General features: G+C 44.4%; 1 protein-coding gene across 8 annotated transcripts; it reads right to left on the bottom strand.

Moving 5' to 3' along the window:
• Window positions 1-40587: 40587 nt before the first annotated feature.
• DCUN1D4 (defective in cullin neddylation 1 domain containing 4) lies at window positions 40588-121695 on the bottom strand. 8 transcript variants are annotated; one of them, XM_004764949.2, is made up of 12 exons: window positions 121616-121695; window positions 121355-121415; window positions 91726-91796; window positions 91507-91546; window positions 80790-80904; window positions 77980-78071; window positions 70365-70435; window positions 65812-65903; window positions 58900-59008; window positions 46353-46457; window positions 44164-44266; window positions 40588-43918 (listed from the first exon to the last, which is right to left on the bottom strand). In XM_004764949.2, exons 1-12 carry the CDS (start codon window positions 121619-121621, stop codon window positions 43863-43865), a joined length of 921 nt encoding a protein of 306 aa, XP_004765006.1. In that variant the 5' UTR covers window positions 121622-121695; the 3' UTR covers window positions 40588-43862. The 8 variants fall into 8 exon arrangements, 7 of the variants coding, with proteins under 7 accessions (XP_004765006.1, XP_044935668.1, XP_044935673.1 ...); XM_045079733.1 differs by lacking the exons at window positions 121355-121415; window positions 121616-121695 and adding an exon at window positions 111539-111683; XM_045079738.1 differs by lacking the exons at window positions 121355-121415; window positions 121616-121695 and adding an exon at window positions 111487-111621.
• Between the last annotated feature and the right edge of the window lie 16952 nt (window positions 121696-138647).

Below are 138647 nucleotides of genomic sequence, written 5' to 3'. Positions count from 1 at the left end.
GGAGAGAGCCAGGCAGTTGTTGTCAAACCAGGGTTTGCCCCGAAAGCACCCTTTTTCTTCTCAGAGTGTATATTTAGGGTAGATTACGATGGGAGTGGACTGAGTTTGGGAAAAGGAACTAACCATCCCCCAATCCACGTGGTGGCATCGCCACTAGCCTCCTAGGACCTGGCTTCTCAGTGACTCTTAACTTTGCCATCTCCACTCTCGACCTCCAAATAAGGCACACCCTTATCGAGCTCCTAGATTATTTGAAGTGACATTATTTTGGTGACATTTAGTACTTCTCCTGGCCCGCACTCCCCACCCCAAAAGTCTTACATTCTCTTCATCTCCCCACTAATCAAAAACCTTCGATGCAGGCACCTGGCTGTTTCAGTGAGGAGGACACGCAACTCCCGATCTCTGGGCTGTCAGTTCAAGCCCAGCATTAGGTGTAAAAAGACAAACAAACAAACAAAAACCCAAGAACCTTTGATGCGCACCATTGCCTATATAAAGACCGAATTCCATAATCTAGACTTTTCTCATGACATTGTCACTTCTGCATACATTCTGCATTCTGGTTTATATCATGTAGACCAATCATTTATTCATTTATTCATTTATTTTGCCAACCTCTGAGACCTTCAGTGGTCCCTGATCAGTTTCTCCCCTGTTGCTTGCCATTGCTATTTTGAAATCTTCTTGTCCTTGAACTTTCATTGTGAATATTTAGGCTGTCAGAAAGGAAGCCCCCTCATTCCCCACCCCACTGCAGTACACATTATGACTATCCACGTCTACACTCCTCAGCTCTGAGCTAAGAAGTCAGCATTCTATGGTCAAGGTTAATCCCTCCGGTCAGCTTTTGCTGCAGTCCTGGGCACAGATCCATTCGTGTTTCCCATTCCTTCGCTTCCAAGCTTTCCCTGTCTAGTGGCTCCTTCCCACTGGCTAAAAGCATAGTCAAGCCCCTTCAACATTAAAATAAAAGGAACTGGGTGGTTCCGTTGGTTAGGCATCCGACCCTTTTTTTTTTTTTTTTAAGATTTTATTTATTTATTTGACAGAGAGAGATCACAAGTAGGCAGAGAGGCAGGCAGAGAGAGAGGGAAGCAGGCTCCCTGCTGAGCAGAGAGCCAGATATGGAGCTGGATCCCAGGACCCTGAGATCATGACCTGAGCCAAAGGCAGAGGCTTTAACCCACTGAGCCACCCAGGAGCCCCTCTTTTTTTTTTTTTTTCAATGATTTTATCTATTCATTTATTTGAGAGAGAGAGAGAGTACAAGCGGGGTGAGGGACAGAGGGAGAAGCAGACTCCCCGCTGAGCAGGGAGCGGACGCAGGGCTTGATCCTAGAACTCCAGGATCATGACCTGAGCCGAAGGCAGATACTTAACTGACTGAGCCACCCCAGGTACCCCAAGCATCCGACTCTTGATTTCAACTAGGGTCATGATCTCAGGGTCCTGGGATTGAGCCCTGAATCAGGCTTCACACTCAGCAGGGAGTCTGCTTCTCCCCCTCCTTCATGCCCTACCCCACCCCCCATTCAAGCTTTCTGTCTCTAAAACAAATAAATAAAATATTTTTAAAAAATCAATAGAAGAAAAAACCACCCTACAGCTCCCTCACAAAACTGCCTTCTCTTTAAATAGCTAGGCTCCGCAAACGAAGGTGAAGGACCAGCGACAGGGACCACCTTCCCCACCCTTAGGTCTGCACAGACAAAGAACCTCCGCTCCGCACACACAACGGGAGTGCGGACCTGGGCAGAGGCACAGAGCCACCAACAGTCCAGAAGCCAGCAGGAGGGGCCATCCAGCTTCGCTCTCTTCTAGCCCTTGTCTGTCAGTCTGTCAGTGCATCCCAGCCTCGGACCTCTAGAAACCAGAGAGCAAGAGAGCTCCCAGATGCTGTCCCCAGGGGTCACAAAGCAGGACGGAGGAGGGAAGAACGCAGAGCGGGAGTGGCAGATGGGGAACATCCAGCTGTGCTTTCTTCTGATTCTTCATCCCTCTGGTCATGCTTCTTCCGGCTCCTTTCTACCTCTTCTTTCTATGCTCACCTATGAAATACGCAGGTTGTGGTCTTGGAAACTCTTGTCTTCGCGCTCAGTTCTCAGTCCCGGGGTGAGTCATCAGTTCCACCACCACCCAATGGCTGAAATGTTTCGTTTCGGGGACTCCGGCTTTGAACTCCTCCTTGAACTTTACACGCACATCCCGCTGCCCATGGGACGTTTCTGTAGGCGCTTCCAACCAAGTGTGTCCGAAATGGAGCTCCTCAGCTCCTCCTAACCCTCCAGCACGTCTGATCTCTGTGCCCCATTTCACTGTCCACTCAGTTGCTCCAACCAGAAATCCTGGAGTCACTCTTTTGACTTCCTCCTCCTCCCTTCCTCCCAATCTGATCCATTGGTCATTAAGAGAAGCTGTTTCTGGGCGCCTGGGTGGTTCGGTCGGTTCAGCGTCTGCCTTCAGCTCAGGTCACGATCCCAGAGTCCTGGGAGTGAGTCCTGCCTCAGGCTCTCTGCTTGGTGGGGAGCCCGCTTCTCCCTCTCCCTCTGCTGCTCCCCGTGCTTGTGCTCTCTCACTCTCCGTCTTAAATAAAGTTTAAATTTTTAAAAAAAATTTTAAAAAGAACAGCCATTTCTAGCCCTTTAACTATCAAATCTAGTCCCTCCTCTCTGTCCACACTGTTACCGCTTTTGCTCTCACCCTGACCCGCTCACCGGGTCTAGAAAAACAGCACAGGGCAGTGTGGTCTCTACCTTCAGTCCAGCATGCTGTTGCTATTCCCCAGGTTTCCACCAGGGGGCGGTTTATAGAATGCTAATATGATCACGAGGCTCCACTGATCAGAGTCCATTCCGAGGCTACTCGCTTTCCTGTTCCTCTAGGGCCCTACAGGACTCCCTGTTCCCAGGCCTTTGCCCCTGTCACATCCGCCCTCAATGTTCTTTCCAACCCCACCCAACAACTCCACCCAAGCAAGCCCTCCTCTCAGTAGCTCCTACTCTGTGCTCAGGTTCAGGGTCACTTCCTCCGAGAAGCCTTCTGGGATCCTCAGATTAAGTTAGATGTCTCCCTTACAAACTCTCATGACACAAGCATCGTCCTTCGCAGACCAGAGCTTATCCCAAGTAAAATTACCTAGTTATTGGTGTAATTGTTGGTTTAATGTCCGTCTGCCCTTTCTATACTATAACCTTCCTATGGACAACAACAACAAAATGTGTCTTATCTCCCCAAGGCCTGTCATTTAGTACATTTCAGTATATCAATGTATTAAATAAAGGAATGAAAACAAACTCTTCAGTACAAGGTACGAGGATGTCCATGAATCTGGCCCGGCTTTCCAGGCAGCTCTCCACCCAGTATTTATTTCATTGTGCCCTACCTCCTTCCCGCCCCCCAAAGTCACAAGCACGCTGGACAATGTCACCGCCCTACCCCTTAGCCCGCCCTGCTTCCACTTTCTGGTCTGCACCTCCGACCTTTCCACTATGCCCGGCCTCGCCTACCTGGCAAATACCTTCTCTGCTTTCAAGATACAGAGTAAGAAAAAATTAAAAAATAAAAAATAATAATTTTTAAAAAAGATACAGAGTAAGGATCACCTCGTCTGTGAGTCTCTCTCAGCTCATTCCACCGGAGCAGAGTGGACCACTTCCTTCTCCCCACCCCCCACCGCACCCCTGTGTATCGTGGAAGAAAAACCAGGCTTTGTGCAACGAGAGTTCTAGAAGACCTTCTGTCGGCCAGCTTGCAATGGTTGGGTGAAGTTCAGTTCTGACCTGGAGTCTATGAAGCAGAAAATCATCTCAGGGCGGGCGGTTATTTTATGAAGTGAAAAATTACTTTCTATTCTGGCATCACAGAGCAAAGGGATACATAGTTTTGACTATTTTTGTTTGTTTTTCTTCATGCTTCCAAAAAAAAAAAAAAAAAAGGCTTCTGGAAATGTGGCATAAACACCACAGGCATGGCGGGTAAGTATCTCTATTTCTCAGCAAGCGCTTGTAAAATAAGCGTTTTTTTTTTTAATTAAATATATTCAAGATTTTATTTATTTATTTGTCAGAGAGAGAGAACGTGCACAAGTAGGCAGAGTGGCGGGCAGAAGTGGAGAGAGAGGCAGGCTCCCTGCCAAGCAAAGAGTCCAATGTGGGACTCGATCCCAGGACTCTGGGATCATGGCCTGAGCCAAAGGCAGCAGCTTAACCGACTGAGCCACCCAGGTGTCCCATAAAATAAGTTTTTACAGCCCCTCTCAATGTGCCTGCTGTAAGAGTGGCTGACACTGCCCTGTGACTTCCTTTGAGGCCTGTGACTTCCAGATTTCCAAAGCTGCTCACCTTTAGGCTCTGCCTGCAAACTGCCTCCAACCTGAAACCGATGAAAGTTCCATAGATCTTCCTTACCTCAATTTTCCCCTCTATTTTAGTTTCACTTATTTTGATTAGGTCTCTCATTCTATGATTACATACATGACCTTTAAAACTTATCTTTTCATTAAGATAAATCTTTTTGCATTTTTTTCTAACAAAGTAGCTCAAGTTTTTATTGGCCCAACCATTCTGTAATAGCATATTTTCATCCCAGAAACATTTGAAGAGTCCCTTGTATAATTTACCTTTACATGTTTCTAAAGCTATTAAATAAGTCTTGGACCAATGACTATAAACCCAAAATAGGAAACATTAAGATCTTAGTCTTCTTAAGTCAAGTCATTATGCTACAGACCTTAAATTACACGGTGTTATATGTCAATTAAATCTCAATAAAACTGGGGAAAAATATCTTATTCTTCTTGAAGAGCAACCAATGCCATAAATGAATTGTCTTTTTAACGTTCCCTCCTATTAAACCCTCTGGTTTAATATATATATATTTTTTAATTGAAATAGTTGACACACAGTGTTACATGAATTCCTGGATGTCAGTAAACTCATTTTCAATCACGTTGGTAAAGTTTTTTCTTAACCCTCTAGAATGGTTCAAGACGTGAGAGGTTGGGCCTTTCTCCAGAAGCTTTTGTCTGGTTCCTTGCAGTGGTCATGCAGGGCACAGGGAAACCAAGGGAGTCAGGACAGGTAACTGCTTGAACCATTCAACAGAAAATACATGCAAGCAAGCAGATGTCTCATTTCTGGTCCATTTAAAAGATAAAAATCAAATCCACTCAAGGCTACGACTTCTTTGAAGTGCCTTCAGACCCAAGGGAAATGAACGTTGGAAGAGGAGAAGGGGTTCTCATAGCCTATGAATGAAAGGCTTTGATGCATTTCATTAGTGTTTTACACTAGACTGATAGGTCATTAAACAAACGAGTGGCAGCCACGGCCTTACGAGAGGAGGCCTCACGAGCCTGCCCACCAATAAGCAAGGGAAGAGGGTTCCTTTGATGCATGAGAGCAAGTTTCTTGTCTCGCGGAGCTGAAGGATGTATCACACAGACAACGGCGAGTAAAGCGGTAGAAGTTTATTAACTGAAGATACAGAAAAAGCTGTCAAGAGTGTGTGGGCTGGGGATGCCTGGGTGGCTCAGTGGGTTAAAGCCTCTGCCTTCAGCTCGCTTCATGATCCCAGGGTCCTGGGATCAAGCCCTGCATCGGGCTCTCTGCTCAGCGGGGAGCCTGCTTCCCCACCCCTCCTCTGTTTACTTGTGATCTCTGTCTGTCAAATAAATAAATAAAATCTTTAAAAAAATAAAAATAAATTTAATTTAATTAAAAAAAAAAAAAAAGAGTGCCCGGATAGCCAACAACAGCCTTTAGGGTTGGTCTTTCATAGAAAGCTAACCAGGGACCTTAAATCCTTTTAACGTCTCTACTAACAACACCTTCAGTGGTTTATTTCCTTTTTTGAGTCTGGTTTTTCTTTCTTGGTCAAAGGTGATTATCATCAAAAAGAGACCCACCTCACGTGCCTAGGGCACGGGGGGGGGGGGGCTGTTTGGTTCCCTTATCTCCGGCATCCGCACACCTCTACATTTTGGGGACTGCTGTGAGTGGGATCACAGAGCCTCCTGTCTCTAACTCTACCTCACCCCACCGGTCCCTGACTCACCTGCTTTCTGTTGCCTGAAAAATCACACATGGACGAGAGTTTGAGAACAAGACCTCTGGCTATCTGAATCTTACTTTCTGAACAAACTTCTGCCAATTTCTATTTTTCAGCATCCCACTTGAATGTTCTACAACATTCTGAAGATTCTGGGTAATGTGAACAATGAAAAGTGTTATTGAGTTTTTAAGTTTTACAGAGTCTTTATAATTTAGCATATAATGAATGCCCCTCAGTCACCATAATAGACAAGACAGCCCAAACCTGGGGCTACATTTTTTTCCAGTCTTTTCCTGACATATATTTCATCTCCTTTTGGGTGTCTATGTATCTACAGTCCTGAAGAAATTTGTACAATTAAATATGAGTGACATCTTTGCTCATTTGAACAAATACAATGCAAATATAAAATTTCTTATTTAAAAAGAAAATTCTTTTTCTTTCAATTCTTTTTTAATTTTTAATTTTTTTGACTCTTGCTTTTCATGATTTAACATATTGAATTAACCATTATTTTTTGTTCTTGTTTTGATATTCAATTTGTTGTAACGCAGCCAATAGATCCACCTTTAACCTGGTTTCTGTGTCTTTCTCCAGAATTTCTAAAGCATCATTGCCTTCTGGCAATAAAAGTTCCACACCAGGCTAGACCATTACCTTGAGAATGGAATCAGCTTCTCTCCAAAGATTCCTGCTTTCTCATAGCAGAGAATAAAGAATTCAGGCTTTCCTGCTATAAAACGAAATTTGCATTTCTGAAAAATCTCCCATTCTGTAAAGTCACACATTGAAAGCCACGGGACTAAGGTATTTACCCCAAAGATACAGATGCAGTGAAAGGAAGGTTCATATGTACCACAATGTTTATAGCAGCAAAGGCCACAATATCCAAAATGTGGAAGGAGCCAAGATGTCCTTCAACAGACAAATTGGTAAAGAAAATGTGGTCCATAAATACATGGAATATTACGCAGCCATCAGAAAGGACGAATACCCAACTTCTGTATCAACATGGATGGGACTGGAGGAGATTATGCTGAGTGAAATAAATCAAGCAGAGAAAGTCAATTATCATATGGTTTTGCTTATTTGTGGAGCATAAGGAATAACACGGAGGACATTGGGAAATGGGGAAGAGAAGTGAATTGGGAGAAATTGGAGGGGGAGATGAACCATGACAGACTGTAGACTCCTTCGATAAACAAACTGAGGGATTTAGGGCAGACGGCGGGGGGCACGGTGATGGGTGTTACGGAGGGCACGTATTGCACGGAGCACTGGGTGTTGCATGTAAACAATGAATCTTGGAACACTACATCAAAAACTAATAATGTATTTTATGGTGACTAACAACATAATAAAAAATTTTAAAAATAGTAATCAAAGCTGCAGGACTTGGGGACAAATGAAGGTGGGGAGACCACTCAAACCTTACGCAACCTTGGAACCAGAGCTCTAAAGAAAACAGTCACTGGCACCCGGACAGTCACCTTGGGTGTCACAGGCAGGCAGGCATAGGTGGAGGCGGACAAAGGTACGTGAAAAATTCACGTAGCCCCTTGAGTAGAAATGCCGGCTGGTTTAGCTGGAGGGCGCTGGGGGTGCCGGGACAGCGGTGGCTGAAGAAGTCAGAGCTGGGAGCCTCCAGGGCACAGCAGCCAAGAGCAGCCCCAGACCAGCCTGCCGAGCCTGGTGCAGGTGTTTTTTGTTTTCTAACACACAACTCAAGGAATCCTGCAGCCAGTACAGCAGATTAGTTGTGGGATTTTTTTTTTCTTTCTTTCTAATTCTGCTTTTGCTGTGCTAGATCCCCCTCGAGCTGGGCGCTCAAGGACCCAGCACCAAATCCAGCTCCCCTTTCCATGCAGCCTCTCCTGATTGTTCTAGCATCAAACTTCCTCATTGTTCTTTCTCTCTCTCTTTTTCCCTAAATGCACAGCTTGTAATTTTCTTGAAACTTTATTTCATTCTGCTTTGAACACCCTTATTTTTCGGACATAGCTGCATCTTGGAAGAGGTCCGGGATCATCTCCTTCGGGAGCTTGACTCCTTCCCTGAAACACCATGCTTCCTTGAGTCATCCGACTGTCTTCCCAAAGTAGTGGACAAAAAAGCTGGCTGATGAAACTTGATTGCTAAACAACAGTTTAAATTCAGGCCCCAATATTGTGCTTGTGAAATGTAAGCCTGGGTCTCACTTTCTGCCATTTTTACAGGATTAGTGGGCTGTTGAACCAGCACAGCCCAGGCCTTTCAAGCTGGCCTCACTTGATACGGACCAGGACCACACCGCTGGCCCCAACAACAGGGAGCACCCTCTGACTTTTGCTGCAGGGTAGCCCAGGGCAACGGGGTGTGCACTAGGAGACGTGCTGGGTACAGCGTGGAGGCTCGGGACTGTTACAACAACCACTTCTCCCCTCCCTTCGCTGACCACACTCTATGCTCTACCCAGAAGGGCTGGAGATGGCGCAGGAACCTCCTGGGGTTTTACTCAGATCTCGTGGAAGCTTCATAAGATCCACTCCTAGGGCCACCAGGGTGACTCAGTCAGTTAATCGTCTGCCTTCAGCTTAGGTCACGATCCCAGGATTCCCTCCAGGCTCCCTGCTGAGTGGGGAGGTCTGCTTCTACCTCTGCCCCTACTCCTGCTTATGGCTCACTCTCTTTCTCTTCTCTCTCAAATAAATAAATAAAATCTTAAAAAAAAAAAAAATCCACCCCTTTAGAGAAAAAATAGAATCTGCTTCCAGTTCCATCCCTGGAACCAGAAGGTCAGTCCCAAAGCCACCTGTGTCCGACAGCATCTGGGCCATAGGCTCATTGAGCAGGGACCGTGTTTTATACATAAGTCCCACCCTCTCCCCTACATTCCAGTATCAAATAGTGAACAGAACTTAAAGAAAAATCCAATTTCAAATAATTCCTATTTGGTGAATTAGTTCATCAAAGTGAAGTAAATGTAGAGTTGACTCTTCAGCTTTAATGAAAAGTTAAGTGTAGCTTATAAACAAAGAGGATTAGCACGACTTGAACCAGTTCTGCTGGAAGGTCTGAAGCCAGGGGCTCCTGTAACCTTTACCTAGGACCTGGGGCAGAAAGTGGACATGGTTTCAATCCAAATGTAAAATACCAAAAGGAACAAAAATGAAAAATAACCTCTCAGTGTCTATTTTTGGAAAAGAGAATGTTGTACTAATACTAGAGATTTCCTATCAATTCTTTGTACTCATATCAAGTCAAGTCTTTTTCTAGACTTAATGTCCTTAATATCTAGTGTCAATATTATAGTCATTTCTTATATCTTATTGATTTAAAAGCTCATTTCCATTCAAATGCAATACTTGGTTTGAATAGTGGCTACCCTGGATACAGCTGGGAAAAACTAGAGTTACATACACTTTCGCTATTTTTAGATTCACTAATTATTGACAATTTAGCCATATTTGCTTTCATGCTGTCTTGAATGCATGTGCACTCTGTTTTCATATATAGATAGGTATTTATTTACATTTTTATTTATATATATAACCCAGAAACATGAGCAAATGTACCTATGCTCTACCCAGAAGGGCTCTGTTGTCACTAACTTCTTCAATGTGAAAAATAGTAAAATGGCACTATCTAGGTTTCCAGACTCTATCACTCTCTATATCTATCACTATAGCTACATTTTCATTTTGCCTTAGCAACAGTTTACTAACGCTGGTCCCCTTCTTTAAACGATCTCCCCAACCCGTTCAGCAAGGGCTGAGCCACTGATTCTAATGGAAGACGAGAAACAATGTTGATAATTATGCAGAAAATAACAAATTCAATTTTTTCCCTTTTTATCATTCTGTTCTTTCTTTTTTTTTTTTTAAGATTTTATTTATTTATTTGACAGAGAGAGATCACAAGTAGGCAGAGAGACAGACAGAGAGAGAGATGAGGAGAAGCAGGCTCCCTGCTGAGCAGAGAGCCCCATGCCGGACTCGATCCCAGGCCCCTGGGATCATGACCTGAGCCGAAGGTAGAGGCTTAACCCACTGAGCCACCCAGGCGCCCCCATTCTGTTCTTTCTTACAGATGGCAGAAGTACCTGGCCTGGCTCTGGGGGAGCGTCGTTCCAATCTGAAGCAGTTTCCAGGTAAACAATGAGGTCAGAGCTGGACGAGCTTACCAAGTACTCCGACTTACTCCGCAGAGGAGGAAACCGACGCACACAGTAGTCAATGTACGGGCCCAAGGTCGCTTAGCTAGCTCTTGTTTGCAACCACGATTCACTTAGGACCCCCCCCCCCCCCCCCCCCCCCCCTGAAGACAGTTCCTACCTTTGGTCTACCAGTCCTGCTCCACAGGGAGGCCCTGCCACCCAGGAGATTTAGAAAACATTCTTCAGGATGTCCCCGCAGACACTTCTTCCCAAGAAGACCACCTGCCTGCCCGTGTCCTTGCCTCCCACTCTCTGGGACCGGGCCGACCCGGGCAGCTGGGGTAGCCTTGTGCTTTCCGTCCTCCAGCCTAACCCTGCCCTGCCTGTCGCGGCTCCACACAGCCATCTTCCATTCAGACTCCCCCGTTCCTTCTCGCTCTCCATCACTCCCCCTGCGCCTCTCCCTGTCCTCCATCCCCACAATGCCTTTCCCTCGGGTGGCCAGGCAGCGGGGACCTCTAGGGCCACATGAACAGTAACTGCTCAACTGCTTACAACGAGTTTTTTCTTTTTTCTTTTCCTTTTAATTTAAGCAACTGGAAGCTGTTCTGGACTTGTTCCTGCTACAGAGGTGGTGACCCAGCCGCCAGAGGCCCCTCCGCTCTGAGCCCCACCTTCCTGTCTCCTCCCAGCCCCACATCACGGCTGCACACGGAGGGCCCCACTCCCCTCCCACAGAAAGACCAAGCACAAGCAGAAGAAGACCTGGAAGAGGAGAAATGCTCCCTTCAACATCTCCCTAGTTACTGAAGGGGACTGTGGGCCCGCCCGGCTGGCTGCCACCGTGATTGTCATCAGGGCTGCCAGATCTAGGAAATACGAATACAGAATGCCCAGTTAGGTCTGCTTTTGGGTAAACAACAAATACTTCTTTAATAGTTCAGTATGCCCCGTGCCGTCTGGGGACCTATTTCTACTAAGATATCATTGTTTTCCTGAAATCCCAATTCAGCTGGGCCACCTGGAGTTTACCTATTTTAATATTCAAAGAAAATGATCCAAAAACGCTCCCAGGCCAGATAGGGTCTGCAGTTGCAGCAAGGGCAACGGAGAGCAAACACTGCTCAGATCCGTCCGGATCCGGCAGAGCAGTGAGCCCAGCAGGCACTCAGCCCATGCCACCCAGGCCTACGGAAGTGCCTCCTCCAAAGCCTCGGCAATGATTTACAAAGCAGTAAAAATGGAAATTCACTCACACCCAAATCCAGGGGGGTAGAAAACAGGACATCAAGTCCTGCCAGCAGTTAGTTAACCAAGAGGGGAAAAGAAACAGGCAACCACACACACACACATTCTCTCTCTATAATGGTGACAAAACCAAATATTTGCAAAAGTGTTTCCTCGCACAGAAGCAGAGTTACCTGTAACAGAAAGAGTGGATTCTGGGGCACCTGGGTGGCTCAGTGGGTTAAGCCTCTGCCTTCGGCTCAGGTCATGATCTCAGGGTCCTGGAATCGAGCCCCACATCGAGCCCCACATCGGGCTCTCTGCTCAGCGGGGAGCCTGCTTCCTCCTCTCTCTCTCTCTCTGCCTACTTGTGATCTCTGTCTGTCAAATAAATAAGATCTTTAAAAAAAAAAAGAAAGAAAGAAAGTGGATTCTGTAAAAGCCATTTCAGACAGGAGGGGCTTCTTGGCGTTTTTCCACTTGGGAGGCTCAGCCACCCGCGGGCAAACCACACACACACGCTCAGCCACCTGTGGGCAAACCACACACACACACGCTCAGCCACCTGTGGGCAAAACACACACACACTCCACCTGTGGCAAAACACACACACACACACACACACACTCCACCTTCACACATACACACACACACACACACACACACACACTCCACCTTCTCCCAGCCTCATGGCTTCCCATGCATCAGCTCTTACTTCGGGGGACGCGGCCGTCCGGAGGGGGGACTTCCAGCCGCGCCCGCCGCACACTTAGCGCGAACACCGCGGGCGCCACGATGACCCGGTGAACTGGCCGCGCACCGGTCGCGCACATGCGCAGAACCGCCGTGTCGCTTCCCGTGCAATCCCCGCGACTCCTCCGAACGCGGTGGGGGCGAGCTCGCGCGTGAGGAGGGGGCGCGGGGAGTGAGGGAGGGCGCGGCTGGGACCCGATCCGCACAGTCTTGCCCTCAGAGGGCTTAGAATCCGGAGCGAAGGATCAGAAGGACAAGGACGAGCTTCCTCCGCCCCAAGTACAGACCTGCCTTGTGTTCGCGGAGGGCGGGGAGGCGGCCCGCGGGCGGGAGGGAGAAGCTGGGGAGGCCGGACCTCGGGGCCGCAGCACGAGAAGAAGCCCACCGTAGGGTTTAACGCACACATCTAAATAAATACGGTTCACTGGAATTCAAACGTGCTAAGATGAAATGGGCCGCTGCCTGACTCGGGTCGGGGGAGGAAAAATCGATTCTTCCGATCCAGGAGCAAGATTCGATTTACGTTTAGTTTCGAGGCGGAGCATTTCCGACGGTTCCGATCTCGACGTGGACGCGCGGAAATCTCGTCCCTCAGGACATCATGTTATAAAGGGCCATGCTCGAGCCCAGACCACACATGGGAGGAAATGCGAATGTCATTTCTTCGGGAATAAGATTGCCCCTCAACAAGAACAAGGAAGGTTTCTTTTTTAAAAAAAAAAGTGTGACTCCTGACCCAGAAGTGAATGTGCACCCTGCCCTTTTGTGATTTTCCATGACGGGGACAGGCTCCGTTCCCATGTAGCTGCCGGGTCCGTCACTATCCCCTGATACCCCCCAACCCCCACACCCCTCGTGGGGTCTCTGCTGCACCCCACCTCCCTAAGCGGATGCATGCGCATGTCAGCCTCACAGGCTTCTCTCTGCTCCTGGAAGGAAGTCGCCAAGGTCCCCCACCACGAGGGGACCTCCCATGTGTCGCTTCCAATGCGTGGCCGGCGCTGTGCGTCGTTCTGGCGAGGACCACGGGGCTCCCCACCGCGGGTGCTCCTTGCAGTCAAGGCCTCAGTGCGCATCTCCCCCTCACCGCCGGGCCTGCCCATCTCAGCCTGTCTAAAGTAGCATACCCCACGCGAGGCATTCCTTAGCGCATTTTGGTGTTGTCTTCATACCTCCTAGAATTGTTGGCGGAACAAATACATTTCAACTCCAGATAAACCAGAAATAGTGCTTTTCAACCTACTTACATTAGAGAAGACATACACATTAATGATGAGAGCTAAGTCCCAGACTGTGCACTTCCAGAAACAACTAAAAAAAAAAAAATGCATTCAATCTTCCCTAATAACAAGTATATGTGATTTATTGGGAAGAATTTCCGTGTTTGAGAAGATTTTAAAATTAGAAGGGTGGCTCAGTCAGTTAAGCATCCAACTCTTGATCTCAACTCAGGTCTTAATCTTGAGGTCGTGAGTTCACGCTCCATGTAAAAAACAAATAAATAAAAATAATAAAATAATACAAGATTAGGAGAAGAATGTTTACTATTGCTGACTTCCAGTCTTCTTCACTTGAAACATTTTGATAAAATTTCAATAGATGGGCTACCCACCACTGCCTCTCTGACAATTTTCACCCTGGAAAGATGGTTACCCAACTTTATTATTATTATTTATTTTATTTTATTTTATTTTATTTTATTTTATTTTATTTTTTAGAGTGAGAGAGCACACGCATGCGTGTGCATGAGGAGGTGGGGCAGAGGGAAAAGGACAGAGAGGATCTTAACAAGCAGACTCTGTGCTCACTGCAGAGCCCAACAGGGGCTTCCATCTCCTGACCCTGAGATCATGACCTGAGCTGAAACCAAGAGTCAGAAGCTTAACTGACTGAGCCACCCAGGCACTCCTACCCAACTTTGATATGCTTTAGAGACAGGAAACCCACCTCCGAGCATATTTTAAAAGGGGTTAGGTAAGGATTCCTAGGGTTTCTGGATCCCTGTGGTACTTGCTTCTCGCCTCTTCAGTTTGACGTATCTTCCTCGGCCTCCATCAGCACGTTAGCCAAAGTCCGGCACCGGGCCTGGCTTCTCACCCATGCTAGGACATCACCTTGGTTTCCATATGACCCACGTGCCCAAGTGACACTCATCAATGGAAGCCTTTTATCCTAATCCTCTGTGTTCTTAGCAGAGAGCAGATCCTGAGTTTTAGCACTCTTCAAGGGCAAGGAGTGGGTTTATAGAACTAAGATTAGTACAACGCCTCTGTCTGCGGGACAGGGAGGGTGAGCACAGTAATTAATGTGACTTTTTAAGTCTCTCTTGTTATCTTAAAAAATCTTTTCTTGGGCGTGCCCCCAAACCTGGCATAGATGAATAATCTTGAGAACTATAAAAGTAGGGACTGCTAACGGTTTTGCCTTCCCCCCACTACTCTGTCAGAGCTCCTATCAAATCACAAATCAGATTACTTGGAGCCAGGAAGCCAGTAAGGAGCTGGGTGTTTCTGGACACTGTTAGCGCCTGGTTTTGCACGTGTTTAGGCTCCAGAACAGCTATGGGGTCGAGTTGCCTACAACAGGGAAAGAGGAGACTGCTACAAATAATCAACCCTCCCCACCTCCAAATCCTTCACTGGGCCTTCCTTGGCGCCCACAAGAAAGGCCAGGGACAAGGTGGTGAGAACAGTGTGTGTCATGGCCAAGGAACACAGAGTTTAGGGAGGCAACTCTTAGAGCAGGCCTGCTCTTCGTCTGCGGCAAGAGGTCACCTCAGCCCTCAGGCTGCTTCCTACAAACACAGCCCTGAGAAGCAGCCAGAAAAGGAGGAGAGAGCCTTGCTTGCCTTCTTGGCACACCCAGGAAGAACATGGCGGGTCGCCTCTCCCAATGAGGTCAAGAACCAGTCTCAGAGGACCTGGCCCAGGAAGTTCCTTCACCGAATGGAGTAGATCCTGCTCTGCTCACCAAGCCTAGGCCACAGGCTTGCTGTTGAGGACTGGAGGATCTGAAATCGTGGAAGAGGAAAGCTGGAAGCTGCCCCTGCTGGTCTGAGGCACTGGAGGGGGTAAGGAGAGCGGAAGTAGGAAGGCAGGAAGATGTGCTTCCTCAGTATGGAGGAGGATGAGACCAGGGTCCCTCAAGATGGGTGACATGAGCCCGGGGAAGTACTGAGGGCATCAGTCAGGGCTCTGGGAAGGGAACACCTCAGACCCACTCCCCCACACACAATTTCCCCACAGACCTGGGGCCACCACAGCCAAGAGGCAGACTCAGCCATGCAGCATGGTTTGGAGATGAGGGGCTGGAAGTGAGCTTCCCAGAGCCGCTCCTTGTAGCCCTGCGGTGTGGCTCAGACCCAGCCGGTCCCACCATGCCCCAGAGGCCTTTACTGGACCTGATGCAGGTGCCTCCCCAGCCTCCTTGGGCCATGTGCTGCTGGGCACAGTCAGGGCTGCTGCCAGCACATGGACCCTCCCCATCCTCTCCCTTTCTTTGGAGGCAGCTTGAACCAGCCACCAGGCCACTTGGTCCAGCCTGCAGCCACACTGCCTGAGCCGGGCTGTGCTCTTGACCCTACTCCGGAGCTGTCTGAAATGCACACCCCATGGGACGCATTGTCGCTGACGGCAGAACCCTGCCATTTCCCAGTTCCGAGGCAGCACCACTTGACACGGACTTGACTTCTCGCGAGTGCCGCAGGCAGAGCTGGGAACACAATCCAGGAGCGCAGAAGGGTTCTGACTTGTGAAGACTGAACTGGGAGAGACAGGAACCCAGAAGGAACCAGTAGATGAATTCCTTGCCCTTCCTCCTCTCCCCTTTCCCCCAACCCATCAATGATCCCAAGCCGCAGGAAGCCTCTCCAGCGGTGTTCACATTCCGGAGGCCCCCCGCAGCCTCCGAGGAGGCATCCCCGCACCTGTGTTTCCTCGCACCTGCCATCTCCTGTCCCCTGCCTGAGTTAGCTTTTCCTCTCACTTCGGCTCCCCTGGGACTGCTCTCTGTCCTCATGCCTCCCTGCAGATAATACACTAGCGTTTCTGGATTTCGGTAGACTGTTTTTCTAGGGACCCCTGGCTTAGGCAACATCTATAGAGGGGAGTTGAGGGATTGCCTGGGGACCTTGCCAAGATCATAGAGATGGGGACAGGTGGCTCTCCGTGTGGGGCTTTAGAGACGGCGGTGCAGGGGCGCAGGTGCTCGGGGGTCTGTGAGAGCCTGTATGGGAACCGGCCAGTGAGACACAGACCAAAGACGGGACAAGGGACAGCCAGAGAATGACAACAAGAGGAGCAGCCCCTGGGCAGTCCAGGGTCACCTCCAGAAAATTCTTTTTCCCCAAACCTCAGAGACAGAGTACCCAGATCCCAATTGGCAGATGGGAACAGAGCAAAGGCAAAAACCAGAGGTCACTCCAGTGAGACTGCTTCAACCATTCCCGATAGAGAGTTCAATTACTTTTCAACAGATTAAAATTTTATTTCTTTTCCAACAGATTAACATTTTAAACAGAGAGAAGACCATTAAGACTGGAAGAAATAGCAGTGGTTTTCACAAGCAAGGCGACGTTGTGCCTGCCACCCCGGAAAGAATATCCGTCCAAGTCGACAGGAAGAGATTCCACTGGCTTTGCGAGTCTGGGTGCTTGTGAGAGCTTGTGCGACGGCGTTGCTAGAATTCACTGGAGTCCGCAAAGGTGAGAGCCTTTGCAGGGGGCCAGGATTATAAATTCAGGAGCACTGGAACTGACCCAAGCTGATGTTGGTGAAGGGGAGATCCTTCTTTGTTTATCTGGAAATGTGGCTGTTTGGCTTGATCCAGGACTCTAAACTAGGGTTGCCAAGGGCATATGCCTACAGGCGCCAGGCAGGTGACATCGATGGGGGAAGGGGACTCCCTGGGAACTGTGTCCAACAGGAGTCTGCTTACCCAGCGTATCTGGGCCAGCCACTGACCACTGGGGTTCAGTGCCCCCAGAGTGTAGCTCGCATTATTAAGGCAGATAGCTCACTTCATCTGAAGCCCGCAATAGCCCCAGGAGGACATACTATTCTTACCCCTCTTTTTCAGATGAGAAAAATAACTCCTCACTGAGTTACTTTGAGTCCTGAGGCACAGAGAGGTTAAGTGAGTCCAAGGTTAAATGAGTGGAAAGGGGCAGAGCAGGGCTCCAGTCTCGGGCAGTCTGGCTCCAGAACGTGCCTGCCCATAAGGCCCAATTCTGCTGATTCTTCTGTAGTCAGAAACTGAGACAAAACAAAACAAAACAAAACAAAACAAAAAAAACCTCCCAATTTAAATACTCAGAGTATTAAAAAAAAAAAAAAAAAACTCTGAAAGCCAAAGAAAACCAAAGTGTGGGCCAAGCTACAGCCTATGAGCTGCACTTGTGTGTGGCGTTCCAAGAGGTATCCTTGGAAAGCCATGTTTTTGTTTTTGTTTCCCTCTTCTTCCCCCAATCTTCACAGCAGAGTTTAAACTTGTCCGTTTACCTTCAGAGTAGTCAAGTTGTGCCCTTACGCCCTTCTACCTGTAATGCTTCCACGACGCAAAATATTTCTGAATTCCTCTGTCTGGGAATTGCCTTCAGAAAGGTTTACAAGTCAGCTCTGTTATTTTGTTGCCATATCTTCTCTTTGGAGGAAACTGGCATTTCCCAGTGTGGTTCCAATCATGTTCGCCAGATGTGGCTGTGAATCACATTCAGTTATTTCCAGAAATCACATCCATTCTGAATGCAGGGCGACTGGCCGCCCAGGGAATCGTCCACAGGAATGTGTTCTGAGCACCATTACAAGATGTGTGCAGCCTTCAGGATAATGACATTTAGAAGGACACACCAATCCATCCCCTCACATTCTTCTGGGTTAGAAAACCAGCCACTAACGTACAGCGTCCTCTCATTTATAGGACCTGCGTTGGATATTCTGAGTGATGTTGTGACATTATGTCTTGTAAATTCCGCCATCCGAAATCAATCAGTCGCTCTGCCCCCAGTGCTGAGAATGATGCACAAGGTACAGAACTTGAATGGTCTACAAGAAGACAATTAAAAACAAGACTACCGTCTGACCCAGCCCTTCCACTTCTGGGCATATACCCCAAGGAATTGAAAGCTGTGTCTCGAAGAGATATTTGTACACTCATGTTCGTAACAGCACGATTCACGGTAGTTAAAACGCGGAAGCAATCCCAGTGTCCACTGCCAGATAAATGGTACCTAAAGTAGTCAGAACCATAGACACAGAAAGTGGGATAGTGGTGGCCAGAGGCTGGGGAAGGGGAGAATTGGGGAGTTGTTGTTTAACGGGTAGAGAGTTTCAGTTTTCCATGATAACAGTTCTGGAGATGGGTTACAAAGCAACATGGATATATGTAGCACTATTGAGCTGTACATTTAAAAATGGTTACGATGGAATATTGTGTTATATGTATATCACCAAGATAAAAAATTAAAAAAATAAAATGAACCATCATTCTCCTCTTTAAAACAAAATAAAACACCGTGAAACCCACCCCACATGAGCAGATCTCTTGCACAAATCACATCCCAGCAGGCAGGTAAGACCTTCATCACGGATGGGCCCTGACCCTCAGGGCTGTTTGCGAACCACTGGTCCAGCAAACTCCAGCTTCTAGGAGTTGGGGCTGAGGCAGGTTCTAGGCTAGAAACAGAAAAGGAGAAGTGAAGTGTCCTAGGCCTCAGCTGCAAGGGAGTTTACCCAGGACAGGGTGGCTCTGGGAGGAGCCCGGATGTGTCCCCTGGCTGGTGGAAGCCTGCCCGGCTCTGCCCACTCTTACCTTCAGAGGAGGAATCAGAGCTTGGGAACATGCGATCTTTAGTCCCCTTAGCAGGGGGTAATATTCTATTATTTTTTAAATTTATTTTATTATTTTTTAAGATTTTATTTATTTTTCTTTTGTCAGAGAGAGAGAGAGGGAGCACAAGCAGGGGGAGGGGCAGAGGGAGAAGCACGGAGCCCGATGCGGGGCTCGATCGCCGGACCCTGGGATCATGACCAAAGCTGCAGTCAAATGCTCCTCGGATTGGGCCACGCAGGTGCCCCATCTGTTATTTTAAACATAAGAACTGATCAAGGATCTAGGGCTCTCCTGGCTGCTCCATGGCTCTGCCTTTGGTCGGGGGCTCTCAGGGCACGTGGGGGAGCAGCTGAATACAGCAGGTACATGAGTGTTTCACTCCACCCCTCCCCCGCTCCCCAGCTTTACTGAGGCGTAACTGACAAATAGAAAGTATATTTACGGTGTGCAGTGTGAGGTTCTGGTGTGTGCGTGTGGGTGCAACGAGGCACGATCCACACAATTGACGTAGCCATCACCTCACAGAGTTAGCGTTTGTGTAGGGTGTGTGTGTGTGTGTGTGTGTGTGTGTGTGTAGAGAGAGAGAGAGAGAGAGCACTGAAGACTTACTCTCTTAGCAAATACCAAGTATATAATACAGAGTATTACCCATAGTCACCATGCGGCGATTTGACCTCCAGAGTCTCTTCAATCTACGTAACTGCAGCCATGTAGGGTTTGACCAACATCGCCTCCTTCCCCCGCACCCCTCACTCCCGCTCCCACCCCCGACCCCGGGGCAGCCGCCATTCTGCTCTTCGCCTCTGTTGGACATTCTTAGATCCCACATAGAAGGGAGATCAGTGTTCGTTTTTTCTGCGCCTTCCTTGTTTCCCGGAGCATAATGTCCTTCAGGCTTATCCATGTTGTCCCAAATGACAGGATTCCCTTCCTTTTCAAGGCTGAATAATATTCATGTGTGTGCGTGTACAATTTCTTCATTCCTCTGTTGGTAGACAAGTAAGTTGATGCCACATCCTAGCTAATGTGAATAATGCTGCAGTGAACACGGGAGGGCAGATGGCTCTCCGGGCTCCTGATTTCCCTTCCTTCGGGTATATACCCAGAAGGAATATGGCTTGATCATAATACATAGTTCTATTTTAAATTTTTTTAAATATTTTATGTATTTATTTAATAGAGAGAGAGAGATCACAAGTAGGCAGAGAGAGAGAGGGGAAAGCAGGCTCCCCACTGAGCAGAGAGCCCAATGCAGGGCTCGATTCTCAGGACCCTGAGATCATGACCTGAGCCGAAGGCAGAGGCTTAACCCACCGAGCCACCCAGGTGCCCCTCTATTTTAAATTTCTGAGAAAATTCCATACTGTTGTCCATTATGGTGGCTCCCATTCACATTCCCAACCGCAGCGCACCAGGATTCCCCTCTGTCCGCATCTCAGCACTCATCTCTCATCTTGTTGGTGCTCGCCATTCGAACAGGTGTGAGCTGGTATCTCATGGTGGTTTTATTTTGTATTTCCCCCATGAATAGTGATACGGAACATTTAAACATTTCTCTGCCAAAGAAAATAGAAGGTTTTATGTGTTTTTTTTTAAATTTATTTTTTTTCCTTTGTCTTCTTTTGAGAAATGTCTATTTAGGTACTTTTGAGAAATGTCTATTTAGGTACTATTAGGTACTTTTCCTATTTTCTAATAGCGTTACCTATTTTCTTCCTGTAGTTGTTTGAGTTCCTCGTGTATCTTGGACATTAACTCTTAGATGTATAGTTTGCAAATATTTTCTGCCGTTCTACAGATTGTTGCTTTATTCCGTTGACTTGTTTCCTTTGCTGGACGGAAGCTTTTTGATTTGATGTGGTTCCCATTTGTCTCTTTCTGCTTTCGTGGCTTGTGCTGCTGGATCATATCCAAAAAAATCACTGGCCAGACCAATGTCAAGTGTCAGGTATTATGTTTAAACCTTTAATACATTTTGAGTTGGTTTTTGTATATGGGGTGTCAGAAGGGTCTAATTTCAGGCTATGTACGTAGATATCCCAGTTTTCCAACACCAGTTACTGGAGAGACTCACCTTTCCACCTTGTGTGTTCTTGGCACCCTCGTCAAAACATCAACTGACTGTAAATAAATGCAAACATTTATTTCTAGATTCTCTTTTCTGTTCCATGGGTCTGTTTTCAGGCTGGCACCATACAGTTTTGATTATGATGGCTTTATATTCCATTTTAAAATCAGGAAATGTGATACCCCCGCTTTGTTCTTTCTGTACAAGACTGATTCGGCTACTTGGAGTCTTTTGATGTTGTACTGAATTTTAGAACTGCTTATTTCCATTTCTGTGAAAAAAATGCCCCTGGAATTTTAGAAGGGATTGCATTGAATCTGTAGATCACTTTGGGTAGAATGGACATTTTTAACAATATTAATTCTTCCAGTCCATGAACACAACCTATCTTCCATTATTCTGTGTCTTCTTTTTTCATCATGTTTTATAGTTTTCAGTGTACAGCTATTTAATGTCCGTGGGGAAATTTATTCCTGGGTCTTTATTGGTTTTGATGGTATTGTAAATGGGATTGTTTTCCTTATTTAATTTTTGGATGGTTTGCTCTTACTGTACAGAAATGTCACTGATGTTTGTATGTTGCTTTCATATCCTGCAACTTCACTGCATTTTATCACCACTAACAGCTTTGGGGAGTATTTACGGTTTTCTCGACAGAAGATGGTGTCATACACAATATTTCGGTATCTTTATAATGAGTAGAATCACACTAGCGAACGCCAGCCCAGGACTAGCCTCCCTTTACGTTCTTAATGAAGCTCTTTCTAAAACCTTTCAAATTCTGCAGCACTCAACTTGGGAGAGAGGAAATTTGTCTGTATCTGGAGCACCTTAGCCAGGAAAACAACCAAGGGATCTGGATCGGGTTTACGAGCTTTAGGGGGAGTAGGAGAGGGATGTCCGCAGCTAGCCAGCTGGAAAATCGAGGAAGAGCCAGGTAAGCTATGGTAAGGATGTGGGCAAAAGGAAGTTGGAGAGAGTGAGTGGAAAAACACCTCTTCCTGCCCTCTTTTCCAGGGTGTGTGTAGAGCCCTGGTCTCAGTAATTAAGCTCGTAAACATGAAAGGTAAAGACACTTAATAGTCTCAGCTTCCCCCCCCCACCACTCCACTGGGGCTCAGATCAAATCACAACACAGATTTGCAAACCAACTCGATAACTGGTCAGTTCAGGGAAAAGTTAGCTTTTGTACATACCCAGGCAGGCGCGGGGGCTTTCTGGCATCTGGTGGGCACAGTCTCCGTGGAGCCTCCTTTCCCTTCTTCCATCAAGAGGTGATGATTTTGACAGACAAGAAAGCTGGAAGCCAAACAGGAAATGGAATAAACAGCAAAGAGCCTGGAGAACATTCCAGAAGAACTGAATGGAAGGCAGCACCCTCCACTGGAGAAGTTTCCACCATCATCCAGTTAAGAATCCTCCCCATGCTGGTGTGTGTGTGTGTGTGTGTGTGTGTGTGCACGCCCGCTCACGTGCTCGCACACTCACACAAAAACGAATGTGTTTCCACATGCAAGCTAACGGTCGTACGCACACCTGTGTTCACGCCCATGGACAGGTGCAGCTGCTCATGTTTTATTGAGGCATAACCAGAAGGATGGGGGAATGTCAGTTCCAGGACAGCAAATAATTCGTGGAAGTGCTTTGACACGTACTCCCTGAAGTGGTAAAGCAGCTGTTTCCAGCTACATTTTCTCTCTATTTCCCTTCTTCTCCCTCACATCTTCTGTCCTCCTCACCCCTCATTCGCAGAAACTGTGATTCCGAATACGTCTGCGGACTGGTTGGGTTTGGGAAAAATGATCACAGGCAGTAGGAAAGGAGGAGAAACCCGATGTAGGGCGAATGGAGCCTGGCAGCGCTGAAAATAGTGTCTGTTGAGTGACTAAGGGATGGGCTAGAGTGGAAACAGGGAGGAGGTACTAGCTAATTCGGGGCTGGCTAGTAACAGCAACCACACTGAACACTCTACACCAGATGCTTCCTGGGTATTTTACATACAGCCGTACCTCGTTTGTTGTGCCCTGTTTGTTCTTTGCGGATAGTGCATTTTTGACAAATCAAAGGCTTGTGGCAGTGCTGCATCTAGAACTTTCAGTTAGAGAGAAGAAATCAACGTCTAGCTTCAAGCTTCAAAGGACAGGCTGACCCTCTTGTGAGGGGCTAATGCAGCTGGTGACATTAGGTTGAAACCAGTGCCACTTTACCATCTCAGAAATCCTAGTGCCCTTAAGAATGATGCTGAATCTACTCTGTGTTTTAGCGACAGCACGACACAGCCTGGATGACAGCACATCTGTTTACAGTATGGTTTACTGAGTACCTTAAGCCCACTGTTGAGATCTGCTGCTCAGAAAAAAATTTCCTTTGAAAATATGACTGCTCACTGGCCATCACCTGGTCAGTCACCCAAGAGTTCTGACAGATGGACGAGGTCAATGGTTTTGCATGCCCGCTAACGTGACATCCATTCTTCAGCTCATGGATTAAGGAGTCATTTTGACTTTCCAATCTTATTAATTAAGAAATTTTAAAGAAATTTTATAGGGCTATAGTTGCCATAAACAATGATTTCTCTGAGGGAGCCAGGCAAAGTACACCGAAAACCTTCCGGAAAGGATTCACCACCATTCAAGATGCCATTAAGAACATTCATGATTCATGGAGAAAGATCCAAATAGTCACATTAACAGAAGTTTGGAAGAAGTGGATTCCAAACCTCATGGAGGACTTTAGGGGTTCCAGACTTCAGCGGAGGAAGGAAGCGCAGGTGTGGTAGAAATAGCAAGAGATCTAGACTGAGAAGCGGAGCCTGAAGAGGGGACTGGATGGCTACAAGCTCATGATCTGACCTCAACAGATGAGGGGCTGCTTCTCATGATGAGCAAAGAAAGTGGTTTCTCGAGATGGAAATGCCTCTTGGGGAAGATGCTGTGAAGATTGTTGAGATGACAACAACAGATTTAGAATTTTACCTAAGCTTAGTGGATAAAGCAGCAGCAGGGTTCGAGAAGATTGACTCCAATTTGGAAAAGTGGTCTACTGTGGCTAAGATGCTATCAAACAGCACCATGTGCTACAGAGAGATCGTTTGTGAAAGGAAGACAATAGATGAGGCAAGCTTCATTGTTGTCTTGCTTCGAGAAACTGCCACAGCCACCACAGCCTTCAGCAACCACCACCCCGATCTGACAGCAGCCCTTAATATCTAGACAAGAGCCTCCACCAGCAAAACAGTTATGATTTGCTAAAGGCTAAGATGAGGTTTAACATTTTTTAGCCATATTTTTAAATTAAAGTATGTACATTATTTTTAGACATAATATTATTGAGCACTCACTGGACTCCAGTAGTGGGTCAAGATAACTTTTACATGCACTGGGACCCCAGAAAGTTTGTTGGACTTGCTCTATCATGATATTGACTCTCCTGTGGCAATCTGGAATCCAACCTGCGAGATCTCCAAGGTGTTGCTGTACGTGATCTCATTTAACTCTCACGAGAGCCCCATGGGGTAAACCCTGTTGTCGATCCCAACACGTGGATGAAGAAACTAGGCTCCGAGGCCGAGAAGGGCTGGTCAGTGTTTAACAAGCAGCTTGGGGACGGAGGATGGTGCTAATCTGCAGCATTTGTCCATGTTCATGGCATGAAACATCACCATGGCCAAGGTCAAGCGGCCAACAGAAAGTCACTGAACACAGAGCTGGGAAAAGACATAGCAAGGCGGTTCGCATGTGCCCAATCGAGGCAGCGCTGGTGCGTGGGCTTGGAGGGAGGCTGGGCAGCTTCCCCACAAGTGCTCACCACGGCACACGAGTGGCAAAGCCAGGGCTCGAACCTGGTCTCACTCCAGATTACCCTTCTCACTGAGGTGCTCTCGCATGCCTTCTGAACTACCAAGATGTCAAAGGGTCCTCACTGGGGAGATGACGGTGCCATGGGGGAGGAAAGAATGGATGCGGGTTTGCAGAAAGCACTCTAAGACACATGGTTTTCCACAGTTGCAGCCCAGCAGCCTGAAAGCAAAAAAAGGAGAGTTCAAAGATCAGTGACTTATTAACATCCAGCTGCCCAAAAAATTACTGTGCTTTGATCTCAGCAGAATATTACATAAACTCTCCCTGGGCAAGAGACACCTCAGGGAGAATTAAGAGGTGGGACAGGGAGAGTTCATTTAGGAAGACTCAGAAGTACTTTCCTGTATAATCCCTGGAATTCTGGTGGAAGGGTGGAGCCCAGGGTGGGGTCGGGGGGGGGGGGGGGTGGGGTGGGGGGTGGGGTAGCTCTGTAACAGCGCTTGGTATTATGGGATTAAAGAGTCAGGTTTCAACAGGTATTCCCAAGCTGAAGACAGGGGAAGGGGGTGGTATTAGGGGTAATTTCCAAATTCTGCCCTTAAGCTTCCGTGCTGCCTTATGGACCCAAACTGGACTGTCGTGGCAAAGTCTCTGGCTTCATCAGGGCCCTTGGCACATGGTGACAGAGGAGCACAGTGTGGCATGTTGGAAAGAGCTCTGGACTGGATTCTAGTCCCGGCCCGCCCTTACGGGCTGGCCCCTGTCGGCTCTGCTACTCTGAGCCTGTTTTAGTCATTTACAACACAAAACGTTTGGACTGGATTAATTTTTTAAAAAATCCGTTTCCATTCTAAAAGGCTCCAATTCTGTGCCGCTTAAATATATTCATTTCCTAAGTCCTGTGCTGCACGAAGACACTCTGATGAAGCAAATCTAACGTGAAAATAGAGTCACGTCCGTAAGCTTTTATACGGTGCTCGGGAGCACCAGACACTGTTTTAAGGGCTTTGCCCGTGTTCAATTATTTAATCCATATAGCCATCATTTGAAATAAGTGACTTTATATGAGATGATAGAGGCTAATGGAAGTTACTGTGATGATCTTTTCACACTATATGTGTGTCAAGTCATTGTGGTGAGCACCGCAAACGGATACAGTCTGGATGTCAGTTACAGCTCTATGAAACCGGGAGGGGAGAGAAATAAGTTATATTATTATCTTCCTTTTGCAGATAAGGAAACTGAGGCACAAAGTGGTTCTATAAGCCAATGGGATAGGCTTTTTTTTTTTTTTTAAGATTTTATGTATTTATTTGACAGAGAGAAATCACAATTAGATGGAGAGGCAGGCAGAGAGAAAGAGGGAAGCAGGCTCCCTGCTGAGCAGAGAGCCCGATGCGGAACTCGATCCCAGGACCCTGAGATCATGACCTGAGCCGAAGGCAGCGGCTTAACCCACTGAGCCACCCAGGCGCCCCAGGATAGGTGCTATTCTTATCCCTGTTACAAGGATGAAGAAAATGAGGCTTAGGACCCAGCAGCACATGGCCCAAGGAGGCTGGGGAGGCACCTGCATCAGGTCCAGTAAAGGTCTCTGGGGCATGGTGGGACCGGCTGGGTCTGAGCCACACCGCAGGGCTACAAGGAGCGGCTCTGGGAAGCTCACTTCCAGCCCCTCATCTCCAAACCATGCTGCATGGCTGAGTCTGCCTCTTGGCTGTGGTGGCCCCAGGTCTGTGGGGAGATGTGGCGGGAGGGCCGTCTGAGGTGTTCCCTTCCCAGAGCCCTGACTGATGCCGTCAGCATTTCCCCGGGCTCATGTCACCCATCTTGAGGGACCCTGGTCTCATCCTCCTCCATACTGAGGAAGCACATCTTCCTGCCTTCCTACTTCTGCTCTCCTTACCCCCTCCAGTGTCTCAGACCAGCAGGGGCAGCTTCCAGCTTTCCACTTCCACGATTTCAGATCCTTCAGTCCTCAACAGCAAGCCTGTGGCCTAGGCTTGGTGAGCAGAGCAGGATCTACTCCATTCAGTGTAGGAACTTCCTGGGCCAGGTCCTCTGAGACTGGTTCTTGACCTCGTTGGGAGAGGCGACCCGCCATGTTCTTCCTGGGTGTGCCAAGAAGGCAAGCAAGGCTCTCCCCTCCTTTTCTGGCTGCTTCTCAGGGCTGAGTTTGTAGGAAGCAGCCTGAGGGCTGAGGTGACCTCTTGCCGCAGACGAAGAGCAGGCCTGCTCTAAGAGAGTTGCCTCCCTAAACTCTGTGTTCCCTGGCCATGACACACACCATTCTCACCACCTTGTCCCCAGCTTTTCTTGTGAGCATGTGGGGAGACCAGTGAAGAATGTGCAAATGGGTACAAATGTGGTAGCTCCAAGGGATTCTGTATTCCTGTGCTGGTCACACTCAGCCTTCAGCAATCCATTACAAATCTTCGTTAAATTCTTGTTACTGGCTTGTACGCACCCAGCAGCCTCCGCCTGGTGCTGAGCAAGGTCTCATGGCCCCTTCATCCTGGGAGGTGCCTGGCTTCCCTTAGATTTCAAGTCTGTGGGTTGACCTGTGACTTCAGTTCTCTGAGAGGTTCGAGAAAAGTGGGGAGTTTTCAGATTTCTCGGCAGACCCTCACTTGCTTGATTCAGACCCAAAAACACTGAAGAGAAAGGCCAGGCTAAACCAACCAGATAAAATGATTCAGCAGTGAACAGAGACATCAGGGAACAAATCACCCAGCAGTAAGAGGAAGTTCTTGGAAATTAAAAAAACGTGATAAGGAGTGGACTGAGCTGAGAATGAGTCCACAGGTGACTTGGTTGTCGCTAGACTCCCATCCGAATGTCACCATCCATGACCATGTCCATGTTTTACTTCAATGGGAAAGCTTTAAAGTTACAGGAGGACAGAAAAGTCTGATTACTAACAAAGAATAACAGGGAAAGTGTCTGATGGCACGTGGTCAGTAGCTGCCGTAGCGTGGGAATGTACGAGCAAAACAACAGAACCCGAGTCTGGCCCACTGAGAACATCTGAATCAGCTCCTCTCCAAGAAACAGAAACCAGAAGTCCGGGCAGGGTTGGCTCCTTAGAAACTTGGCATGTCTATGCTTCTTGTTCACCTATTCAGTGACTGTAAAAAATTGAGTTGCAGCAACACCAACTCAGCATCTAAGTATCCCTTAAAATGTATCTTCCTACAATTAAGCTGCATGAGATGAGCTGTGGGTAGCAGGCCTTACACCCCTAGGTCGCTGCCCAGACAAGCAGACACATCGCAGCAGTTACAACAATTCATGTTGGCTTCAGCCAAGCTTCCTTGCAGCCAAGAAAGGCTTTGCCATCTGCGGACCCCCAGCAGATCAGAGTTCCCGGAAAGATCTCACCCCTAAACATTCAGCCATGTCGGGGTTCTACTGGTCTGAAATCACTTTCCTCAGCCAAGCATTTCCAGAAACACATTTCCAGAAGGAAATGAGTCATAATGACACGATACGTAATATTTTAGCCGTTAGAGAATTACTTGAACCTTTTCCATTTAGTTGCTTCAAACTTAATTTGAAGAAATAACTAGCTTTCCCTTACTATAAGATGAAGTCAGATCAAGCAGAAATTTGGAACTTTGGAAATGCAGAACAATCTTACCAGCTTACGGGAAAGAAATGGTTATCAATATTCGGATTGCTGGTTTCCACCTTGGCCCTGTGGCTCATCAGAAAAACAAAACAAAGCAAAAACCAAATTCATTGAATTTCATCTATCTTCCTGGGCACAGATAAATCAAAACCAAGAAGCTCTAACAAAAAATACACTGGAGTCCCATTGAGAAATGTCTAATGTTATAAAATGATATGCAGTCCATATTCTCTCTTTTTCCTGAGAAGTGAGGATTTGGAACAAACAGGGTCTTGAGCAGAACAGAGTTCTGCAAAGAGAGGATTCCTACTGCTTTCAGAAATGGATAGAATTGCTCATTGTCATAGCCAGGCTCGCCTAGGGTCAGAAGCTTCTAGTTGCTAAGCAGCCTCCCCTAATTCCAAGCTTCCTGCTTTACTGAGCAGGAGGGAGAGTTTTCTATTACAAATCTGCCAAAGCAAGGGCTTTCCATACTGATGAGTTTCTAACCACAGCCAGCAGAGGGGGAAAAAATTTCCTTGGGTGGGAAGAATAGTCCTCCAGTGCATAAAAAGCTGTATTCCTTCTGTATGGTTATGGAGCATATATGCAAATTCAGTTTGGAAAGTTGCTAATTAGCCTGGAGGAGCTGTGTGGTTAGAAGTTAAGAGTCTGGGGCTCTGTGGCCAGATTGTCTGGTTCGAAGTTTGTCTCTTCTCTTCTTTGTGACCTTGGAGAAATTGTTACACCAGTGTGTGCCTTTGATAATTTCATCTGTTTAATGAGGGTAATACATTTGTAGTGAGGGCTTCAATGAGTTATTGTCTACAAAATGCTTAGGACAGAGCCTGGGGCATACAAAGCACTTAGCAGAGGGTACCCATGATTATTTTGGAGGCAAACTTCTCATGTCTCAATTGCTTGCGATCCCTGAGCCATCCTCTACTGACCAACAGAGGAGGAACAGGACAGTTCCCACAGGGTGTTCGTTAAGGGAGCCTCTTTCAAACCTCCGCCCGAGAAAGGATTTTCCTAAATCATCTTCTGGTCTTTGAGGTCATTGACAGCTTTGTGGTTCCGTCATGCCAGCTGAGGAATTTATCTTTTTGCGTACTATATCACATCTGTATCACATCTGCATCACATCTATATCACATCTGTATCCCAACTGTACACATCTATATCACATCTGTATCACAACTGTACACATCTGTATCACATCTGCATCATATCTATATAACATCTGCATCACCTCTATATCACATCTGCATCACATCTATATAACATCTGTATCACATCTATAGCTCTGCATTGGGCCCACTGGCCTGATTCTTGGGCTTTGTGAGGGTTTACACACTCCTAGGCTAAATTATTGTTGTCTTCCAGAACAAGAATCAGGAAATTCAAAGATTTTGGAACTTCCAGAAAATGGGTGATATCCTATTCTATCATGTTAGTATAAGTTCTTTGATTGACCTAAAATACATATACCAAAAAAGGGTACAAACAGTAAGTGAGCCACTTCGTGAGTTGTCACAAAGTGAGGAAACATGTATTACAATCATCCTAAGATAAAGTCACGGCCAGAACCTTGAACTTTGAACTTCGCCCCTTACCCATTCTCTTTCCAAATGATCACTCCTTCTCTCTTACTCAGAGCTAACCACCGTCCTGATTTCTAACACGATAAATTAGTTTTCTTGGTTTTGAAACTTAAATACATGGAATAACAGAGAATGAATTTGCAACTTGTTTCTTTCATTTTATATTAGAACCAAAACAATCACATAAGCTGTTGTATGTAGTTTGTTCTGAACATAGATTTCGTGCTCACTTTGGCAACACATTTACTAAAATTGAACATAGATTTTAATGTCTTTTTAAATTTTTTTAGATTTTATTTATTTATTTGAGGAAGAAAGAGTGAGCATGAGCAGAGGAAGCAGAGGGACAGGGAGGATCTTGCTTCCAGCTGAGCAGGGAGCCCCACGTGGGGCTCGATCCCAGGTCCCTGGGGTCATGATCTAAGCCGAAGGCAGATGTCTAACTGACTGAGCCACCCAGGTGCCCCTATGTAAGCATTTCTTTTTTTTTTTTAATTTTTATTATTTTTTTATAAACATATAATGTATTATTAGCCCCAGGAGTACAGGTCTGTGAATCGCCAGGTTTACACACTTCACAGCACTCACCATAGCACATACCCTCTATGTAAGCATTTCTGATGAGTATATAACTAGTGGGGAAATGATCAATCACTGGGTATCTGTATGATAAAACCAAACAATTTTCCACAGTATTTGTACCAAATTGCACTTGTGCTAGACACGCATGAGTTCCAGTTGCTCCGTATTCTCATCAAAACTCGGTATTGTCAGTCATTTTATTCTAGGGTGAGAATAGGAGTGTCTCCCTGGGATTCTGATTTGCATCTTTCAGATGATTAACTGTTATGAATCATCAGATGCTTAATTAATGAATCTCAGATGCTTAGTTGTATGAAATCTTTTATCTAGGAAGATTATATGAATTATATGATTTTTTCTTATTTTATAAATACAGTAGATTGCATTGATTGATTTTCAAAAGTGAAACCAATTTTTCATTTCTGGAATAAGCTCAATTTGATGATCTTTATATTTTGGTTCAATTTGATGTGATAATTTAGAGCTTTGTACCTATGTCTTAAAAGAAATTGACCTACAATACTTTTTCCTGGAGAGTTCCTAGGTTACAATGACATTATAAAACAAGATTTGAAGTGTTAGTGTATCTCTTCCTTCAGGGTTTGGAAGAACTCATTGGTAGGGATACCTAGGCTTGAAGTTTTGTTTTATTTTGCTTTGTAGGAGGGTTTTGCTGCTATTGTTAACTTCTTGGGCAGAACATTAGGAAAGCACTCATAAGTACACAGCAATACATTTCCAAACTGAGTATAAAGCCATGAGGCCAGCTCCCAGATTGAGAAACACAATCAGAACATAATCAGCACGTAATCAACATTCCAGTGGCGTTTTCTGGTCTTATTCCAGCCATTAGCTCCCTGCCCAGGGTAACTGCTCTCCTGAATTCTGAGACCATTATTTAGTTTTGCAGTATTGGTACTTGATCGGATATCCGTTGAGACTTACTTTTTGATCCAGCATATGGTTAATTTTGGTATTGTTTTGTGTTTGCTTAAAAAATAAATTGCCTATTTTGAAGTTGTTGAAAGCAGTCAAATTAGTCAAGTTTGATAATTGTGTTGATCACATGTTGAGTAGCTTTCATGCCTAGTTGTTGGCTTGTTCTATCGGTCAGTGAGAGATGGGATAAAATCTCCAACTATGTAGACTTGTCAGTTTCTGCTTTCGGTCCTATCACTTTTGGCTTCTTATATCTCGAAGTCATGTTACAAGGTTCATAAGATTTAGAATTATTTTATTTTCTTGGTGGATTGAACATTTTACAGCTCTGAAATCTCCCTCCTTAACTTCAGTAATGTTAATTGTCTTGAAATCCATTTTGTCTGATGTTAGAAGTGCTTTACCGGCCTTGTCTTTGGTAATGTTTGCAATGACTCATCTTAACCTACCATATTATTTAAATATTTTGGTATTAAGAGTTGCCTCTTACAGGCAGCATATAATTAGGGTCATGTTGTTGTTCTAAAGATCTTTGTCTTTTAAGTCATGTAATTTGTCCATTTGCAATGAATCTAATTCCTGATGTATTTGGGTTTACGTGTACTATCTTACTGTATGTATTATACTATGTATCCTGTGTTTATCTCTTTTCTTTTCTTTTCTTGCTTATCTCTTGTCTTCTCTTCATTTTCATTAGTTAGATTACTCCATTGCTTCCCTTTTATTAACTTGTCCTACACATTCTGTACCATTTATATCTGATAGGATTTCAATTCAGCCTGAACAATTTCCTTTAATATTTCTCATATTACAAAACTGCTGGGAACATATTTTCTTGATTTTCAGTTATCTGAAAATGTCTTTGCCTTTATTTTTGAAGGATATTTGCAATGAGTGTAGAAATTCTGGGTTAACAATCTTATTATTGATTTTAGCTTTCTGAAGGTATTGGTCCAAGATCTTCTCAAATTCTTTGTGTTTGATGAGGAGTGAAGGTTACTGAAATGATTGTTCTGTGTATAGTGCTTTGGTTTTTTTACCCTGCTACTTATGTGATTTTCTTTTTCTTTAGTTTTCAGCAGTTTGACTATGATGTGCCTAGGCATGGTTTTACTCGTATTTATCTTATTTCAGGTTTCCTGAACTTCTTAAAGCTACAAATGTATGTGTTACACTAATTTGGGGGGAAATCTAGCCTTTGGTTCTTTATGGGTTTTTGGTTTGTCTTTTTTCTTTTTGTCTCATTTTACCCATTTTTTCCATCTGAAACTCCAAACGTAATGTATTTTAGATCTTTGCTGGTGTCCCATAGATGCATGAGCTTCTATTCATTTCTTTAAAATTTTCCTGTTTTTCAAATTGGATTACTATTCAGTAATTTATCTTCATTTTTATTGAATCTTCTTCTTGTGAACTTTTCATTTGAGGTATTTTTTACTCCTAGAATTCCCATTTGGATGTATTTTATAGTTCTTATTCTTCTATTGAAATCTCCCATCCTTTCCCTTCAAAATGACCATGTTTTCCTTTATGTTTTTAGCCAGTTATTACATCCACTTTAAAATTCTTATCTGCTAATTCTAACATTTGGATCACCTCAAGACCAGTCTCCATGGATAATTTTATCTTCTGAGATTTGGTTATATTTTATTGATTCTTCACAAGTCAAGTAAGTTGGGGTTGTATCCTGGATATTGTGATTGCTTTGTTGTGGAAATTCTGTGTTCTGTTATATTCCTCCAAAGGGTGTTCGTTAACTTGCTTAGGTTCAAATAGCAAATTCTGTCTATTGTGTGGCACCTCACATTTCAGTAGTTTGATCTTTAGCTGGGCTTACTGGCAGCCTGCCCTGCATATGCGTGTTTCAAGGATTGGCTTAACATTTGGACAGAGTTTATGTGCAGAATTTGGGATTTCTCCTTCTTGGCTCTGTTTCTGGGATTCCCCTTCACTTTCTAGAGGCTGCGGTTGCCCTGAAATCTGATTTCTGGTTATTAGAAAGGCTGCAGAGTTTCTTGAAGTTTTGCTCATCTCATGTGGTGCAGACTGGAGCATCACAAAAAGCTAAAAAGCTGAACTCAACTAAAAGCTGTCGAAAATGAAAAACTTTTTCTGTGCCATTCTCTTAACTCAGGTGTCAACTAACCTTCAGACTCTGCCTGTTTTTGCCTGCTCTTCAGTGTTTTCAGGTCATTATTTGTTTTTCATTTATCTTCAGTATTTTATGGTTTCTACTTTAACATGTGGCTGCTTTTTAAGGTTTTCTGTCTTGTTTATTTCAGAGGTTTTACTTGTATATTGCTTTGTATTTGTCCTGTGTGGGTCTTGAATTGGGGCCTCCTATTTTCATTAGTTTAGGAAAATTCTTAAGCATTGTTTTTAAAATATTCCCCTGCCATGTCCTCTGTCCTCTTTTTCCAGGTCTGAAATTATTGGTATTTTAGACCTTTTCACTGTGCTGTAAATCTCTGGACTTGTTTCTATGTTTTCCACCTTTTTTTTTCTTTTTTAGTTTCTTGGTTCTTCAGTCTAGATGTTTTCTGATGTATTTTTTATTCATTAATTCTGTCTTGGTTGGGCTTATTACTCTTCTGTGAACTCCTATCCACTGGGTTATTAATTTCATTTATTAAAATTTTCAGTTCTATAATTTCCATTAGATTCTTTTTTTATAGTTTCCAATACTCTGCTGAAATAGTCTCTCATAAATATAATTTATAGTTATTTAAAGGCCACATCAGTTAATCCTCATATCCAAATTTCTTATGGGCCCTTTTTCTATTGTTTTTTTTTCCTTCCTTAATAAAGTCTAGCCCCTTTTTGTAGGTTTGGTTATTTTTGAATGATTAACATTAAATAACATTACATTGCATAGAAGAAATCATAGATACAGTGTAAAGTTCTGTATGATATTTCTTTAATAAAAGAAAGATCACTTCATGGTTTCAATAGTCTTATAGATCTGGATATAAAAAAGTGGAGCAAAGACAGCTGGGAAAATGGGTTCTGGTCTTGGAACTTTGAGGACTAAAACTGCTCCATCTGTCTTTCAGGGAACGGCATATCTCGTAGTTGCTTCTTACTGATGCTCTGTGCCAATCAGCTTTTTACTTATTGACATATAAACAATGTAAAATGACAATCTAGGAACACCTGGGTGGCTCAGTTAAGCTTCTGCCTTCAGGTCAGGTCATGATCCCCGGGTCCTAGAATCAAGTCCCATGCCAGCCTCCTTGCCCAGTGGGGAGCCTGCATCTTCCTCTGCCTGTTCTGTCTGCCATTTCCCCTGCTTGTGCCCTGTCCCTCTCTAACAAATCATAAATAAATAAATAAATAAATAGACAATCTACCCCAAATCATCATGATATTATAGATCTCATACCCGTCTGTTTCCTCCTGTCTGTTTCAGTATATTTTCATTCAGATTTCTGAAAAAGAGAGTGCGCGAGGCTCAGTGAAGTCTATGGATTGGTACCCACTGGGACAGGCACGTACCCTGGGTTAGTCAGCCATAGCCGTATCCATAGGTGTGAACTCACATATTCAAAAAGGGCAGAAAGCCTTACTGAGAAGTAAGTCTCAGCAGGCATGCCTGGGTGGCTCAGCTGGTTGGGTGTCTGAATCTTGACTTCAGCCCACATCACAGTCTCAGCGTTATGAGATGAAGCCCTACGGGCTCCATGCTGAGCATGGAGCCTGCTTAAGATTCTCTCCCTCCAAGGTCCCCGGGTGGCTCAATCATTTAAGAGTCTGCCTTCAGTTGGGGTCATAATCTTAGTGTCCTGGGATTGAGCCCCACGTCGGGCTCCTTGTTCAGTGGGGAGCCTCTTTCTCCCTCTCCCTCTTCCTGCTGCTACCCTATTTGTGCCGTCAAATAAATAAAATCTTAAAAATATGGAGCACTGGGTGCGGTGCAAAAACGATGAATCCTGTTACACTGAAAAGAAATTTAAAAAAAATATATATATACATATATATCCTTTCTCCAGTGACCTCAATTTCATGGCTGAAGTGTAACCAACCCATACGTTCCCACTTCTGAAAATCAGCCGATTCCTGAACTCTGTGTTTCCCCAGGATTTGATAAAATTAGCAGAAGGGGGGCACCGGGAAGTCCATCAGAGACCCAAGCAGCACACATAGGGCTTACATGCCTCACCCCTCCTTGTGGCAACCTTTTCTCCATATCACATGGCCCCCTCCCAAGCTGCTGGAGGTGAAGACATCTGCCCGAGTCTAACCCTAACTCTCCCACCTTCCAGCCACCTGACTTAGCACGAGCTACGTAAACATTCCAAACCTCAGTTTCTTTGGTATACTTCCCATGATTCTTGAAAGGTGTCTCAGGAGACCAGGGTCAAACACTGGTATTTACACAGTATAAAACCTCACTGGCTGCCTTCTCTTCTGAAAGGAGTTAAATATTGTCAGTAAACCACCAACTGGCCCTCCTGTCTCCTACCTCCCTTGAATCCATTACAGTTTGCTGGCAATCAAGTCTCAAAATCCGCGAGTACATACATGACATCAGTGTAGAAGGTAGCAAAGATGATTGTGTTGTACCAGAAAGTCTCACGTATTTTTTTTCTTGCTCCCTGTCACAGGTCTGTCACCTGCAATGTCATCTCACTGTGGTCAGAATTGAAAAAGTACTTGACCTCAAATGCCCCTTTATATCCCCAAATCTCCATGCTGGACAAGAGGGAGAGAAGGTTGTAGGTGCCTTCTAGCAACTTATCCTGAGGATGGCGGTGGGCTACGGGGGAGACCTAAGTCCTCCAACTGCTTAGCTGCAAAGATTGTGACAATTGGACAGTACTGGGTCTCTGCTAGCCCATGCTCTCTGTCTCTGGCATTGGGGTCTCTGGAAATTTGTCAGTAAGGGAACTCCCTTTTTTCTGAGCACTGTCCACAGGTTGGCCCTGCTTGCTTCATGGCTCCCCCCGCCGCCGCTGGAGGTTCCCCACCCCTAAATCTCTCTGTCACACGGTCTGACCCTTCATCTCCTCAGCTTCCCACTCCCCTTGCAGAACCCCTGGGGGTCTTCCTCCCATGGGTGTCCTCCCTTCTATGAAAATGCTTCGTGGCTGGGCCTAGGGAAAGACACTCCTGGAAGACGGACTCCCCCCGCCCCCATCTCGTGCTCTGCACCTGTCACTTCCATCTGGTGAGTGGACAGGCTTAGGGCCAGGCTCCAAAGGCAGGCAGAGGGGTACACCCTCCAGGAGAGGGAAAAGAGGGCATTTCTCACTGGCTAGAAGCCTTGCACTGTGTGGGAGTTTTGAACTATAGTCGGATGTCCTCAGAGTGAATTCTGGGGACCTGGGAGGTCATTCCTCCATGACAGAACATGCTTTACCATCTCCTACTTGATGTAGCTGCCTCGGTACATTTCATATCCTTTTTCCTGAGATATTTCTTCTGTTGGCATTTTTTGGGTCAATTACATATCTCTTCATGACAACCACAAACTCCCTGTCTTGAAAAGCCCAGTCTCTCTACTGTCCCTATATCCTATCTCTGTGTCTTCTGTAGCACCCGAGAGTCAACCCATGCCGAGTCCCAGCTAACCCTATAATACCGTATTCTCCAGAGGAACTCTTGGCACCAACAGAGTGTCTTTCTGGTCTACCACTTATCAGTGGCTTATGCCACTTACACCAATGGGCACAGACCCCCACGCCCCGAGGTCCTTCCAGATTTTTCAATCTGTCGATTTTCTATTTATCCCAGTCCCCCACTTGGCACACTTAAAGATTTTAATGCCTGTGTTCCCAATTTCACCTAAGAGTTGTGCCTAACGTACAGTTGAAGTCTGTTGCTACAATGATCACACTGCAAATGTGAAAATCAACCTCGATGAGAGAAATAGAGGAGGAATTTGAAGCATTAGTGAGCATTCAGGCATGCAGAATAGGGTGCAAAAAGGCACGCAGTATTCTATTAGGGTGATCTGTGATGGAGTCATAACTCCTGTCCAAGTCCCACTCTCAAGAAGGTGTAGGTAGCAGCCCCCACAGGTAATGAAGCCAAAATAAAAAATAAGCGAGTAGACACGAAATGGAGTGGCTTTTTTTTTTTTTTTTTTTTTTTTTTTAAGAGATGGAGGCGGGGAGGGAGGAAAACAGAGAGAGAGAGAAGTGGGGAGGGAGGGGCAGAGGGAGAGAATCTTAAGCAGGCTCCACGCCCAGCACGGAGCCTGCCATGAGGTTCAATCTCACGACCCTGAGACCATGACCTGAGCCAAGATCAGGAGTCGGACACTTAACAGACTGAGCCACTCAGCCGCCCCGAAATGCGGGGGCTTTTAATATACTATTGAAAGTTGGTGACAACTTTTTGGTGAATGAGTTCACCGGCTGTGAGTACAGCTGCAACTCTCCTCATCATCACATTTATCCCGAGATTTCTAGAAAACACTAGTTTGAATTTCAAATATTCAAATTTCGGCAATTCCCAGATGTCTCAGCTAGTAAGTGCCAGAGGCAAAAAAATAAACAAAAAAACCAAAACACAAAACCCTCCTCAGCTTACCTTCTCATCGCCCCGGCTCTTCACAGCCCACATGCTTCAGAGAGTGGTTGCAAAGGCGTTATTTCCAAAGGACTGAATACATTTCCTCAGAAGAGATTACATTTTAAATGATGTTTTTAAAAAATTTCCATTTAATTACCGTAGACAATTTGTGTTTCTCAGTTTCCAATTATTATTGTCAGCATAGCCCACTTACTCACTGTAATTTCTGAGCAAGGACTTGCACACAGGGGACGGTTTTGGGTTTTGTTGTGGCAATTAAAGATAAATGTTACGAACAGATTCTGGTGGGAAATAAACCCGACCGTCTGCTGCTGAATGTGCCAAGAGCGGTGAGCAAGCTGTTTGGGATTCCCTTCTGCCCCCAGGGCTTAGGCTAGTAGACAGGGCCAGGAGGCTCTTGTATCATTTCCTCACGCGCTAGGTTTCCCCCATCCAAGCTGTCACTAGGTTCCTCGGGCAATTCTTCTTTAAAGGGATCACAGAAGCTTCTTTCTCATCTTCTACCTGGAAGTTCCTTCTTCACACGAAGATATGGGGAGAAGGTTCAGGGGAGTCAAAAGGGGGGATGCATGTTGCTCTGTGGGGAGCACATCCTGCCTCCCTGTGGGTTCAGATGAATCAAGAAAGGTGCTGTCCGGGAGCTCCCTCCCCTCCTCACTCCTCTAGCTCTGGGGCGGAGTCCGTGATCTTCCATCTTTTCCTGCAGGTAATGTTTTCCATTTTCTGTTCACTGTGCCTCTATGTCCCATTATTTCAAATAGCTGTCTTTTAAAAATGCGCTTCCAGGGGTGCCAGGGTGGCTCAGTGGGTTAAAGCCTCTGCCTTTGGCTCAGGTCATGATCTCAAGGTCCTAGGATCAAGCCCCGCATCGGGCTCCCTGCTCAGCAGGGAGCCTGCTTCCCCTCCACCCCCGCCCTCTCTCTGCCTTCTTGTGATCTGTCAAATAAATAAAATCTTTTTTTAAAAATGTGCTTCTGTTGGAGCAACCATCCTGTAACCTCTTGCTTTCATAGGTCTGCGGCAATGCAGCTCAAGCTGGGTGTGTGCGTGTGCATGTGCATGTGCGTGTGCGCGTGTGTGTGTGGGGGGGCAGGCATTAGTCATCTATGCCCTCCCCGGGGCATCCTGCTCATTACATTGCTGGAGAACCTCATTTCAATGACTGGGGTTTTTATGCGGACTAGTATTGCCCAGAGAAACCCACCTCGTGTTCCTGCTTTGTAGGGTTGCACAAAGTGCCTCATGACTTTCTGCTGTTCCCTGCGGCCCAGGTTGGGCCCGACCTACCGCTGGCCCTCTCCCAGTGCTGGCCGTCCATAGCCAATGAAGCTTTTCCTTCATCTCCACCTACCGACTCTGTAGGCGTCTGCAAGAGGATTTTCCAGAGTTGAGCCCAGCTTTGGTCCAAATGATAGCAGAAAGCCCATCTGTGTCACCAATTTAAAATGGAGATTGTTTTAGGAACCTTGTCTTCTACCTCCTGTCTTGTCTTCAAGCTCCTGGGAGTCTTAAATAAAAGTCTGGATCAGTCCTTGTGGGTTCTCTGATCTTTATGTGAGGTTTCTTAGGTCCTCACGATTCTCTGCCCTGCACGGTCTTGTGACTTGCTTCCTTCTACATGCATTTTCGGGGCACCCGCGCTGTGCCAGAGGTCTGTCATTGGCGAGCTGATACTCCACCATCAGACAAGTTCAGAGTGCTAAGCAGGGCTGATACTCGCTAGAAACTAATTGGACGGTAGTACCAGAGGCAGTGAAGTGGGCACTTCTGCCTGGCTCTGGCATTTTCCAAGCACTCATTAGCTCAGTTTTAGAAATCTGCAGCGTATGATTGCGTATCTTTTTAATTCACTGTCTGGCTGAGGAGGGTTTGTACTGTTCCAGATGAAGAGACTAGAGAGAGGCAGGACAGCTACGTATGGTGCTTTTCCCCGGATTACAAATGAAATTGCTATCAAGGCCAATATTGGTATGAAGAGAGAGATTTTAATCTAGACTGTTTATTAGGTAATAGAACTGTATCAATGTGAAATTTCTTGAGTGTGATCCTTGTATCGTGGTTCTTAAACTGTCCTTGCTTCGAAAACTAGGTATCAAGCATCATAATGTAATTTACTCTTGGTTCAGGAAGAAAAGTGTTATCTATCCACAGAGAGAAGTGTACGTATGTACAGACAGACACACACACACACACACACACACTCTCAGAACACCACAGAAAAGGCAGCAAAACGTTAACAGGCAGAAAATCTAGGTGATAAGTATATGGATGGGTTGAAGTTCATTATATTTCTTGAATTTTTTTTCTGTAGCTTTGATTCTTCGGTATAAAGAGTTTGGTGGCGGGGGAGGGAGGGACCAAAAAGTAAAAGAGAAAATGCTTTAAAACTACCTTAAGTGGTTTTTGAAGCAAAATCCCAAGATGAGAAGAAAGAACTCACGAATCGGTTCTGAAACCAAACACAAATACTTTTTATTTATGGGATATCATTTTACATCAATTCCATTAAAACCTAAAACCAGTTTGCTGTACTCAAGTTAGGTGGCAGAACAGGGTTTCAGTTAAGCTGGAGTCACAGAACTTGCACACGTCTATGGGCGGAATGCAGATACTGACGACACGAAGCGTTCACAGTTACAGGCTGGCTGCCGTCCGTTTAACAGTAACCCCCCAGGGAAAGGCCTTAGGATGAAAAGCAACCCACGTTTTGGTCTCATTTACAGACACCCAACACTTAGTTGGTCAATGAATTTTATACATTTATTATACAACATATGAAAGAATAAAAGATAAGGCTTACAGAGGTATTTTAGCAGTCATAAGAATAAAAACCAAGGGCACACACTAACTCGGAAAGCTTTCCGTATAAACTTCAAAAGCACTGTTAAAATGGAGACGGAGAGGCAACAGATGTGTGTTGTTAAAGGAGAAGGTTAGAGGCTTGTCTAGTTGGATTTGTAAAAACTTTTTAATTCAGAGTTCATGCTTTGAAAAGGCTGCATGTAACATTACAGTGGGTGTTTATGGCAAATCCAATCGTGAAATTTCTGACCTACCAGTAAACACCGCAAAGTTTTATCATGACGACAGAGTATTGCAATGTGTAGTTCAAGACACCGTGGGAAGAGAGAAAGGGTGTAGACAGGTAAGAAAGAAAAACCAGAAGAAGGCACCCTAATTTCTTGAACATTAGCCAGTAAGTAAGTGTCTGATGACTGCTCAATTTTATGTAACTTAGGGACATTTTTTAAAAAGAAAAGCATCTTGTTACTCGTTTGGCCCCTTTTCGTCTCCCTAAAAATAACTGCATAAAATCAAGAGCCAAGGGCAAGCAGTCCACAGGCACAGAGGCTTCCTTTTCAAGGGAGCTCGAAAACTATCTGGAGTCTTCTAAATGTACGAGATGGTCACTGCTTGGGGATACTTACTTTCCATATTCCAGATCACGAATAGTTTTCCCTTGGGTTTCTTCCCCACTGATCAAAATGTTCACAGTGGCTGAAATGGAACATCTCCCCGTAACCATCCTCTTATGTTAGGATTAACTGTGCTTAGTGTTCCCAAACATTCTCCAGTACTAACCGTAACTCTGAAAATAATTTCATCTATGATTTCTACTTGTTTGAACAAAACTAGAGCGGATCGAATCTAAGAACTATTGCCTTTAAAGTGTGATTTTTTTTTTTTTTTTTTTTAACTTTGAGGGATACTTCTGAAAATGAATCAAGTTCTTCACAAATTCACACCTGCCTCTGGCCCATCACCCCTGGAACACCAGGCACCTGCTGGGATGGAACAGATCGGTCCCGAGGGCTGTGCTTGCATCAACACCTTCTCTTCTCTTCGGTTATTAACTTGTGCAAACTGGTATGAGGTTATAAGGTAGAGAGGCGAGTCTACCATTCCTAAGCAAGGAATGATGAAGTCTGCTTAATCATTACAGAGTTTTTCACACTTCTGGTTTATTTCACAGCAAACCAAACCTTTCTTTTTGGTAGAAAAAGGGAGTGATTTCATTCTACCGCATCATGATTTTGTATATGCACACACACCGTATATACATACAAAATTTCTGTCTTTGGTGGTTCAGTTAGGGAGAAAATAATATGAAAATCCAAACACTGTTTGCAAAGAAACTGTGACATAGTGGTCAGGAGTAGCATTGTCTGTGTGCTTTTGCTCATTTAATGCCATTTAAAGGTTCACATTTAGTCCAAGAGATTTTTTTTGGCCAGATTTTGTGATAACCCGAACCTCTTCCAATCATTATCCCATCACGGATCTTGCTCATACCTACTGCATGCACCTGTCCGAATGCACCATTAGCTTTTTATCGGTTTAAATCATTAGACTTTTATGTTTTCACAAAACTTTAGGGACTAAATTAGTCATTCAATAGCACCAGATAGTTGAGGGGGAAACAGGTTATCTATACATTTCCTCAAGAAGGGTAAGGCAAGGAAAAAAAAAAAAAAGAGAAAAAAAAAAGACATAAAATACAAACCTAAAAATACCGTCCTGTTTACTCTCGTTTCCTCATCCACATAAATAATGGCTATCACCTTTCTGTACAAACTACTCGGGTAATGAATGACGAGTGGCCCCTCTAGGAAAGGTCCTACTGTGTGATAAAATGAGCTCAATGCTGGTGGTTTCGTGTCCATTGCCTGCAATGGACATTCTGCCAGGAAAAGCCTAGCATGAAAGAAAATGAAACAAAACACCTCTCACTTATAGTATAGTTCTTTTTCCAAAAAAACTAGAAAATTAGACACCATGAAAGCTTAACTAAAAATCTAAACCACAACTAAAGGTGCTTTGTGGTTACAAACTGCCAGCAAACCATCAGGTTTCCACGGAGCAGGCAAAATCAATGTTACCTAGAATGGCACGGGAAGCATCGGGAGACCCAACACTGACAAGGAGAAGGCAAAAGAGAAAACAAAAACAAAAACAAAAACAACAACAGCAAAGGAAGTTTACAAGAGTTTCAAACTCATTTAAAAAAGGTGCAATTTTAATTTGTTCATTTGTACCAATATTCAAACTACTACGGCCTAACATCAGAGAATAAAAACCTACACTCTGCATGGTGGAAAGCATCTGTGGCATGGTACGTGTCGAGATGTTCAAATAATTGTTCCTTCCATCATTTAAAAACACTCACATTGAAGTAAACCAAATTATATTTGGCGTGTGCCTCTGAGAAGGTCTGACTCGCACCTCTTTCCACTAGTTGGCCTCTTAAACGATGAGGTTAATTCTGGCAACATTCGCTTATGGTAAAGGTTGTTCTCTCTTGTGTTCTGAAATGCTACACTGGAGACCAAATAGAGTATAACTGGTTCGTTTGAAAAAAGGGACTAGAAATATGCCACAAAAATTATTTTTACAATACAGTTTTGCAGAAATAATCTCTAGGTGAAGCTTTGTCTTTTTATACACATATACAAAATTTAAACAGCAATATACACATCATCACAGTGAGGGCACTGGCCAAGTCACCAATCTGTAGTGTTAGGTACAAACTGCAAAGCAGCCTGCCAAGAGGACGAGGCTACACAGCAAGCAGAGCCGGCCCGTTCAATAGCAAACACCAAAACGTCCCTGCAAACGGGAGACAGTGCAAGAAAAGCAGCATGCGCTTGGATACAAACAGCAATTTATGGCTAATGGTTGACAGATCTGTGGTAACAGTGACTCTCTCGCTGCTATGCATAAAGTCCTAGGACATCTGTTTGTCTTTATACCACTCCACAAACTCGTCCAACAAAACTGGCCCTGAAGAAAGAGAGAAAACAAAGCGGCTATAAGGCTCTTCCCAGTGAGGAGGGTGCGCTGATGGATGGGGCGACTGGGATGGGGGCGGGGTTGATGTGTATGTGTGTGTGTGTGTGTGTGTGTGTGTGTGTGTGAGAGAGAGAGAGAGAGAGAGAGAGAGAGAGATTGAGAGAAAGAGAGAGACTGAGAGAGAGAGAGAGAGAGAGAGAGCGAGCATGAGTGCACAGCCAGTGCCCGGTACTTACACGCTCCATCTTCGTCGTAGTTGCTGAGGTCAAGGTTAATTGTCCTGCTAAACTCTAGCACATTGCACCACTGGTCTTTGTTAATAACTTTATATTTTGATTGCTGATGGAGGGAAAAGTAACATGAATTACTGACACTTACAATGAACAAATGACCCAGTTTCAACGGCTGTGTGCATCAACTTAATAAAGTTCATGAAGGTTAACTCTTTCATTTGAGGTATGTTAAGCACCAATCTAGGAGAGGGATTAAAGACAGCAAGAGTAGAACTTAAGATGACAATTCCCATTAGGAAAATATTATGAGGGCGCAACACAAAATGACAAGCACGTCAAAGAAAAATGATTTTTATCCCTAGAAGTGAAATTTCTAGACTGCCAAAGCCCTTATTAACCTACTTCATAGAGATTCTGCAAGAATTACAAGAGATAATTTATGTAAAGTACCTCATTCAGTGCTTGGCAGAAAGCAGGTGCTAAATAAAGAGTAGCTCCCCATTAATAATCCCTGGCCTGATCAGCACGTTCAATGTCAAGTACACACACAGCAGGAAGTTACTCTCCAGGAACTGACGAAGGGCTAGCAGCGGGCTCAGAGCTAGGTGCTCTAGCTGTTGGAGAGAGTTACTGTTCTAATCATTCAAACCTGGAATCTGATCATAAAAGTAATAAATCACAACACCCATGAAGTAGTTCTCCTATTCCACTCAGACAAAAAATATGCCACAGGTATTTTTTTTTTCAAAGTACACAATTCCTGTATAAGGACTGAAAAATTAAAACTCAGATTGAACAGTTTTTAAATCCTACCCACTAAAAGTCAGGAACACTGGGAACCAATACGAGGAGGGGAAAAGCAGAGAGAGCTGAGCCCACGGTTTTGAGGGTGCAAACACAAGAGAAGCTCAAAGGAAACACTCCCTGTGTCCTTTGAAAAGAAAAAAAAAATAAGCCAACTAATGTAAAAGAAGAACAAAGCACAGACCTCAAGTTGAACTTCTGAAGCAACTCAAAGCAAACATCAGTCTTGGAAACAGCTACAGATGCTCCTGGAACCATGCAAAGTCAGACTGGCTTGCGGCAAGGTCTTTCAGCTACAAAACTCCTTGCGCCGAGGCTCAAATTCTGCTCTACTCTGGGAACAGGACTTCTTTCTACTCATTGTTCGAAGAAAGCTAACATTTCATGGGATGGCCAGAGAAATTAGAACAGATCGCTTGTAGCCACGGACTGTCCCATCAATAAATACTTCTTATAGTAAAAACTCTATCTTATACCCGTCTTGAGGAGTCCCTGGTTAGTGACCGTTAAAAGCAATTTTTAGTGACAATCCTCAAAGAATCAGATCAGCTGAAAGTTTTTCTGGATCACTGCATAAAGTGGGCTGTAAGAAAGATTAAGGAAAGAGTGAAGCCGGAGTCAGGGTAGGGCCCAAGTTTTTCTCAAAGACCCAGGACCCTCGTCCTTTGAAGCAAAGGGCACTCTTTAAGGGGTCTGGGTCTGGAGGGCAATAAGGATGCCGTCCGTGACAACCCCGGAGCTGAAACGTACGTCTCCATTGCCTTCAGGTCCTACAGTACCGCAGGGCATCAGAACCAGCTCCGATAACGAGCAGCTCAAAACGTTTGATCATTAACACTTAGAGCAAGCAAACCTCGGTGGAGTCAAGCTCTGGAGACTTTTTCTAATGCAAACGCAAAGGAAATGGAAACCCAGGGAGATGCCGTCAGTGTGCCTAACCCTTAGATTGAGCTAGGTGCCCGCATTCTTGGAGATAGAGAGTACAGGACCAACTCCTATCATCAGAAGGTGCCCAGCTGTTTCTGAACCTTTGCTTCATAAGAGTGGAAATTCATCTACAGCCACAAAAGAAAGTAAAGCTTGTTTTACTGCTGCTATCCAGAGCAGGATATCCTAGCGGAGGTCAAGGGGGGCAAGAGAGCGGGAAGGACAGAGCCATGGCCGTCTCCGATGCACCCGCACCCGGAAGTGATGCGGCACAGACACCCCGTCCCCCCCAGACAGCCTCAGAGAAAACGGGGAACTGCTCACGGACAACGATTATGTCACCATCATTCCTATAGGCAGAAAAGTACAACAAACAGAAAATTATGTGAAATGGTTAAATAAAGTATACTTGGTAGTTCTAAGCAAGCAAACATACATTCCATAAAATAACAATTTGGTACCTCTAAGAATTGGTGAAAAACTGGAAAAAGGGGCCAGATTTTTCCTAATAACAGTCCCAACATGCACTTGGCAGTGTTTATGTCTAGGCTGCGCTGGTCCTTTTCCTGTTTAACAAACAAAAACAAGGATGAGCCAGATGCCCCCAAATAATAAATTCCAATAATCCAAATTTCTATTTCACTTCAACACAAAATTAGTAAACAGCTCATTTGTCATACACCATAAAAACCCTGAACCAAACCTGAGGTGGGGGAGGGGGATGGTTCAAATGCAAGCGACGGCTTAATCAGTTCGGTGCTGTCAGTTTACCGTGGGCAAGATTCATGTCAACGGAGGGATCGCCCTAATGCAAAAGCGATTAGTTATGTAGTCACGGTATCTATGATCATTTCATGGGATAAAGAAAAATCTACAACTCAATCACTTGCTGCGACATTTACAATAATTATCCAAATCATAATTATGGACCCCAAAGCCTGTAACTTTACTAAATGGAATTTAAAGGTTTCGATTTCCATGCTTAGGAATCAGGTTTCCTTAAGAAAAATCATTTTTTCCCACAATTTTATTTCACTGCTAAGTGTTTTTCATTGTTTTTCTTGAACCTAAAAAGCTGGAATTAAATCAACTCCTAATAAATGCTGGGGCTCTGGAGATTCCGAGAGGATGAACGCATCCACGCACTGGGGAGCAAAGTGTCTAACGTGCTGTGCTGCAGTCCTCCTTACCTTGGATTTATTAGATGTGGAATATCTTAGCAGAACACCCCTAACTAGTAGCCAAGGGAAAGACAACATTTTATAAGGAAACCAGAAAAGCAATAATACATAAACCTGAATATGGGCAGATTAAGTTCAAGTTCACTTCTACTTGCGATGAAGGATCCTACTTTCTCGTTCTCACCTTTCCCACAAGTTTCCATTCCAGAAATACAAGCAGGCTGTTTCTAAGTAAAGGGACCGAGGACCTGGGCCCATGAGCGGTAACCTCACATACCCGAAGCTAGCCGCCTTGTGGTATTTTTACTACAGCGGAAATGGGCAAAAGGATTTTCGACAAAGGGAGAGTGAGCGCCTGGCCATCCCGCTTGGGACGGAATCTCGGTGTTCGTCAGATTCAGGGATGATGCTGGGACCACCCCGGTCAGCCACGTCTGAGCCACACATACCTTGCGACCAAATTAACTGTTACCTCGAGGACTCTAACACTGAGGTGCTCACTAGTACACACGGCATCTCTGGCCGTGACACTGCATTTGAAAGTAAAAGGACTTGAACAATACGGCCCATGGGAGGGCCCCGCTCAACAACAGTACACAGGGCAGATGCAGATACAGGAAGATGGGCAACAGGTCTGTCTTCCGTCCCAGTGGCAAAGGGTTAAGGACTGTTCCCCGACAGACCAGGTCAGTTGGTCCAAGTCCCCCTTCTCCATTACAGGCCACGCATACGGAGTCTGATGATGGTGGGGGCCCAGCTCCACAGTTCCATGCAAACAGGTGGGACCTCCTTTCCACGGCGTTCTCTGCCTGTCTCCTGGCCACGCATATGCTCTTGCTCAGGGCTGCGGGACTCACTCCCAGGGAGAGGAGGACAGGAGGAGAGGCGCGCCTGAGACTGCCCACCTCTCACCAACCACCCTCCTCGGTTTGCTGCATTACAGGGGCTCACACTTCTGCGAGGCACTGTGCAAGCAAAGGGACAACTTCCCCTTACCCTGTTACACGGGTGTGGCACACAGCAACAGCACACCACACTATAAAGCAATCCACAAAAAAATAAAATAACGAGCAAACTGTTGAAAACACACGCGGCACCACGGGACGGGGCCCAAAGTTCATTTGCTGAACAACCGCTCAGGTAGCACAGGGCTGAGGCCACCGGCGTCCTGCACACCCTCTCCCCCTGAGGAGTTTGTAATCGCTCACTACGCCTAACGTCGCTAGTCTTGCCTTGATACAGGTGTGCCTTCTTCCAACATCAATGCCTCTGTCCCCATCACGATGGACATACACTAAGGTGACAAAAAAAAAAAAAAAAAAAAGATACAAAGGACCTGGACAGACTCTTTGCAACAATATAATCATCTGACAAACTGATGATCATGAAGGAATTTCAATGCATGTGTTTGGCAGTGATGCCAAAACATGGAGGAAAGGCATCAGACTCACAGGACCGGAAGCTGAACAGCACTCACTTACTCCTGCTCTGCAAGGGTGCCAGCCGGCAGCTCGCAATCACTAACACCATCTTCTGCCTAGCAAATAAGAGAAAGATATTATGGACGCACTCGCGGTCTGAACGGTGGCATCTCGCTGAAAACCAACATTGCCAGTGGGGGGGATACAGACTAAGTGCAAATGACCATGAATGGAAACGCTCAAAGTTCCTGGGAACAGCACGGTTGAGAGCTCCCACAGCACACATCTCCTAACCAGCAAAACTGGAGACACGCCCAGGGGGTTCTAGACAATGATCCTAATGGCCGTCTCCGCAAAAGGGCTCCCAATCAGAAGTGAAAAGAATCTTCTAGGATGCTATGAGGCAGCCATCGACATCATGGGCAGTTAAAAAAAAGAAAAAAAAAATCACCTTAACAAATTCAAGGAGTACAACAAAGAAATACTGAAGCTCCTTGAGAGAAATTTGAATAGTACCCTGTCAACACTGACCTGATGACCCTCTGCTCTTGGAGCAACCAGGGAGCAAAGGACAGATTTCTGCATCTCAAGGACAGAATCTAAGCAGAAAGGACCTTGAGGCAGTCTTGTCAAGAGCCCGTCAGCACCCCCAAAGGCCCATCAAGGCTAAAGGAGAAGAAACCAAACTTTCCTTCCTGCCTACTCCTGACCCAAGAAGTGGGGGTATCTCTTGCACGCACTTCCATTGTCTAGGAGAACAGCTTAGAAAAGAAGTTTATTTTTCGAGTAATAATAGGAACCAAACAGGTTCTAGACACCAAGGATAAACTAACTCCCTACAACACACAACTAGAACTAGATTCTGCCTTGCTGTCTTCCTTAAACAGAGATTTTTAAAAGCGCAGTTACAGACGAATCGGGCCTCTTCGTGGGGCAGCCGTAAAACCAAAGGAATGTACTCTGGAGATCTGAGGAAGTTATGTGTCATCTCTGGATTAAATGCATTCCTCAAGCTAAAGTCTAACAGCAGCGAATGTAGAAAGTGATGATGTTTATCAAGGTCTGATTTAAAGTTGCAGTACCTATTTACATATATTTAATATATACATAAAAATTACCTTGGTTTATGTAAGACTGTTCCAGGATAGGTCTTCTTGTAAAATATGAAAATTAAGCACTTTTTTTCTTAAATGGCTCAAATGACTTAACAATAACAGAAACAAAGCGATTTAAATATGTAAATACGGTATTACAAAATGAGTATGTCACCACCTAGGTATCTAGATATTCTGTACAAGAGGTTCCCAACTTCCAGATTCTCTATTTCCAATTTTCACAGTGTTAACAGCTTAAAACTTGCATGTGAAATGGGGCGCCTGGGTGGCTCAGTGGGCTGAAGCCTCTGCCTTTGGCTCTGGTCATGATCTCAGGGTCCTGGGATCGAGCCTCACATCAGGCTCTCTGCACAAAAGGGTGCCTGCTTCCTCCTCTCTCTCTCTCTCTGCCTGCTTCTCTGCCTACTTGTGATCTCTGTCTGTCAAATAAATAAATAAAATCTTAAAAAAAAAAAAAAAACTTGTATGTGAAAAGGGGAGCCCCAAATTATTAAAAGTATAAAGAAAAAAAAAACCTTAAAAAAAAAATCCCTCTTGTTTTCAAGAGAGACTAGGTGAACTCAAGAAACCAACAGTGACTACAACTCACAAACATAAATGGAAAATACCAAGGCAGAAATTGGTGCGTGAAATCAAAAGGCCTAAACTGAAGACCTATGACACATGCCCTGCAATTCTTCTAAGTCACCACTGGCATTATAAAAAAGAAAGCAAAAACGCAGTCCTCCTAAACACAGCTACCTAAGGGAACAAATGCAAGGTAAAGATAGCGCTAAAGAACTCGAATTTTGATATGGTTCTGTTTTTGAAACTGATAATACAATAAATCAGTTTTTCAAGTGGGAGTCTTTTTTTTTTTTTTTTAATGCATGTGAAAAAACAAGCAAAATGTCAAAAAACCCAAGAGTGCCCTTCCACTGGGAAAAGTGAAATAGTTTTGCTCTTAGAACTTACCCAGCATTCATTAAGATAACAATGTTTGCAAAACAATTACTTAATTAAGCTAAACTATTGACGCTTCCTTTAAAACAAAAGAAAAAAAATCTGCCAACAGTCTTTCCTTGTCATTTTACTTGGCACAGATTCCCTGACTGTAAGCACTACTCTTGGAAAACAAGTCATTATTTGGAACTTGAGCTTTGCAGACAACCTAAACCATGTCAGTGTAGAATAATTGAACAACTGTTCCTAATTCTATAGGGTAATTTAAGGACTACTTCAGCTGCACCAAAAGCTGTGAAAGGAGCCTTATACTGAAACACATTTAATACAACGGCTCTGTCAGGACAGGGGCTATTCTAACCCCCACTTTATAAATAAGGAAACTGAGGCACGGGGAGCTGAAGGACCGTCATCAACCAGTCGGTGAAGTCCACGCCCGAGCTCTTGGGTGAGTAGCACAGCACCTCCCTGAGAACGGTTCAGGCAGCGCAGTCGCATCAGCTTTACAGCTAGCGGCTGAGCAACCCCGTCTGCCCCGCGGACCGATGCGGCCGAGCAACCGCGTCTGCCCCGCGGACCGATGCGGCCGAGCAACCGCGTCTGCCCCGCGGACCGATGCGGCCGAGCAACCCCGTCTGCCCAGCGGACCGATGCGGCCGAGCAACCGCGTCGAGCAACCGCGTCTGCCCCGCGGACCGATGCGGCCGAGCAACCGCGTCTGCCCCGCGGACCGATGCGGCCGAGCAACCCCGTCTGCCCCGCGGACCGATGCGGCCGAGCAACCCCGTCTGCCCCGCGGACCGATGCGGCCGAGCAACCGCGTCTGCCCCGCGGACCGATGCGGCCGAGCAACCCCGTCTGCCCCGCGGACCGATGCGGCCGAGCAACCCCGTCTGCCCCGCGGACCGATGCGGCCGAGCAACCCCGTCTGCCCCGCGGACCGATGCGGCCGAGCAACCCGCGGACCGATGCGGCCGAGCAACCCCGTCTGCCCCGCGGACCGATGCGGCCGAGCAACCGCGTCTGCCCCGCGGACCGATGCGGCTGAGCAACCGCGTCTGCCCCGCGGACCGATGCGGCCGAGCAACCGCGTCTGCCCCGGACCGCTGCCCAGGGTAAGGAAGCGGGGGTGAGCGCACCGCCCCTCCTGCCTACTTTCATCCTCCCCCGGGACCACCCCCTATTTTCTTCCGAATTCACAACGAAGAGCAGAAGAAAGCGGAGGCACGGCGGACGGGTGTGTGCGGCGGGGGCGTAGACAGGGAAACGAGGCGACTGCGCCGCTGACGCCCCGAGACCGACCCACGCGAGGAGAGAAGACCAGTGGCTCCGAGATCGCAGCGGACTCGGTCGGCGTCGGCGTCGGGCCCAACTCTCTGCCGACACGGGCCGCTGCGCCAGGCCTGCGAAATGCTCCTTATCAGCTTCTGCGTTGCTGGTTTGCAGGGAAATGACTCAGCTGCTGTTTCACTTAGAGGGAGACGTGTGACCTCTGCCATCCCGCCCGGGCACCGGGGCCCGCCCCCCGCAAAGCGCGCCCCGCCGGGGACCGCCGCGGGGAGCACCGCACCAGCCGCGGGGAGCACCCTGCCAGGGCCGGGAGCAGCCTGCCGCCCACTAAGCCCGCGACCGCGCCTCCCAGGAAGGGGCGCTCGGGCTCTTCTGCCTCCGTGGAGCCCTCCGGTTCCACTTCTTCAAGCTGGACCTCCAGGAGTGCGGGGTCAAGAACTCCCGCCAGAGAACTTGCCCACTCTTCCCGGCGCCTCAACGGAAGGCCTCCCTGCCTCCAGCGGTGGCTCCTCCCACCTCCTCTTCCTGCCCTCGGTCTGTCCGTCTGGATCTCTCCGGTCTGTCCATCCGGATCATCTCCCGCACTCTAGGAGGCCCCCCACGTCCCCTCTCTCTCCTTTCTGCTCCGGGCCGGACGGGGCCTGCGCCTCTCAGGGCTACGACGGGGCTGCGCGTCCCCCTCGGCCCACCATGTCCCCTCCTCAAAACTCTGAGTGTCCACTCGCCCCGTGACCGCAGCTGGCTACCTGCCTCTGCCATAGAAAACAGGAAAAACCAAATGTACCATATTTAATAACTCTTCCCAGATCAACACAAATTACTATGCTTAGTCTTTTACCTCATTCCATTTGTCCAATCTTATTCTCACTAGATCCTTAAAAAAAGAATCAAGAAAAAATGGCTGTTTTATTTTAAATGAGTCCATATAATGATACTTGCTTATGTAGTAATATTTACATTTGGGGGCGGAACCCTTCTGCAAAAATGCCCACTTGTATGAAAGAATTGGCCATTTCAACCCCTGAATGTGTGTGTTCCACCATCTTCCTCCACCAAGACACCACAAGATGGGGACTGTGAAGTCAGGGAAGGCAGGGTGGCTCTGCGTGCTGTTCCCTCCTCTCTGGTTTCCAGTCTCAACATCTGCATAATGACAACACTGGACCACATGGTCTCTTGTGGTTTCTTTCAGCTCTAAAGTTTCACAATTCTAAGACATCCATGAGACTATAAAAGTAAGTTCAAGTCAAAAATTAAGTTAGAAAAATAATGACAACAAACCACTATTTTTAATTGGCTACAAGTTTGAAAGTGAGGGAAAAAAACCCATCACATTCATAGGGCTATGTAATCTTGGTGGAGAGATGTCAAAGAGGTCATCTTGCCATCTTCTGGTACTGTATCATAGCTTCTTTCCTCATATATTAAAGTATAATTGGAAGTATTTAACATAAACCATTGTTATTTATAATAGCGAATACTTAGGATACTGAAACAATAAGAAAGCTTAATTTCTGTTAAAAGTTTGGTTTTAAAAGGTCTGCTGTGTTAATTATATGTTATTACCTCTAGGAGTTCTTTCTTAGTAAGGAAAAAATAAATATTAGAGGGCAAAAAGAGGAGATGGACTTTTCCCAACCAAGATGAAGTTAGAGAAATCAGATTTCCCCTCTCACTTTGAAAGACTGGGAAACTGGACCAATTATCTGAAATGATGGCTGTCACACGATGGACAACAGGCAGCACAGGACCATGACCGCTAGAAGGAGACAGGACAGAAGGCCTAGGGTGATACCCGCTCATTGTTCTGAGGCAGGTTCCAACCCAGAACACAGGAGGAAGAAGCCAAACCAAGCCCAGGGGTTCTTGCTGAGTTGGAAAGGACAGAGGCTGTAGTTCAAGGAGGCAAAGGTGATTATGATTTGTGGGACAAAATACCAGCAAGGTGGGGGCCTACACAGAGAGGTATCTGGAAATCCATAGAGTGTCTCCCCTGGTCATTGGCCAAGGACTTATCTGTGCAAGTGCGAGAAGAGACTGAGTATAGGGAAGGCAGCAACCACTCACTGAAAAGGAGTAAGAAGAAAGTCCCAGACCTCCGCAGGGCTGGGGAAAACCCTGTGTTCCCACCAGCTACAGTGGAAAGATCTAATACACATGGCCTTGGGTAGAGCCTCAAAAGAGACTTACCAGTGGGGCTGAATCATCCCAAAACTGAAGGTTGCTCCAGACCACGACTTTCATAGGATCAGTCTGGTTCCAAGGAACTATAACTGTACACCAGGACAATGCTTACGCTCAATCTTATTTAAAGGAATACAGCAAAACTCAGGAACCAATAACACCTGGCATCCAATCAAAAGCCAAAAAAAAAAAAAAAAAAAAAACTACTAGGAATGCAGAGAACTTGTCAAATATGATCACAATCAAGACAAAAATTAAGGAATAGAAAGATACGTAAAAACGAGAGACGTGATGGTACCAGGAAACAGAGTTTTTAAAACACCTGTCATAAACATGTTCTAGATGTTCAAGAAGGTAGAAGATATTATCACATAATGAGGAGAGAAATGGATATAAAAAAGGCTCAGATGGAACTTCTCCAGCTGAAAAATACAGCACCTAAAATGATAAATAAACAGGCCAGGATTAACAGCAGAATTAGACACTGAAGAAGAAAAAAATCAGTATTAGCAGGCATCATAAGAAATATTACAAAGGGTAAGGGGAGACCCCAAAACTGAACATGGAATCACTGGCTTGTGGAACAAAAATCAAGCTTCTAACACAGGTGTTAACTCCTGACCCAGAAAGACAGAAAGAGGGAACAGAAAAAATGCTGAAGAAACAATAGCTGACAATTTTCCCAAACTGTAAGTCCACACATTCAAAAAACTGAACAAACCCTAACCAGAATGAACAGAAGGAAAATTATGCCAGGGCATATCGTAATCTACTCGCCAGAAAGGAGGGAAAATGAATAAAACCAGCTACAAAACAAGACACTATGTTCAACGGAAAAATGAACATCAGACTTATCATCGGAAACTATTTAAGACAGAAGACAAGGGAAAGAGATCATTTAAAGAATATTAACAGTCAATCTCTAATCTTTTATCCAGAGAAGCACCTCCTGTATCGAAGGCAAATTAACTTTAGAGAACTCACTGCCAGAAAGTCTGTACTATGAGGAATGTTAAAGGGAATTTTTTAGGCAGAAGGCAAAGAATACCAGGAGGAAATGTGGATCTACGTCAAAGAGCACAAACATGGCTCATAAAAGATATCTTTGTCTATTTAAAGCAAAAGTGATAACAATGTATGCTATGGTCTGATGTTTGTGGCTCCCCCTGAATTCGTATGTTGAAATCCTAACCCCCAAGGTCATGGGTATTAGGAGATGTGGCCTTTGAGAGGTGGTTAGGTCATGAGGCTGGAGGTGAATGCCATTCTAAAAGGTGACCCCAGAGAACTCCCTCTTCCCCTCTGCCACGTGAGGGTACAGCAGAGAGCCATCCAAGATCAGGCTTCAGGCAACCACCAGAGACCTAACCTGCTGGCACCTTGACCCTGGCCTTCCCAGCCTCCAGAACTGCAAGAAACAGATTTCTGTTACTTAATAAGCTACTTAGTCTCTGGTATCTTGTTATAGTAGCCTGAATAGACTAAGACAATATACTGTGAAATTTATGGGACAAGTAAGTACCATGTCCCACAGCGGTAGCAGAGAGTATGGGAGGGCAAAAGTAAAGTCTGCTATTGTAAAGGTTCTTGCATTATACATAAAGTGGTAAAATATTATTTGTAGATTGTGAAAATATAAAGATGTATACATCAAGCCTAGAGCAACCACAAGAAAAATGAAACAGAGAGGCAGCTATTAAGGCAATGCTGGAATGGAATGATTAAAATGGGACCATTTAAAAAAAATACCTCAATCCAAGAAATCATGATAAAGGGGAAAAAGGAACAAAACAGATGAGACAAACAGGGGAAAAAAATACTATAGGACACGTAAGTTTAACCATACCGATAATTACATTAAATGTACATGGTTTAAGCATCTCGAGAGGGTATTTTCAGACTGTCTATATGTTATCCATAGGAAACTATATCCTACCTGTAAGAAACCTGCTTTAAACATAAAGACACGAATGGGTTTAAAGTAAAAGGGTGGAAAAAAACAGATCCTGCAGACTTTAATCAAAAGAAAGTAGGAACGGCTGTATCTGTATCAGACAAAGTAAATTTCCGAACAAGGAACATTACTGGAGATAGAGAGACATTTCATGATACTAAAGGATCAATGCTTTAAAAATCTGCAACCATATGAACTGTATGTACACCTAACGTCTGCACTTCAGAATACGTGATGAAAACGACAGGAGGAATAAAGCTGGAGAGTTCATCGCTCCTCTCGGTAACGGACACAACCCAGAAGGCAGGTAACGGGAAGGACAGAGAAGACCGGAACAACACTATCAACCCGCGCCACCTAACTGACCGCCGTAAAACACTTCACCCAACAGCTGCAGGATACCCATTCTTTATGCGTTTTACACAAAAACACATTCATCGCGGCAGGTTGTGTTCTGGACCGCAGACCAAGTCTCCACACGTGTGGTGAACTGAAATGACACGTGCTGTGTGTGCCCTAAACAACCAACGTGTCAAAGAGGAAATCAGAAGGGAAAATGGAGAATATCTTGAACTGAATGCCAACGGAACTGAATGCCAACGAAAACACGTACAACACCTCAAAATGGCGGATGCGGTGATGCAAACCGAACCGAAGGGTCCAATGACAAAGCCATCTCAGAGCGTATTTCGGCCCAGCTGAATGTGTCTGGTGAGGACTAATATGGGCGGCAGTTACTCATCTTCCCTACCGGTAAGAGGAGTTCACTGGCAGCGCTCAGTAAAGGAAGGATCTCTGCTGGCTGCTACTGGGGAGGCAACGAAGGAAAATGCCGACTCCCTGGCTCCGTCCGAGACAAGGCAGGCCCGTGCCCAAACCCCACAGCCGCGCTGGAGGCGGCAGCAGTGGTGGGCGGGGGGCGGGGGAAGGACCCCGAGGGTGTGAGGGCAGGGGAGGCTGTGGGCAGGGGGACAAGGGGATGCGGGTGGCTGGGCCCAGAAGCCCGAGGCGGCAGAGAGCTGTGGGAGCGCAAGCAGGGCTCCGGGCGGGGGGCCCGATGACGAAAGGCAGGAAAGCAGAAAGGCCAGAGCAGGTTCAGCAAACAGCGGGCTGGACGTCACAACACATGTGTCCCATGAGAAAGGAAACCCGAGGGCCCCGTGGCCTGGACGTGGGACCTGACCCTGGGTTTGAGTCCGGATCTACTGCTGATGGACGGCGCGACCATGGTGCAATGTCTCTGCTTCTCCGCAGCCCACTCGCCTCCTCTGTGAAGGAGGCTGAACCCACCCCTGCTTGTCACGCACTGTGTGTTGGGGGACAGCCACACCGAACACAAGGCGAAGCACGACATACCCTGAAGGCCCAGGGGGCGGAAGGAAGGCTCTGCAGAGACGGAAGGTGGCCCGGTGACCCTGGGGCTGAAGGCAGACGAGGGACACCCTCCTGACGGGATGCTGGATGAGAAGTGACAGGATGTGGAAACCAGGTGACTGTGGCAGCGCAGGCCTGGAGTAACTAGGGCCTCGAGTGGTGAGGCTGTGGTGGAAGCACCGAGGAAGAGGCCAGCAAAGGGGGCTTCTGCGACAGGCCACACTGACGGGCCACACTGACGGGCCACGGATGCGCAAGCCGGGGCGAGGAGTAAAATGGAACTCGGGGCTAAAGCAGCGGGTGTGTGGCAATCTCTGACCCCCAAACAGAAAAGCTAGAAAACAGGGCTTATTTTGGTGAGAAGCTGTAATGCTTTGAAACACACTTCGCCCATACAGCAAGAACAGCGGACTCTGGGAGGAACCCGGTCTCATGTAATAAAATGGTTAATCCTAAAAACCATGTAGCTATTCTAAAAGCATCAGGCAAATAACTCCCATGTACAACTTCACAAATGCCATTTAGTACAACACTGTGTCTGAGCTGCACCATATCATTTCTAACATAAACTTTGATGTGTTGTGATTTTATTGGTAGGTTATAGAAATGCAAAAATTCACAAATGAGGCCATGCTAGAGAACTACTAATGTGTTATTACAGATGCACCAGAATTTACCGTCCAGTAAACCCTTGGGGCTGACCTACCAGAGTCAACGCATGTAAAAAGGGAAAAAGATCAGCATGGTGATTATGTTTAAAAAAAAAAAAAAAAAAAAAGAGTTCTCTGTCCCTGAACTCTCTGCTTTAAAACCCAATCAATCAAGAAAGCCTCGTCACCTGAATCCACCAAATGCACAAGCCTAACAGAGACCGCAACACCGTTCCTGAATAGAGTATAACCGTATGGGCCGTGGGCTGTGTGTGAATGAACACAGCGCCAGCCCGAGCCTCGGGACTCCCCACCCACGGTGACTCGGCTGAGAAAACGAGACTTCATTCACTCCAGCAGAACCACGGTCACACACTCAGATGGGCCTCACCACGTGACAAACAAGATTGCTCACTTTTCAGCACGATGACTAGAAATTATGTCTGAGTCACGTTCACTGGAATCCGCTTGGGTCTAAACTTCAAACGATTCCCAAACACAACACAGCACCCAGAGGGAAGCTGGATTCTACCTGAGTGGCTTACTCTGGTAACTCAATGGGTGAAGGTCTGCTGTTTCACCAGAATGACAAGCTTTCCCAAGCCTGTCTCAAAGACATTTAAGAAAACGGTCTACCGCATGTCCATTTGTAATTGACTTCTAAGCCAATCTCAAGAACAACTGAAGGTCTGCCATCACAGCTTTCTGCTAACATGCTACATTTTTGCCCAGAATCAGTTAGTTTAGAAAGCGTACATGTAGAAAGAAGGTCTAACTAGCATCCTGGGAGTAACTTACTCAACTTTGTTGCTTGCAGCATGTAAAAACAAACCTCAAAAGGCAATAAGAAAAGGGGGTGGGGGAGGGAAACATCTGGAGAGGCTCCAGAGAACTCACCCGTGCAAAGTCAAATGCATATCTGTAAATAAGTTTAAAGTTTGTAGAATCATTTAATAATGATCTTAAGTATTCCAAAGTATTTCTGAGTTTTTCTGTTGTATCACATCTAGAAAAACAGAATAAAGGCAAATTATAACCTGAGTTTTTTTCTTAACTGGGTCGTTACATAAAACAGAATATCTAAAGAACACATTCATGACGATCTTATTTTTCCCACATTTTTGACTTAAAAAAATTTCCAATGTACAGAAAAATGGAAAGGACAGTAAACAGGCACCCACATACCCATCCCCTAGGTTCATAACAAATACTGTCAGATTTGCACCTTCTCACATACAGGCACTTTTTTCCCGTACCAGCTACTACTTCAAAGTAGCTGGCCAACATTACGACGCTTCAATCCTAAACGTATGAATACCATCATCACTCTTAATATTTTACCAATGTCAACTTTCTTAGCTAATGTACAACCCATATACAAAACTTCCAACTGTTCCCCCAATTTTCTTTATAGATGCTTTTTCTTGATCCAGGATCCAATCAAAGCTCATGTACTGTACTGCGTTCATCTCCTTAGTCTCTAGAAGGACGTCCTGCCTTTTTCTGTCTTTCTTGACAATGCCATTTTCGAAAAAAGTCGTTCTGCAGAATCCCAGTTTGTCAGATAATTTCCCTAGGATTATACTTCAGCTAACTACTTATGGTAAGAACACTGCCCATGAGATCCTTCTCTCTGTGTCCCACGGGGAAGCTCCTAATGTCAGTCTGGCCCATTGTGAGTGATTCTAAATTGCTTCATTCAATTTAAGTACCATCCCCCAGATTCTCTACTAAAAGGTACTTTCCCTCCTCTGAAATGGTATATAATTTATGGGCTGCTATCTTGAGACTGAATCCTGTTCCTCAACAACTTTCATCCGGTGGCTTTAGCACCCACCTGCTTGAATCGACTTCAAATTTGAAGATGTGAAATGGTGATTTTCCTGACTCTCTCCTGCTGTGACACTACCGGCTGGAGCTCTTCTATAAAGAGAAGTTCTACTCACCCCTTCTTCTCTTCTGGACTTAAGGATTTTTGCTTTTTATTCAGTGTTATAATCTTGCATTGCCTTTCGTCTTTGTGATGCACAAATTGTCCTCATTTGGGCAGCAGCCCCTCCAAGCTGGTGCCACTGTCCTTCTGACATGTCCCCGTCAGTCTCTGAGCACGTCCTTGCTTCTGGCACAAGACATCCTAGCTCACTTTGTACTATCTCTACCCTAGACCTGAAATCAGCTATTTCTCCAGGAAGCTTTGGTGATAAAAACCCATTTTTTACAGGTAAATGACACACGGTTTATTTTTCCTAAGGAAGCAGACTAATTGGCTATTTTTACAAACTGATTTTCTGTTCCTAATATCTAGCCCTTAAAAAGGAGAACCAAGAGTCACCACTTCCACCAGTGATATTAACCTTTTCAATGCTGGATGTGCTTCTTACTAAGTATAAATAATGCATACTATAAGTCTTATCAAAGTAAACATTTTACATACTTGATAAACTAAAATATGATTCATACTAGAGCACACTGATCTATTTTTAGCAATAAATCTTTAAAGGTTTCTTTTTTGTAGCTAACTACAAAACAGTTCCCATAATCTAATGAGATAATAAAATATTTAAAAGCCAAAAATTAGAGTAAATGCTTCATTTCTATGAATCTATAACAATTTAGAATGTCCTCTATTTCTTCCTGATGTTTAGAAAGTAAAAAAAAAAAAAAAAAAGATAACAATTAGAGTATTTTAGAAGTCAGAGAAGGCTTCTTGAAGGGACTGAAATGTTTGCTGACAGTTAAAAGCAGACAGCAAATATTTTTAGCAGAGAGGGTCTTTCAGATAAAAGGAACAGCACGTGCAAAGGCCCAGTGGCAGAAGGGGGGCATGCCAAGTTAAGATGAAAAGGAAACCACTGTGACTAGACAGGGTAGATGAAGAGGGGAAGTTAAAGGGAGGTGGGGCCAGGCTGTAAAGGGTTTTGCGGTCCAGACTGTTTTGTTTTTTTAATTGACTGCTGGAAAAAAAAATGGAAGCCACCCTCTACACCATGGGAGAGACCACAATAACTGGGCCTGCATCTTGAAAAGCCCACTCTGGATCTCTATGGAGAAAGATTGGGGAAGACTAAAAATAAAAAAATAAAAAAAAAAAAAAGATATTGCTAGCCTAGATAGATCTAGTGTCAGACCCCAAATGTGGGGTGAACAGTGGCTCAAAGGTCATATAAGAAAAGCAGTAAATGGGAGTCTAGGAAACAGGAGGGGAACAAGCTATCTCTGCATTGGGCCTTCTACTGTATGGTTTGATTTTTTATTGTTTATATATACATAACTAATAATATTTTATTAATAATATGGGGGAGGGTCAAAGAGGAGAGCAACCAGCTAACCCCCAAACATTTAAGGCCGAGGTCTCTGCTCTTCACAGGAAGGGCAGGTGAAGGACCAAAGCCACAGGACATCAGCCAGATATGGGCAGGTGGTTTAGGGGACTCCTGCCCAATGAGAGGAAGAAGAAAGATGTTTGTTGCAACAGATTCGAGGGCAGGGACCACTCATCTAGACAAGGGCTCTGGCTGCACAGCTAACAGAAAAGGAAGGAGCTGCGAATCTTCAGGCAGGACCACAAGGCCAAACGTGAATGAAGCTCAGTTGCCTGCCTGCGAGTCCTGCCCGCACCCCGGCCAAAGACATCCTTCTGCTTGAAAGACACCCAGAGCTCCTGTCTGGAGTGTAAAGCATACTTCGTGGATGTACCGAAGACAGTGATGTGGTTTAGGGCTAATATCATCAATAAAGGGTTTAATCTGCTTAAAAAGGGGCCCTGATATGTACCCCAGTGTTCGCAGCAGCAATGGCCACAATCACCAAGCTGTGGAAAGAGCCAAGATGCCCTTCAATGGACGAATGGATAAAGACATAATCCATATATACAATGGAATATTATGCCTCCATCAGAAAGGATGAATACCCAACTTTTGTATCAACATGGACGGGACTGGAAGAGATTATGCTGAGTGAAATAAGTCAAGCAGAGAGAGTCAATTATCATATGGTTTCACTTACATGTGGAGCATAAGGAATAATACGGAGGACATTGGGAAGAGGAAAGGAAAAGTGAATTGGGGGAAACCGGAGGGGGAGACAAACCATGAGAGACTGTGGACTCTGAGAAACAAACTGAGGGTTTTGGAAGGGAGGAGGGCAGGAGGATGCGTGAGCCTGGTGGTGGGTATTAAGGAGGGCACCTATTACATGGAGCGCTGGGTGTTGTGCATAAACAACGAATCTTGGGACACTGAAAAAATAAAATTAAAAATAAAATAAAATTTAATTTAATTTAATTTAATGTAATTTAATTTTAAAAAGGGGGGGTCCTGCCACACAGTCTCTAGACTGACCCCCATCAGGGAACAGGCCGCTGAGCGACCCTGTTTGAGCCACAGATCGCCATCTAGTGGTCACTCCACAAGATCACGTGCAGGGCCTGTGAAGAAACCAGTTTGGGGCACTGAAGCGAGCCGCCAGAGATTTTCCAGAAAGCAGTCACATCTTCAGCCCATCTTCCCTGCTTTTCATTGTAGCACAAGTGAGAAAACTCCTATTGGCCCAAGCCCAAGAGTGACAGACCATGCCACTCCACTCAGGGACATCACCTCCCAAAACAAAATGTGCACTTATCGGGGGACGGTTTCTTTTGTGATTTTGCTCCTGTAACAGACTCAGAAGCACCAGAAACTGGAACAATAAGCCTCAAAGGTTCTGAAACCAAAAGTAAATTCTCTATTACCTGGGGAAAGGCCTTTACCCCTTCACTTAGCCACAGGTATTTTTCTGGCCCCTCATCAGCTCTATGCTGAGTCAGCTACCTCTCTGACACTGTTTTGTTCTGTTTAGGGTAAACATCCCTATAAGCTTAATTCATCAGAGGTAACCTAAAGCCTATATGTTGCAATAAGGCGATAAGCAAAACAAAGAGTCAACTGAAATGAGCTGTGCCTTCTGACTGAGAATGATCTACAAAGCTTAGCAATGACTGTGCCCCACCAGCTGCTGTCACTCCTTCCAACACTCACGAAACAAGGCCCCGGTGGGGCCGGGCAGAGTTCTGAGAGCTCAGGTGCGAACCACAGCGCACCACTCCCCCTTCCTGATTCGAGAGGCGCTGGCGGAGATACCCAGGAAGTGGCGGAGCTCATTCAAACCTCTGGTTCCAAAACCCATGGGCTGTCTGTCTTTGGCACGTTCCCACTGTACAGTAACCATTTTTTTTTAAGCTTAGCATTTTCATCAAATATACTAAAATGTTATAAATACAGGTACTGTCATATAATTTTAATTCCACTTTGAGTTCAAAACACTTCCCTAAGGCACGTTTAATAAAACTAAAAGAGAGCAAAAAAGAAAAAAAAAAATCCAAAACAGAAGACAAAACAAGTAATTCAGAAGATGGACCACCTTCTGTCTTTCCAGCCTGAGTGATTAGTTTCCATCCTTATGTACTTCTTGTCCATATTTACTGGGCGTGCACACCGTATAAACACAGTTCTTACTCAATTCAAGAAGCCTAGAGAAAAGTGGCCTTATTACTTTTAGATCTTTTGCCTGAACTTTGCTTCCGAGACCCTGCCCTGAACGGACTGTCTTGTTCATGGACTTTGTTTCCCTAGGATGTAGAAACACTGCTCTTGGCACGACCCGGCCATTCAAATACTTGCTAAACAAATGATGCCTCTAGGGAGGCCCGAGGGAGGGGGAGTGGAGGTTCTTAAAACTTGACAAGATGAAAATGCTAATTCTGAACTATAAAGAACCTTAGAGGTTATTCCGAGTAATTATCTCTTCTCTCGTCTTGGGGAAAGCTGTCTCAGAGCTGCACAAGGAGGAAAGAAAGCAGGCTTCTCAGTGTCCTGAGTGGTCGGGCTTGTCATTCCGCCCCAAATGGGAAGGACCAAGTTTCGTACAGGAACACATCTGCCACCAAGTGTGTCACACCAAGTGTTAACCAGGGCTCCCAACGAAGGACTAGCAGGGTTCCTGTAATCCCCCTCTGCACCCCCGAACATACGCACACCTCCTCCAGGGAGCTGCGCACTTCCCAGCGAAGGTGGCCCCCACGTGGGAAAAGCCTGGCATTGTGTAACTTTCTTTGGTAAAGGCAAACGTCAAGAAGAATCCAGAATGACGTAAATTGGATATTCCACACTCCCTCTTAAGACAAATGAAAGTGTGTCTGAAAAATAAGAACGGTGCCTCCTCTGAAGCCTTGATATGAAATAAAACCTTGATATGGCCCATGCCATCATCAAGACAAGGATCCTATAATGGAGCAGCCATCCTGTGCCGTGTTCGGAAGGCAGCAGAGAAAGACAGCGAGGAAAACCATGGAAGTGAGTAGATGTAAAACTGTCAAGGAGATGTGCCCAACACCAAAAACACAATTTTTAAAAGAGATTTCAGAGGACTTAATCCCTCAAACTCTAGGCACCGTGCTATTGACTTTTACCTAAAACTCATTCGCCATCAGACAATAGGTGATACAGGAAGAATGTTGACTTAAGAATCAGAAGTCTGGGGCCTTCTTCTCCTTTCTGCCCCTTTTATCATGTACCCCTGCCTAGCCTCAGTTTCCTCATTTGTAAAATGTGCAGGAGAAAGCCTGATCTGTCTTCTTCACCAGGCAGCTGTGAAAACCATAATCAACTACTACAGCCAGGTGCAAAGACAGCATTTTTATCAGTAACAAATGTATGACCCTAGTAAGTTGGCAAGTTCCAAATTGTTTCAATAAAACCATAAAACCATTTCCACTCCAATGTCAATCCAATAAATATCAAAGTCTATTATTCCAAGTTGAAGTGCAAAAAAAAAAGATCAAAGTTACCATGTTTAGGATCAGCACTTCACCTTCTAGGACCATGAAATATTTACGTACCCATCCCAACCGTATCCTTCAGTGCCCAGCAGAGGGTAACAACTGTTTCCTTGAATGAAACTCTTAGTGTGTCCTCTCCCTCACTCACACACACACACGCATGCGTGGAAAGTGAACTCATAAAACCACTGGGTTTTTTGTGGTTTTTTTTTTTCCCTTATTCTGGCTCAGGTAATACAAATAGAATCATTATTATCACTTTTTAATTACCAGCGTAACGAAGTTCCATTTTTCCCCAAAGCTAACATCAGATTATATAAAATAGAAGATATCAAATATTTTCATTTCTAAGTTAAACTCAAGTCAAAGTCTTCCCCCTACCTGAAAGCCGGATGCTATTACGCCTTTACTGTTTAAGCTTTAAGTCTGCGCTGATAGGACAGCAACCAGACACACGTGGCCACCGAGCTCTTCAGATGCAATTAATGCAAACTGAGGTGGACCAGAAATGTAAAACATGCACCAGAGTTGGAAGATTTAATATGAAAAAAAGAACAGCTCATTAATTTTTAAAATACTGATTATACATTGGAATAATAACATTTTGGATATTTGGAGTTAAATAAAATATATTAAAATTAATTTTACCTGTTTCTTTTAACCTTTATTAATGGAACTATTAGAAAGTTTAAAATGACACACTGGTTCACATCTATAAGAGGTTTCTATTGGGCAGATCTGCTCTAGAAGAATACTAAAATAAACAATATACATTCCATACAAATTTTAATTTAAATTCATGCATAATGTCCTCTTCACCAGGTAAAAATGGGATTTGGTCTTTACACCTATGGCCACAGATGAAGTCTGCCAGATCACCTGGCTTCCTCCAGTCACCCAGCCCGGGCTCCCTAACCTCCCTTAGAAACAGCCAGCTGGGAAGTGCATGGAGGCCTCCCCCACAAATCCACTCCCAGGGCAGCCTCGGGACTTACTGTAGAGAAGTCATTCCTTTCAACCATTCCTGCAGAGTGAAATAACCCATGTTTTGTGCATCCAATTTCCAAGCTAGGACAAGCATAACTACCTGTATAAAGACAAACAAACAAAAAATTAGAACCAATCAAATCAGAATGACAGATCTGAGGAATTAAAACATATCAACAACTTTCCAGATGCCTGTATTTACGGTAGTTTAGTCATTGAAATATGAACAGGGTAACTTCAAAGATGCGTTCTAGTTTGGAAAACATCTTTTTTTTTTTTTTTTTTTTTTTTTTTTTTTTTTAGCAATTTCTTTCTCTTTTTTTTTTTTTAATTTTCTGAAGCTCTTTTTTTTTTTTCTTAAGATTTTGAGAGAGAGACAGTGAGAGAGAACATGAGCGAGGAGAAGGTCAGAGAGAGAAGCAGACTCCCCGTGGAGCTAGGAGCCCGATGCGGGACTCCATCCTGGGACTCCAGGATCATGACCTGAGCCGAAGGCAGTCATCCAACCAACTGAGCCACCCAGGCGTCCCTAGTTTGGAAAACATCTTAAAATAAGTTTGATCATCCGTCTGTTGACAAAGGCTGGGAGGAACATGAACTCTTACAACGCATGACAGTGCAAGTGTAAAGCCATTAACCACTCCAGAGCGCAATTCCGCAATATTTACCAAAATTAAAACCAGTTACTGACCCAGCAACTCCACTTACGGAAAGTTACCTTACAGATACATGTATACAAAGATGTTATTATTCAACAATATTTTCTGCAGTATTACTTACAGTATCAAAAGCCTGAGAACCACCACACATCTATTAATAAGGGCCTAATTAAATACTTCCTTGTTGAATGCTTTCCGCACAAAGAAATACTATGCCACCATTAAGACACATGAAGTAGAGCCATCAGCAGAAATGGGGAACAATCTCCAAGGTTTACTAAGTGAAAAGAGCAGGTGCAGAGCAGCAGGCTACAAAAATAAAAAGGCGGGTGACGGGTCATGTAATAATGGAGTCATATCACAGACACATAATAATGTTTGTGAATTTAACTGTATAGACTGGAGGAAAATTATCTGAGAGGAGCCCAACATTCCACTTGAAAAAGCATGGTGCCTGGACCGAGCACAGGCTGAGTGGCCCAGCCCAATCACTTCTCAGTGTGGCACTGCTCTGGCTTCTAGGGAACCCTCGGAAACGCGGTATCAGGAACCGCAAAAACTCTTGTTTACAGCACAGCTTATCACTTAGCAGCTTTAGAGAAAAGACGGCCCACAGCTCCTGATGGTGAGCTTAATGAATGCCTGAAGGTATGAAGCCAACGTTTCAAAGGCATGTCCAGCTTCTAACTATCCAGGGCTCCGCACAGCGAAAGAGCTGACCCTACCCATCCATGAGTGTGGAAGAGGAGGAAGCCTTCCCATCTCGTCTACCTCAAAGACCCAACATAAGACGAGGAGTAACTGAAAAGGAAAGGAGGTCATCCCTAGACAGGTAAAGAAGAGGGATGGGGATTTGCTAGGACCACCCCACCACTCTGTGGGGCTGGTTCTCTCTGGACAGTTGGCCATACCTAAGGGACACCCAAGTCCTGAACTGGGGCTATACACTGACAAATGACTACGTGTCTGCCTGTTGTAAGAACAGCAAAAACAATGGGAAGAAAACAGATGTTTCTGCAAACGTTGGCCAGGGACTAACATGTTCCATGTTTGGCAGTTAATCTGATTTCTTTACACAGGACTCGAAGGCTTCATTTCAGCTACCAGAAGAACTTCCCCAAACATCAAGCCACCAGCCAAATGGCCCCACTGGGTCCGACAGTGATGGTGGTAAGAGGATGACATAACAGGAAAAAAGTAAGGCGAGCAGTCAATTAGAAATCACTCGAGATGATTTAATTAGCCTCTGAGAGCCAACACACACATTAAGTACTTCAGAACAATAGTATTTAGGAGATGCAGCAAGTCTGTCCTTTTGTTCTCCAACAAGCTAGTTTGTAGATTAAAAATGTCCAGTTTTATCTAATTTCTAACTGCAAGATTAATGAAAAGCTTTCTCTTCATGCTGACTTTATGGTAAAATTTCCACCTTGGAAATTATTATCTGTGAGAACTGATTCTCTAAGCCCTTGCACCAAATCTCAATTAAATCAATACATGTCAATTTTTAAAGTTACTACGTTTCTTAGATTAAAAAATCTAGATTACTAGGTAGACTGCTAGAACTGATTAGTAAACCAATATTTCCACATACCATGCGTATCATCACAAAATACCATTGCTTAACAGGTTAAAAAATTTTAACTTAAGAGACCAGGAGGCTACTCAGAAGAACTTCCCCCAAAAAGCTTACACGTTCTTCCAAATATATACACAGTAGTGGATCTCTCCCTAACCCTTAGCTTTTCTTGGAATTTTGACTCTGGCATATCAATTTACCTAGGTGAAATGACCCACGTTTTCTAATTCAAACTTGGTATCTTCTCACATAATATGTATACTCAATCTTCTACTGAAGAGATTTAAAGTTCACATAAACACTTGTTAAAACAACGGTTAGGACACAGAAACATACACACACACACAAATATGCAAGAAATGTGGCTAAAAAGCCAAGTCGATATTTGCGATGAGTATTTCTTTACACAAAATGGACTTTTTCTTATGGTAGCTAATCAGGATGCTAATTACTTAAAGGATTTTGTTGTTGCCTTAGTAAATGACAGCACATTTGAATTTTATGAGCCTGCTTAAATTTTATAAGCTGTAAGTCTCAGGCAAAGAGAGGGCTTTACAACCTGTAATTTTTTTTTTAAAGATTTTATTCATTATTTATTGCTTCCCACTGAGCCCCAATGTGGGGCTCGATCTCAGAACCCTGGGACCTGAGCCGAAGACAGACACTTAATGACTGAGCCACCCAGGTGCCCTACAACCTACTTTTAAAGTGTTTTCAAGTGCTAAGTCAACAGAGCAGACAAGCCTTTAAAAAAATATCCCCTCACTTATTTTTCAAATGTTAACACTTCTGATATTGGGACGTGTTCACAACTGATGCATATCAGTTTACTTAGCAACATGTTTTTCTTTCTTAGTGATGATATAAAACATAACTTCTATTGGTGTCTTAGAACTGAAGCACGCTAATAAATATTTTAGGATAATATTCTGAATTCGGTCTCCTGGGCTTCAGTGTGATTTCACATTTCAAGACTATTTCTTTTCCTTCAGAAATCGAGAACTAAAAGCCTCACCACTGCTCCACAAAAGGATACTAACAGTAGCTCTCTGTAACTGAGTACAGCTATTTGAAGAACCAGAATCAAGGGCAGCACTCCCTCTTCCCCAACAGGCCTTCTCGGGCCCAACTCACTCTTATCCCTCTTACCATTCAGTCCAGAAAACACTCTGCCAACCTCGGCCCAGTCACCATCAGGAAATTTCCTTCATAAAGCTGGTGAAATATTCTTTTCTGTGTCTATGACTAGTAGTCTATGGGCCTCATCAAGCAAATACTCTGTATTGGCCCTGCTGTCCCTAAACCTTTAGAGCAGGCTGAGTAATTTATTAAGATCCCTGAACTAGATCACATTAAAATAACAAATATAAGGACAGAAATCCATGTAATGAGCTAAAAGCTCTTTAGAAAAAGTAAAGCGTTGGGGGGAGTTGGGGGAGGACAGAGGCATAGAAATGTTAAGGATAAAGAAAAGTTTTAAGAAAAAGTGTTAAGCCTTCATTTCCAGTTGTCTTTAAGAGCATGGGCACCAGCAATCTTGCCAAGAAGAGTCTGAATGAGAGGGATGATCTCTTGAGATCTCTTCTAGATCATAAATTCATTTAGGAGCTAAGACATATTTGTTAAATCGGAGGCTAATGCAATATTAGACTGCATGGTTAATGAGCCAGGACACTTGTATGAGTATCGTTTTTCATTTTAGTGTAAGAGAGATGATGTAGGAACAGGAAATAATGTTCAACAATACCATGATGATAAGAATTAAGAAAAAATAATTAAGTGTATAAAGTAACTTCTAATTAAATTTTTTAAGGACATATTTAGGGCCTTTATATACTAAAAAGTAATCCCTGTGTTAAATCTGATCAGAAGTGGAAAAGCTATAAAAAATTCTTGATCATAACAACCTACTCAAAACCCTGATGAATAATGAATTATTCAAAGATCTGGACAAACTCTACATTGGGCTGGAACGCCTACAGAGGGGGACAGATAGACTGTGACTCAGTCTCCCAACTGATCTCCCACTGAAGGCACACAGACCCATACCACTTTTTAAACATCTAGCCTAATTACTTTATTATAACCAGGACTTTCAGATACAAGAACGTAAACAAGAAAAAAATGACTAACCAGTCACACCATACCAACTGCAATGAAAAAATTTTGCTCAGAAATCAAATTAGATTGGAACTTGTTGCCTAGATTGCTTCATAAAACTAACACACACCGTTACGTTTTTACTGTTGTTTTATTTGTCAAGGGATAAAAGAGGTAAGGAAAATAGTCAACTGATTTGCCCACCTTAATAGGCTACACTTACATTTTCTGGTTCGACACCAATGTCTTCACAGAATTTCTCCATGCCTTCAGGGCCTACGACATCATCAGTACCTGTGATGAAATGAAACCTTACATAAATTTAATCTTACCAGGTACACTATTACTCCTATAGTAGTGTTATACAGTTAAAATATGATTAAAGGAAACTAAAATCAAGTAACACTTACAGGCCATAATCCTTTCTGAAAAAAAGAAGTCACCAAGTATAAATTATAAAATATTCTGGAATTTCCATTACTTTTAAAAGAATTCGGCTCTGCACAATGATTTAAGTCAGTTTATTGCCACGTCTTCCAACCTGAGGACACAGGCTACACATAATTTGCGTCTCAAGATAAGGCTACCTGAGTTCAACTCCTTCTCTTTCAAGGAGCTCACAGCTCTATCTTATTTTGGTCATAATTTCAATATATAGAATAATCTCCGGAAACCCAACAGGAACCACATAACATTCTTTACAAAATTAACTGGGAAATAACATAATTGCTTCTCTTCCGTAGGAGAAAAGCAAGCAGTCTTTCTGTTCTTGATAAGGCAATAAAGCCTCTTTCTTCCCACTCTGGCTTCAGCTTTGTTTCCTCCTAAAAGAACTGCCTACATGTTCTATCTCTACTTTATCTCCCATTCATTCTTCAACCACTGCAATTTAGTTTCTGCTCCTCTCTCTCTATTGAAACGCTTCTTGCCAAGGTCACCAACGACACCGTCACTGCCAAATCTAACAGACAGCCGGTTTTTATCTGAACTCTCCGTGCTATCTGAAACTTTGGAGTTCTTTCTTCACAAAGTTTGCCTCCTCCCACAGCTTCTGGAAGTACCCTCTCTCATCTGGTTTTCCTCCTCCTTCTCTTTTGGCTTCTTCATGGGTTCCTTTGCTTTCTCCCAACTTGTTAAATTTGACGTGTAGAGTTCCATCTTGAAAGCTTTCCTAGTCCATTCTATACCCTCTGCCAAGGAAGTTGCAAGGGCGCTCAAGCTCTCGGGCCCACGCTTTCCCTCTTAGCTTGGGACTGTCTACCACGTCCTGTCGGACGGCCACAGCTGAACTCGTCTTCTGCCCTGAGCCACCTCCTGCATTTCATTTTCAGCCACCACCTCACTGACCAGATCATCTCTCCATGCCACGCCTGCTCATCCTCCCATAGTCCCTCTCAGCTGGTGGCCCCACCAGAAAACAGAAACCTGGGAGTCATCCTGGACTTCTCCCTTCTTCTACACGCTCCACGTCCGGTCAACTAGCAGGTGCAATGCCAATTTTGCCTTCCAAATATTTCTGAGGGGCTCCTATCCTGTACTAGCCTGTTCAGGCTTTATTCTCCCATGCAGATGACCACAGCAGTCTCCTTGGGATCTCCTGAATTCCACAGCCCCGCATCCCGCGACCCACCCTGCGCACAGCCACCTAAAGGAGCCATCCCAGACATAACCCCATGCTGGCTTCAAGCCCTTCAGTGGCTCCCCACTCCCCGAGGATGAGGTCCAAAGTTCGGCATATCCCGTAAGGTTCTCTCCGATGTAGAGCCTCCCATCTCTCCACCTTCAGCTCAAGTTTCTTAGAAAGAAATGAATCAATAAGCAGTCCTCAATGAATGAAAACTGAGCCGCAGAAACACTTACCTGTGGTTTGCTCCGCACACACGTCCTGCCACACACCTAACACCAGACTGTTCTCTGTGGCCTCAGCTTGCCCTCCTCTCCCCCTTCCCAGCATCAGCTGGCCGGCTTGTTCAGTCCTGAAGACTGAAACCAGACAGGGAGTCCTCCACTCCCCCCCACGCCCCCCTGCAGAGACTGGGAGGGGGAGTCCTCTGTGACCCCGCCACTCCAGGAGCATCTTCCCACATGCGGCCCATCTGCTTTAAGTCCCGGCTCCTGTGTCTTTCCCTCAGGATTCCTCCAAAGTAAGAGTTACTGTATTTCCAGGGGACCCTCAGCACCCCACCTGTCACGGAGCAGGTGCTTTTAGAAAGCGTACTGAATGAATGAGTGAAGAGTGGAATACAGGAGTCGCTCTACAATCTCTGCACAGCCCCCTAGATCTAGCAGGCCCTGCAGAATCCCACCGTCTTCATAGCTCTGTTTCATCCAGGTAACATTGACCTGACACACGGTGGACCTTTGCTAAAGACGGAGAATACATGGGCCCTGCCCTCCAGGAAGGAAAACAGAGCATAGCATAATTCCTTTTTTTTTTCTTCTTCTTCTTTTTTTTTTTTTTTTTAAGTAATCTGTACACCCAACGTGGGCTTGAACTCACAATCCGGAGATCAAGAGTTGCCTGCTTAACCACCCGAGCCAGCCAGGAGTAATTTCAACACAAAATAATGATATACAGAGGCGCCTAGGGGGGCAGGATCCACAGAGCACGCGACGCTCTATCTTGGGGCTGTGGTCCAAGTGCTACGTTGGATGTAGAGATTATTTAAAAAAAAAAAAAAAAACTAAAAAAAAAAATAATTAAACAACAATAAATGTATAAGGTTGCTGTCCTCAACATAAAATGAATATTGAAATCACCTAGAGGGCTTGTTGGAAAGTTTTATGTCATTTCCCTGCTTCGAAGCCTTGGCTCCCCACAAGTCAAACCCAGGCCCTTCCCTTCTAACACAAGTTACTGGCCACCGCAAATACTTTCTCTGCATGTTGTTATTCTCCTTTGCATCACAAATGTGCTGTTTTGTTACAAAATGTTTTGTTTCACATATTCAAATCTGTTCCCCTTTTCCGGGATTTTCTTTTTTTCTCCTTTTATTTTACAGGTTTTTCTACATAGTCCTAATTTACTTATCTTGATGACTGGGGGGAAAGTTCTTGTTCAAACAAAAATTTAAATACTGAAATCTTTAAATAATACTTAAACAATAAGACAATAATAAAAGTTATTATCCAAATAAAAGAACTGCATTTTTAATCCGGTTATGTTTTGCTACATTAACACACACACGATACCAAAGTTCATGTCAAAGTGAAAGTGAAAAAAAATTAGAAAGCAAGTTTCCCCTCCAACCCTTCCCTACTCCTCAGAGACAATCATTTATTAAACAGTCCTTTAAATAGCCTTCCCAAAATAAGTTGCTTATAGAATTCTACAGGCATGGAATAGGTCCATGTTTATTTGCTGTTTCTGTTCGTCCATGAAATTCTCTGTGGCTTTCCAGGGAGAATCTGACCACTTCATCTCCAGCCAATGTTCGTGTTTGCCTGCTCCTTTCCAATGACTTGTTCCCCATTCTTTCCATCTCTTGTCTAACAGCACTGGCTCATCATTTCCAAAACTTGGGCAAATAAGCATCACCAGGGGTGAGCACTCTTATCTCTCTTCACTCAAATGAAAACACATTCAGCATTTTACCACCTGACAGGCTGCACGCTCTGCCTTTGAGGGTGTGGACACCGACACATGGGCAGCACGTAAATATTCTGCAAATGACACAGGAATACAGCCACATGGGAAAACGCTCCAGTAGACAAAGTCAGGGCAAAGTAGACTATAAAGGAAAAGGTGTTTTCTCCCTTTCCTACCAGGCGGGCACAGGACCTCTCAGACCTTCCTGCTCGGACTTAGGTATGCGCAAATACACGATGAAATCACTTATCAGTCTGCTGACACACAAGGGTTCATGCTAGGCCTGTAATCCTGCCCCTCGCATACCTGGTGGTCTGCCAGGCGAGGGCCCACACATGCGCTCTGCTAGTGGCCTGTCTTCCATCACCTCCCTGCACGGAAGCGTGTGTACGAATCACTGTCCTGGCCATGGTTCTACTACTGTAAAGATTCCAGCGACAAGATCCAAGAAGAATTCTTCTTGTGATGAAATATCCACCCATTCCTATTATGCTAAGAGGTTTTGTTCTTAGGAACGGATGCCCTTTTTTGGTATCTACTGGGAGGACCCCTTGAGAGGTAGTTGCAGATGTGGAAAAAAAAAAGTTACGTTATAATTCATTTAAAATTCCTGTCTTTGGTTTCCATTCCTCCCAACTGGAAAGGGCTCTTCTGCCATAACCTTGAGCCTTGCAAGGTGCCTCTTTTCCCCCAGGCCTGCGCACAGGCACTTGGTGGGTCCCAGCTGACTTTCCTACCTTGTCCAACCTCCAGCCTTGGCCACTGACACCTCTCTCTGCCAGCATTTGGCCCAAAGACGATGCTTCTCAGGTCTGTCTGTTGGCCTGAGTGCACCCCAGAGCCTGGCACCCAGCAGGCCCTAAGGGGAGGTTTGCTGACATATACTGTGTGTCTGTTATGTTAAGTTCTCCACAGTTCTTCCTTTCCTCCAGATTCTATGTGATGCCGTTGTCCTATTACCTACAATACTTGCCTCTGTTGTTTCTAAAGAGCAAGTTTTAACCATATGCCTTGCAGGGGCATGACTCTGCCCAAAGTAGTATTTTATCCTAAAAACCGTAAACTATAGCTCGTCAATCAACATTATTTAAAAGATACCCATAATTCCGCTACTTAAAACAATTTTTCTCTTTTAGCCATGGTCTTCTTTCTCGTGCATGCACTGAGATTTAGTTGTAATCACGCTACTCGTTGGGATCAGAAATTTATCAATTCACGCACAGAATTCAGCCATCTTAACTCCGCCATAAGAACTGAGAATTCTTCGTTCTGAATACAGAACTGGCTGACATGAAGTGGTTAGAGGTGAAGCATGAAGGAGATGATTTTTAAAAGTTGTATCGAAAATCCTAAGCTGTGGATTGCCCTGGTAACAAGCTAGTGGAGATATATTTGGAAGGCAGATATACTGACAACACTCTAAAAAAAAAGTAGTCCCCCCCCTTTCCCCACCATCCTAAGCAGGGGCCCCTCATAAATATATTTAACCTTTTTCATGGTGGACTCGGGCCCTCAGGGGAAAGTTTCCATAATGCCACGACGCTGCATCCCCGAGGCAAACGAGGCCACACTGTCCCCTGCGTTACCCGTAGCCTCTGTTCCCCTGCTGACAGATCACTTGGTCACTTAGCATCTGCTCCTGCTCCTTAATCTCACTTTGGTAAACCCAAACACAATCCTGTCATAGAACTTAATCCAAAACAGAAACTAAGGAGTCAGGACTTGGGAGAACTTCTATGATTTACATATATGTGAGCTTCCTTGGAACTCTGACTTCGACAATGGCACATGTTTGGCTTAATTCCTTATTCTTAGATAGACTTCAGAAAGTAGACGTTATCGGGTCAATTGCTCAGGTAACACTGGTTATTTTTCATCCTAATGGAAAGAGCTGGGACTCCTGTTGCAGATGGAGGTCTGCCATGGGCAGTGGGGGGCAGGGTAAGGAGTGGAATGAACTCTGGGAAGAAGAGAAGAGGCACCCCAGGGAGACGACTACACCACGAAGGCCCCTACCGCCCCTCTACCCACCCCAGATGAGAGTGCAAGGAGTCAAGCCCATGCCAGTTGCTCTTTCTCAAGGAAACAGAACTCACCACAGGTGCTAAAGCCTGCCTCTTGCTAGCTGGCGCCCCAATCCCCTCTCCTGCCCTACCGCAGCCCTGCCTGCCCCCCCCCACCCCAGACTCATCCCACAGCACAACCTGACAGTCACCCTGGGTCATGTCACCATTTGCTTTTCTTGAATAATGACCTACAGCCTTTATTCATGTGCTTGGGATATTAGAAGGGAAAGCAGGTATCAGCTGGAGCTCCACATTAGACCCAATTTCAAGCCATTTTCCCCACCAACACAGGAAAAGAAGACAAAATGGGGGAGGGGAGTGAAAACAGGGATGGCCGCACCCACAAAGACTGTTTGCAGAGATGAACTGCAAGGTACCATCCGGCAGGGATTTCAAGGAACCTAAAGAATGTGGCTTAATCTTTATCCCAAATGTCACCTTCCTGAGCCAGAGAAAAGCCAACAACAAGGAAAACTGTAGCCTGCCCTTTTTAAAGGACACAGAAATGTGGCCATACCATGAAAAAATGATGTTTGCTTGGAAAGACACACACACACACACACATCAAAATAGCTATGCTCTGATGGCAGAATTAGGTGTACTTTTTGTCTGTTTAAAAGACAAAACTTTTTCCTTTTCATAACCTACGTCCATAAAAATCAATGTGAACCAAGACAAGAAAGCAAAAAAACTTCATAGCCAAAGTAATATAAATATGAAAAGACCACATTCAGCACCCAAGTATCAAACACCTGGCAAAGGGCCAACCGCTTTTCCTAGGAATACAAAATGTCTTTGAGAGATTCACTTTCTCTCGATGTAACATGGAAACACATACATTCTAATACTATGTATTTGTACTAAGGTCCATACCCTGCAAACAAAATCCGGCTCCAACTAGTTCAAGCAATGAAGGAGAATTCATTAAAAAGATATGGGAGTAGCTCGGGAAAATCCAAAGACCTGCAGGGAAACAGGATCATGTCCTTTCAAGTCTACCACCCAGGAGAGAAAATGCGCTTCTCCTAGCTTCAATCTGAAACTCCCTGGGAACTTGATCTGATTGGCCTGGCCTCAGTCACCTGCCAGCTCCTGGAATAACTTCTGTGGCCAAAGGGACAAGGTTCTTACCAGAAAACGAACAGGGTGAGGTAGGGGATGGGGTGCAGGGGGTGGGGGTGGGGGGTAGATCAGTCCAACAGGAGGACACGTAATAAAAGGGTATGTGAACCAGTTAGCAAAAGGTCGTGGGTCAGTACAAAGAAGGCTATTAAGCTAATGACGAGGCTTCGAAGCTGACCAGCAAGAGCTGTCAGATGGCAGAGCGGAGAGGAAACCCTCCAAGCAGAGGGATGCGGTGCATCCGGGAGTGGTCTTTTAACCTGGGGGGAGCACGGAGTTTGCAGCAGGAGGCGAGGCTGGAACGGAATGGTAGGGAATGTCATGTCCCATCTGCTCAGTTTTTTGTTTTTGTTTTGTTTTTTTTTAAGTAAGACCACAGGAGGTCCATGAAACCTAGTTGGGAGCAGAGAGAGAGGACAGGAAAATCGGTCTGAAAGGGGCTGAAATTGTCAAACGCGCAGGCTAGGAGAGGGCCAGAAACACTGCAAAGAGGAAGGGGAGAAGAGCCTTCAGCTCACACTTGTCTGGAAATACTCCTTTTCTTTTTACCCTGCACACAGCCACAGTGACAAGCCACCCTGGATTTCAGTCTGATATTATCCGACCAGTTATTGTGAGCTGCAAACACAGGACGGAATTTGAGACACTTTAAATGACAAAACAAACATTTTCTGCCAAATGATCTTTCAAAATAGACACTTAATATAAGAAATTCCATTGCACATAAGGGTTCAAAGCAGCAAAGCTTATTTTAACTTTGATGTACAAACCAAAGAGTCACCCGCTACCAGCATTCTAAGTAGGTTTCCTAGCAATCCCGAGTATTTCTCCCAAGTGTATTCATCTTTTCAGTTCCCTTCTAGTGTTCTGAATTCTTTGGCTTAGCTGCTGGCTATAAATAGGACATTTGGTGACTTGTTTCGACTATGTTCCCTCTCTCAAACAGGAAGAGACGGCACACATACCACATTAGAAAAGTACACATTTTTAAATTCTTCACTCTTTCCTAAGGCAGTCCTTCCTCTCATGAGGGATAGTCCCAAATCTGAACGAGGACCTACCTGCATATTCGTAGAACCACTCTAAGCATCTCTTACTTGAAAAGGCTTCTTCTTCCGTCTTTATTCTGGTTGAATCATATTTCCTATACATGCTAGAAATGGAGAAAGGAGTCTGAAATTATTTAAAGATGCGGAGTTTCTTTTAAGTGGCAGACAGTTTTTTCCTCTTTTACCCAAACCAGACATCTATTCAACCAGTATTTCCAGTATATTTTAAACATTTTGCTTCCTGCACGTGGACGTTTCAGCTTTTATAACTACACTTTTAAACACAGTCAGACTCAAAACAGAATTAAATGGTAAATACTTGATGCAGGTTTTGCTCTGATTAACAAGTACTCAGTAAGGACTGATTTAATATACTCCCCTCTACCTCATGAGCCAGAACCACCTACAGAAGGATATAGTGAGACGCAGCCAGAACTGGCTAAAGTGTTTCCTCCCAGCAATGACCCTACAACTCACTCCTGTCTCTGCATTAAATTCTCCTTTCAGGTCTTACAAATCAGGGTGGGCAGAGAATGCAGTCTAAGGAAGAACCCATCAGTACTGGACACGTCAAGGGAATATTAAGCAAATAAAAAGAAACATAAAATTATGTCCAAGCATCTAAGGGGAAAAAACCTCAGAAGAGAGAAGTACAGGAGCCTGGCTTCGGCCCCTCTCCTGTCGTGCCCCACTGGTATGGAAACACCCAGCATAAGCTGCAGAACCAAGTCAGGAAGCCCAGCAGCCTACTCCTGCAACACGGACTCCGCAGGAGTTCTGCATTTTGTGATGACTGGGACCTAAGAACCAAGATGTGTCCCATCTGGGGAAGGGAGAAAAGGCCAAGATCTTTAAAGTAGTCCTTTCAACAGAAAATTTCTGACTATATACCTTTTCTTTTCCTCATTTATATATAAATTGCCTAAACACATATGTGTATGCATATATATATATATATATGTCAACACTTAAGAATATAGTTTTAATTTACATATTATATTTTACAAAGATCATACACAAGTACATTTTAGTAAAAATTTATTCATGACCTAGACATTCACCAGAGTATCTGTATATACCGATTAGGATTTCTGGGTTTTCATACCGAGCATGGCTATAGGGTATCAAGATACTGAAACAGCAAACCCCCCAGTTTTGTATTTCTTCTATAGACCATACTACCCAGAAACAAAGGTGGGACCGGCCAACGGTTCAGAGAGCTTCCAATCCTGGGCTGAGACATTCTCAGCTCACAAACTGTAACCGATCAACAACATGGAGACCTACAGAGGACCCTGCCATGTTTGAACTGCTTTGAAGTACTCTACATAAAAAAGGACAATTGAGTACTATTTGGTAAATAAAAGATACCAATACATGTGATTATATGAATGAACCTCCGAAACAACATGCTAAGTCAAAGAAGCGTGAAACAAACACACCGCTCACGTGAAATGCCCAGGAAAGGCCAATCTGTACACGGCCGCTAAATGGGGCGTTGTAGGCATCTGGGGGTGAGAACGGGGTTGGGGGTGGGGGACTGTGAATGGGTCTCAGGTATCTCATTGGGGAGGTGGACATCTTCTAAAACTGGTTTGTGTGATGGTTGCATTAACCCTTAACTACTTGGTAAAAATCACTGAACTGTACGCTTAACGTGGATGAGCGCTACGGTATGTAAATAAAGTCGGTGTTTTTTTTTTTTAAAAGACCAAGAATGAAACTCAGCCAAAGCTACAGACCCCTATCCCTTGGGTGGCCAGTGAAATGCTATCCTATTGGCAAGAGGACATCATACCCTCCCGCAATGCAGCTACCAGTTTCTAAGCAGCTTTCTCATACGGAGTTATCCCAGCGAGTGGTGAGAAGGAACGAGGGCTGTGGATGCAGTCACAAACTCCATGTGACTCTCAGCATGTAACAGCTCCATGACCAGAGCATCAATACCACCAAAGAAGTATCAAGTGCCTGTCTTCCCAAAGCTGAAAATCACTGGTTGAAGCCTTGCTGGTGATTGTCTTAGTCACTGCTACCTTCTTACAGATCACATTTGCTGCTCATCTGGGCTAGGATGAGGGATGCCATTTTCAGAGTCGAGTTCTCTATCCTTCCAAATGAGGCAGAGCATATTAAGTACCATGGCAAGAAAACAACAGAAAGATCTCATCTAAATCCCCTTGGTTCACAGATGTGAATATTCGGGCCCATGAGTGAAGTAACCTACAGAGCCAGAATGGAGGAAAGTGGAAAAAAAGGCAGAAAAGATTGAAATTATGATGTCTGTTCCCAACGACTCACGAAAATCCAGGTGAAAGATTAAAGATGCCTAAGATAAACAAGTCTACTGACTTTCAGAGTGACCAAAACCACTTCTCTTTTGGAGGGTCTTATTTTTCACGGTTTCTAAGGAAATTCTCACTCATCTGAGACTGGTCTGCCTGGCTAACACTCTAAGCAGGCTAAGAGTGGCCAGACCCCCGGTGCCCCCCCAGCCACTCGGCCCTGGGGGCCCTCATGAAAGCAATTATGGATTCCTGTGATTGTGTTTGGTGAGACCCTCTTAGAGGACAGATACATACCAATCCTGTGGTCCTCAATGGGCACAGACGGCAAGCCCTTGAAAGGAAAGAAAGAGACTCTACACCAGTTTTGGTGGCTCAACGGACCGAGATAAAAGTTCAATTTCTAAGAACTCGACTTACCTAATTTGGATTTCATTCATAAACCCACACGTAAAATAAATATCCCAAGATAATTACACTCTGAAAATGTGCCTCTTTGATACACGTCATCGTGTCTGATCTACTGGCTCTGCGACATACCCATCGTGTCTACTTTTCTTGGCGGATAAGTCATCTCCAGACGCGGGTCTTCTCTTTTTCCTCGGCGGCATCACTTTACTAAAGCAGTCTGAAGAGCTGCACGAGCGCAGGCTTCCTAGGGACAAAGGGTCACAGGGCACAACAGCCAGTTTAGCCACATCCTACGTCCCCAGAACGCGCCACCCACCAAATTAAGAACATCCGCGGCTTGTACTGTAAAGGGTTTTGATGTTATTTGTAAATGTTCTAAGGTGAAAAAAAAGGTTTTTGGTTCCTCTTTGGGAAAATGTTTCCGTCAAGAAATAAACCTAGAGGGCGCCTGGGTGGCTCAGTGGGTTAAGCCGCTGCCTTCGGCTCAGGGCATGATCTCAGGGTCCTGGGATCGAGTCCCGCATGGGGCTTTCTGCTCAGCAGGGAGCCTGCTTCCCTCTCTCTCTCTCTCTCTCTGCCTGCTTCTCCATCTACTTGTGATTTCTCTCTGTCAAATGAGTGAATAAAATCTTAAAAAAAAAAAAAAAAATAAACCTAGAAAATGACACAAGTAAGTTAATATCCCCCCGCCCCAAAAAAACACATTAGAAACGGAAGTTATCATGATCTCCATTTACTCTCCAAAAACACGAACGTAAATCATCAAAGCTTTCGGTCTCTTTCATAGGTCAGTGTTCCTTCAAAAGGAACTACACTGCTATCTCATTTGTGTATTTCATTAGGCAAGGTCAGAGCAACCAGTAACCTTGAATCTAAAACACTAACAAGTACATTAGTCCCAATACTATTAAGCTTCAAGCGATAGCTGATATCAGAGAAACAAGATTTAGATTTTTTGGACAGAAGCCTGACAGAATCTTGAGCAAAATTTCCATACTAATTTTTAGTCTGCTTCTGCCACTTTTGGTCAGGATTTTCAGAAGCAAACCTTCATTTGGTATAAGATACTAAAATGTACTAACAGATGATCCCAATAGGGAACATGTACAGGGACCTCACGGTCAGCCAGGCCCAGTTTCTAACACTTACACGATGTCTTCACTTGTTAACCTCCTACCTGGCGGCTTATGAAAAGAGAATCCTCACTACTGCCTACACCGATAAGAGAATGGGGGGCAGGGAGAGCTTAGGTTAAGAGGCAAAATTGGAGTTCAAACCCAGACAGTCTTGCTTTGGACTGTCTAAAGCCATTACAACTTACAAAACAATTATAAGATAATTAAAATGTGTCCATCCTGGCACAGGTGCTACTGGATATGCCATCTGGGTCCCACACTAACCCTGAATGTCAGTCTGGCAAGGTAGAGATTGTTATCTCTGCTCGACAGATGGGAAAAACCAAAGCTTGGACATTCAAGTGGTTTTCCAAGGTCCCCAAAGCGTTGAGGGGTGAATTCAGGACCCCCATGTCTCTCTTCCTGCCACTAGTCCCTTGGTAGAAGGCCCTGGGCTCTCCCTGAGTCAGAGGGACAAGAGGGAGCTTAAGAACGGTGCTGGTGTTTGAATGATCTGTGTTCAGTGAGTAAGTTTATGCAGCTTGGTCCATCACTGACCTATTCTGGTTCACCATTTTAAGAGCAAGAACTATGATGCCTCCCTCTCAGGACTTTCGTGAAGAAACACACGCCTTGGAAGTGCTTCGCTGCCAAGCGCTGTGTGTAGAGAGATGGTGGGGGTATAAACAGACACACGTTCTAACGGCAGGGATGCCCACACTGCTCAGGGGGACCCCAGTACCCCTGTGTAGGCATTGCTAGAATCCCCATTTTCACAGATGAAGAAACTGAAGAAGAGCGATTAAGTCCCAGCCAGAAAGCAGCAGGTGAAGTGGATGATGGAAGCCAAGCAGCTCCACAGCAAAGTCCCTGCGCTCAGCCACTACTCAGTATCGCCTCCCTGAGGCCGTCCCAGCAGAGATGGAGAAGCAGAGAACTCGGGACAGAGCCCCAGGTGAGTGTGGATGTGTCAGAGCTGAGAAAGACCCAGGCGGGGAGAAACACTCGGAAAGGAAAAAGCGTTGTGCTCTACAAGCCAAAGGAGGAGAGCGGGTTTGGAGGTGTGGTCCAGGGCAGCCGAGGTCAGCTCAGGAAGGAGCGAAGGCCCCCACGAAGACCCCCACCAGACTGAGGGATGAAGGGCCCACAGCAGCAGGGGGCAGGGGCAAGGGTGGAGGCCAGGCTGTGGAGGGCCTGGCTGCAGAGGGATGCGGGTGAGGGAGCCCGCACAGGGCACAAGAGAGCTCTTTCTAGAAACCTGCTCTGAGGGCAGGGAGAGAGCTGTCCATAGCTACAGGTCACAGCCCCAGGAAGAGCGCTGATCAGGACTGGAACCTAAATCCCGGTTCACAGTGAGGCTCACAAATGGAGCTAGGTTCCCAGGGCGCCGTGCTTCAGGCACAGATCGGCTGAGAGCACCTCTTCTGTCATAAGCCACGACCACAGCCCGAACGGGGCGGCTGCCCAGTGCCAAGCACTGAGCGATGCATGAGCTCCTCCTCCTGCCTCCTCCTCTAGCTCGGAAGCAGACCCCAGACAGGGCGAAAAAGACAACCCGCAGTCACCCTTTTCCAGCTCCCGCCCAGATCCTGTGCAAGGATGCCAACGGAGAGTTTTCGGAGACAAAAGGCGGACAGTATCTCGGACCCCAGCAACAGCAGCGGCAACTGGAAGAGGAAGGTGGGGAAAGAGCCTCCCACCACCGCACACCCCGTCTTCCCTACAGAATGGTCCTGTTTATAAATAACACTAAAGCGTACAAAAAGGTCGAAAGAGTTTCACAGTGACCCAAGCTTTTAAAAAAAAAAAAAAAGAAAGAGAAAAGGGAAAGATTTATTCTTGTTCCATGAATGCTTTGGGGTAAGGTCTGCAGAGTGTAATAGTGTGTCCCGCCTGGCTGGAAAGCCGGCCACAGGGCTTGGAAACAACAGTGTGTCCAAGGAACAGCGCGTGTTGGCGAGGACGTGGGGCTAACAAGACCATCGTGCACTGCTGGTGGGCAGACAAGCTGGTGCAGCCACTCTGGAAAACAGTACAGAGGTCCCCCCAAAAATTGAAAATAGGAATACCTATGACCCAGCAATTCTGCTGCTGGGTCTTTATACCCAAGAAAAACAAAAACACTAATTTGAAAAGACTATATGGACTCCAATGCTAGGTGCAGCATTATTTACAACAGCTCAGAACGGAAACAATTTTAGTGGCCAGCAATAGATGAATGGATAAAGAAGAGGTGGGGCACACAGACAGTGGAATATTATTCGGCCATTAAAAAACAATCAAGTCTTGCCATATGCAACAACACAGATGACCTGGAGAGTATTATATTAAGTGAAGTAAGGCAGAAAAAGACAAACACCGTCTGATTTCACTTATATACATAGAGTCTAAAAAAAAAAAAAAGAAAGAAAAAAGAAAAAACAAACAAACAGAAACAGACTCATAAATAACAAAGAACAATTTGGTGGCTGACAGAGGGGATGTGGGCTGGGGGGATGGGCAAAATAAGAAAATAAGTGAAAGGGATTAAGAGATACAAACTTCCACTTATAGGTAAGTCACAGGGATGCAAAGTAGAGCACAGGGAATAGAGTCGATAATATTGTAATAACCTTATAGGGTGAGCGAGGGTAAGGATGCTTTTCCTGGGGAGCCCCACATACTGTACAGAATTATCCAATCAGTATGTGGTACACCAGAAACTAATACAACATCATATGTCAACTACACTTCAATTTAAAAAAAGAAAGGAAGGAAGGAAGAGTGGTCTGTCTTAAACCTCAAAGCTCATTTTCCCCTCCTTGATGTCTATTTATAAAGAGAAGTCAGGGCGCCTAGGTGACACAGTCCGTTAAGCATCCGACTCTTGATTTCAGCTCAGGTCATGAGATCGAGCACTGCCTCCATTTTAAGATTCTCTCCCTCTCCTCCTGCCCTTCCCTGCCCTTCCCTGCCCCCTTCCACTCTGCTCACTTTCCTTCTCCCTCTTAAAAAAAAAAAAAGTCATTCCCATCCAGTACTGGGGATGGGTTGGTTCTGAGCACCTCATGTGGCAATAACCACCCCTTTACACCAGGGTCTGCAGAACACGGAGGAGAACGCACCATATCCCCTCAGCCCACGAACAATGCACACTGCTTAAAATGATGTCTCCACCAACATTCACCAATGAAAGTGAAGCCACTAGCTCCTCTGCGATCTGCTTCCTCGCAGACACACTGGCACAACGTCTGGCTTTCGCTGAGGCCTCCTTTTCAAGGGTATCCTATTTTCGGTAAACACACAAACATCTTAGGCTCACTTGTTCAACTTTCTCTTATTTTCTTCCTTATTGTTGAATGTTTTCTGTGAAAAGTTCCACAAATCACTCTTTTTTTGGGTGGTTGTATAAAATGCACTCCTATTTGAGCCCCAATTTGGCATTTTATTCTTTGATTAAAATGTTTATCTTCTAACTCAGCTTTTGCTTAGACGGCTCCACTCTAATGACCAGCATAGGCGAGTGGCTGCCTGGGGCCATCTTTCACCAAGAAACAACCATCTGTTCACCTTCCCAACGCCCTCACTGGCTCGCTGACCCATTCACCCCGCCCCAGAGGAAAGACATGTCAAACTCATCCCCCAGTGTAGATACAAAGGCCACACAGCATAGCTCCAGAGGTAGAACCCTAGAACCCGTAATGTCTGGGAAAAGTTTCAGGCTACATGAAGCAATTTTTTAATGCTGAGGAAAGCAAGCTTACTTACAATACACTTTGCCACAGGAACCAAATCAACAAAATACACAACTCAAGGCTTATGTGCTCCAAACCTGCTCCCCTTCCCCCGACCCCGACAGAGCTCCAGGGAGTCTACCTGAGCAAGGGCAACACCGAGCGTTTTTAAGTGCACACACAAAGGTACACGCTGGCTTGGAGGGCCCCATCTGGTTCACCTGTGCATACACAGCAGCTGATACAGTATCTTAGTACAATAATAAGATACATACATTACTGAGAATCCTACAGTAGGCTCTCAATAAATAAGTGTTCCTAAAACATGTGTAAATCAAATTCTATTTAAAAAGTCAGTACAGGGGCACCTGGGTGGCTCAGTGGGTTAAGCCTTTGCCTTCGGCTCAGGTCCTGATCTCAGGGTCCTGGGATCAAACCCTACACTGGGCTCTCTGCTCAGTAGGGAATCTGCTTCCTATCCATCCCCCACCCCAACCCCTGCCTGCCTCTCTGCCTACTTGTGGTCTCTGTCAAATAAATTAAAAAAAAAAAAAAAAGGAAGTTTCCTCAGTGCCTTTCCAGATATTTAAAATACCAATGAATAGACAGTCTTATCATCATTTCAGATTTTTTTTTTCCGTTTGTCAATAAAATAAGCACTCAACTATAAGTCGCCTGGCAAGTAAGACTATTTTTTAAACAAAAAATATTCGAGAATGTTTGCTTTTTTTTTTTTAAGATTTAATGTATTTATTTGACAGAGAGAGATACAGCGAAAGAGGGAACAGCAGGCTCCCTGCCAAGCAAGGAGCCAGACATGGGGCTTGGTCTCAGGACTCTGGGATCATGACCTGGGCCAAAGGCAGATACTTAACGACTGAGCCACCCAGATGCCCCGAGAATGTTTGCTTCTTAAAATACCTCTGTAATGTCTTTTATAATAAAAATTATAATCACTTAAATGAATATTTTATAAATTTGTATTTATTTGTATCATTAAAATTTGGCTTTACTGACTCGGAATTTGTATCACTTAATCCACTTCAATTAAACTTTAAACTAGAAAAACAACTTAAAAAAAAGGTTATGAAATGTTGTCTACTTCAAATAATGTACTATTTTATCCCCAAGAAGTAGCTATGGAAGTACAATCAATGTGACATTATCGAACAAGGCAAAATGTAAAGGCGGACATTTTAAAGAATAACTCTGAAGCATTTTTAAAGTTATCCTCACAAGTCTGAGAGATATTATTACCATCCCAATTCTACAGATGAGAAAACTGACCTATAGAGTTGAGCACCCAAAAGTTCCTAAGTGCTTAACAAAGAAAAAGCAACTTCCATAGATGAAGTTCCTAAGTGCTTAACAAAGAAAAAGCAACTTCCATAGATGAACTTTAAGAAATCCCAAAATTCATTTGAAATGATCACAGGTATAAGTTTTCATTCTTTGCCAATCATCCAAGAGAAAGCACTGAATGAAAAAGATTTTAAAGATCCATCTTATATCATGAGAAATATTTGCCACACAGGAAAGAAATGCCTTTTGATAATAGTAATAATAATAAAGAAAGAGGAAGGGGGGGAGAAGAATCTCAACTAACAATCACAAACTCTGACATTCTTTAATATTATCTTGATGTCCTGGTGTTCAGTCTCAGTATTTCTACACTAGATGGACAGTCTGAAATCTACCCTGATGCTGGTGTGTGTGTGTTTGTGTGTGTGTGTGTATAGTCCTTAAGAAGGCAAGAAAAACTGCTTATATTTTTTACCCAAGGGTTATAACTTGAGTTCAGGTTCACTTATTTTTGATTTAGTGTTAGAAGAACTTCGGATCACTAAACTGGATCCAAAGTGATCTCAGGTATTAAATAGAACGAATGAAATCTTCTATTCACTGCCTATATTTTCAAATAAATCGGGTAGTCAGTGAAGTCTTTTCACATTAAACAATCAGAAATACTGCCAACATCCTGCCAGCTTATTTATTTTAATAGTTGGTCCCACAAAATCTATTTTAAATAGCAACTCGAGTTCACCTGGATCAGACCAAAGGCTGTTTAATGACTATCCTGCTTGCTATTTTGAGGATAATTTGGCTAAACTTATTACTTTTTTTTTTAAAGATTTTATTTATTTACCTGATAGATAAAGTGCACAAACACAAGAAGGCAGAGCAGCAGGCAGAGAGAGAGAGGAAGGGAAGCAGGCTCCCCGCTGAGCAGGGAGCCCAATGTGGGGCTCGATTCCAGAACCCTGAGATCATGACCTGAGATGAAGGCAGAGGCTTTACCCACTGAGCCACCCAGGCACCCCACTTTTTTTTTTAAGATTGTATTTATTTGAGAGTGTGTGCACGGGAGGGAGAAGTAGATGCCCCACTGAGTAGGGAGACTGATGCAGGGCTAGATCCCAGCGACACTGAGATCATGACCTGAGCCTAAGGCAGACACTTAACCAACTGAACACCCAGGCATCCCTAAACCTTAATAAATATTCTTAATAAACAGTATCCAAGTAGGTGCTCCACTGCCTTTTCTTTTTTAATGTTTTTGTTTGGGGGCCTCAAGAGATCCATAAAATCAGAGAATTTGTCTGACTTTTCCTAACAGCGTAAATGCATGTTCTAACGCAAAAAAATCTCACTAATTTTTCGTTTTATTGAGTTTATTATAACCTTGTTTCACTTAATAACATACACAGCTCATTCCGCCACTTCAGTACTTTTCACATGGCTGTTTCGCCTCACTTGTCACTGAACAATGTCACAAAGACATAGTGATTTCGGTTGATAAACAGATCACATTTCAAAACACCTTTCTAGTACCTAATATTTTCTTTCATGTCCTTGAACAGTTCATTGAACTACTTGCTTGCCTGAGTGAAACTATTTGGGTCTAAATGGGAAACTTTTCCCCTGTTTAAGATAAGAAAATTTTGCCGTTCCTTTCTAAATACTGACTTCTGACATTTGTCATCTTTCTCCTCATTCATTGTTTTTTGTCTCTTCCATTTGGCTTTTCTTATTCATTCCCTAATCTGGATTTGGAGCTACTTGTCCAAGATGAACTCTGTCTGTCTCTCTTTTTCTTTTTTTGGTGGGAGGAAGACTGAAAGCAGCAAAGGAAAGTGTGAGAAGAGACAGAGCAGGAAGACAGCAGCCTCTCTTGGACTGAGGACCGGCTCCTCCATGTACAGTTCCTTATAGAGACTGCTGAGACCACGGCTGAGCCAAAAAGATTCAAAGCAGCATCACGGTGATTAATGTTCTCGGATTTCCAAACATAGCAGATTTAATGTTTCATTTTTAAAGCACACTCTGTCGGGTATGGTAATCACAAGTGATGCTATAACCAAATAGGGAAATGCTAATGAAATGGACTATTCGAAGAAATTACTAATGCTAATTGACACTGACGGGCACGTACGAGGTACCAGGCATTGCACCAGCACGTTACATACCACACAGCACACACATCCTCTGTCCCCAAGGGTGAGAGAGGAGGCATGAGGCCAGATACATTTTCCACTTTCATTTTCTTAATTATAGTTTCCAGTTTTTAAATTGCCACATTCAGGTTAAATATTTAGACATAAAATTACTATAGTAACAATATTCATTTAAATCTAAAGTTCAGAATTAACTACATAATGTACAAAATTCAGAACTTAAGAGGTTTTAATCACTTCTGCTAAAGAAGAGACAACCTCAAGGCTGTACCAACACAAAATTCAGTTTTCAGTCAAAATTGCGTGAACTCAGAAGTTTAAAAAACTCCTCAGAGCCCACCAATATATCAGTTCAGAATTGGAGAGAAACGTGCTTTACTTCTGAACTATTAAAGCTGGCCCTGAAAATTTTATTTCAGCATAATTGAGAGTAGCCGAGTCAAAGAGACTTAAATGTGTATCAGTAGGAGGCTGCAGAAATATTATGATAGATCTATGAACTTTAAAAATGCAGAGACATGAAAATATAGAGCAGATGCTTTATAAATGTGCTACTAGAAAAAGATCGAGATGCACTGAGTGACAAACACAAGAGGCACATATAAATATATACTGTTGAGGGGGGATACCATCATCATTGGGGAGACAAACAAGAATGGAAGAGTTACCCCTAGAGAGTCAAATGCAGACTGCTAACAGGGGATGACAGCTGGGGTAATAAAATGGAAAAGAAACTTTCATTTTTTTAGTTTACACCTTTTCGACATTTCTTTTAAAACCATGTGCAAACATGGTTTTCAAAATGTACTAAGCAAATTGCATTTGATTGCCCTTGAGTTGATTTACTGACACAGAAAGATCAGGTGAAGAGAACCTCTGTGGCCTGGCCTTCTAGAACACTCCTAGCATAGACTCTGCCCCCCACCCCCACCACCCACCACCTCTCTCACTCCTTGCCCTGGAAGAAGTGTCTGATCTAATTAGTGGTCCAGGGAGAAGAGCTGAGCAGAGGGGCCCAGCCCCTTCTGAACTCCCTTTCAGACTGGTCTGCTGGCAGACGCTCGCACTCCTCCGCTGTCATAACTGGCAGGCTGGGTGTGGGGGGGGGGGGCACAGCAGGTGCACCCGCCTGGGCTCGTCTGGCTGCGGCGGCGACTGGCGGCGACTGGGCGTCAGGCTATCTCCCTCAGGTGAAATACAGAAAAGCCGCCGCCTTCTCGCCACACACCAGAGCTGTGTTCTCCAACAAAACTGTTACTTCAATCTCCATCTTACACCTCATTTTCAACTGGTTCTGAACCAATCTGGAGGAGAAGGGAGGAGAGTTCTAAATCCCCAAACCTCCAAGATATACCATTAAATGAAAAAAAAAAGCAAGATACTGTATAATATGTCCATTATGATTTTAGAGATGCTAAATTTTTAAAGTACTATAAAAGTATATGCATACATAGACTGTCTGAAAGAACACATATTAAACAGCATAACGGGGGAAGGCTGGACTGGGAGATGAGAAGGACTGTCACTTTTTATTCCATTCGCTTTTGTGCTGTTCAAAATTCACCAACAAGCCTGGACTCCTGTGGTCATTTTCAAAAACTTTAAAATACATTTTAATGATTTTTGCTGGGAGATGTAGTAACCACAGATCAAGTCCAAGCTTCTGTGAACCTTCAGATTAGCAACAGTTTGGGGAAGTGGTTCTCAAAGGGTGGTCTTCTGACCAGCTGCACCAGCATCATCTGAGACCTTGTTAGAAATGCACACTGTAGGGGCACCTGGGTGGCTCAGTGGGTTAAAGCCTCTGCCTTCGGCTTGGGTCATGATCCCAGTGTCCTGGGATGGACCCCCCCACACACACACACATCAGGCTCTCTGCTCAGCAGGGAGCCTGCTTCCTCCTCTCTCTGCCTGCTTCTCTGGCTGTCAAATAAATAAATAAAATCTTAAAAAAAAAGAAAGAAAGAAAGAAATGCACGCTCTGGGGCCCCAGCCCCAGTCTACAGAATCAGAAACTCTGGGGGAGGAGATTAGCAATCTGTTTTAACATGCCCTCCCTGGAGGGTTATAAGCTAGCTAAAGTTTAAGAACTACAGGACTAGAGAGCTGTTTGTAATTATTTATTTCCATTTTCCAATTCACAAATCCTCAAGACCTATACAACACATACATCCAACACTCTACTCATCTATCCAATGATCAGTCATCTCAATTCTGAATAATAACCATTGTGGGATACTTTTCGAACCACATCACCGTAGTAAGTTTTTAATATAAACTAAAATACTTGAGTAAAAAAACAGTACTGTGAAACCGCTAGGGAGGATTCCCAGCCCCTTTAAAGAGACTGAATTACTCTGACAGAAGCCAGAGCCCCACAACAGATAGGCTGCTGGGAGGGAGCTATAACATGGCTTCCCTCAGACACCCTAAGAAACACCTCAACCAAGTAACAGCTTGTTGCTGTATTACAACACAGAGCATTCTCAGCTCGTGTTTCTCCTTCATAACTTTATATTACAAGGCTTATTTAAAATTAAGTAGTGTAAGCATTTACAGATACCTGTTGGGTGATCGTCTTGGCCAACGTCTTCTGTTAGATTCTGTAAGAAATATGTTCATTATTACCAAGAAATCACACACCACATAGCAATTATGAAAATTCATAAACATTTTCATAAACAGCCAGAATCTTCATATCTGTAATCTAAATTTTTACCAAATACACGTAAAACAACTACTTTAAACAGCTGGTAGTTTTGTCTTTAAGAGGTTGACTTACTAGCTTATTAAGGGTGTGGTAGATCTTATGAATATTTGCCAGTGTTGAGAGATGAGGGTTCAGCTGGAAGTCTTTAAAAGAAAAAGAAGAAAATTTAGTGTCATTTATTTCCCAGGCTGCCAAAACAGTGTAAAAGAAAAAAACTTAGAAATGAAGAAAAACAAATGTTTGGATACCACTGAATGGTATTCTCCATTAATCTGATACTTATTAAATAAAATACAACATGCAAGTACTGACCTATCTCTTAGAAATAAAGTCTGGCAATAAAGTCAAATTCCCAACCGAATTTGTTTAGTTCATGAAATTTTCATGTGAACGGTAAGGAAAAACAAAAATCCCTCAGTAGTTGTAAAATCCTACCAGCAATGAACCTGAACATAAGAGAAAAATGTCAATAATGTTAGCGAATTAAAGTCACACAAATAGAAGAAAGATCTCAGAAGAAACATGTTCACTTTCTCTTTCTCTTTCCTTTTCCCCTTCTCTTCCCCGGAATTACTAATACAGTATCAAAGCAAGCTCCTGGACAGGAAAGTATAAAAAAGCATCTCAACCATTTGGCATTTCTTGCAATATATTTATTTTGTTGGCTCTTATACAAGAGAGACCAAAAATGGAACCTAAGCCCCTCCCCTCCCATCCAGCGAACACAGACAAATCAAAGGACTCCACTGCAAGCTGAGGCCAGGAGCCCAGAGCCCAGGGATAGAGCCTACAGTTACTTGCACTGCAAGATTAAAAAATGCCACAAACCCAGGAACGCAGAAGCAGAAATCATGCTCATAAACCTGTCCAAATCCAAGAACATTATCCCCCATCGTCTCTAATAATTTCAGGATCACATGCTCAATCATACCCCCATCTTAGAATCCCACACAACATAAAACGTTCAACTGTTAGGCTTTTTGAACATCTAAGTTCAAATGTTTCTTGTCGCTTGCACATACATATGAGGCTACATAAATATAAGTTGAAAGTCTACAAACCATTTTATATTTGAATAAACATCAAAGAATATTTTCATAAAATATCAAGATTTATACTAGTTCCTTTACCAGCAGAAAAGTTAGCCTGAAAGTAACCTTGAAGAGATACTGTAACTCCCCCAAGTTAGGCCATTCTGATTTTTAAAAAAAGGAAAAAAATCGCCTTTCACTAGATCAGTTTCTTTGGGACATGTATTAGATGCAAAGAAAAGACCAAAGAGCAGACACTACAAGTTGTCTGTGCTGGGCTGGACTCTGGGCTGCTGCTCGGAGTCTGGAAAGCAAGCTGACTTCCCTGCCAGTATTTAGAAGGCTTTACTTTCTTTTCGAAATTGTGCCAGGAATCCAGTTCTGGGCAGGCCGGTAGAGCAGAGCCCCTGGCATTCACAAGTCACTGTCAGGAACAGCAGGCACATACACGCGCGCGCGCACACACACACAGGTGTGCTGCTGGACCCACCTGGTGGCAGAGATGGTCAGAGGCTCTGCTCACAGCCATCGAGAACTGCCCAAATAACCAGATTTTGTGGCTGAGAGACAACCAGAGCAGGGCCTCAGACTCTAAATGGGCTTGACTAAAGACAAGTGTTACTTGTTTAGCATCTGAATGCTTCAGCCATACTTAAGGTAAATGATGACATAATGTGGCCCAGAATCATGATTTTCCATCTTAATCAGGCAGTTGCACAGAAGACGTTTAGGAACGCATTTGGAGTATGTGAACATATGTGTGTGCGTTTATTTACTTATGCATATATTTAGTAAACATTGGTGGGGTCTCTAGAGCTAGGAGCAACAGTGCTCTCTGATTCACAAGAGGCTTTGGGGAGCCTGAACACAAGCAGCCCCCCTGCCCCACCCCACATTATCACCACACCATGACCTCCCCTTCTTCGTACTCTCTCAATTTCAAAATCAGAAGACAAACGATACACTCCATCATCATCTCTAAATTAAATGCTGAAATAAACTCCTGCCCACCCCCCCCCAAAAAAAACTAAAAACTGAAGAAATTTAAGGATCTAGATTCTGTCTTCACTGAAGCCACACGGGGGGGCGGGGCACAGAAAAAGAGGCTTGCCAAAATCATTCAAGCACCCAGGTTTCCAGATGCCCCACCCCCATGCTAGACTTTTTCACCACTCTGATGTTAATTCAACTGTTGAAATTCACATAAAAGAATCTAAATGACGGACCCCTGGGTGGCTCAGTTGGTTAAACATATGACTTTGGATCTCTGCTCAGGTCATGGTCTCAGGGTTAAGAGATCAAGCCTGGCATCAGGCTGGGTATGAAGCCTGCTTAAGATTCTCTCTCTTGGGGCACCTGCGTGGCTCAGTTATTAAGCGTCTGCCTTTGGCTCAGGTCATGATCCCAGGGTCCTGGGATCGAGCCCTCCATCGGGCTCCCTGCTCTGTGGGAAGCCTGCTTCTCCTCCCATTTCCCCTGCTTGTGTTCCTGCTCTTGCTCTCTCTCTCTCTGTCAAACAAATAAATAAAATCTGAAAAAAAAAAAAAAAAGAAAAGAAAAAGAAAAAACTCCTCCCTCTCCCTTTCTCCCCCCTTAAAAAAAAAAAAACTAAATGAATTAAAATTTCTAAATCCTTCTATACACACACACACAGAGTTCTGTACTAAAAATCACAGCCAAAATACCACTTTGATTTACAACCTCTCTGTGAATGAAGACCGAAAGGTGATGTGAATCTCAGGACTACCAGTTATTTAACCTAAATCTCACCGCTCTTATCTATAAAATGAGATTATGATTCCTAGATAAGGCAGACATCCATTATAATGCCTAGACCATATTAAGTGTCCAATAAAAGAGACCAATTATCACTACATTCGCTAACATCATTTTCCGTATCACACCGCTATCTAAAATGGTCCCTAATTTCCACTGGTCCAAGTCAAACCCCAAAACCCCAACTCCCAAATTGGGGCCACTTCTGTGATTGAGGCATGTGGCCTGGTATGTCTTTACAGCCTATGATGGCATTTCTATATTCATATACCATCAACTGGTGTCCATGAGGACAGTCAAAGATAACCTTGACATAGTGGGAAAAAAAGACGAGCATTTAAGACCAGGTTCTACATATGAACTTTCAGCTCACAGGCAATGTGGCTAAAAGGTTTATTTCGCAAATCACACAATACACTCAGGGATTTTCCATTTCCACATCCATTGTCATCACCACCTCATCACTGCATCACCAAAAGGAAAAAGAAACCAGCAACACGTATACTTTCTCTTTAGCTTCACCAAGGAAAGCAGCAGCTAAGGAGGAGACACAAATTCAGAGAAAAAAAAAGACCAAAATGGCATTAAAAGATAAATCCACAAAGGTTAACACATATTGAATTTATGGTTCATCTGTTTAGTGCTCAGGGCAAGTAACAGACCTTGAAATCTAAAATAGATTTCACATCCTTAAGGAATAGATATTAAGGGTAAAGATCAAATGCTTTCCAGAGAACGTATTTAGGAAAGCACTAACTGATTCATAAAAATTTTCTTCTGCTCATATTTCAATTCCAAAGGATAAATGCTAGGTTAAGTCATCTTTATTCCATGATCAAATGACTCTCCACAGTAAAGCACTGACTGGGTTTCACTCTCCTCTACGACATGCAAACCCTATTATCCTGTATTAAAAGCCAAACCTGGCTGTGCAAAAAAAGCATAGCCTGCTTAATAAACAGCACGCCTAAATGAGCTGGTATTCTTACAACCATCAACAAAGAATGACTGGGATAAAGCTTCCTGCGTTTTTGTTTGTTGTTTTGTAATTACCATTTGCTGTGACCTATATATGATAAAAGAAAAAAATGAATAACAAGTGGGGGAGGGGGAAGGGGAAGGGGCCAAAGTCCATGTCCCCAACCTACCCTAGGTATAGAGTTCCATGATAAAACAGGCCCAAACATTAGGAAGGAAACAATTATGTAACTTCAGACAATGACCACCAACCAAAAGAATCAAATTTTTAAAACGGACAGTCCTAATAGGAGTTTGTTTCCAGAAGATCAGAAACAATTTCAATTCCTAAAAATCCAATCCTTCCCTCATACCATATAGTCAGTTGTCAAAGACAGCGGGGAGATGATCTCAATTACAATAGCAACAAAAAGCAATCATACACACAAGAATAAACAAATACGGAACATACAAATGAAAAAACCATGAAAGTTCACTGAAACACACAAGTGTGAGATATCAGAGATATTACACCACTGGAATGCAAACAGTATTATAAAAAGCAACCACTTTCCCTTTGCACTAAACTACAAATTAAATGCAATCAAATTCCTACTCTTCCTGCCTTCCAGATCTCCACCCCAAAAGAGGTGGAGAAAAGGAAGGGAGTCAAGCAGATTGATTCTAAAGTTCATCTGAAAGAATAAACACTCTGGCCTTGCCAAGAAATTGTTGAAAAGGAAGAATGAGGAAGAACGTGCCCTATCAGATAGCAATACACAGTATAAAGCAGAGGTTGGTCAATTCTTTGTAGAGGGCCAGATCGTAAACACTTTTAGCTCTGTGGGCCATGCCATCTCTGCTGCAACTGCTGGTGCCATTAGAGGGCAAAGCAGCCATAAACAACACATAAATAAATGAGGACAGCTGTGTTCCAATAAAACTTTATTTATAAAATCTAGGCAGTAGGCCGAATTTGGCCCGTGGGCCGTAATTTGCCAATGCTGGGTATAAAGGCACAATAATTACAACAGAATGGTAGATGTGCGAGAAGATAAATCAATGGAAGAGCGCTGATCAACATATGTACATCTGTGTAAACACACATACGTAATTAATATACGATAAAATGACACTCAAATCAATGAGGAGGAGAGAATCAGTAAAGAGAGGGGCAAATAGCTAGCATGTGGAACAGACTACAGTTCATTTTAACCTCACCCAGAAGTTATAGATGGAAGGGGAAGGCGTTTGAGCTGAAAGAAAATCCCTTCTCTTGGGTTCGGGGCCCTGCACGCTCTGCCTCTGCCCGTCTCTGGTCTCATCTCCTACCCGACCTCCTCTCGCTTATTCGCCTCAGCCACGTGAGCTTCCCGCTGTTCTGTGAAGATTCTCCAATCTCAGGCCTTCACTCGTGTTTTGCCTCAAGCCTTCTGCTCTCTGATGAGAATATGGCTGCTCTCACATTTCCCGGGGCTGCACCACCACATGCCTTCTTACACAACCTCGCCGGACCAACAAATAGGACCCCTTCTTCGATCTTTATCACTTTCCCACACGTTCCTTTCCTTCTTCTTTTCTTTGTATCACAGCTTTGTCATCCTCTTCTCCCTTTAAAGGGTGAGCTTCATGGAAGCCAGGACTTGGTCTTGCCCATTACTGCATCCCTAGTACCTAAAACAATACCTGGCACATAATAGGCACATAAATACTCAATGAATGAACGCAGATCAAAGGCACCAAATGTTAATTTCGGTACGTTCAGGGCATTTCAAGGGCATCCACACCATTAGACCTTCAGATGTGAGAAGCAGCATGGTAAAAGACGAAACTCATCAAGAAGGCCAAGGTGAGAACATGAAGAATCCGTGAACCCTGCTTACCAGTCTAGATTTACTCTCTCAAGGCCCAGTCTCCACCTGGGCCACCTGGGGGTATGCAAATCACACAGACAGACATGGCACATTCAAACAGCATCAATTCTACTCAGGAGTAATTCACCTGAAACAGTGTTACATGGACACAAAGACAGGAGTACGGCACACGACTTCGAGGAGATGTCACCACACCGAGCTCTGCTGCCAGGATCCTGGGGACACTGAAGTCACTGAACCTCTGCCAGAGCAGAATGTTGGTGGAGAACTCTGAGGAGCACTGCTGTGGGTCCAGGTGCTGCAGTGTTCAATTTGGGAACTGTCTAGAAGGATCACTTGGCAGCAAATGCGTGGCATGGACGGTGGGTGGCCTGGCTTCGGAATGGCCTCTCACAAAGACCACCGGAAGTGACTGAGGCGAGGAAGGATTAGGGCCTGATTTGAGATGGGGCAGGACCAGTGGAGAGGAACAACACTGAGTACAGTGGGGCCTCCCCACACCCGCAGGGAACTCACACAAATCCGACCTCATTCACTTGGCCAAAAAAAAAAAAAAAAAAAAAGGTAAAAGAAAAAAGAAAAAACAAAAGAAAGGAGGAAGAGGAGGAAGAGAGAAGAAAAGAACCTTCACTTGTCCCATAATCACCGCCCATGCTACTGAATAAGCCAGAGACAGGCACACAGATCCCATAGCTGCTCGGTCAGTCCGTTCCCACATGCTAGTCACATTTTGTGACTCTCACAACACTGGATGAGTCTAGTATTTAAAAATGTATTTTCCATAAAACATGGTCCCTAAATGCAAGCCAGCTGCTTCAACTGGTGCTCCGCTGAAGAGCCAGAGATCTGTTCCAGCGCCGGAGGAAAGAACCGGCCGTGCTGGGCTATCTCAGGGAACCTCCAGTGGGGCACCTTCTGAAAGCATTTCCAAGGGACGTTTTTAATACAGGGGGTTTTGACCTTACACCAGGACTCAGAACTATCGTCCAGATAAGACGTGATCGCACTATCGGGAAAAACCACTATGACTGCATTCAGGAGACGGCGCGGAGGAGTTCAGTATTTCGTGTCCATCTGTCCAATTCTCCCTTTACTGGCTCAGGCAGGATCGCACAGCTGGCTGTGGCCAAGCTGGGAGTGATTCACAGATCTTCGAATTCCCAATTCAAAGCCCATCCCTCCATTCTAGCTTATTTCTAATCAGAGCGAGAACGGATCGATCTCCAGGCTCCGTTAAAGGAAAAAAGAGCAACACTCTCTCCCACTCGAAGTTGTTAAAAATCAAGTACACAAACTTAGACTAACATTTTCTTAAAAGTTACTAAAACTGGCTAAATCTAAAACAACTTACCAACTTTTTTTTGTTTATTTATTTATTTTAGGGGGAGGCAGAGGGAGATGGAGAACTTAAGCATTGACTCCACACCAAGCTCCACAGGGGCCTTGATCCCAGGACCCTGAGATCAGGACCTCGGCCAAAGCAGAGTCAGACACTCAACCAACTGTGCCACGCAGGGGTCCCCACCACCTTTATTTAAAGGGAAGAGATGGGCAGACAAGATACCACCAACACCACCAATGTTATTTTGACTTCAAGAGCACCTCTTTCTTCTCAGCACTAACAATCAATAAAAGTATTTCATTATTTTTCTAAAGATTTTATTTATCTTAGAGAGAGCGAGAGCACACGCATGCCTGCAGGGGAAGAAGAGGAGGGAGCGGGACAGGCCTGACATGCAGCTCCATCCCAGGACCTTGAGATCATGACCTGAGTCGAAATCAAGAGTCAGACGCCTAACCGACTGAGCCATCCAGGCGTCCCTAAAAATATTTTATTATTAGCTAGACTCTAGTTGGCCCATCAGTGGGCAATGCACTCAGGTATAAAGGACTTTAATGCAGCACTGTGCACAGGTATGTGCTTAATAAATGCTTCTTGATGACAATGAAAATGATGAACAAAAGCAATAAAGGCTCTTGGGGAGGGGAGGGGCAGAATAATGACCATGTTAATGACAAAGAAGTGAAACAAAAATCAGACAAAAATTAAAGGTTATCAAAATCAGCATTGGTCCTGAATGTTTCTCAGACAGATCCAGAACATGAGCGAGCAGAGCCTGGCCTCTCTAACTGGGGTACAGAACGCTCAGGGGCTCTCCAAGTTACAGGTTATATGGCCTGTTCTCCTGAAATGTTAATTTTACTCAGTGATAAGGAAAAAGAAAAATACTCTGTTATCAAAGTCAAGGGTGTATGGTAGCTGAAATGTATTCTTCAGGTTTGCCTTGTCTCCTTCCTTCTAGAAACAGGAGCCCTCTTTCCTGTGGGCTTCAGACAGACAGAATGAGAATGCCAGTGATGTCAAGAAGAGACCCCTACCAACCTATAAAGAGAACACGTAACAATGTCTGATTTCAGTCAATAAGATTTCAGATTTGTTACTGCAGCATAAAAGAAATTAAAAAAAAAAAACAAAACACCCAAGTCTTCAATAAGTCCTTACAAGGCCCTACATGATCTGACCTAAGTCATCTCATTCCATTATCCTTGCTCACTCCATTCCAGCCACTCTCTTCCTTGAAGACGCAAGTGAATTCCTACCTCAGGGCCTTTGCATTTAATATACCCTCCAAGTCAATGACTTCTGGTGTTCACAAAGCCTCGCAGCTGACTGCACTCCCTATTCAAATGTCACATCATCAGAGAGGCTCTCCCCACTCCCTATCAAAAGCAGCACCTCCTCCCCCCACCAGCTTTAGATTTCTGTTTGTGTGCTAGGTTTGCAGTTCAGCTTCATCCCACATGCCCCTCTTTGCTAGGAAGTAGGAATCTCTCTTTTATTTTTTTAAAATATTTTATTTATTTATTTGACAGACAGAGATGATAAGCAGGCAGAGAGGCAGGCAGAGAGAGAGGAGAAAGGAAGAAGCAGGCTCCTCACTGAGCAGAAAGCCCGATGCGGGGCTCAATCCCAGGACCCTATGATCATGACCTGAGCTGAAGGCAGAGGCTTTAATCCACTGACCCACCCAGACGCCCCAGGAATCTCTTTGTAAAATGCCTAAAAGCGCCTGCCTCATAGGGATATCGCAAGGCCAGAATGAGTCCATGATGTGATGGGCTTAGAACAGTAGCCAGCACGAGGTAGGCACTACCGGGGATGCACTATCAGCCCAGCGCCCTCTTCCCCACAGCCCAAACCAAGCCTGCCGGTGAAGCCTCTTTCAAACTAATCCAGCAGCTGCCCATAGAGAATCACCTGGGAAGCTTGAAAAAACGGCCAGGGCCACCATCCGGATGGGAGTGGGGTCACTGATGTTTCAGCAGCCCAGATGATTCTAATAAGCAGCGAGAGAAGGGAGCTCTAGCCCCACTCTGGACTCAGTCCCCAGCCTGCGGGCAGCCAACCTGCTAACGGGACAAGCTCCGCACGCTACAGACCAGAATCTAACTCAGTCATTGGTACCCCAGCAGCGCATTGAAAAGAACCAGAGCAAGATCCAGGGAAAAGATGACGAAACTGAAAAGCCAGGTGAAAATGAGAAACCAAGTAGCAGCGGGAAGATATTAGCATCTCTCTCCTCATCAATAAGTATTTGCCACTTTACAAGGCACAAAAGCCAGAAGGTGAGGCATGGCAAGGGGAACCCGGATAGGGGGTGGGAGGCAGGTCATCGTGGGTGACTCAGCGTTTTCACGGAACACAGGCTCCAAAATGAAAGGCATCCAAGCATACCGCGGCTGGCTTTTTCCTTGGGGCTCTCCCAGGACCCATAAAAGAGGCTGCGAGGAGAAGCCATCCGGCGCAGAGAGGCAGCGTGCCACCTAGCCGCGTCATCCACTCCGCGGCCTGTGCCTGCCAGTGCCATCTCAAAGGAGCCGGCCACTTCAGGACACCCTGCATGGCTGCACTCCAAGTGTGACAAGGTACAAGGGGCCCTAGATTCATTCCCTGTGCCCCGCCTCAACCACTGAGGAACACAGATCCACTCTACAGTTCAGAGGAAAAATCATCCTTTAATCTCACTGATGTGACGAGAGTTCTGCTGCTCTGGCGTCGGAAAGGCCTGAGCTAGAGTCTCAGCTCTGTGACATTCCAGCAGAGTGACCCTGCCCGTGACCCAGTCTCACTGTGCCTCAGTGTCCCCATCTGTACAACTGCTCTAATGGGCCCCTTTGCACAAGGCTTCTGTGACAGTGAAAAGAGATGGTGCCTAAGAAGCACGAGCAGAGCACAGGCCCGTCCCATGCGCCCATAAGGTGCACTGTTTTACTCCCCTGTTATTATCAGAACATAAAAGAGACTAAGACACACTGAAGCCAGATCAGAAAGTAAAGACAAGGCCGAAGGGACGACAAGGTGACAGGTCATTCAAAGTATGACACCAACAGCCAGCTGCCTGGACTTGAATGTATAACCATCTTCTTCAGCTTCCTGTTTAATTAAGAACAAGTAATCTGTGGTCAAATTTTGGGAATGGCATTTGAAGAAAGGGATATTAAAGCGGAAAAGGACTTAATCTCAACTACAGAAAAAAAAAAAAGAAAAAAATAATTTCAAAGATATTATATGAAAACACATTAGTAGTTCTACTAAAAGGTAAGGGGTTTGGGTTTTGTTTTTGGGGTTTTTTTTTTTTTTTGGTTAAGGTTAATTTACTTATTTGAGAGAGAGCATACTAAGAGGGAAGAGTGGCAGGGGGTGAGGGGAGGAAAATCTTAAGCAGACTCCTGGTGAGCACAGAGCTCAATGTGGGGTTCAATCCCACGACCCTGATATCACCACTTGAGCCAAAACCAAGAGTCAGACGCTTAACCAATGTGCCACTCAGACGCCCCTAAAAGGTAAATTTTATGTTTTGTAGCTTTTCTGCAATGTTGTCCGGTATCTTCTATATTTAAAAATACTACAAAAAGTGTACTTAGAAAGTAGTTAACACAGGTCTGTTTAAAATTAAGACCCCAGAAGACTAAAATGCCGACATCACTAGTGAGTTAAGGAATGCAAGACTTCTCTTTGCCATGATCAGTTCCCCACTTAGAATCAGTTTTTAAAACCTACTGTCATTGAGGGGAAGACGACAGAAACGAGAGGACAGGAGGGATGGGAAAGAAGGAACTCCTCCTACATCCTGATGCTACTGGGGCCCCTTCTAAGAACAAAAGAACCAAAATGGGGATGACCACATCAGCTGGCTCTGCCATCAACATTCACAGGCCAAAGACAAAAATAGAATGTTGAGTTCCCTGGCACTGGTGGGGCCCCAGACCCTGGAGTCAGAATGCCCGAGTGAGAATCTCCATTCACCACTTAGAAGCTGTGTGACCTTGAGAAGATTAATTAACCTTTCTGCACCTCAACTTCCTCATCTGTAAAATGGGCGCACTAACAGTACACAATCTGCCTCTGCGGGTGGTTGTGAGGACTGAATGTATTAACGAAGGCAAAGCGGCTGGAACAGCCCAACAATCACCACCAAACATGTGTCAGCCCCTCCCCACTCCCCCTTGTTGGCCACACTCCCTGCGCCCTGCCTGTGGCTTTTCTCCTCTCCTCTCTCTGCTCCCTCTTCTCAGCCTTTCACGACCAGTTCCTGCCCACCCTCACCTTCCCCCCTGCACCCCAGCCTACCAACGCCCCCTTCCCCAGCCCCAGTTCTCAGTACTTTGACCCTTGCTATCTCTTTCCCTGGGAAAGCACCAGGGGTGGGCACATACAAAACTTTTTCCTCAGCGGGGAAAACTTCAGAAGTGAAACCCACATGACAAATGCTAACCTTTCCATGAAGTCTAATTTTAATGACTTCCCATTTATTTCCAAAGCACTCTGGGCAACCCAACCAACCTAGCTGCCACCATGCCATACCTAAGCTGTCCATTACTTCTCTGCCTGCACCGCTGAAGCCGCCAGAAGCAGCTCTTTGGAACACGGGGCCCCAACCCCAAACCCCCAGTCACGTGTGTTACGGCACTGCCTGGCAACAAGAAACCCTCACATGTTTGGTGAATGACTAAGTGAGGGAATGCCTCATTTGGTTCTTTCTGATAACCTCTCTTCCTCTCCAGGGTCTTCTTTTAAAGCCTAACGAGGACAGTGTCATTACACAGCAATCATTAGCAACTAAAACAGAAGAGAGCCAAGCACTTCTCTTAACTGTGTTTGTTTTTTTCCTCATTTAATCCTTGGGATCACTCTGATTTCACCTCCTACCTCCTCCTCTCTGCCCAGCTCCCCCCTCCACTCCAAGGCCACCGGCCTCTATGGAATTCCTACCACAGGTCTGCTCCCTCCCAGAGGCCCTGCATTCCTCTTCCCACCGCCTGGAATGCCCCTCACTCCCAGCAGGGACCCTGCTATTAAAAACTACAACATCCTCCACTCCCCTCCCCTCCGCGCTCACGCACCTGTGTGCCCCACCTCCTGCTTCATCCTTCTCTACAGAACTTCCAACCACACTGTATGGTTTACGGGCTTACAGGCTCCCTCCCCTAAGCCATACTGAGAACTTCACAAGAGACAAGAAGAGGGCCTGGTACATGGTAGATACTCCGTAAGCAGTGTAGACCGACCAGCTCCATACCCTGCGGTAGGTACGCTTTAGGCGTGAGGACACAGGTGTGCACTCAGAGAAACTGATGAGAAACTCACCTGCGGCCACGCAGCTAAGACATAACAGAGCAAGGATGAGAATCCAGGCAATCTGACTCCAGGGCCAACTCTAAACTATTAAGTGTCTCCCAACCTGACCCAGATAATAGTTAAAAGGCATCACATTCAGGAAGCAAATGCTAGCCATCTGTGTCTTTGGGTGGTACAGAACAGCCATCCACTGGAAAACTTGAAAAGGATGAGTAACTTCACTCTAGACAGTTCCATGTGGTAAAGCACTACCGGATTTATAATTTATATAGCACTGAGAGTTTTTCTCTGGACTTAATAGTTCAGGGAAAAAAAAAAAAAAAGGAGAGATTTATCACACCTTTTTATACTGTAATATCCCGATGAACAGCAAGATGACAGATCATCAACTAACATGAAGGCGGCTTCCAATGACATATACGAAAAGCCAAAAGTTGTGGTAGGAGATGGAGAAGTACAGACTGCAAGGGAACACACAGGAACCTTTGGGGGGTCAAGAAAACATTCTGGACCTTAATTTTAGTAGCAGTTATGCCAGTATAGATATTTATCAAAATTCATCAAGCTTTACACTTAAAATAGGTTCAATTTTATCGTATGTCTAGGATACTCAGTAAATACTAAAAAGCAATAAAGACTATCAGATAGAGTTCTACCCAAAAAAAGGCACAAAGAATATTTCCAGGCTAATACTCCCAAATTAGATCCAAAAAGACACACCAGAAGGTAGGCATTATTAGCTCCTGAGCATCACACCTCTCTCTCTCTCTCTCTCTTTTTTTTTTTAAGGACAAAGAGGTGATTGGAAAAAGACAAGCAGTAAGGAGCTCTGTATAATGAGATCCAGCAGCGTGGCTGATGTGCAGCTCAGAGCCCGCCTGACCATTGGCAAAGGCGGTGCCCACAACTGACATTGACTGTGTGCTCCTTCTGTCCTTTGGGTAACCTCAGATCAGGACCCTAGGACCCTGAACAGAGTCCAGTCGGGGCAGTAAGGCACATCACAGCTCGTCTCTTCCAGAGCCTCTGCCCCATCTTGACCAGTGACAGGTACGGATGTTCAATCTGTCAGGATTCTGAGTTTCCAGCATCAGAAACCAACCAGCTAATAGAACAGGACCGTAATTTCTTTTTTTAAAGGGCCATTGGTTAGTTCACAGAAGGACTAGGAAATCCAGAAAACTAAGTCACACAACTTAAGGACACACAGCAGAGCACATGGACACAGCCAGAACTGGCCTGGCCCCTGGGACCAAAGCCGGCAGCTGCCCCCCACTATCTGTCCCCTCCAAAGGGCCTCCAGGCGCTCCCTGCTTCTTTCCAACACTTGCCTCCACCTTCGGATTCACATTCTGGTGGGCGTGTCTGAGCAGCCTGGCCTGCAAAGGTAGGAATTTCCCAATCAGGGAAAGAGCCAGGGCCCTTAAGACTAATGATGCCCACCACGAACAGAAAAGGATGACACGCCATCATTGGGAATACTAGTGACAGCAAGTAATAAAAGGTTTTCAAAAAATATTTACAAGAAAAAAATCCTCAAAGAGGGAACTTAAAGGAATCATAACCATAGGTAATGCTACTTGGGGAGGGTGGGAGTTTTTTTCATATCATTTAGTGTTGTACTCAGTATATTAGTTTCAAAAACTACAAGCCTACCTTCCTAAATTGAAAATGACTCATTAAGAGTGTTTTCTAATTAAAAAAAAATTCAAATCCAGAGTAGCAAATACTTTGTCTGCTAGAATAAAGGACACAAGAGAAAAAAAGTCCTTAGCTCTGAAACAGTGATGTGATAATCGCTAAAATAAATGATTCTACTTAATGCATATTTTTAATTTTATTTTTTTAAGATTTTATTTATTTATTTGACAGACAGAGATCAAAAGTAGCAGAGAGACAGGCAGAGAGAGAGAGAGAGAGAGGAGGAAGCAGGCTTCCTGCTAAGCAGAGAGCCTGATGTGGGGCTCGATCCCAGGATCCTGGGATCATGACTTGAGCTGAAGGCAGAGGCTTTAACCCACTGAGCCACCCAGGCACCCCAAAGCATATTTTTAAAATGTATGTTCTGCTTAAAAGAATAATTCTCAAGAGGTACTTCTCCTAACCCCAATCTCAGAATAAGAAAAAAGAATAAGCTATGAAAAGCTATTAATACGAATTCAAGATGACCAACTATAGAAAGATATCTGCATCAATATCAGATCATCAGAAAATGCACCTCCAACTAACAAAGTTTATTTTCTAAACGAAAAAAGCCTTCCAGTGATGTCAATGTGTAGTTAACATGAAATAAACCCTACGGACCAGAATCTGGCCATAAAAGAAAAAGACAGGGAATGTCAGACCTGTCAAGCCCTGCCTTAACCTTATCTACACAAGACTTACATACCAGATCCAAAATGGAAGCACGCATTTTCACACACAGACTCCGGGGCCCTTAGTCCATCAACAGCATTTTACTTGCTCCTTGAGAATTTCTTCATGCCACAGACATTCTTCAAAACTGGTATCTTTGGGGCACCTGGGTGGCTCAGTGGGTTAAGCCTCTGCCTTCAGCTCAGGTCAAGGTCTCAGGGTCCTGGGATCGAGTCCCACATTGGGCTCTCTGCTCGGCAGAGAGCCTGCTTCCTCCCTCTCACTCTGCCTGCCTCTCTGCCTTCTTGTGATCTCTCTCTGTCAAACAAATAAATAAAGTATTTAAAAAAAAAACAAAAACCTGGTATCTTTGCACGTATTTAAAAAGAACGGTTGTTTAAATTGGTTTGCTTATGGCTGACTTTGTCAAAAAAGACCGAATGAATAAGGAAGAGTTTGTATTCCCTGAAGAGACAAACTGAAGATAATGAAAGACAATTCAGAAGCATGCTGGATAGCACAAGGGAGAACTAAAATTTTCCAGATAATTCACTACTTAAGAGTTGACCATTTAAGTTCAATTCAATACCTATTTGAGGCCCTAAACAAAGTGCCATCGCGGATGAGAAATGGATACCAACAGACGGTCCTGGATCTCAAAGGGGTAAGACTCTAATTGTGGAAGGGACAAGTAAACGAGCAGCTATTGCTGTATTAGACAGAACTGAGAACAAAGGTAACCCCAACTCTGGAGATTCAACGGAGGGACAGGATGAGTCTGCTAGAGAGGGACCAGGAGCCCAGGAAAGAACAGTTCTGCGGAAGCAGCGCTGAGGACAGCGGGCAAGGAGGCCGCAGTGGGCAGGGGGTGGCAGGGGCAGAAACGGAGCTTGAACCGCACAAACCGATTCATCCCCAGGTTCCGAGGAGTCTGCATTTCATTAAGCAAACAGGAGCCCTTGAGGTTTTGTGTGGGGCAATCCTAAGGTCAAAGGTGATTAAACTGGTGATGCAGAGGACAAAGTGAGAGGGGCTGAGGCTAGCAAAAGGATTACTTCAGATTAACAACAAGATGGGTGAGCCCTAGGACAGCAGCAACAGGTAGGAGAGCGTTCCATGGGGGGAGGAGAGGCAGTCCCGCTCTCACCAACAGCCAGGAAAACGCGAGGATGCGAGGATGCGTTATTAAATGGATTGCGAATGAATGAAATTAGTCTTGTTTTCCTCTTTGTTTGGACTACTAGGAAGCTCAGAACCAAATATAGGGCCTATTTCTAACATATGGCAAGCAATTATGTGCAGCCTGTAAGTCTATGGTTTATTTTCCTTCTGTTTTTTAAATTTACTTATGAGAGAGAGACAGGAGGTCAGGAGGGAGAAAGAGAATTCCAAGGAGACCCCATACCGAGTGTGGAGTCTGACCCTGGGATCAATCGCACAACCCCCAGATCATGACCTGAGCTGAGATTAAGACGCTCAATTGACTGAGCCACCCCAGCGCCCCTAATTTCCTTCTCTTTGCAGGCTTTTATCTATACTTAGTAAGTTACCTTTAATGATTTTTAAATGAGGCAGAAAATAAATTGACGTATTAAAAAAAGATTGAGACCAAGCCAGAGACAGCTGGACAAAGTAGCTGGATCAGGGATATAACCTGTAGGCTGCCAACCCAGAGCATTCTCCTCACTGCTCTACCACTCTAGCAAAGGCCACATCTCCCAAAAGAAACTGAAAAAATGCCAGACTTCCAGTTTTTCAAACTTCCTTACAAGTAGCAGTGCCATGAAATCAGTTCTCCCCAACAAAACTGAATGTGAAGTCTCCAAGGTGACCTCCTAGAAGACTCCTCTCTGCTAGGAGGGCGTTATAAGAAAACATCTTCCTTCCTTCCCTGTCTCACACAGGCATGATGTCTGGGGCCACAGCAACCACATTGCCAACATGAAGCAATGAGCCCGAGGCTTTCCATAAGCCAAAATACTAAAAATAGAGGAATAAAAGGATGCAAAAAGACTAGAGTCTTCAAAAACATCATTCAGACACTGCACCACCTTCTACACTTCTTGCTACTGGACAACAATAAATTCTGTTATCTATGCCATTTTTTGTAGTGTATTGTTACTTCCCAATGATGGATACAACACTGGTCAAATCATGAGTTCAGTTTCTGACAAGCTGATTTTTATTCTGCTTAGTTAACAAGATCATTACTCTTGAGACGAGAAGATGCAGACATGAATTACAAACATGTATTGCAGTCAAGAAGAAAGCAGTAATCTGTAAGAGCTGTTGGGGGCAGCTAAAGATAAAAACAGAAGGGGATGTAATGATAAATAACATTTGAAAAAGCGTGATCAAGTATTGATTGACAGGAGCACTTCTTGGAGGCAGGACCAAAGGAAGGAAAGAGTAATGTGCAGAAGTCCTCTAAAATGGAGAAAATGAGGGAGACTTTCTCTTCTGGCAATGTTATAAACAAGATAACCTAAAAATCCTTCCCAATATGAAATAACAAAAAATTCTGTATAAAGTAGAAGAAACATCTGTTTAAACACGTATCTTAGTTCACATGAAAATAAAGAACCTCCCCAAAGACCAAAAATCGAAGAGGAACCCGAAATCCACAGCATAAAGTAGAAGCTGATCAGGTTTAGAAACCTAGGGTTTGGGAGACGGGAGGATGGGGAATCGTGTGTGTGTGTAAAGGGCACCTGATCTTTGTGCTGTAACAAAAACAAAAAGGGAAAGAAATTACTGGCATAATATTTTCTTTAAAATATTATTATATTTTATAATATAATACAATCATAACACAATTATAACTAGTTTTCAACCTCGGACACTTCACGCTTTATATAAACAAATTCCAGCATTAAGTGCGTATTTTAAAAAACATGTCCATATTACATACTTACATATCACAACAGGCTTCCTGAATATTTCATCATAAGATTAAGTAAAATATAAGATGAACAGAAATCTTTTCCTGAAAAAAACATACATTGCCCAATTTTTCGGCCATGACTTAATCATTAATCACTTCATCAAGTTCAGTATATCTGTAACCACACTAAAAGGTTTCCAAATTTCAGGACTTTTTGGTAAAATTTTATCACTAGGGTCATTGTAATATTCTTCTAGCGACTAAGCTACCAATAGTTTCATAATACCTTATATATCACAGAAAAATAGTCTGTCATCTTTGAGCTAATGTTACAGCCCTCTACATGACAGATTCTGCAATGTTCAAATTCAGCATATAAATGGTAATTCAGCATATAAATAAATGGTAATAGGAACTGGCAAAGGATGTCGGGTCTGGGGCATCTACAGAGAGGAAGGTTTCTAATATTAAAGAGGCCAAGAAAAAAGAATTACACCCCCAACTTTAAAAACACACACACACACACACACAAAAACCTCTTAAGGTCGTCCACTGAGTTTTCCTTCTGCTAGCCTCATTTGCTTCCCACGTTCCCTTGAAAATTGAAGACATCTTATATTCTCTTTGCTCAGCTTCATGAGGGGTTTATGTATGGGCACAGTTCCATCCTAAATTCCACTAAGCCATCTTCATTACTAAATTCATTTCAAGGCCATCTTCTTTCAGGAAGTCCTATCTTTGGGCAGTTCAAAGAGCCCAGGAAATGCAAACACATAATCTGTATTATCGGCAGAAGGGTTCCATGGGTCTCCACTGCATTCCCAGATTTACCTAAAGACGGAAACCTTTTAACCTTCTGTTTAACGCTGGATGCCACAATAAATACAGCATCCTAAACTCTGCTTTGGACGGTGCTGCACCCTGAATGCTTCTCCAAACCTATGTGCTATAAGGTAAAAGACTAAGCATTTACTCTACAAATAAGGCCACTAAATGCAGGGGGAAGTAATCAACTCGGGAATCAAGAACCCAAGTGTGAAAGGACTGCGTTTGGCTTGGTTCTCCCCCTCCCGCCGACTCAGGGAGAAGGTCCAATGAATCGCTCCAGTCCCAGGGGACGAGAGGTTCCCAAGGGCTCGCTCGGGTCCTCCGGGAATAAACCACGAGTTAGCAGCGCCGGGAGGCTCCGAGGGGCGCGCTGCATTCTGGGACTCGTTTCCACAGTTACCCACGTGCACCCAACCCAACCGCGACTCCGCGCGGCGCGGACTACAAGTCCCAGAATTCCGCGCGACCGCCTTTCCCCTTCACACCCGGCCACTGGAGCCAGACCCTAAAGGAAACCCCTAAAGCGTCCTCCCCGCAAGCTTGGCAGAGGTCGCGCCCCGCGAACGCTACGCGGGGCCTCTGGCCAGGCCCTCCCTGCAGGGAAGCGGGTCCCCGGGCACCAGCGTCCACACCTGACGACCAGAAATTAGACAACTGCGTCACAGACTGCCAATCCCACGGACTGCCTGGGACCCCAACACCTCCCCTGCGCAAAACCCCACACCCGGTCTCCAGGGCCCGACCCCTCCGGATCCCGCCGCGGAAAACCCGCAGCCCGCGCCCCGGCCCCGCCTCCCAGTCCCGCAGCCGGAGCCCGCGCCAGCGCTGACCTCGCTTCCCGCCGCTCTGGGGGAACCGCGGCCAGCGCCAACCTCAGGGCACCTCCCCGCCCCCTCCACCTCAGCCCCGCCCCCTCCACTCCCCGCACCCGAAGCTCAGGGCTCCCCCTTCCACGGACTCTGTCTTGACGGGGGGGAGGGATCCCCTCCCAGAAAACATAGTCTGACACCCCCCCCCCACCCCGAGCCCCGCGCGGACCGAATCTGGACTTGACAGTCTCCCCCTGCCCTGGCCCCTCCCAACCCCCCTTTCCTCCCAACTAGCTCTACACCCCCACCGCACTCCTTTACCCCTGCCCCCATCCTGTCACCCCAAACCCTCCCCTCTTCTCTCTCCTCTCACTCCCCATTACCCTCTCTTCCCAACACCTGCTCAATCCCATTACCCCAACGTCTGCCCCCTCTCACCACTCCCAGTTACCCCACCACCCTTCTATGCCTCTCCAGCCCGCCGGACTCCCCAACTATCCCATCACACCCCAATCCCTCCCACCACCTCGCTCTCCCGTTACATCAGCCCTCATCTCCGTGCCCGCCCTCCTGCCCCGCTCGGCCGCTACCCCCATTCCCCCACCGCATTGTTCCCCCCACCCCCGCCAGCCAGCCCTTCTTCCCATTGTCCCCGCCCCCGCGCTCCCCTCGCACTCACCCGCCTTTCTCACGGAGCCGCCCGCACCGCTCAGCCCCTAGGAAATCCTCACCCCTGCGCCCCGCTCGCTCGCTCCCTCGCTCTCTCTTCCCGCGCCGGTGCCACCCCCGGCCCTGCCCGCTAGCGCCCGCCGCCGCCTCCACCTCCATTCACCCCAGGCACTCCGGTCCCAGCCCTTCATCGCACGTCCCGCCCCCCCTGCCCCCAACACTGAAAAGGAGCCAGTCCCCACCCCCCTCACCTCCGCCCTCCCCCGGCAGGCCGGCCCCTTCCCCCCCACGCCCGCCCCCGCCCCGCGCCGCCCGCAGCGTCACCGCCCGCCGCGGCCCCGGGAGGGGAAGGGGTGGCTCCCGGGCAGGGGCTCCCGGCGCGTTTCGGGACAGGAGGCGCGGGGCGGGGACTGCGGGAGCGGAGTGGAGAGTGTTGGCAACCGCCCGGCCCCGGCCCGCTCGCTCTCTGTTACTCACTGACAGCGGCGGCATCCGAGTGCATTTTCGGGCAGCTCACACCCCACTCTCCGCCCAGGCTCCCGCGCTCGCCTCGCGGTCCCCCCACCGGCTCGCCGCACCTCTGCTCGGAGCTGAGGACCAGCCGCCAGCACACCCGACCCGCCCACCTCGGCTCCAAGCATTGGCTGAAGCTCGGCTGCGGGACCGCCCCACCGCGTCGCTCATTTGACAAAAGGAGTGCGGAGGGCGCCGGTCTAGAGCTGGCAATGAGGCCACGCCCCTTGAGCGCCAATGCGATTGGCCCCGGCGCCTCGTCCCCGGAACGCCCCTGGCGGAGGCCACGGTCTGGAGCAGCAGGTTGGACCCGGCTGCTGTCACTCATCCCCGGGGGTCCGAAAGCGCGTGTAGGGGCGAGGCTGGGGAATTGGTCTACCTTGACCCTGAAGCCCCGCCCCGTCACGGGCGGGATTGGTGGAGCTGCAGACCAACCGAGGAAGATGCGTCGGCTCTGAAACAAAGCACGCGTGGTGCTCCGCGAAGAGCCGAGGAGGGAAAGCACAGCTGGGGCAGCTCGTGTCCCGTACAAGGAGTGGGGGAGTCCCCCCTACTGGGATCCCCCACTTGTCTCGCACATCTCCGAGGCGTTCTCAGCGGGAGCCCAGTCCGCGCGGAACTTGGACTGGGACTTCTCTTGCGAGGGGTTTCCTAGTGCTGGAAACTGGGTAGAGAATCGCCGCGTCCTCACTTCCAGCAAACCCTCGGGTGAGGAACAAATTCCCAGTTCTTGTACAACAATTACAACAATCTGCCCTCTCCCCCTTTTGGAGATGCACGTCTCTTCGAGGATCATCACACTTCTTCCCCCTTGGTCACGAGTAAGCTTTTCTAAAGGCTTCGAATGCTCCAGGCATTGTCCGTCATGCACACATCTGTGTACGCCCCACACCGCATACAGGAAATTAGGGCCACGCTCTGAGCTTCCGTCTGGCGCACTGGCAAGTCCAGAACGTAGGTGCTGAGCCCTCAAGGACACCTAACCCGAATCGAACTCACGGACTCTGAGAGGGCCTCATTTGGCTGTTACTTGGCAAAAGAAGGTGTTAATGTAAGTAAATTCGTCGGACCATTGAGCTTCCTAAGTCAAGAATTCGCACCATTTTCACGAGTTGCAACCACTTTTTTCAACGCTTCCCAACCTACTCGTCACACTTAACCATAGTGTAGCAGAATGATATTTTGAGATATTTAGGGAAGACAGCCCCCTCCCACCCCAATCGCACCACTTATCTGTATCCCAAGGCTATACCCCAACCTACAGCCAGAGCATTATACAATCAAGGAATAGGATTACATCACATACAATTGGTAACAAAACAGTCATTTTGGTTTTCGATTACTTCAAAGCCAATGGTTTCGAGTTTCAGGGTTCTGAAATTTAGGTTTCAAATCGGGATAAATGTCATGCCATAACCAAGGTATTTTTAAAGAACTGGATCAAACCAGTTCCTCTGTCCCACACCATTCCTGTTGTATACTACGTCCCTCTTAATCCCTAATGTCTCATGGGTAAATTGCATCCTTGTAATTTTATATCTATCATATTTCTATCATTCGAATATTTATGAATCACTTCACCTAATCATAGAATCTCAGAATTGTCCTGAATTTATCCACTGTAGGTTTCTTCTCAAGATTCTGATCCATATTGGTGAATTTTAACAATGACAGGTTGGTCAGCTGGGCCTTGCAGAGATGGTAAGCACTTCTAAACTCTAAAAGAGGCGTTCCTTGGTTCCTTGTTGGGTAGATCTAACTCTAAGAATGTCCCTCCTTACTCAAAACGGAAAAGCTGCTCCTGCATTCTTTATCCTGTTTATGTTTGCAACCTATTCATTATCTAGGAAGTAATAAATTCTGTAGAACTTAAATCATAAAATTTTATATATATAAAACGTATGTTTTTATTGATCATAGTACTTTAAGGGCTGAGATACAACTGTTGTTTTGCACAGAAATAGGTTTGCTTCTTGACACCTCCAAATTAAAATAAGCTCATAATTAATTTGTTTTAGGTAGCCATTTACTGTATTGATTTATTTGCTGCAAACTTGGTGATAATGTATATAATGGCTAAGCAACATGAGTGACCTGCCCGCTTCTTTGCCCGTGGCACCCAGCTCTTTACTGGCTCATGGTGTCCACAAAAATATATAGAATGTTCAACCTTTGTTATTTCTCAGCATCACTTTCAGTGAGGTCACTAAGGTTATTTTCTAATGAGAAATAGACTCCGAGTAATTTAAAACATCTTTTTGGTAGGTCGACTACAGCCTGAAGATCGAGGGGCTAAGCTTATTCTTAGTCTGCTAAAACTCAGGGCCCCAGATGTATGAATAGTAAAATAGGTGTAATTGAGTGATTACATGATATTCTGCAGATATCACCCCATCATTTTAATAATCCACAAGACTATAAGCCTTTGAGGGCAGGAATTTTCTTATATTTATCTTTATGTCCTTAGCATCATGTATAATGCTTTCAAATAGTAGACACAACTTAATTGTTCCTTAGAGTATACTGAATGTTGACTGTAATGTGAAATTTTAGATCTGAGAGGAGCCTTGGGAAAATCCAACTTCCTCATTTTAAGCATATGAAAGTTGAGGTCCAAAGGAGTTAAATGTCTAATCCAACTTACTCAACTAGTTAATTACAAAGCAATAACTAAACTCGGGTTTTTTAACTCCTAGACCAGGTCTTTCCCCATTCCCATATCAAAGCCTCAAAACTCCAAAGATGGGTAAACTACTCTTCCTTCCCATTTAAGAGTTGTAATAGCAATCTAATACAAATCCTATACTTCCTGGCTGGAATACTGCCTTCCCTTTTATGAAATTCAACAGGAAATTTTTTCAAAATGTAATAGAACATTTAACTTTTTTCTCATTGGTACCATCTCCAAATAACTTGATCTCTGTGTGGGGGGGATGTTTAGTAAGATAATAATGTTACACTTCTGTGCCTTTATATTCAGATTCTTGAGGGGAAAATTAATAAGTGTCTTGGGACTGAGATGGTAGAGTAAAACTTTTCCCCAAATTCCACACATCCCACCATAGCATGCTGTTCTGCTTATGTTGGGGGATGGGGGCACAGAGTGGAGAATAGCATAGTCCTAAGACTGAAATAAACTTGAGCCTGCTTAGACAAATTGATAAATAAGCCCCTGATAAAATTAGAAGAGAGCTGGAAAGAAGTCATGTCAGGGAGGAATCCATTCAGCCTCAGATTGAAGTGAGAGAGTGTATAGAGCTCCACTAGTTATCAAAAGTCAGGCTAGAGGTGCCTGGGTGGCTCAATGGGTTAAGTCTCTGCCTTTGGTTCAGGTCATGATCTCTGGGGTCCTGGGATCAAGCCCCGCATCAGGCTCTCTGCTCAGCGGGGAGCCTGCTCCCCCCACCCCCACTCTTTCTCTCTCTGTTTGCCTCTCTGCCTACTTGTGATCTCTCAAGTTGATCTGTCAAATAAATAAAATCTTTATAAAAAAAAGTCAGGCTTGATGGGATTACATGGAAACAGACAAACCAAAAAAAGTAAATCTGTCGGTAGAAGTCAGGATAGTTCATTTCTCCAAACTCATAACCAACTAACAGTTTGCTGATCTAAGTGATTCCAACTTGTTTTTTTAGTTGTTTCCCATGTGGTAGGCATTACTCTTATACTCTGATAGTGCTTTCCTTGTTAAAGTACTCCACATAACCTCAAAACACTCTAAGGGAGGGGCAGGCGGGGCGGTTACTAATATTATTCCCATTTTACAGATAAGTTAACTGAGGCTTAGACCTTTCAGTAACTTGCTATCTTGCTAATAAGGAACAGCGTGCCTAAGTGGTCAAACTCCCTGTGTTATATAATATTCCCTCTCTTCTTAATCAGGTTAATGTATGCCCTCCATGCCTGAGAGATTTACTTAAGGATACAGTAATATGGAGGTGAATGTGTTTTTAAAAGATAGTGAAACTTGGCCTCTTTCTAGAGTTGAGTATGTAGACACTCGGGCTGCCTTTGTTGATATATAGTATGAAAAAACGAGTCTGAAAGATTATTTCCAGGTGACTCAGTCCTTCTTATCTATTTTAGCCTTTTGACCTTATTTCAATAACAGCTATCGACTTCGTGATATATTATTAATGAGATTATTTATCTAGAGTATCCAATGAGGCACTGCTGAGTATAATTTCCTTACTCTGATAGATCAGTGGGAGGGGGCAGCCCCTTCAGCCTACAGGAATTAGCCTTTTAACCGTTGAGGCCTGTGCTTCTGGGAAATAGTTTCAGCTGTCTAGCTTTTAATTTCCTAAGAATATCACCGTAACTTTTCACATATATACATAGAACAGTTTTGCAATTAGCCACTTACCAATGCTAATAGGGTAGGAAAAATGTAGGTTTTGTTTTTCAATACCTGTACGTAGTCATGTTCCAATCATTAGGTTAATGGAAAAGCATAGAAATAGACATTTTCCTCCAGTGTCACCAACAGGGACAGTCCTTCCTCAAAACTGGTCATGATTGGCAAGCTGAAAAGATGGCATCATCCTCTCCTTTCATCAGCTTCCTTTTCCCCTGCCCCTCTTCTGCTAGAGGTCAGAACACTGACAATGACACACAAGCAAGTGACCTCTTGGTAATCGCTCCAGGTTACTTCATATAAAATTGATATCCTGTCATGTGCATTCATAATGTACATTAAAAGGGTTTCTTTTCTTTTTTTTTTTTTTTCATCAACTTCTGTTGGGGCAATAGTGTAACTCCCACAATAAAAAAGAGATCTTAAGGGATGGAACTTTCTGGAACCAATGCTACACTGAGCATTGTTAGCCATGGCAACACTTTTGATACTTTTTTCCTGGAGCAGAATATAGGCTTAATTCAGATGGCCTGGATTAAAGACCCATTGGTTTAAGAAGACAATGCATCATGTAAAAGAAATTATTTCACGTCTCTCTGTGTTTCGGTTTCCTCATCTGCAAAATAGTGATAATAATAGGAACTACCTTATAGTTATGATGTAAGAACTATGTGAATGAGTCAGTATAAGTAGAGGACAGAAAGGTACCTGTCTCCATACCTGTTAGCCTCACCATATCTGTGAATCAGTCCCTCCCCCACACAGCCAGCTGTCATCCCAAACCTTCCTTTTCCTCTGCCTCCACAGTCACTGTTTTATTAACTTGGCTTCCTTTCTCCTTTCTAGAGTTTACAGTGAACATTGAGTTAGGGACAAAATCGTTCTTCACCAAGACATGCCACCCATGTGAAATTAGTCTAGTTTGAAACTGAAATGTGAGATTTTACACAATAAAGGAAATAAAAATGAGTACCCAGTATCAATGCTGTGTCACTCCAACTAACTATCTTAGTGAAAATTGATTGATACTGGAAGTTCAGATGTACATAGGAAATTCCTAAATAATTAAACAGATTGTAGTAAATTACAGGGGATTCTACATAACTAGAGGTACATATGGTCTTCTCATAGTTATTAATTTCTCTTCCTCGTCCTTTGAAGTCATATTACCCTTCTCTGAGTGACACAGCTACTGGTAAAGATTTTTAATCTGTTGTACCAGAGGCAAAGTGTCTTTAAGTATTACCTTTGGGCCAGCCTGGGATAAGATTCAGACCCTCCCACTTAAGGAGGCATTAAACTTGTTTGGGCCTTACTTCTCCATCTATAAACATAGGATTAATACCTTCTAGGGATAAATATGATAACATATGTACAAGCACTTATAAAAGTAGGAGACGGAAGCAGGAATAAATGCATGAGCCCCAATTATGTGATGTTTTCACATACTTCCTTGTGAACTTCATGCAGTTGTGTGAGGTACGGTTTAATTTTTATGCTTGGAGCTATTTCCAAGTAAAAATGAGTCTTTGTTTCTAAGTTATCTAGAAAATCCGGGTTTCCTTCTTTATGAACTGCCATTTTAGGGATCTCTCAGAAAAGCTAAGAAGTTTCTAATTCTGCTGAGATTTGACATCAGTGTTTCAATTTCAATTTTTTTAGTTGTTGTTAATTTCTCCAGCACAACTATAGAATGCTTAAACTGGCGTTTTTATTTTCTTTCTTTCTTTCTTTCTTTCTTTCTTTCTTTCTTTCTTTCTTTTTTCTTTTTACCCAGGGCCTTCTATTTTTCAGAAATCATACCTGCCTAGGGATTTAACAGAGTGTTTGAATAAAATAGTGTTCATTACCGCATGTTCTTTTCTGAATTGGGTATTTTCACCTCATTCGCATCGAGCTAATCAAGTCCTAATGATGTTGCATTAAATTCGATCTCAGAAGGTATAATTTTCCAATCGAATCTAAACAATGCATGAGGTTTATAGTGACTTTCATAAATATACCATTGCTTCACTTACTCCAGCTAGCAGGGTATGGGCAGAAAAAAATAACCATTTTACTTGTACAATGGCTTCTGTGTGCTGTCAGGCTCTTCATTTCTCCTCGCCTTTTCTAGCCTGCTTCCATGAATACAATGTCTTTCTAACATCCCTCTCAGGGCAGTACAGGAGGCCCCATCCATCTCCAGACGTCGGCTGCACGGCAGCCGAGCATCTCATTATGGCAAAGTGAAGCATTCTGGGAGAGTGGATGGAGCCGGCAGGCAGCAGTAGGCAGTGGGGGAGGGAAGAGGAGGACAGGAGCCGAGGAAAATATATGCTCACTTCCTTGGTGATAACATGTTATGGAAGTAAGAACTTCCTGTTCTAGAAAGGAAGAGGATGTAGGATGTCAGAAACCTGTGACTAAGCAGATTCCCACTCCTACAAGCTCGTTACATCTGCCTCAGTGACCACAAGCCCCCGACACACCTGAAACCCAACCCCCAACTGAAGTTACCACAGAAGCCATGTTGTGGGAAGAAAGTAATGAATTCAAGTATTTCAGAAAAAGATCTATCTTTCCAAATTAGAAAAAGGAAAGAATTTGGAGGCATGTGCGTGTGTGCAGGTGCGTGTGTACACACGTGTGCAGGCACACTTACACACATATAGAGAGAGATTTATCCAACTGGAATGTATTTCCTTCCAACTGACCTGAATGTTTACACTTTAGTTTGTTATACTGCCTTAGCCAGGATAGGTTAAAGCGAATGCCCTTAACATGTTGGGAGTCACAGGATCCCTTTAAGAATCATTGAAAATGATGTCTCCCTGTCAAAGGCCTGAAATCCCTCTACGTCTATCCCATCACCCCCTAAATTAAGAACTCCTAGATTAGACATTCATTTGAGTTCACAAGTATTTCCCTTTAAAAATCCAGACACTTGAGGGACGATTCAGTGGCCATCGGAATTTGTTGGCAAGAGAGGAGTTTCCCAGTCTGATTGTCATCTGGGCCTATGCTCAAGTAATGGGAACTGGTGGGTGAGGTGAATGGTTTCAGGCTGTGGAACAGTAGGAGAGGAGGGAAGCCTTGGCTCTGGGGGGCGCAGCAGTTTCAAGGCAGTGTGGTGTATTGGACCATTGGACAAAGAGCAAGAGAGAAGCAGTGCTCTTTGGAGAGGAGATGCCAAAAATAAACTCCTGTTTCCAAGTTTTGTTCACCTCCATTTCCAAACTGGGTTGCAGTCAAAGCTGCTTTTTCTGCAGCCACCCCCAGCCAGACTCTGGGTCCTCCCCTGCCCACAGTCACCCTTTGCTTTCCCTCTCATCTAATTGTTTCATTTTCTCATCCCCTGATCCTGGGCTCTGAGCAGCTCCCTCTGGGCGGGGGCCACCGGGCCACCTTGCCCCACCCCCTAGTCTGGTCAATTTCCTCGGCAAGTCTGACCTTGACTCTCTGCACCTGCTTTCATCTCATTCTTCATCCCTCCACCTCACAGGCACTGGTTCTGGTTTCAAAGCTCTGTCACTACAACCTTCATCTGTTCTAAACCTCCATTCAAATTTTAGATAACCGTAGCTTAGGGACACATTTCCAATTCACAGATAATAGACTAGGGGCTATAAATACTGTACTGGCAAACACTTAATTTAAGTACCACTCACTTATTACCAAGCACTATTCTAGTGTTCCTGTCAACTCATTTAATTCTCTCAACAATCCCGAGAGGTAGAAACTTTTGTTAAACTCGCTTTACAGGTGAGGCGACTGAGGCACAGACAGATAAAGTAACTTCCCCAAAGTCACACAGCTAGTTAAGGGCAGAACTGGGAGAATTAAGCCCAGGCCATCTGGATTCAGATCTGTATTTTTCATCACTTTGCTTCTTCATATGGCCTCATACGAAGGGCTGTTGGCCCACTCTGTGCAACATCCCCCCCCCCCCCAACCCAACACACATTCCAAGTCCTTTATTGTGGAAACTACACCTATTTTTCTTGAACCAGTAGGCAGTCAAGCCCAACATAACTCTAGGCTGCCAGGGCAAAGGTCCCGTGTTCTCTCTGCCCATCGTCAGTGGCAACATGAAACATGGTTTCCCTAGTTCCGGGGTGTGGAACTTTATTCTCTTCCTTGTTAAAACAATCTGGGGATCTGGCACCAGGACTACCCATTGGGGGAAATAAGAGTAGGGCTCAGGGGCACCTGAGTGGCTCAGTTGGTTAAGTGTCTGACTCCTGATCTCAGCTCAGGTCTTAATCTCAGGGTCGTGGATTCAAGCTCCATATTAGGCTCCAAGCTGGGCATGGAGCTAACATTTAAAAAAAAAAAAAAGAGTGGGGCTCAAAGTAGCAGAGTATGGTTACAGGTGATTCAGCTTTAAAGGATTACCACTGCATGGGGGTCAAAACTCTGCCACTTCGATTCACAGACTTGTACCCCTGGGGATAAAAATACATTATATGTTTATTAAAAAATTTAAAAAGTTAAAAAAAAAAAAACAACCTCTGCCACTTGCCCCCTGCCCCCCACTAGCCTTTTCTCCCTTTTCCAGCTCCCCTGCCAGGAGCCCAGGGCTCCTGTCATCGTGGCGCTTGGTGGCCAGCCCTCCTGGACAAACCCCTGCCCTTTTTAGAACGAGGTCCATCCTCAGTGAGAGAAGGCGAACCTCTCTATTCCCTAGTAAGAGCAAGACTGAAACAAGCTTAAACAATATCCCAGAGGAAAGACACAGAGGAGTTGCCTGAGAATCGGAAGGAGACCAGACTGATACTGAGAGATCGTGGTACTCAGGGGCCACAGGAAGGGTGAAATTCCCGAAATTCCTCACGCCACTTTTGGGGTAGGAAATGGAGACACTTCCTTCTCCCCTGCCTGAGTCACTCTGCTGCTAATGGAACAAAAGGAGGCCCGCCGCCCCACAGCACGCAGGCAAAATACAGAGCCCAGCTCCATCAGCCTGCTCCACGCACCACAGAGCCGCATGTAGTCCCTGGGACCTATTTTGATGATCAAAACTTACCCGTCCAATGTCTCGTTCCCTCAGCTCCTTGTGCATGACTGGCTTGCTGTTCTCCGATAAGCTAACCCAGGGGAAATACACAAGTGTGAACATAGTACCCCTCGCAAAGATATTTACCCTTGATATAAGACTGCTAACAAACACGTGGCCCAGCACCAACAACATACCTCCCCCAGCCAGCATCCCACCCTCAAGCCTGTCCTCCTCCCTGTCTCCGTGGCAGCTCTGTCCCAGCCCTTCCCGACTCTGCTTCAGGCTCACCTCCATTAAGCCCTTCTTTGCCTGAGGTTGCCCACAGTCATGTCTTTTTCCACTGAACACCTGCCTCACTAGAACGGAACTTGGCAGGAAGGAACAGAATGGGAACAAAAGGGAATAGAATGTTTGGACAGGACAATCTCAGAGGTGAGCCAGGCACATTCCCTCATCCCACAGGCGAGGAGACAAAGACACAGAAGCAGTGGGGCCACTTGGACTTTCTCCTGCCTGGCCTTCCCCTCTTTTGCTAGGAAGACCCCTGCTTCTTTAGGGGGAACCGCTCACCTCACCATTCATCAGATGAAGTTTTGATAGCCAATCAGGATCCCTCCCACTCCCAGTGGGCACGTGATCTCTTGCTTGCTCATTCATCTATTCATGAAATAACCATCAGCAAGGGCCTTCCATGTGCCAGACACTGCCGGGTTCTAGGAATAACACGTTGAGCAAAAACAGCCCCACTTGGTGCCCTCATGGGGCTTATGAGCTTGCAGAGGAGGCATTAAGTAACCATGCAAGCAAAGTAAAACGGCTCTTTTGACAAGTAGGAGAAAATGAGCACAGTTTTTGAGAGCATACGATAGCAGAGCTGACTCAGCAACTTTGTACAGGTGTACAATTCGTGCACTGCACAAAGGAGCACAGTCCAGGGGCAAAGGGGCTGGAGTACCACTTACAGTCTGCTCACAGACCCATGGACTTGGTGTGAAGCTGCGTCTGCTCAGAGGGGCATCTTGTTCTTCACATCTTGGTGGTCCAAAAGACCACCACCAAATGACCCCCCAAAAGGGTCATCTTTTTCTAATATGCCCCAAAGTCTCAAAAGCTTTGGTTCTGCTTCAGTCAGGGAAGAGAGTGGAAAGAAGGGAGGCTCCCCTGAGGAGGTGACTGGAGACACACGAATAACGAGTAGTGAATAAACTAAGTGGGAAGGAAGAGGTTTCCAGACACCTGGAAGAGCCCAGGCAGTGGCCTCAGCATGATGGCCATCTGGTCCCTAGTTCCAAGCACTTCTGAGGCTTAGCCGATCCCCTGCCTTCCCAGACAATTGCTCTCAAGACGTTCCATTTCCTATTTGTAGTTCAAAATTAGTTTCTGTCACTTGCACTTGGAGAGTCCTGGCTCACAGAGCAAAGCTGGCCCAGCTCTCCTTCCTCCTAAGTTCACGGGCCTCCTCCCTCTGCCAGGCCCCATCCTTCCATGGGAGAAACCTCTCCTCTCTCAGGCTGACTCACCTTGAGAGCCCAAAATGGATGATCTCGTATTGTCTCCAGCATGAAACGGAAACTCAGTAAATGTTTCATGAAGCAAGACTCGATTAACTCTCTACGGGCGGCCATTTTGTCCACTGGGACTGGATAAAGTGGGAATAGTGGAGTACAGAGTAGCTTTCCTCTACGTCTCTCATCTCCACCAGTTCACCCATGGTTTCTACAGGCTCGAGCATATGCAGACTCCAGCTTTTGTTTATGTTAACAAAGGGCTCTGGTTTGTCTAGAATTTGGCTTTGGAGAGCTGATGGCCCTGATTTCATAGGGAAGAGTCAGCAGCTTTTACTCTGTCCGTGCATGCTGAGTGCTAGGAGGCTGCCTTTAAGAGCAAGCATTTTCCAGATCTCAAAGTCCATAGCTGAACATTAAAGACGGTTTTCACCTTGTACCTAATATCAACTAAGGCCTGGTCTAACGGGGTCAGGCTACCTGGATGCTCTGTGGTTCTGTCAGCCGAGAGCAGTCTACTGTCTCACCAATCTTTGTATTATTCCCAAGTTAAGGACAATCGCTCTTTTGGGTACATCCTTCCCCTCGAACTCCAGGGCCTGAAGAATTTCAGCTTTGTACTCTATCTCATGCCACTGTTGCTCTTAGCTTTGTTAAAGGAGCTGGTATTTGATGTTTTTTTGAGACTCATGTCCCCTTTAAATAAGGCCAGCTCTATTGGCTTGAGGTGGAGGCTGCTGAATAAGCCAGCATTTGGAAATAGGGATCATAGAATTAGGGTGCTTCTCTTCACTGTATCTCACGATCCAAGGGTTTTGTCTTTTCTCAATTCATCAGATTAGAAGGGAAACACAAAGATGATGCATCGGTCAGATCCTATCCATATTTCCTTCACCAAGACTCCCAAACCAGCCACTCTACTGAAGCCAAGTGGTAAGGTTGTGAAAGGGTAACACACCAGATTTTGGAAAAGCAGCCGAGACTTGAACATGGACTCTTCTGCTCAACACAGGACACATTATCTAAACTCTCTGGGCAAGATTTCTTTATTTTTTAAATGAGCACAGTAGCACTACTTACCTCACAGGAGTGTGGTGAGGACTCAACAGATGATTCATGTGGCAGAACATTGGCACCCCTAGCATGTCCCATGCCCTCATCTGTGGAACCTGTGAATGTGTTCCTTTATGTGGTTCCTTTACGTGGCTCCCAGTGGGCCCTACGTAATTGCAAGGGTCCTTGTAAGTGAAAGAGGGAGGCAGGAGAGTCAGTCAGAGAAGGAGATGTGATGGGGTCTGAGTGGAAGCAGTTACTGCCACAACTTCTGTGGCAGGATCTGGATCCGGCTCTACTCTACTTGGCTCTTGCTTCAGTGTCCCAGGGCTCTCCCACTGAATTCCTCATCTGCGGAAGTCAACCAGAGTAGTTGCATTGTATGCAGTTGAGAATCCTGTCAGCTGAGATAGTACAGCTTCAGGGTCTACTGGATTCAGGAACTAGAGCTCAAAAGGAGGCTCTCCCCACTCTGTCTTGTTGCCACTCCCATCTGTTTTGACCTGTTTTTATGATGGCGGTGGTTTTGTTGGTTGTTTTGCATATTTCTCAATTTGGTAGGATGCATTCTCTTACAATTGGTCGGTGGGCGGGGGGGGGTCACTCCTTAAAACAGGTGATCTCAGGACAGAACTCTGACTGACAGGGCCTGACTCACGTGATCATACCAAAGCCTTTCCGTATGGCAGGAGATGGGACGGAACTGGCCAGCCCTGAGTCAAATACTGTCTTCCGGGGCCAGGGGGTGGTGGATACTGTGGTATGAAACCCCAAAAGAACAACACAAAGTTAGTGAGGGGTGGTTTTCCAAGCCTGCATGAGTATTCTTTCCTGAAGAATAGAGGGAAGGAATGCTAAGCAGGATATTTTTTTTAGAGATGTCCACTTTGTAATCATTATTGTAATTTTATGAGAATTCATTTATTTGTTCAAATAATACTTGTTTAGCATTTACTGTGTATCAAGCACTGTCCTAAACTCTGGGGATATAACAATTAACGAAACAGATAAGAATTCATCTCTGGCAATTCAAGGAACCCCAAATAGCCAAAACAATCTTGAAAATATGAATAAGGTTGGATGACTCACTTCCTAATTTCAAAACTTACCACAAACTACAGTAGTCAGGGCGGTGTGTTACTGGCATAATAGTAGACATGCAGATCAATAGAATAGAATTGAGAGTGCACACATTAAAATTACAAGCATTTATGCTTAAGTAATTTTCAGCAAGGGGTCAAGACAGTTCAGTGGAGAAAGGATAGTCCTTTCAACAGCGATACTGGGACAACTGGATGTCCACAGGCAAAGGATAAACTTGTACTGCTCCCTCAAATCATACAGTAATGAGCCCCAAATGAATCATGGACCTAAATGTAACAGGTAAAACTATAGAACTCTTATAAGAAAACATAGGCAGAAACCTTTGTGAACTTAAGCATGGATTAGACCATGCTTTCTCAGATATGACACCAAGAGCACAAACAACAAAAGAAAAATACAGATGAATTGGACTTCATCAAAACTAAAAACTTGTGCTACTAAGGGTACCATCTTGAAAGTAAAAAGACACTCCACAGAATGGGAGAAAATATTGCAAATTGTTTAGCTAGTAAACGACTTGTAGCTAAACAACATAAAGAACTCTCACACTTTTAAAAAGTTACCTGTACTTGGAAAACATAAAACACTGATGAAGGAAATTGAAGATGACACAAAGAAATGGAAAAACATCCCAATCTTCCAATCATGGATTGGAAGAACAAATATTGTAAAAATGTCTACCCAAAGTACTCTACACATTAAATTCAATCCCTATCAAAATACCAACAGCATTTTTCCCAGAGATAAAATCCTAAAATTCACAATCCTAAAATTTGTAGGGAACCATAAGAAACCCCAATAGCCAAAGCAACTTTGAAAAAAAAAAAAAGCAAAGCTGGAGGCATCACACTTCTAGACTTCAAGATATATTAGAAAGCTATAGTGATCAAAACAGTATGGAACTGGCATAGAAATAGACACATAGATCAGTGGAACAGAATAGAAACCCCAGAAATGAACCCACAAGTATATGATCAATTAATCTTTGGCAAAGCAGGAAAGAATAGCCCATGGGGAAAAGACAGTCTGTTCAACAAATAGTGTTGGGAAAACTGGACAGCAACATGCAAAATAATGAGACTAGACCACTTTCTTTCACCAAACACAAAAATGAATTCAAAATGGACTAAAGATCCAAATGTGAGACAGGAAACCATGAAAATCTGAGAAGTGAACACAGGCAGTAACCTCTTTGACATTAGCTGTAGCAACTTCTTTCTGGTTATGAGCTACCTTATGGTCCAGCAATTGCATTACTAGGTCATTACCCAAAGAATACAAAAATACTAATTCAAAGGGATACAGACACCCCAATGTTTAAAGCAGTATTATCTACAATAGCCAAATTATGGAAACAGCCCAAGTGTTCATCCACTGATGAATGAATAAAGAAGATGTATATATATATATATACATATATAGATGTATATATGTATACATACACACAATGAAATAGTACTCAACCATAAAAAGAATGAAATCTTGCCATTTGCAACAATATGGACAGAGCTAGAGAATACTAATTTGCTAAGTTGAAATAAGTCAGTGAAAAGCAGATACCATATGATTTTACTCAAATGTGGATTTTAAGCAACAGATGAGCAAAGGGGGAAAAAAGAGAGGGGGAGGCAAACCAAGAAACAGACTCTTAGCTATAGTGAACAAAATAATGGTTACCAGAGTGGAGGTGGGTGGGGGATGGGTGAAATAAGTGAAGGGGATTAAGGAGGGCACTTGTGATGAGCACTGGGTGATGTATGGAAGTGTTGAATCACTATATTGTACACCTGAAACTATTATTACATTGTATGTTAACTAAACAGAATTTAAATAAAAACCTAAAAAAGAAGATACATAACCCAATCAAGAAATGGGCAAAAGATCTGTATAAACATTTCTCCAAAGAAGGTATACAAATGTCCAAGAAGAACATGAAAAGATGCTCAGCATCTTAGCTATTAGGGAAATGCAGATCAAAACCTCAGTAAAAGACACTGAACATCTAGTAGGATGAATGTTATAAAAAAAAAAAGGCAGATAATAACAAGTTTCAGCAAAAGTGTTGGAAAACAAGTGTTGAAGAAATCGGAACCCTCATACATTGCTAGTAAGAATGTAAAACTGTACAGCTGCTTGGAAAATAGTTCGGCATTCCTTTTAAGGTTAAAAATAGAGTTACTATGTGACCCAGACTCAGCAATTCTTCTCCTAGTTATATGTCCAAGAGATATAAAAACATATATACACATAAAAACTTGTACACAAATGTTCATGGAAACATTATTCATATATATTAACTGATGAATGGATAAATAAAATGTGCATAGCTATATAATGGAATATTACTTAGCAATGAAAAGGAATGAAGTGCTGATACATGCTCCAACATTGACCTTGAAAACCTGCTAAGCAAAAGAAGCCAGTAACAAAAGATCATGCATTGTATAATTCCAATTTTATGGAATGTCCATAATTCCAATTCTGGAATGTCCAGAATAGGTAAATTTATAGAGACAAAAAGTCAGTTAATTATTGCCTGTGGGGGGATGACAAGAAGGAGAGTGACTGCTAATGGGAATGTATTTGTTGGGGGAAGGAATGAAAATATTCTAAAATTGTGATGATGGTTAGACAAATCTGATTATTTTTAAAAATCCATTAAATTGTATGCTTAAGTAGGTGTATGCTTAAGTAGGTAAATTGTGTGTTAAGTAGGTAAATTGTGTGGTATATGAATTATATCTCAATGTTAAAAAAAAATCCATGCCTTCATGAACTTATATTTCTGTTGGAAGATAAAGAAAACAAACAGAAATATATAAATAAATATGGTATTTTCAGTGTTGCTAAAGAAAATTATAAAACAGAATGAGGGATAGGGAGTTTCAGAGAGTGGATGGAGGCTGCAATTAGGACTAGAGTGTTGTTGAAAGCTTTACAAAGAAGGTTCCATATGAGCAGACACCTAAAGGAGATGAGGGTACAAGCTATGTGGGGAAAGAGTACTCCTCAGAAGAAACAGCAAGTACAAAGATCCTGAGGCAGAAGTATCCCAATCATATGGTTGAACGGCAAAGTCAGTGTGCCTTCAGATATTAGGTTAGTTGGTGTCCTGCCTGTTACTGTTTTAGACCTTATACCAGTTTTTGGTACACAGGAATCAAGAGTACATCATCCTATTCTTGAGCCTGGACCCTTGGTCTAGGAAAGTGATTCTCAATCTTTTTTCTGTCTTGATACTCCTGAAAAATATGTTCCAGTGAGCAACTTGATCCACAGACATTAAGATTAGGAGTGAGATAATCTATACTATATAGGTTTGCATATATGTATACTGTCCTAAGTCTTCCGCTCAAGAAAGTATATCAGAATGAAAAGGACTGAACCTAATGTTAGTATAAAGATAATTTTGAATCTATTCAATTTATTTAAAAAAACATAGGACAACCTATAGAATGGGAGAAAGTATTTTCTTTTTTTTTATTGCCACACCTCTAGTTTACTTATTTATTTATTATTTTTTATTATGTTATGTTAGTCACCATATCACCATACAGTACATCATTAGTTTTTGATGTAGTGTTCCAAGATTCATTGTTTGCATATAAAACCCAATTCTCCATGCAATACATGCCCAGATGTGGTCCAGACACACAATGGAATATTACTCAGCCATCAAAAAGGATGAATACCCAGCTTTTGCATCAACATGGATGGGACTGGAGAAAGTATTTTCAAATCGTATTGTCTGATAAAGGCCTGGGGCCTAGAATATATAAGGAGCTTTTACAACTCAGTAACAAAAAGACAACCATGTCAACTATAGTCAGATTTTTTTTTAATGATACCAATGAGACCTTAAGGGAAGAAAGAACACATTTTCTACTGTGTTTGTAAGTCTGCATCCTACCCAACTGCACCACATTCCTTAGGTTCACAATAAATATTGTTGACAGTCTGAATGATAAGAAAGGGGGAAGAAAAAAAAAGGACAGCTAACTTTTAAAGTGGGCAAAGGACTTGAGTAGACATTTCTCCAGAGAAGATATACAAATAACCAACCAACAAACAAAAAGATGCTCAACATTGGTAGTCATTAGGGAGATGCAAATAAAAGCCACCATGAGATAGCATTTTATACCCACCAAAATAGCTATAATTAAAAAAGAAATAAACACAAATACCAAGTGTTGGCAAAGATGTGGAGAAATTGGAACCCTTGTCCATTTCTGATGAGGATGTCAAATGGTTCAGCCACTGGGAAAAATAGTTTGGCAGTTCCTCAAAAGCTAAACAGAATCACCACATGACCCAGGAGTTTCACCCATGGATATATATGCCCAAAATAATTGAGAACAGCTACTCAAACAAATCCATGCACTTGATTTGATGATAGCCAAAAGGTGGAAACAACCCAAATGTCCATGAATGGATGAATAAATAAACTAACTGTGGCATATGCATACAATGGAGTGTTATTAGCCATAAAAAGGAATGAATACTGATACATGCAACAACATGGATGAAACTTGGAAGCTTGAAGACATGTGCCACGTGAAAGAACACATACGCAAAAAGTCCCATATCATATGACTCCATTTTACATGAAACATCCAGAATAGACAAATCTGTAGAGACAGAGTAGATCAGCAGTTGCCAGGAACTGGGGGTAGGAGTCAGGGCTGAATAACTGCTTCCTGGGAAAGAGTTTTATTGTAGGATGATGCAAAAGATTTGGAATCAGATAGTCGGGATGGCTATACAACATTGTGAATGGACCAACTGCCACTGAGTTGTCCACTCTAAAATGGTGAATTTGATGTTCACTTACTTCAGTAAAAAACATCATAATGCATTCCAATGTAGGCCTTTTATTATTGATAAGAAATAACCTAGTAACATAGTAACTAGTAACATATCTATAAGGACACTGTAATCTAAAGTGCTCTACCATGGCAATGCCACTCCCCCCCCACTCCACCAGTCTACTTTGATATCCTTTTAATTCTCAGGTAAGGGCTTGCCACTGTGTATCACATAGAGATGCATGGACGGGCTGGCAGGTGTGTTCTTAGAGGTGAACAGATTCACTCCCTTCTCCATCAGCTGGCTTGTTTTGAGGAAGTCATAACTCTTGATTCTCTTGATGACCGTAGTTCATATCCATCCTGTCTTACCATCTCTTAGGTACCTGTAGGTCTTATTTCCTTGCACTTTTTAACATCTCAAGCCTACTTTGTCTGTCCCCATGCCACTACACTAGTTTCTCAAAAGTGACCACTGTAGACTGGTTGCATCAGAATCACCTCACCCCAAAGCCAGACTTACTGAATCAAATTATCTGGGGGGAGTGGAGTGGGGAGGGAGAGAATCCCCAAGAATCTGCATTTTCATTAAGCAACATTGCCATATGCTTTTACATGTAGACATTTCAGACCTTTACCTTTGTTCTGGATTCCCCATTAATAGTTAATTTACTAATTCATTCAACATTGAGTGTCCATCCAGGCAGTAGCCTAGATCTAAGGCGAGGAAAAGAAATGGGAACCCCAATTTGCAAAAACAAACATATAAACAAAAAAATTTTTAAAACCCTGTACTTTGATTTTTCGAAAGTACCAAACCATTATTCAATATAAACTATCTAAACCCAAATTATTTCAACACCAGTTCATTCAGACCCATATGTTTCTAGATAAGACTATAGTAACAGTAACATCACATGGATTTATGTGTTCCAAAGACCACAGACAGTTCTAGGAACTGGCCAGATGTACAAATTCTGTCAATCTTGACAGAATGGGATGTCCTTCAGTCCTATAAACTCTCTAAGTATCCTTCCCTAACTTCTCTCTTTGGAGACCCTACTAAGACTTTGTCAGCTCGTGTTTTTTCTTGCTCAGCAACTTCAATAAACTTAGCTTTATAAGCAGCAGGTTTCCTTGGTGTTCTTTTTGTTGGGCTCTAAGAGCAGGCACAGATATAATATTATTTTCTACCGTGAATTATTATCTCCCTCACTATTATTTTGCATTCTGTATTATGTGATACTATCCCTAGAATCTAAATCTATAGTGTTTCTGTGCATTTTCCTCTTGAGGCACATCAATCAAGCCCCAGCCTCTGGCTCCTTGTTCTGTACACCTTGAGAACAGAGTATAGGAGAGTTATTTCAGGAATTGAGTTACTGAAGCAGTAGCAATCCCACAGTCTTAAGCAATTTTGAAATGTGTCTAGATCCAGTAGCAACAAGGACTGTGATTTCTGAAATGTCGCCAGGGTGTCTCTTGACTTGGATTTAGTCTCCTTCATCCTATTCAGGATTTAGGGGATGTGTTCTATGAGAAGATTCCTCTTTGTATAGCCTTGAACATTTTTCTTCTACTATTTCTTTATTTCTTCCCCTCCAGTCTCTTCATTATTCCCTTCTACACAAATGCATAAACTTCTAGGTCTATCCACCATAAATCTTAACTTTTTTCCCCCTTTAGCCATCTTCTTTTTGAGTTCTAGCCCAATCTCTTGGGTTGGTCTTCCTATGCAGTAGTTCAGTTGTCAGCTATGTGCTATATAATAACCCATCAGCAAAAGGTTTTCTCCCCTTGTTTTATGAATGTAACAGCTTCTTAGACCTCCCTGAGTTTAGTTGTGGGATGGGGAATTGTAATGGACTGAATGTTTATGTCCCTCTAAAATTGGTATGTTGAGGCCCTAACCACCAATGCATTTGGAGGTAGGACCTTTGGAAGGTAATTAGGTTTAGAGGAAGTCTGGAGTATGGAGCTCCCATAATGGGATTAGCATCCTTACAAAAGAGGAGGAGACCCCAGAGCTTGCTTTCTCCACCATGTGAGGACGGAGAGAGAGGGCAGCTGTCTACAAGCCAGGAACCAAATTTGCCTGCATTTCGATCTTGGACTTTCCAGCCTCCAGAACTGTGAGAAATAAATATCTGTTGCATGAAGCCACTGGTCTATGGTTATTTTGTTATAGCAGCCTGAGCAGACCGAGACAGAAGGTGGAGTCCTCTGCTTTCCTTCCTGGTACCTCAATGTATCATGCAATTGGACAGCTTGCTACATTCCTCAGTCCAATCCCATCTGCTTCTGTCTTTTGTGAATTTCTCAGCAATATTTCTAGGAACGCTCAATCTGTAATCTGCTAACAGTACCATCTTTTGTATCCCCACACTATCACGGACTTAGCCTTTTAAAAATGTTTGCTCTGCCTTTACAACAAGACTTTGGACAGGAGATAGGTAGGCACATGTGTTCAGTCAGTCATCTCGGTTCAATAGCAGAACTCTGATCTCCATTCTAGGCATGGCTTCTCGCAGTGACTTTGCGAAAGCCTGGGGTGGTAAAAAGGGCATTGATCCAGAAGCCAAGATACCTAGATTTCATTCCCGGTCTGTGCCTCACTTGCTATGTGATTTCAGGTGAGCCACTCACTTCTCCAGGCTTCTTGTCCTCCTCTGAAACCCAAGAGGGTTGGCTGGATTAGAGGCTCTCAACCTTCGGATTCCAGCACGTGTCAAAAAGCCAGAAATAACAATGGTTTAAGTAGGATAGAAATAAAGTTCTCTATATTGTAAATAGACAGCCCAAGGATCTCATGACAGCTCCAGCATCTTCAGGCACCCAGGCTCCTCCTTCTTGGCTTTCCCTTGTCGTCCTCAACACCTGCTTTCCGCACCATGGTCCAAGATGGCTGCTTTAGCTTTCATCTCCACATTTCGGCAACAGAAGGAAGGAAAGGGAATGGCCCCCTTTAAGGGCCCTGTCTGAAACCTCACTTGCCACTTGCTTTTATATCCTGTCCCCAGGAACTTGTTCCTAACCCCTATAATGATCGCTGTAGCTACAAGAGAGGCTGGGAAATGTAGTTCCCCGCCTCCGCCCCCACGACCCTGGGTGTCCATGTGCCCAGCTAAAATTTGAAGGTTCTTACAGAGGCCCAAGGAAAAGAAACATCAGGGGACAGCCACAGGCTCTGCCACGGTGATGACCAGTGGTGATTTGTGCACCAGGAAACCTAGTAATTGAGTAATTAAGTACTCAGATTACTAATGAATTATTTGAAAAACCACGGGTGGATTCAAGGTCATCCCTATATTAACACCTATTCTCTCTTCTTTATATCTTGATGAGTTTTCCTTTTGAGGCAGTGTTTAGTTCAACAGTAGGGAACTTAGTGAAACATAGCCTTTTCAGGGCCTCGGTCTGCAGGGAATTCTTGCAGCTGATAGGGAGTCCTTACCAACGTTTGTGGTTTTGTCCAGTGTGAATACATTAATAAGAAAGTGTCATGCACTTATCTTAATGGCAATCACGTTGGCTTTTGTGAAGGGAAGAAGGTTAAGAAATCTTACAGCAAGTGAGCTCGGAAAGGGCTTATCATCTTGAAGACATGTGCGATTCAGGGCATATAAAATCTCTTCTGCACGAACCCTTTACAGTCATTCACCTGGGAAGCTTGTTCGCAGTACAGTGGACAATACAGTTCACTGAACAGTTCACAGAACAAACATAGCTCACAATACAGTGGGTCCCTGGCCCACTTCATACCATAGACTAAAAATCTCTGGGAGCGAGGCCCAGAAATGCACCAAGGGCACAGGCTCTCCGGATGATTGCTAAGGACGCTGGAGGTTAGGAGTACTTCTAGGGATCTTGGGAAGAGCTCTAGCCAGCACTTTTCCCAATCTCCCGTGGACTCCTTGCCCTGTGTCTGGCTGCCAGGCAGCTCGGGCAGCTGGAGGCTGAGGCTCCCGCCTTTCTGAGGATGTTCGGTGATGTCGTGGTTTTACCAAGTGTCCCCCACAGCACGGGGTTGAACCGCTACAGTCTCTAGCCCCATCCCCGACACAGCTCTTCTTCGCAGCTTAAAATTATAAGCAACTCTTGGAAGGTCAATACGTCCAGTAAACTCATTTGCTGCCTTCTCCACCTGTCTTTCTGGTCCAGGCTTCACCAAGTGTAATGTACCAGGTTGTAGCCTGCAGATGTAAGAGATCTTTTTGGCTTCCGTACATACATGGATGAGCTCGGGACTGATAGATCTCCCCTAGCAGGCAGAAAAGCATAAACCGCTGGGCTGTGGGGTCCACAGCCGTCTGGGGCGGAGGCGGGTGGGGAGGAGTGGTGGAGAAGAAGCGAGCATCTGTTCTGTGCTCAGGGCTCACCACGGGTTTCTGACGTACACAAACTCATAGGACACTCCCAAGAGTCCCGCGGGAGAGAGTGACATCTCACTTGATTCTCATTCTCCAGAGTGCTTAAGTAACCTACTTCATCTCACCGAGGAAGTACAAGAGGCTAACTGACCCTCCTTGACCCAGGGTCGATTAGCAAAGTAGAAGAAACGGGACGAGGATATCTGTGGTTCTCGAATTAACGCATGTCCGCCACAGCACATCTTCAAACTTTTGTGTTTGCCCATCCTCGCAGGAGAAGCTTCCAAGTGTGTCTCCCATATGTACTTAATTATAAATATATACATCAGAAACCAGTCTGCTCTTCAGACCTTAGTGGGTGACAGCAGCAGCTGTGGTGTTCAGGCACAGCTTCTCCGGCCCCCTCCCCTGAGCACCAGACACCCCGTAGGTTTGACATGTGACCCAAGAGTTTGTACTTTTAACCATCACCTGGTTCCCTGGTGATGTCGAAGCGGCCTCTGTTGGACCTGGCTTTCAATAGCATTGCCATCACCATAACCCCAAGGCAGAAATTTAAAGCACTAAAATACAACGGAATAAAATAATAATTCTAATTAATATTTTTCCTGCACCCAGATAATTGTCTTAGGCTGCTCCAGGAACCAGAGATTCCATTTTGGAAACCGGGGCATTACACAGAGCCACACTGCCAGAGAGGCAGGCCAGGTGGTACTTCAGAAATCACAGAAATTTCCCAAACCTCAAACGTTGCGAATAAAGGAGATAATAAAGGGACACATCAGATGGGCACAGCTCTCGGGCCCACTAATATCCCCCTGGCGAGCTCAAGCACTCTGCCTTTCATCTTTAGCTAACTCTACTCCTATCATCTTTCCTCTGCCTTAATTTTTTTTCCCTTTGTGATAACAGCTACCATCACTTTCAGGTAACGCAATCTAGCACCCCTGTTGTTCCTTTTATGGAAATTCTAGCCACTGCAAGTACATGTGGTACTTGATATCCACAAAGCAAAAATGTTCTGAGTGAATGATGCTTTGATTGAACTTTAATTTTGCTGTTGCTTTGAAGTCCTGGCCCTGTGTAAGTGATGTGCTGTTCAGCCTGGTTACTTTCAGAAGCACTTGGAAGGGAATTTTTCCCTACTCAACATATGATGTACATTTCCACTGTGCCCTTGTAGATTTCTTCAGTGCGTTTGCTGTTTTGGGTGAAAAATGAGGCAGGCTTAAACTCAGTAAATAAAACTAGTCCCAGCACTTTGAAAGAGAAGAGACAAGGTATTTACAAAAACTTGGTGCATAAATTTAAATTGAAAGGTTATTATATAGCATTGGGCTATAGTAGCAGGAGGTTATTGTAGGAATATGATTATATTATAAATAGTATCTGACATAATTAAGATATATTATAAATATTATAAATTACAGCAATAGGCTGTATTATAAAAGAAAGATGAAAAAAGTTAATCAGTGCTTCAGCAGTTGAGAAAAGAAACATCTTTTGAAATTTCAACATAAAGGCAGCTGGAAGCATAGCTTATTGGTAAAGACAAAATGCCTTCTTCCAGAAATAATCCCGGAGTTTCCTGTGACCAAATCCAAGCAAGAGAACAAATGTCACGGACTGAGAAGTGCTTTGCAAAAAGCCATTTGCGCCGCACAGGAAGACCGCTGTGACCCCTTGCTGGCTTCGGTGGAATTAAGTCTTGATTAACCATCTTCCGCTTTCTCCCTCTTGTCCCTCGCCTCATTCCTGCCTCAGACAGGACAAACGGGAGAAGAGAGGCACTGGGGACATGCACCATCAGAAACAGAAACAGAAACAGAAGGCCCATCTGGGCCTCGGATGCCCCGGACGTCTCCAGTGACTTTCCAAAGAGGAAGAGCAAAACAAGAAGCAGTGTTTGTATATTGTGTCCCTCAAAAAATATTTATTTGAGTCCAGTAAGATGTCCTGCAATGTATGGACGCCGGTCTTAGAATCAGCAGTTACTAAATGTGCTATCCTAGGCAAGTCAACTCAGACTGAGTATGAGTTTCCTTGGCTAGAGAATGCAGAAGATGCCTCCTGAAATCTAGCTGTGGTGTGGTAAGGATGGCCACACATTTTCCTATTGAGAAGCGGGGTCTTGGCTCAGGATCTTTGAATAGTGAATAGGATATGGCAGAAGTGACATTATTCCAATTTCCAAGTCTAGGCCTTACTCTTCTAGAAGCTTCCATTTTCTATCAAGAAATACCATATATAAAGTCCAACTACCCAACAACGCAGAGAAAACAGCTAAAGGGCTCAGCTAAATCTAGCCTTCCAGCTTTCCTCATCAAGGCACAGTCTTATGGGAAAACCAACTTGGACTCTCCGGTCCAGCCCAGCCACCATACACATGCCGGCTAGTGACCCCAGTCAGTGCCACTTAGAAGGACAGCCCAGCCAAGTTCTGCCCAAATTTCTAACCTGCAAAATCATGAGACATAAGTTATTATATAATAATAGGTAATCTGTTTTAGATGATAGTGGGGCTCAAGAAGAGATTATAGATGGAAAAGGACTCGTCAACTGCAAAGCAACAAGTTTTGTCACTAGTATAGAAAAGAACAAATTCAGTCTCTGAACACAGGCGTTTACTAAGTAGTAATTTTGGTGACATTTGCCACTACTACTTAAGGATGCAGTCACTTGCCATCTGGTGACAGTAGTGGAGATTAAGAGAAATACCTTCAATGTCTAGATATTTATGTTGATAAGGGCCAAGGTTCTGTAAGTAAGGGACCCTAGCGCAAAGTCCCGCTGAGCAAAGAACATACCGTCAGGCTTCGAGTTATTTATTTGGTAAAAGAATTGGGAGCAATGACTTCTTTTCTTTTCCTATGATTATATTCACTTTAGAGTATTTTGAAATAATAAAATCAATTAGCCAGAATACACAAAAACCTGGTACTGTATCTGAAAATTCCATCAATGCTTCTCTTTGCAAATCTTTCCAAAATGCCCTAATAGCTTTCTTGCCTCAGTCAGTTGTTTGGGAAATCCAAGACCTTTGAAGACTGTGAAAAGTTACCTCATACGTTGAGTGTTTGAAACTTATAGTGCATTTTCCCCCTGAAATACCCCTATAAATGAAAATAAGATTCCAAGATACAAAGCCAATAGAATTACCAATGTTTTATAAGGCTGCATAATTATGTATTTTAAGGGCTTTTTTTTTTTAAGTTTTTTTTTTAAAAGATTTTATTTATTTATTTGACAGACAGAGATCACAAGTAGGCAGAGAGGCAGGTAGAGAGAGAGGGAAGCAGGCTCCTTGCTGAGCAGAGAGCCGATGCGGGACTCGATCCTAGGACTTTGGGATCATGACCTGAGCTGAAGGCAGAGGCTTTAACCCACTGAGCCACCCAGGCACCCCGTATTTTAAGGTTTAAAAAAAAATCTCCAACGATTAGTGTATTCATATCAATACAACTCTTTATCTTGATTAACAGTTTTCTTATGTAATTGGCTGCTCCCATATTGGGGGCATAGATATTTACAATTGTTAGATCATCTTGGTGGATAGTCCCTTTAAGAATGATGTAGTGTCCCTCTGTATCTCTGAATACAGTCTTTAGTTTAAAATCTAACTGATATGAGAATCACTACCCCAGCCTTCTTTTGAGGCCCATTGGCATGAAAGATGCTTCTCCATCCCTTCACTTTCAGTCTGGGTATCTTTAGGTTCAAAATGGGTCTCTTGTAGACAACATATGGATGGGTCCTGTCATTTTATCCAGTCTGCAACTCTGTGCTGGTTTATGGGCGCATTTAGGCCATTCACACTGAGGGTGATTATTGATAGATACGTTTTTATTGACATCGTGTTACCTTTGAAGTCTTTCTTTCTGTAGATTGTCTCTATATTTCCGTTGAATGCTATTCTTGGGCTTTTTCCTCCTTTAAAGAAGCCCCCTTAATATTTCCTGCAGTATCGGTTTGGTAGTTGCATAGTCTTTTAAGCCTTGCCGGTCCTGGAAACTCTTTATCTCTCCCTCCATTTTGAATGTCAGTCTTGCTGGATAAAGTATTCTTGGCTACATGTTCTTCTCATTCAGTGCCCTGAATATATCTTGCCAGCCCTTTCTGGTTTGCTAGGTCTCTGTGGACAGGTCTGACGTTATTCTGATGGGCTTTCCTCTGTACGTAAGGATCTTCTTTGTCCTAGCTGCTTTCAAGAGGTTCTGCCTACAATTACAATTCTTCATTCTTACTATTAGGTGTCTCGAGGACTTTCGAGAATCTGTAGTCTTGGGGGGGAAACCTTTCGGCCTCTAGTACATGAACGCTGGTTCCATTCATGAGATTTGGAAAATTTTCATGAAGAACTTGTTCCACTATATCTTCTAGACTTCTTTCTTTCTCCTCCCCTTCAGGGATTCCAATAATTCTGACGTTGGAACATTTCATGGCATCATTTATTTCCCTGATTCTGTTTTCGTGGCTTCTAAGC

This window comes from Mustela putorius, unplaced genomic scaffold (genome assembly GCF_011764305.1).
Source record: "Mustela putorius furo isolate JIRA1106 unplaced genomic scaffold, ASM1176430v1.1 tig00000430_pilon_pilon_pilon, whole genome shotgun sequence".
NCBI classification, from domain to species: domain Eukaryota; kingdom Metazoa; phylum Chordata; class Mammalia; order Carnivora; family Mustelidae; genus Mustela; species Mustela putorius.
Note: the sequence above shows the minus strand (reverse complement) of the source record. Positions and strands in the feature narration are given on the sequence as shown.

Bases quoted from the DNA above. Each gene is read 5' to 3' on its own strand.
- DCUN1D4 (XM_045079733.1), bottom strand. From the start codon at position 111,635: ATGGAGGTGGAGGCGGCGGCGGGCGCTAGCGGGCAGGGCCGGGGGTGG. The intron at 91,797-111,538 runs GTGAGGATTTCC...TTTCTTTTAAAG, and splicing joins CGAGCGAGCGGGGCGCAGGG to ACTTCCAGCTGAACCCTCAT. The intron at 59,009-65,811 runs GTAAGTCCCGAG...CTGTTTTTCTAG, and splicing joins AAAGGAATGACTTCTCTACA to ATGTGATACAACAGAAAAAC.